This window comes from Erigeron canadensis, chromosome 1, assembly GCF_010389155.1.
Source record: "Erigeron canadensis isolate Cc75 chromosome 1, C_canadensis_v1, whole genome shotgun sequence".
NCBI lineage: Eukaryota > Viridiplantae > Streptophyta > Magnoliopsida > Asterales > Asteraceae > Erigeron > Erigeron canadensis.
This window is the reverse complement of record NC_057761.1, coordinates 53,544,067-53,688,245: the sequence shown is the minus strand read 5'-3', so window position 1 is coordinate 53,688,245 and position 144,179 is coordinate 53,544,067. Positions and strand designations below refer to the sequence as shown.

Sequence of the window (144,179 nt, the reverse complement as noted above, 5' to 3'; positions counted from 1 at the left end):
AATTTAAAACTTCAACATACTGCGTATTAAAGCTTTTATGTTTAAACGAAGTAGCATTACATTACATCGAATGAACTATACGAACACATTATGGAAATTTCAAGAACGAACTATATACATGTTCATGTTTGCTTGGATCTTGTTTCATTATCCAATCAACTTCTCATTCTCATGGAACAAGTCACAACCGTTTTGCCCATTGTTTGATTCGTTTAAGTCCATATTTGGAAATTTAAGAGGGGCAATAGTTGAGGTTTCCGTATAAATATTATCGGGATAGGGCGAGTTTCTCAACTCAGATGTACGCAACCTAACCCAGGTTTCTAAACTTTTCATTGGCCACCTACAAGTTTTCATGTATACAATATACTAAGACTTCTAGTAAAGAAGTCCTTGATGATAATTCTAGGCCATCTTGGAGGTGGTTTGGTTCTCGGCTCTCCACTCTCATACAACTCTTCTCTTTCGAATTAGGGTCCATACTGCTGTTTTGGTAACCAGGTTTTAGCCTCATACAATATTTAAGCCTATGCTTCATTAGCCCATCAATACCATATTCAAATATTTATTGGTTGGCTGATCCAATATTGTTGATAGGTTAATGTTAGGTTTGACAATATATCGAATTGGGCTTAACAGCCAAGATCTTATTAAAAAGTCAAAATGAAAATATAATTTATGGGCTTAACCAATCTATTATTTGTCATCTTTTATTTTTTAACAGCAAAAATATAATATTATTACTATAGACCAATCTAGTAAGGTACTAGAGGTCGGAAATACAACGATTACAAAACAATACGATCTAGACTTTCCACATGACCATAAGGCTAGATCCTACTTGAAAACTTTAACTGCTAAGAATACAAAAGGCTGAAAAAATAACTTGTGCACGGTTACCCGGGACAAAAGAAAAAACTCCACTAAAGTCGAGCCACCGGTTTTCACTTCGTAGTGTTTTTGGTGCATTCCCGTACAAGTTTCAGGGTAAAGAGACAACAACGAATAACCCCTATTATTTGTCATCTACCAACCGATCTAAAGGCCAAATTAAGAAAAAAAACTAAATCACCTAACACTATATTTAAAGACACAAAGATGGAATTTTAACGTCTAACTTCCACCTTAATACAATATGTCTCTCACAATTAGATTACCATAATAATGAAAACAATAACTATTTAAATTAACAAAAGTACCTTATAATCTTACATTCATCTAGCAAATATAAGCTATTGAAAATCTCAAATGATTTCTCAGCAATATCATATTGTTGTCTTGAAACAAATATTTGTATTTAATTATATAATATAACAATAATATATGATCAGGGGGAAAAACACTAAGATTGATAGAATTGTGGCGGTATTGACCCTGCCACCACTCCTTGCCGCCCTATGCCACATCATTTCATTGCCCAGACGGGTGTTCTATGTCCACAAACCACCACGGGCACAGATTGGACGCCCTCCCTTAATTTTCTTTCTACTACAACTTGTACCTTTTTATTTTTTGTTTTGATTGGATCAAATTGTTTGACCACATTGTAGTTTTTCTATGAAACAATATTTTTTTTTATTTTATCGATAAATTTTGGACGCCCTAAACAATTAGCCTTACTTTCATATTTTAAAAGGGTTTTCTCTCATGTAACGTGATGTCACATAGCGAAAGATACCTCCAAGGCTCCATGGAAGGAGCCTCACTCCGATAACTCTAATATACATACTTTAGAACTTTTTGTGTTTCAATAGAGCTAGCTTACATGCCATGTGTTTTGTTAGACTTGTCTAACAATTATTTTTGGGTTAATGCCCTAAGAGTAAAGTCATTGTACTGTTATAAATTATCCAAATTACTCATCTAATTGGGCATTACTACTCGGTGTTACCATGTCACATGATAGTAAAATGTACAACCAAAGCAGAATGAAGGTACAAGTGCGTGGCTGGAAATTTATTGACTTGTCATTTGATGTCCATGGCCGACATAAAAATGGTTCTCCCCTTATTTCTTTAATCTCTGTCACCTTGGATACGGCCCAGAATAGAAAAAAAAAAGGAAAAAAAAAGAAGAAGAAGAAGTTAAATAACCTTTTTCATTTACAGTTTTGTTTTAATCATTGTATTTAACGAAACATATACGTTAAATATATATATATATGTTGTATCATAAGTGGAAAAACTTGATAATATGCAATATATGTCATATACATGCCCCAAATATTTATTACCGACTGCCAATGGATCAAAGAATTCCAGCTTTGAGTATATAGTTTCACTAGTGGTGTAAGTTAATTAAGGGGACCGTTTGGTTCGAGAAATATTTATTACCGTTTTTTTTTTTTTTCTTTTGAGTGATCGACACAAATCGTCCTTGTGGTTTGTCCAAACAATCAGGTTTCATCCTTTAACTTTCAAAACCTCAAGAACAATCCTTTATAGAAGGAAAATGATCACTTTTCATCCTTTATGATAACAGACGTTATCCCAAGTCCGTTAGGCCCCTCACGTGGTTTACACGTGAGGGTATTTTTGTATTTCGCCAGCCTTAAAAGGACCAAACGTGATATTATTTTTTTTATTAATATGAATATAAAATATTTGTCACTATCCATTCTTGTCTCTCTCAATAGTTAATACAACCACCACCAGAAAAACATACGAGTATTTTGCAAGATTCTAAAACAAAAGCAACTATCAATGGACAAAAATATATATTGTAAATAAAAGAATGGAGGCAATCATCACCACAACAATTACTATCGTCTTCGACAACCCATCACCACCGCCTGTCACTCTTCCTCCGCCGCTAATCAACCTTCTCAACCTACTAAATTCACTAGGTAATGGTAACTATCTAGATCTAGATCATTAGTGTCAAACTTCGCAGAAACCAAACCACTACAGCTCTCGGACTTCAGTCTTCACAGCCACCGGCTACCTTTTCTACTTCATCGTTTTTACTTTTTTTTTTTCTTCTCTTTCTTAGATTCGCCACCACCAAAATCCGAGTTTATATATATTACAAAGAAAGCAAAGCAAGAATTTATTTTGTTACTTGTTTTCGACGGCCTCTAATAGAGCGAGTGAATTTTGGGTTTTTTTCAAGTGAATTTTACGATGAGGTATTTTAGGTTATTGTTTTCCGACGAGTTTTTCGACGGGGTATAAAAATTATTGTATCCAAAATTTAAAACATCGCGCGGAAGACGATTATGGAGTCCCATTTAATCTTCTTTATATTTCTTCAAATCGATTTAAAACATCGATCTAGATGGGTGGATGCACATGCATCTAAATTTATACATCAATGAATGCACCAAAAATCTTGGTTCATGATAAAATCTAACATGATTGATGCACCAAAATCATCCGCAGAAGAATACCATTTCAAGAAGCAAAAAATATTGTTGATTGTAGGCTTCTTAAGCTTTTTTTTTTTTTTTTTCTTGAATACCTTTTCAATTTTTATTTGAATCTAAAAAGGCTTCATATAATGGTACTGTTGGATGAAAAAAGCATGGCTGCAATTTGTTCTTATCTATACTACTATTTAAACAGTGCTTTAAGTGTATTTAAAGTTTTGTTGATGCCGTAATATTTGTGATAGGGGAAGAAACGGAGGAGTTTGGTGGTGGTCGGAAAACTCGTGGTGATGAATACAATACATATGTATGTATTATTAATTATTAAAGAAAGAAATTGAGAAGACGGAGTCAACTGGCTGCCAAAATACAAAAATACCCACACGTGGTTTACACGTGAGGAGTTTAACGAACCCGAAATAACGTCTGTTATCAAATAGGATGAAACGTGAATATTATCTGTCTATAAAGGATTGTCTCTGAGGTTTTGAAAGTTAAAGGATAAAACCGGACTATTTGAACAAACCACAAGGACTATTTGTGTCGATCACTCTTTTCTTTTTGTTTTGTTATCTGAAACCAAGCGTACTAGTTTGTTACTTAATGAGATTGGTTACTTGCGGTTCGATTCATGAATGGCATCTATTAATTAAGTAGTATACTAATATAAAGTTCAAATTGCCTATTATATATAGTAATAAATTTAATGTTAGCTATTGTACGTTTAGCTCACTTTGGTTAACAACAGGTACCAAAAACTAAAAACTTTTAACCAAACCATAATATAACATTTTGATGGTTATTGATATTTTCCGCTCTCAGATTTTTGTAAGTATATATTAGAAAATTAAAAGTTGTGTTGTCACACACTTAAATTGGGTGAAATCCTTCACACATTAAATTTTTTAATCCATAAATGTAAAATGAATAAATAATTGGGCCACATGTTTTTTATGTATTAACAAAATTAGCGTGTGAGAGGGATTTCACCTAACTTAGGTGTCTACAGCACCACCTTCACTTCCCCTATATATATATATATATATATATATATATAATACCTTATAAAGGAAACTGGGTTCCTCCCCTTACTAATTAAGAACCTGATAAGACAAAAAACCCTTAAAAATCTTCTTGCTAGACACCTTCTCATGTGATATACCAACTATGCCCTTCAACTATTTTCATCTCTAAAAAGGTACTCGCACCGCCACCACCGGACCGTCTTCCCCACCACCACCGTCGCATTGCGCGAGTATCATGCTCGTATATATATCTATATCTATATTAAAAGAGTAAGAATCCTAGCATTTTAAAACCCTCTTCAAAATTAAAACTATTTTAAAACATTGCCACCTAGGATACATCATATGTCATGTTCCATAATTTTACAATATTTATCTTATTTATATATGTTAAAAAAAGAATTTAAATATTAAAATAAAGACTAACTAGCTAATTAACTCGGGTTCAACCCGGACATATTAATATTAGTTTTTTAAAAGCGTATGATCATCCTGCTGAAATTGCGACAAAATGGATTGAGTCTATTTTGAAATATCTATGTGATTATTTACTACAACATTTTTTAGTTTTGATAAACAAATGTATATAGCTACCTTTAAGCTTTTGTGTTTCAGATATATTAATATATTAATAATAGGAAACTTTCTACAAAAATCTTCTAAAAACAATTCTCTTTCATTTATATAAGAGATATACAAAATTAAAAATATAATAGTTTAACTTTGGATATACATAAGATTCCCTACAAGTACACTAAACTAAATAAAAACTTTATATACACATAATTATAAGAAAAAATAACAAAATCAAATCCCATATCAAAATTAAAGCACGTACATTAAAAAAAATAACAGATTCAAATTCATACCAAAACTAAAAAGGTATAACTTAACATATTTTTAAATTTGAAAGTATTTATTATCAAAAATATAAATTTTCATGAAAACCTATAATTTGTGGTTTATCCTTTTTCTTATTCCAAAAATTTCTTATCGATGGGTGAGAAATCATTTTCTTTTATGTTTTATACGGGTTTTAATATATAAAAATATTTACAATATTTATTTTTTTTTTCCAACTTTTTTACCACGCGCAGATCGTGCATGTAAAAGACCTAGTATATATATTTACTTTGATTTTTCGTTTTTGATTTACACCCTAGTTTCCACGGAATGTAATTAAATCAATATGTATTTTGTTGACTATGAAAATGCATAGGCAAAGTTGATTCCATTGATATATTCATTTTTCTAATGGCAGTTTTTTTTTCTTTAACGACAAATATATATATATATATATATATATATATATAATGAAAAGTTATATTGAGAACCTTTAAAATGTCAATAACCTTTTTAAATTAATCACAACCTTTAATTTTTAATTTTTTGATCAATGGATACAATTAAAACTCATATTTGTAATTAAATTAAAATTTTAGAAATCAGTTTGATAATTAAAAAGGGACAATTCAGTCATTTTGATTTTAAAAACCACTGTCATTAATTAATGGAAATGTTTAAAGATTATTTGACCAGTTTAAATCATCACTTTAAAATCTTGAACGCCTATACTTAGGCATTCATTTCATTTGATTATTCAACCAATCAATCAACAATATTTTAGACGATTATTATTAATTCACAAATGTTATTTTCTTAGGTCTTACTATTATTTTCTTTCCTCATGATTTGTTTGTGGGACGACGGGGGAGTTGAAAAAAATAATAATTGTGTTCACTTCATTCAAACGATATAATTCGATATGGATCAGCAACTCTTGATTAATTGTTGGTTGCATGAAATCAGTTTTATTGTTATTTCCTTAACTTCCCCAAATTGCCGCAAACTAACTCCAACCGCAATTCCATTTTGTTTGCTAGCATTTTTCGTTTTGCTAGCATGTCTTTCTTCTCCTTATATGTATATAAGTATGAGCATATGTGAATAACGTTATGAACACATGTATGCAGATATTTTGTGAACATGTTTCATTAGATTAGTTGATGATTACATGTGCATGAATAGTTATATAAGCATATCAAAAAGATTAATTAGTTGGCGATCACATGTGCATGACCAATCATATGAGCATATGTATGAATTTTTTTTGTAAATATATATAACTTGGGATTAGTTCATGATCACATGTGCATGAACTATCAAAATGAGTATATCAAAGGGATTAGTTGGTGATCACATGTGCGGGAACGACCATATGAGCATATTATAGGGATTAGTTGATCACATGTGATAAGAATATATGTATGAAAGTTTTTTTTTTTTAAATAAATATATCATAAGATTAGTTGATGATCACATGTGCATGAATAGTCATATGAGTATATCAAAGAGATTATTTATAATCACATATGCATAGATAACCATACGAGTATATCAAAGGGATAAGTTGGTGACCCGCATGAACAATCATATAAGCATGTTTATAAAAGTTTTTTGTAAATGAATGTTTAATGTGATTAATTGCTACATATATATGCAAAATGAATAATGTAAATGAAAGTTTCATAGTTAAATTTTCCAGGTTGTATGAACATATGTTCATGATCAATTAAGTAATGGTAACGGAGTTGAGTTGTTCGGTGCATATAAGTTAGAATGAGAGAATCATCGTAATATCCAATCCATGATCATAATTGTTTTTGTAACTTACGTGAGATATTTAAGGGTTTAAATTCTTTTTGTTTCTATTTTCTAAAATAATTAATTAGTGTATTACAATAATACCCTTATATATATTGATGGAAAAAGGTTCCTAAAGATTCTTGCCTTTTAATGAGTTCTTAAAATAACATTTCCATATATATATATATACTAGCTAAGTATCCCGGGTTTAACCCGGGAATAGTAATAAAAGTTTTGTAAAAACATATATTTGATACTTAAGTTGTAACAGTCCAGCGGTACTCATAACCTCATAATACTATATCTTATGTTTCAAATAAATTTAATTAGTTTATTAACCTGTATGATATGCCAAAAGTTTAAATTATGTTATCATAAAATTACTTATGATGAAAAATAAAAGTTCCATGTATAAAATATTAGAGTGTTCAAAAGAAAATAATAAAAAAAAGACATCAAAAATAACAAAATAAAAATGAAATAAAATTTAATTAGGAAGGTGTTTTGACATCATAAATAAATTAAATAAAAAAGAACTAATTTTAAGAAAAATTTTGGAGGTGACAAATTAGTTATTATTGTAAAATGTGATGTTATAACAATTTTATTTTATTTAATATAAAGATATATATATATATATATATTAAAGGAGCTACTAGCAAGGAGCTAGTGGCAAAGGAAAGTAAAATTACAATCTAAGAAATCGACAAATACCTATTTTAGGTTCATCTCGAGACTTTAATAACAAAATCTACAAAAACAAAAGGAAAAACTCGTGTCAATCGCTCCATTCATACTCCAAAAATATGTCAGCTTACCTCCCAATACAGTTAGTTCCATATAATTGCTCCACACAAACACACCATATAACAGAACACCGAACTATCATCTGCGAGCGGAATCTCGAGCCGAACAATACAAAAATGGATTTAGAAGCCATTCATCCCAACTAACAGTATTCTTTTTGTTCCTAATGGCAGTTTAGTGGTAGTAAAAACGGAAGGTCATCCAATCTCTTATTCTTTGGATCATTATTGTTACATTGATATGATATATTGTACATATTGACGTATTACTTAAATTTTACCCAACACCCTATTGTTTTTGCGGTTATCTATTGTTTGAAACTTGCAAAATGGGTAAAAGGAGAAACACAATATCGTGCGTAATCAAATCTTCGTTGCTTTGAAGGCTAGACAAAACAATATTGGCTATTGCTTTTCTTGAGGTGGACTTTAAAGACTTTACGTTGTGCCCATGTACACAAATTCCCCACTCTTGCATCAATTGAGTCAAGGAGACACATTTAATTGATCCCATCTACCCCTTTCATTTCATTAATCTAAATATTTTCCTTTTGAAAGCATCATACCTTAAACCAAATAATTTCCCCTTAAAGATAGACGTGTATACCAATATTGGACAGGGAGAAGGGTGAAGAATGTTAGTACTAGTCAATCTTCATTTTATTAGGATTCCATAATAAATTCTTACTTGTTCGGTTTCAATTTTCAAGATTCTTTTTAGGCTCTTTTTTACTTGCAAATCCAGATACATGCTTGTCTTATTGTAATTCCAACTTTTTATAAAGGAGAAATGTTAGGTAAAACATGCGGCACTTATCTTAGGTAAAGCAGAGGAAATATGTAAAATTCAGGCGGAGGTTATGTAAAATTCATGGGGGCTATGTATGTTTATTATATTCAAAGGTTTAACTTCTAACTTTTTTTTAAGTGATAGTACCTAAGCTTAGGTAAAGTCTGCATTACGGATCATTTTCATTTTTATAAAATTATTAATGTTTCATGTCAAAAAGATTATATATATTTAGACCGAATTAATTAATAGGTATTAGATGAATTTAGTCGTATTTTTAAGGCCTTATGTAATTGGTCTAGGATGGTAAGGTTTTGTCTTTGCGGTTGAACCAAGGAAACCGAGGTAAAAGTAGTGACTCCCGCACCTCATGCTTTTCGACCATTATATACCAGTATACCACACAATTTTTAACCGCCATTTTTTAGTAACCCCTTTAACCGGCGTGTGAACCAGTGACCTAACCCGTTTTAACTTGAGATGCCCCAACGAAAAAGTTGGCCCTATACATAAAGTATCGAAATCCATTACTTTTTAACAAGCATAAGTAAACCATTTGGAAAATCTTTTATCATTGAAAACACATATCAAAGGTTGGGTATGTTTTCTTTTTGAAGGGAAAAGGAAATACAGGAATAGTATGTAGTCGTTTTAGATCAAAGGTGTGAATCATTTGCTCACAACAGGGAATCCAACTTACGTTGTTTTAAACGGGTTCGCGCCAGAGAGCCCTCACACTCAATACCTTGTAGAAGGAAAATCCCCCAATTAAATTGCCTCAAGACACAACATTTAGTTCAGATAAAACTTTGTCCTCTCAACAAGACTTGAACCTGAGTCTTGAATCACGGAGAGACTTGTGTGAAATACCTACCATTGAGCTATCTGCTCGTTGATATCACATATGTTTATTTAAATTGAACTTTGTAAATTTTCCAATTATAAAGTGATATATGAGTTTATTTTATTGAATTATATATAGGACTACATTTTGTATTTTAATTTCAACTACAAGTAAATAATGATTCCTTTCATAATGGTAACCCGGCCGACAAAACGGGTTTTTAGCTTAAATGTATATGCTCCAATATCCAATGGAAGTATTTTTGTAACTGATTTTGAATTCAATCCCTTTTCCGATTATGTACCCCAATATATATACTTACCGGAAAAAAGTTTAAAACTAAAACTTATTGTGAAAAAAATAAGACATCCGACCACTAAGCCATTCTCAAAGTGGTCGTGTGCGGCTTATACCTTTACGCCCGACACATGCCCAACCCGTATACGAATCATATTATATCTTGAAAATTTTAGAAATAATCGAACCAAACGATTGATCGAAGGGTGAGGATTCCCTCAAATTAAGTGAGAAATAACTTGAGGAGTAAAGTTAGAGGGTTATTGATCATTGGATTAAAATCAATGGTCAAGATTAATTTATTATTTTTAAATCTTAACCATTGATTTAGATTATAAAAACTTACCTCTCAAATTACCCTAACTTGATCGAAATCTAAACCCTTGATCGAAATACATTAATCATTACTTGTCAAAGAGACATTCAAGACGCGTTTAATAAGTATCAAACCGTACCATTATCGATCCTTCACACTCTCGCCATGCACCCCTTGACCCCACCACCTCACCTCACCTCACCTCACCTCTCTCCATTTATACATATAATAACACCCCCTTCATGTCACTCTTTCTCATTACTACCTCTCCATTTCTCTCTATTAACTGTCTTTCTCTAGCTATAGCTACTTTAATATATTATATATATATGGCTTTTCATTTAGTGCTATTATTTTCACTTGTTTTTTATATACTCATCACTGGACCATTAGTCACCAATGCTGGCTATTGGCCACCTTCACCTGGCTTCTATCCAAGCTCCAAATTTAGGTCCATGACCTTTAACCAAGGTTTTAAAAACCTTTGGGGTCCTAGCCACCAAAGTATCAACAATAATGCTCTTTCCATCTGGCTCGACCGTACATCAGGTCTCCATCGCTCTCTCTTGACCCTTTTTCCTACAGTTTATTTCTTTACTCGTAACTCAAATATATTACCCTACAATTTTGGCTAAGTCTATCTGTATGTATAAGCTACAAGCCTTGGTCATATGTGACAAACACAAATTAAATAGTATATACATTATTGTGCAATGTACAACTATGAAAAAACATATTATTGTTGTGTAAGACCAACTATTGAGTGTATGAAAATTGTTAAATTTAGCCCTCAAGACTTTCCTTAATGTGTATAAAAAAATTATATTATTTTTTTATATCAAAAGCTCAACTCTGAATTTTATGTTAAATGTATGATTATTTAACGTACTTTACCACAAGTCCTTAAGTTTTCATTTAACAAACCCAATAAAAATGAAGTTTAATTAATGCGATAATTAATGTTGAAATGCTTATTGATTATATACAGGAAGCGGATTCAAGTCGGTAAAACCATTTCGATCGGGGTACTTTGGAGCATCCATCAAACTCCAACCGGGTTACACTGCGGGAGTTATAACAGCATTCTATGTGAGCACGACTATCAATTAACATTTCAGTAAATGACAAATTAAGTTGAAACTATTATATTAATTATATCACGTATATGTATAGTACAACATTTTATATACATGTCACGGCGATACCTAATTAATATCTCTAGCTTCTACCAATAATTATCTAGCTACTCGTCCACAATATATATATGTCACATCCTTAACTTCTTCCTTTTTGTATATTCTCTAGAAAGAAAATATTCTTTTACATATATATATTTATCATTCTTAGTCCATGTTTAAAAAACGATAGATTAAATTATATTGACTTTAGATTTAAAAAAAGTAGCATTTTATGTGCCGATGATAAGAGTAAATGTGTATAAATGGTCAGAAAAAGTAAAAACATGTTCTGATATGCAGAATCTATACGTACAAATGTGACTGTAAGTAATTTATTTTTTTGATTAACGTGTTTAGATATATAATTGATGTTCCTTGGATATCGTAGGGAATATATCTAAAATTACAAACATTAGTTTCTTCCGTAAACATGCTAAATGTCCTTTACATAATAATTATGTTGGTATTTCAAGGTAATTGAGTTAATTGTTTATTTAAGTCATAATAATACATCGTATAAGTATGGTAGTGCGAAGTGCATGCTTATATGAATTTATTAGTGCATGCTTATATCAATTTATTATGATCTTAGGGGCGAAGGGACGGGGTCCGGGGTCAGCCCCCCCGGAAGCGGGGTCCAAGGGGCAGAGCTCCTGGCTGGGGTTGAGGTCAACTTGGAAAATTTTTATTTCCATTAAAATTGCTATGGCAAAAACGTCTCAGAAATTTAATTTTCGGTAATTGAGGGACTTATTTTGTCATTCTTGTAAAGTCGAATTTAACTGCCATAAAGGCAGTTAAGGGCCTCACATTCTCTTATTATGCATATACGAATTCTCTTAGAATTCTCTCTCGTTTCACACACACTCTCAAACATAAAACATACAGAAAATTCTCTAATCTCTGATTGTATCTGATTGAGTAATTTGGGGTGAATCATCGAATTGATTCAATCTGATAGTGATCACACGCCTTCGAAGATTGAATAATATATCCGGTTTTGTTCATTATTGACTGTATATCCCCAACAAATTATAGTATATATCATTCTTAGAAAGACTTCAACATAGTTATCGTTTTGAGAAGTTTTAATGAACAATTAGACGAATGACATGTAGTTGTAGAATTAATTATTGGAGAATTCAGATGTTCCAAATTAATGTCACATTGCGGATAATATTTATATTTGTTTGAACATTTTGTTTATACGTGTGAAAATTATTTGGATTTTTTATACTTTTTTACACATTTCCATGTTCGTAAAGGTTAAGATTTTTTTTTTATATAAATATTTTCAAATACAAACAAATCGACAAATTTCTCAAAATTTTCTATAAAAGGCATGATAAATAAGGCTATCTCCAATGGGGTGCCCTTAGATGCCCTTGGATATCCTTTGCCGTTGAAGCTTGTCCAAAACTAAGGATTTTTTGAAGGATGCCCTTACCTAAGGGCATGCCCTTACTTGTCCTTACCTAATATATTTTTGTTTTTAGTGGAGGTAAAATGATATGTAAGGATGTTTGTATGGTTGGAGATAAAATTATAAAATTTAAAGGATTTGTAAGGATGTATAAGGATTTGTAAGGATTTATAAGGATTTGTAAGGATTTGATGTGGCAGCTCAAAGACGCCTAAGGGCATCCTTAGCATTGGAGATAGCCTAAGTTTAAACAAATTTATGTTGTTTTTTTTTTAGCTTACATTTAGAGAAAGAGAGCGACTCTTGTGCTAAATTAATTATGATTTTTTTACTTTTTAGCTTATATTGGGATGTAAAAAGAATTTAATTACACGTCTTTTAAAAACTGAAATCGAAATGTCATGTTTACTAGCTACTTCTCCTAACAATTATTAGAATATTTTGATACGCACATTAATTAGTTTTGATGCATATGTTTTCTACTTTGTTTTACAAAAAAAAATTGTAGCTTTCAAACAATGAAGCACATCCAGGGTTCCATGATGAGGTTGACATAGAGTTTCTTGGAACAACATTTGGGAAGCCATACACATTACAAACCAATGTGTACATTAGAGGAAGTGGTGATGGCAAGATTATTGGGAGAGAAATGAAGTTTCACTTATGGTTTGACCCCACTAAAAACTTTCATCACTATGCTATTTTGTGGAGTCCACATGATTTAATGTAAGTTTTATTTTATCTATATATTTTATATTTTTTGTAAATATTTATCTCTAAACAAACATATATTGTGAATCACCTATCATATATATTCATATGTATGGTAAGATATGATAAGGAATCATACAATTTTAGAAACATGAGTTTGATCAGAATGGCATATTTTTTTAACAGTATTTATCATTGGATCTCATTTCTATTATTGAATAAAGACAACTTACATTAAAACAAATAATGTGCTAAATAGTTACCAATGTCACATGATGTTACACCCATATGATTAATTATTACAATCACAATGATAACGGGTATGTTTTGTTTCTAGATTTTTTGTGGATGATGTGCCAATAAGAAGGTACCCAAGGAAAAGTGATGCAACATTTCCGTTACGGCCAATGTGGTTATATGGGTCAATATGGGACGCCTCATCTTGGGCCACTGAAAATGGTAAATACAAAGCCGATTACAAATATCAGCCCTTTGTTGGAAGCTTCACTAATTTTAAAGCAACGGGTTGTTCTGCCTATTCACCGGCATGGTGCCACCCAGTCACGGCCTCTCCAGGCCGAGCTGGTGGCCTCAGCAAGAGACAACGCATGGCCATGCGATGTGTTCAAACTCACTACATGGTTTATAACTATTGTTGGGATAACAAAAGGGACCATTCCTTGACACCAGAATGCTGGAAATTGTAAGATTGGATTATTTACCCAATACAACTTAAGGTCACGTTGGTCCATTGTGCCTTTTAAGTTAAAGGCTTTTATTTTTTTTTTTACCCATTTCTATATAGGGAATGTTGTGATGGGCCCACAAAAGGTTGGTTCAGCATCCGAAGCCCTATAAAAATTTACGAGAAAGAGATTTTTGTTGTGTATTTTGTATTTGTTCAAATAATGATAAATGTGATTAATTTAAGATGAAACTCACCTTGTCAATATTTGATATTTGTATACAATGTTATATAGTGTTTTATTTTTCTTTTCTGTTTGAGTGAGTTGTCAAAATGGAATTAGCTAGAGAAACTAAATGCATGCTTTATGCTTATATAATAAGAACTTACTTTTCAATAAACTAGTAGTTTTAAAGGAAACAAGTTACGGGTACTCTATATCTTATATAGCCTTTGATAATGCAAACAGCCAGCCTGGTTAATATAACATGCTTAAGAAATTGTAAAACATTGTTAAACAATTAAGGTACTTGATAATTAGAGACGACGATTCAATTTCTTAATCATGTACGAGTAACACTCTATGGATGGCCTTAATTAAAGCAACAAAAGTCTTTATGTTAACTATTTACGAGTCTAGTAATTTTTTTTTTAAAGAACGGCAGTAATTTTTAACCTAAAATGACGTATATCGTTGTAAGGATCCAAGTATCAATTGACCGAATAACTTTTGTTATTTACAAATCATGAATTGTTTACAGCTTTCTACTTAAATTTAAATCGAGCATGGTACCCGCGCAATGCGGCGGCGTTAGTGGGCACGGCGGTCTAGTATTGTCGGTGTGTCAAGTCTCAAATGGTGTAGGTTGATAATGCGGCGACGTTAGTGGGCACGGCGGTCTAGTTTTGTCAGTGACGGTATTATTTCTGGCGGTGGCAGTGTCAAGTCTTAAATGGTGTAGGTTGATATAAAGGCGATAGTGAAATATTTAAAAAGATAAGGGCTTAAAGTGTTAATTATTAAAATAAATGTAAGGGCAATTCTGGTGATTAAAAGACAAAAATTACTAAAAATAAAAAAAAGTTTTTTTGTTTTATAAGGGAGTAAAAATATACAATAAATTGATATTTATCCACCTTTTAGGTATTTATCTCTAGGTTAATTTGTTCTTATTGGTTAAAAAACACGATTCATTTCGAAAAAGTCACGAATATGGTTCACGAATCATTATCCCACGGGCCAAATAATTTATTCAGAGACAGAACTTTTCCTTGACCACCTACTTAATTATCTTAACATAATTGTTTGTGTATTTTCATGCCACGACATCATTATAAAAGTTTTTTTAATCAAATCATTTGTGATAGTTTTATTATCGATCAATTTCCCCCGCCCCCCCCCCCCCCCCCCCCCCCCCCCCCCCTTAACTAATTGGTTGTATTAGTTGGAACGTTTTCAAGTGATCAACATGCACACACCGATCAAATTAGTTAATTAATTATATCGTACAATTGGTAGACAATATATGGCTGGTCAAATGATCGGATTTAAGTCATGATCAGGTTCATTGACAATTCTAGTAACATCCGTACGTAACTAGCTAGTAGCCTAGTACCCATTTTATGTAAATTAAATTTTGTTATTCTATACTTCACTCAACTTAGAATAACTCTTTTTCATACCCTATATATATATATATATATATAAACGGTCCATACAATTAATAAATAAGAATGCAATATGTATGAATGTAGATAGATATGCTTTTGGATCTTTAAAGCAATTATAAACAAAAGGTAAATCTACCACCATTCTCAAATGATGAAACAAGATGGGGTCATTCGTGTGGAGGTTTGCAAGCTTCATAAATGTGCTATGGAAGGACTTGGAATGTTTCCAAACAAATAGATATGGTGAAGCTCAAGTCCTAATCTCCCCTACCTTTTTCTCTAGCTAATTTGGCATGCATTTACATATTGAAATGTTGATATTGAGACACATAACCAAGACTACACTCTAAGATAAAATTGGATAGTGTGGGGTACTATTACAACATACACCATTACTTCAGTTAACTAAAGCTCCCTTGCAACATACAAAAACGTTAAAATAGATAAGGACGTATTTGGCCCAAAAAGTTTGATGGGACTATTCATATCTTTTATTTAATTTCATAACACTCATTAGGTGTCTTGTAGTAGACGAGGGTATGATCGATTACTATACATCACTTTTTATTATGAGAACTTATATAACAAACATATCTATATTTAATCAAAATATGCACTTATACATTCAATATATCCAACTGATTAATTATGTTATCTCATATTAGAAAGTTGAATAATACGTACCATTCTTTTGACATCATATGTACTTAATTATATGCCGTATCGGTCCTGATAAATCAAGTATTCAAGTTGAACCAAGAGGAAAATGCCTTAACTCCTTGTGAATTCATATTCATATATATAATATAAACGATCAATGATGTTAGGGCAATGGGGAAAACCCTAGCCCGATACCACAATTGGATACCCATCGACCCACTCCGTATGAGCCATATGATGTTTGTAAAATACCTCCATCCTAATCCCCACATGATCTGGGCACCCCAGAGGATCGAACCCGCATAATTAAACTTCACATATGGGTCTAGACTTCATTGGTAACGGGTACCTTAAGGGAATTATTTTTTGTGCCCATCGGGAATCGAACCTAAGACCTTAAGGTCATCAAGTGTTTGTCTTACCACTAACAATAGTTAAAAGTTATATACACATAACAAAATCATAATATAAGACATATGTACTATATCAGTTACGAGTATTAGTTAACCCGATGATTCATTAAGCTATCCTAATAGCTCATCCCGCTTGTAATAGAATTAGGTGGAATTTGGTACTATTGTTATTGTCCGATTGTAAAATTAAAGGAAAACGTATATATGGGCTTCCAATTATGTTTTACTATCAGATTTTCTTCATTGAGTGGTTTTGTACATTGAAAACTTTTAGTGGTTGCATTTAGATTTAGAAGAAATAATACAAATATATGTATTGGCCAATGATGGTCGATTGGTTTTATTTAAAGTTTTGAGTTTGATCTTTAAGAATGACAAACTTTGAAGTTTTTTCCTTCGAATACTTGTAACGGCTTATGATCAACATCTCATTGTCTTAGATACGGTTTTACCCAAAGTTTTGAATTCGATCCTTAGGGATGACAAACCTTGAGGTTTTTTTTCCTCCGAGTACTTGTAACAACCTATGATCACCATTTCATTGTCTTTGATACGTGCAATTAATGTTTCACCATTATACGATAAGATTTTTCTGATGTCATATCCGACTTGAAAAAAAACAATTATATATAGATAATAATGTCACTAATTAATCAAATAATCTAGTTATATGTTGTTGCATATATGCTTGCTATTATTGTAACCAATGAGTGAATATATCAAATATATCGAGCTAATAATGTTACCGAATTTTTTATTATGGTGGTTAAGATATCATATTTACTCAATGTATCGATGTGTTTTTGTTGTCCTGGACCTGATCTCTCTCCATTCATATATAGTGGATGATAGTGGATGATGTAAATGGAATTTATGGCTGTGGACCATGTACATGTAGAGTCATGTCCAAGCTAAGGCTGGTGTACATATATCATAATTATATATATATATTATATATATATATATATATATATATATATATAATATATATATATATATATATGGTTTTGACACCATGTCAATTACCAAGTGGAGCCTTCATTAATTCTTTTAACTTATGGGCAGGGAAAATACCTTGTGCGAATGGTCCTCTAGAAATTTGGTATATATGGTCATAATATAAAAAAGTACCAAATGTGTATTGATATACATGTCATGTACAAGATATATAAAGTTTGTATAGGCTATGGTGACTTTTAGCATCATCTAAGTACTATTAAGGCTAAAGTTTAAATATAAATTCATGTTTTCGATCATCTAACTTTGCCAAACAGACACATATAATTCTCCAATAAAGTGATCAAGTAAGAATTAAAATAATGGTGAAAACCTTGAAAACCACTTAAAAAATTATTTTTAAGGGTTTAGCCCTTAGAGTCAAAGGCTACGCCCAGTGTTGTAAATCTCGGCCTTCTCGGCCGAGATATTGGATCAAATATCGGAATCGGCCAGTCCAGGAGACGGGATGGCTAGGATCGGTCAAATATCGGGTCAACGTTGGTCAACATTGGAAAACTTGTTGGATCGGGTCAAATATCGGAATATCGGTCAAATATCGGGTCAAAGTCAAAAAAAAAAATTTTTTTTTATCAGAATATATCATATATTTATATTTATATCTATTTATATTTGTCATTTTTTTTGAAAAAGTTATACAAAAGTTCAAGATTTATGAGTTCTTGATATATATTTAAACTTTTATTACATATATTTTCATAATTTATTATTATTATTCACTATTCACCCAATCCGATATTTCCCCGATTTTTCAAAATCTCCCGTCTCCCCACCTCGCCGATCCGATCCTGATCCCTGAGTTCTACAACCCCATACCGTATCTAACTGTCAACATCTTTTGAATCGCCGCCCATCAAATCCATATCATTCTTATATGCGTCCAATGACAATAATTTAGAATGGATAACGGGAACGCCCATACCGTATCCATATGTTTTCAACACGTAACCCATATGATTTTTTATAAATAAAAAAAAAATATTTTTTAATTTTTCTCTTTTGGAATGAGTTTTTATTGAAAGAAAATTAAAAAATAAAAGAAATTTAAAAATTAAAAAACCACACCCAAAAGAAAAACTAACGATTATCACGGTTCTCTCTCATATTTTGGTTCTTACATTAACTTTATTCTAATCCACTGTCTATATATATGGAAACTAGGAATGACAATGATGTGGATTTGGATGTTGCCAAATTCATATTCTCATAAATTTATCTTATATGATGTGGATTGGCATAAACTTCCTAATGGCCACGAAGGTTCACCATTAGGAATATTTCGGACTCGCAAAACAAGCCACCCTGGGATTAATCTGTTAATGAAACGAGTAAAAACTCGTAAAAGAGAAAAGAAAAAAAATAACATGTTAATTCCCAGGCTCCTGCTAGCTTTGTCACTACAAACAAAGTACCCCCTGATTGTCGGTTGTCGATACATGAGAATATGCTAGGTGGTTTATAATGTAAATCACGCGAACACTTTTCACAAATGGTAAATTTCAGAGGCCAATAAGTTATTCAATCCAGTGGGCCATGGTTGTTTAAAAACTTTTTGATAACAAACTTAAAGAATTTATATTCATAATTTCCTGACATACTCCATCTCCATGTTTGAGGAGTTGAGATAGTCAATTGGCAACGGTACGGACATGTGCCATGAGTTTTAATTTCTAATTTAAACATAGTCGGTACATATCGGCAAATCCCCTTTTTTGACAAAAATGGGAAATTGGCAAGTTATGTTTGTTGAAAGAATCTTTTTATTTTCTAGAATTGCTTTTATAGTTAGCTTTTAAAATCCATCAAACCTACAATTAGCTTACCCTTTATCAAACAAAAACACTATATCTTTGTCTAGCGCAAAAACAAAAGGTAGAGGAGGATGATTGAATCCTCGTTATCTTATCTCGTAAGAGTTTTGATGCTGGTAAAATACTTTTACTTAATATATACATGATTTGGGCATTTCCAGTGATTAAACCCGTGTCTTTCAACTTCAAATATTAGGTCGAAACTGCATTAGTGACCGTTACCACTCCATCTAATTTGTCTTGCTTAGTCATGTATCTGTTTGAAATGTGTTAACGATCTCTTCACATTTTAATCACCGCTTTTATTTTAAAAAATAGCGTATTAGATTTTATATATACATACAAAACACACTTTCATCTTCAATTGCCAAGGGCTGGTAAACTCTATTGGTTGATATGGGAATTTACTAGTGTACTTTAGTATGTATTTATTATGGGGAAATTACTTAAATGGTCTAATTTGAAGGTATATATCATATATCCTATTTTAGACACCTATATAATTTATTTTTTACTTGTTTGGTCAATAAATTCTTATCCACTAACTTTTTAGTAAGAAACATAATCCCTTAATCAAATTATGCCAAGTGTTAATGGTGAAATCCAAAATTAAACACCCTAGCAACATCCACATTCAGATCCTCATCATCATGATTTGCTCTCTTCTTACCAAACATTGATGCTTTTTCACCCACGATTACACTGGAAATAGATATGCACATACTTTAGAAACATCCATAACAACTTTATAAAACTTGTGTATGAACATAACGATTATGAACCTGGATTTTGCCAATGAGTCGTTTCTTTATTGTACTTTTTGTACTTGTAGCTAGTGGAACATACTCTAGAGAGGGAATTAGCACCCTTCCTTTTCTCATTCTCATAAAAAAAATCAGTTAAATGCCATGAGTTATGAGTCTTCACATATGTTTACCAAGCCTGCAACTTTAATGCATACTTTGTTTTATTTAGCAAACCTTGAAACTCATGTTTTCATTATATATGTTTGAGAACAAGATATGACAGGGGAGTTTTGAGGTGTCTCAAAATAAGTTAGCATACATGATAAACCCATTTTGGTTTCATTATTACTAGTATCTTTTTACCTCTAGATGATCAGTTTTGTTAGAGAGTATTTGTTCTTCTTTGCCATTCATTTGGAATTTAAGAAACATACGAAAGAGAAACAAAAGGCAAGTTTTTATCAAGTTGGACAAGTTTTGGAGTCCACCATCTAACACTTGACATGATCTAATTGGGTGGTTTAATTCCTTACCAAAAAAGGTACGTAGTAAGGATTTGTTGACCAAATATATAAAAATTTATATAGGTGTCTAAAACAAGATATATACCTTAAAATTAGACCATTTAGGTAATTTTCCCTTTATTCTGTATGTATGTAGTTGTAACCCGGGTCTGATAGGAAAAGGAAAACCAATGTAAGCCTAGGTACGAATGTATGTAAATTTTCCTATTATGGATCAGGCTAATATACAATGGGCCAATATCATATGCATACACAATATACAACATGCTATGGATGAGGCCTAATATACAATGGTATATTCCCCAATCCCTCTATATTTGGCAAGGAACATTCAAGAGTTCCAAGCTTCAAGCGTTAAGAAAGAGTTTCAAGGTTCTAAGTTTTTAAGAAAAAACGCGTACCTAATAAAAAGTTTCGTTGGGTTAAAGGAGCTTTAAGCTTTTAAAGTTAAAAGCTCCAAATGCTAACGCTAACATTAGTCATATAGGACTACAGAAGTATATTGTCATAGTCATATAAATACACAGTCAATTGTGAACCGTGAATAATCGGTTATCAACCTTTGGCAATATTCATTTACATATTCGAAATTCTCCCCCCAACATGCTAAATTTTCCCCAAAATTGGATAAAATCAAAAGACCAAATTGTCACAACCCCACTCTTTTTTCAAAAGAGTTTCTATTAAGTTCATCTTTAACATAATAATAGCTTATGCTGGAGATGTGAGAGATAAAAGAAAAGAATGGGTCATTTTATTATGTGACATTTATATTTCTTTTTTATCTCATACGTGCATCTTCAGTATGACACTAAAAATAAAACTTGAGAGAATCTTAATCATATAGTATAAAATTAGTAGCTTAACCCGAGTTGAAGACCAAGGGCGGCATGTACTAGAAACAATGCCATAATCCCACTTCCTAAGATCCCATGAACATTTCGCAGCCCGGGATTTCCCTGCATAAACAATTTGTTTGTAATAAGATAAATATACAGATAAGATGACATTAAACAATCAGTGTTTAATTCGTTACAAAGGATGAAGGGTAAGGTTTTACCTCGAATAATGTTGGCAGTGATGCCTGTGTGGCCAAAAGGGTTAGACCGATCAACCCTGTCACAGCATGAGGACTACAAGAAAATGTGGGTAAAGTAATTATATTTATACCAAGTAAGCCATATCTGTCGAATATTTACATTGATGATAGTTTATGTGTTTGTGTACACTTTTTTTTTCCTCAAAAATCACTCGAATAATGTAGATAAAGAGTACTACTCTATCACATATAAAATGCACTTTTGTATTTGTTGCTGAAAAAGATTTAGTTAGCCTATGATCACTAATTTAAGAAACTTTCCAAGTATTGGTATCTGGATTGGGCAAAAGTTCACTGTAGTAACATACTACTCTACTTGATAAATTTTCGTCTATTGCTTGGTGTTACAACATTTTTTGCACAAGTTGTTATTATCGTTAACCGATCTTGATCACTAATTTATGAAAATTTTAAGTATTGGTAACTGGGTAGGCCAAAAGTTCACTGGTTACATACTGCTGTACTTGTTAAATTTCCATTTAATGCGTGGTGTTACAACAATTTATGCACAAGGCGTTATGATTGTTACCTTTCAAGGATCGGCCTATCTGAAGTAAGTAGAGAGATTATTCCGCCTGTAGCTCCAAGAGAAAAGAAGAAGAACATCCCAGCTAGGAGCTTAGGATGCAAGTCTTTGGCCATTGCTTTCTCCTCCTAAAATTCATTCAATGCCTCTATTAGTAATCTTTTTAAAATACATAACCTTATGCACACACTTGCAATCGATCTCATTTCTTCTGAAATCACGTAACTGTCAATCACAACTTAATCTTTATCTTTTTTACTCCACAAAGTGGAGATGATATATGAAAAAGCAAGAATATATCCAGTGAGATTCTTACCACATCACCAGCATATTTAATGCGGAAACCTAAGTAAGACCCATAACCACCCATGGCAAAGAGTACAACTGCCTGCAAGATGCATAAGATCAAATTAAGGTAAAATGTTCCGGGTTTATCTAAGATTAATTCGAAAGAAACAAAAAAATCAGCATTTTTCAAGATCAGAAGTATACCATGTTACCAGGGTGGCCCCAATGAACGAGCCAACCAGGAAGATCCAAAGATTTAACTATATCAACAATAGGACCAAAGAGCGATCTAATGGTTCCACCTGACATACGTAACAACATACAAATTATACCAATACTCATATAATAACTTAACAATTAACCCTGTGCCACACTTTTTCTCCCTCCCCCTATAGAAGAAAAATACGATAATGCAGTCCGTTTTACTCTTCATCTTTTTTTCTTTTTTCTTTTTATCTATGTAAAGTGAATATAGTCCTGGTTGTAGGCAATTGCATTATCAGAAAAACCGTTTTGTAACTTCAATAGTAAACTAATTATTTATTGGCTATCTAGTTTCAATGAGTTTCATGTTTTGAAGACAAACAACATAAAAATGCGTTTTTTAGTAACCATAACCAAAGAGACCGAAGGGCCTCTATATATTAGTTTCTTTCCAATTTTGGCAATGTAACTTTTAGCATTAAAGAGAGAGATGATATATTGTAAGTAGTAGTGCTGATATTGATAAGATAATATAGAAGGTTGTACCTCCAGGAAGGGCAGCCAATAAGAGTAGAGGGAGAGGTGAAAATGAATACAGCATACTTTCACCGCCGCCCATATTCTCCAATATTTCTTCTTCTTCTTGGTGGTGGTGTTGCCGAATAAGAATGTCTGCTTGATCAATGGGCTTCTTGAGAGCAAAAGGTACTGTCAAAGAAACCTTGTTTCTGGTACTTGTGAACTTTGTCAAAGAGGAAGGTACTTGTATTGGAACGCAATATAAAGATGATGATGATGATGATATGAGTCTGTGAAATGTAGAAGAAGCACCACTCAACATTGCCATTGACATTTTCTCAAAAGAGAAAGAAAGAAAATAGCAATAGTGCAATGCAGTGAGAGTGTGTGTGTTTAGGTTGGTGAAACAAGTATATGGAAGGAAGTGAGGGGAAAGGTAAAGAAAGAGACACGTTTTGGCTTATATCTTGATAATAAAAAAAAACTTTCTTTTTAGGTAGGTGGAACGTGGTCGCAACAAGCTCCTCCTTTCTTTCCACCAGATAATTATATTATCGTTTCCCCCTTTTTTTTTCTTTTCAATTTTTTTTTTCACTTACTCAATTAGGATGATCAAACACATCATCAAATGGGGGCTTAGTTAAACATCTTTTTAAGTCTTATATTAAGTAACCCGCTGCAATACTATTATCTCTCCTTTTTATCTAAATAAAACAAAATTGTTTCTAGAACTTTTTTTTCCTATATGACATGCTAACATTTTCTTTTAAGCTATTTTCTACAAATTTATAATGTCATAATTACTTAGTCTTTCTTTTCAAAAAACTATTATTCATATGAGGCCCTATGTTATGCTTTTTGTTACATATAATTTGTAACCTTATTAATATGAAAAAATGAGCGATTGTATTCAAGCTTTTAATTTTTAATTCTATATCTACCATTGATTTGTGGTAGTTAGTTTTACTTTCTTTTTTTTTATCACATAATCGATTTTATATATTAATGTCTATCTTTACAAATATATTGTTATCTCAATATCAAAAATTACAATGTATCGACAACAAATTACATACAGCAACAACAATAACAACAACAGTACCCAATCCGGCAAAAGTCGTGTACCTAATCCGGCAAAAGCCATGTTTGGGGAAGTTAGGAATGTAGACAGCCTTACACCTACACGAAAGTAGAGAGACTGCTTCCAGAAAGATATTCGGCCAAAAAGAGGCAAAAAATTGAGAGGGTAAAAAGTTTAGTAACCATACATGTCGGTTGTGTCGTCTGACTATATTACAATTAAAAATAGCAGACACTGCATAACACAGTTTAGCGTAAAATGAACAATAACATAGTAAAAGGGCATTTAAACATATTAAACATCAACCTACAAATGTAATAAACATGTCCATACAACCAAGTAGGGATCCAACAATTACGAACGATATGTGTAAGAACTTCCTTAAATCCCCTCACAGCAAGCCAAAGAATCAAATAGGGTTAAACCAGACATACATAGAACTCTCCTAGATTACATACATAAATCTATATATTTTTTTATTTTAACCTTTTAATTATACGGCCCGGGTTGATTAGCTAGTTATTTATATATAGCAAAATTTGTATTTTGGCACCCGTAGGTCATTTGGAATCATAATGAATAATTGAATATATTATGACCAATATTTATAATCATCCATAATTCATTACTCATTAGCTAAGTCATCAGTGCATAATCACCCATATCATATCAATGATATATACCATTGAAACCAATATTTATTCACTAGTTAGGATCATCATCATGCGCCTTTACTGGCTCATGGTGGTTTTATTAGGTCATAAGCCAAAAGGTCCCAACAAATTTGCCAAACCATACTGGAAGGTTGGTGCGAAATGAACACTTGCTTCTAAGTCCATGTTCTCTGTTCATTTACAATAAGATTTTAGACAGAACTGACACTCTGATAACACCACTACATGTGAATTCCTAACTGCATGTAGAACTAGATGACATTATGATTCTAAACTACTGCATGATCATCTAACACCTCATCTCTGGATTATGTTCTTTAACTTAAGGGCCAGATCGTCTGTTTATTGTCACCTATCTAATCATCAACATCTGAAAAGACAAATTCCAGCTATCTCAATATGTCTCAAGACCGAGCCCTAAAAATGGACAATATAAAACTTGTGATACCTCAATGGTATATACAAACATCAACACTTGAGAGCTGCATCATCTATCCACTCGAAGAACGTTATTGTGTATGCTTCCCCTGTAAACCACTTCTTTCATGGGATCGATCACCCATTTGCCATCAACTACAAATTTGATCTGCACTTGTTGAAGAGATTGTCCAAAATTTCAGAAGATGTAGAAACTTAATCTACATATTCAAGGATATAACAAACTAGCAATCCATAAGTTGGTTGAAAACAAACAGTATTCCGTACCTCATAGATCCCAGGATATAGCCACAGCATGGCCTTCCAAAGTTTAGAATTCCTGATATAAGCATAATGAAAAAATCATCAGAAAATCACAATGAGAATATCATACCCCTTGAATGGAACATGATGTGGACATATTCATTCAACAATTTTCAAGCTCTAAGTATCTGAAAATGCTAAAGATCCCTACAACTATAAAGTAACTAAAGCAATCTTATAAGTGAGGAACTGATGATAAGCAAGATAGTCTCTTCACTTCACTAGTACTTTGACTACCAAAGCAAAGTATGGTGCTTAATGCTAATTAGCCAGAGACAAGCCCTCTATAAAAAAAATAAGAATTTGAAACCTCAGTTCAACAGGGTCTGTGATATTTGAAGAAGGCTGTAGATCCATTTTTACAGCATGATGCCAACCATTGAAGCTACCTGCCACTTCTACAGTCTCCCCATCTCCCCGGTACTCCACTTCAACCTAGGAAAGTGTAAGCTTCCATTAGCAACAAATGTCACCAATGACGGCTTAAACTTTCAGTCAAGAAACTAATCTTCTATTTATAAATGACATTAATCATACACAATCCAATGAATCCATAATCTATATGAATTGTTCATTTTTAGGACTAATGAAAGTCAGTATATCACAGCTGCAAGTGTCAGCAGCAGGCTCTTTAACAAAATTTAACATAGCATAAACACTCAAAGAAGATACGGGCACTTCATATCTGGACTACGTATAATATTTGTCAATTTTACTGATAATTAGAAACCGTTTACCTGCTTTAATCCAGATAAGCTTTCTTCTGCTGCAGATAACTCTGCATCTTTCTCCAACAGAAGCTTCTGTGCTTTACTTATCTCGGTCTCAGATTTAGCTTGTAATTCAGACAAGGCTTGCTGAGAAGAAAGGAATGTCGATAACCAATAATCAGTAATATTGTTGAGCAGAAGGATTTAAAGAAAAACATACAACTTGCAAAACACATATTACACCATTAGAGTAAAATGCCAATGATAAGAATACATGACACTGATTTATTGCCAAGCACTTAAATGGCAGTCGCCAAGAACAAAAATTTAAAGACCATTGTTTAGATGATCTTCTTAATATTTAGTTGCACCCAAACTATGTGAAACTATAAAAACTCGTATCATACTCAAAAAGATACAAAATGTCAGGAAACTACCTTGTTCTTCTCAATCTGTTGCTTCAACTGAGACAATTCCAACTCCTTCTGATGCTAAACACATAGGAATATTACATAATATCAGAATATGCAACAAAAATCTAATAAGCACCTGCTGGAAAATGATATTCGAGATGATTAGATCAATATCATACCAGCATAACTTTGATGCGATTGATTTCAGCTTTATCCTCCTTTGTTATAACCTATATTACAATATTACATATATTTTATGTATAATGTGTGTGAGGGAGGGTAGACATAAATGTAACATAGCCACATAGATGTGAGTTGATGATAAAACCTCAACTTCCACGTCCTTGTCATCAAAGGCGGATTCATCATTTTCTACTTCGTCATTGGAACTAAAATTCCTACAACAGATGCAATCATTCAATACTATTATTTTGCCGAAAGTATCTAAAATATACAAACAATGTAGGTTATGAGGCAGAAGTAACAGAGCAAACCTCAACTGAGAAGATGAATGTACAATATAGGGTGCCAAAATACTTCCATTTGCAATATCTTCCGAGTCAGATACTGAAAGGACCTGACTGCTTGGCTCTTCACTATCTGAAATTAACTCGTACTCTGTTGACCTCGCCGATTCACTGAGTTTCTTTCCAGTCACAACGTCCAAGCCACTATCTGAAAACCAAGAAAATCCAAATGCTGAATATATCTGTGAGGAATCAATGAAACAAATCCAAAGAATTCATGGTATTAATGGACTCCACGGGACAAACATATATCCCATGTAATCCTCAAACATATTAGCACCACTTGCCTTCAACTGTTTCTAGTTCTCCAGTCTGAATGAATTTTGCTACCTTCTCATGCAATGATGATTTGGTTGACTCATCAACTAAAAAGCAGCTCTCTATATCCGAATTTGTGTAATCCTCAAAAGTATTGGTACTAGAAGCCTCTTCCATGATGGGATCTTTGCTTGACAATAACACATCGCCAGCCAACTCTTTTCCGCTCTCATGTAGACCTTTGAGTATAACCACTTTAATAAGTAGAGAGAATTATTATGTACACTTCAAAATTAAAAAGGAAATTATAAAAGCAACCTATTAATTCATCTTCTTCATTACTAACTCTGTCCTCAGTGGAGCTCCCCTCTACATCAGAATCAGTGACGTTGATCTCTTGTGATGCGGCAAGAAGTTCTGTGATAAGTTTATACCCTCTCCGTCTCACAATGTTTGCAAGATCTTGCCTAAAATATAACGAAATTTAAGGAAATAACTCAAACAAGGTTGTTAGAAGGTAGAAAGCAATCCCATTAAAAATGATTTTTCTGCATAAAAAAATTTAACAGTAGGGATGAGGTGGGGGTACACATTGGTATGGTGTCATGAAGAGTTCATCACGACAGTCATTCGTCATGCAGGATGAATGCTACATGCATCGAGTGCCGGTAATATCTGGTTCACGATGCTTAAGTGTCAAAACATTAAAAGAGAGCATATGAAAAGGTCATTTCGGTCAAAATATGACCCTTTTTCTTTTGAGACAGAAATGCAGTCCCTAAAGCATAGAAAGTCAGAACTGACTACATGCATGTAATGCTTTGGAAGACACCATCATTAGAGGGGAAAAAAATCATGGAAGATTGTTTGATCTGTTTCAATATGCTTTAATGTACATATAGATGGACTGAATTGTATCACAAAAGCCATCAGATGATGTAGAAGACCTCATAAAATGATTTAATAATAGGAACCACTTCATGTTAATTCACAGAGTTAATTAGTTGCTTTTTTCGGCTTCAATGAGTTTTCCTTTTAGTTTACAACTCAAACTAATTTCTGATAACAGACTAGTTGCTGTTAATTTTGATGCAAGCTAATATACACCGATAACTAATTTCACCTTGTACATAGGTGAGCTCAAATTGTGGCCGTCCTTAATGCATAAGCCTTATATTAGCTTATTCCAAACAAGTAAGACCTTCGTATTCCAAAGGCAATGTATGTATTCAATAAAATCAAAATAAAAGCACATATACTGATATAGATATACAAATATATATATGGGAAAAGTGAGTATGGGGTTTTCACGCGCCTAACTTAGGTGAAAAACCTCTCACATAATATACTTTAATATTTTTTGCATGATTAATATATGATGGGGGCCCCATGAATTTTATGGAATAAAAAAACAAGATGTGAGGGGCTTTTCACCCAACTTGGATGTGAGACAACCCACCTTCACTTTCCCATATAATATATAATATATATATATATATATATATATAGGGGGACAATCAAATAAGAACAACTTTAAAATAAGAACACGGTGAGAACACTTAAAAATTACAATTTGATGCATTAAAAGTCCATAAAACTAACATAGTGTATAACTAATTATCATTATTTAAGTGTTTCACAACACATTGATTTGTCAAAATCGAGAAAATCATGTTTTTTGTTTTGTGCATCCATCTTGGATGCATATTCATCAAAATGATGCATCCAATAAAGAACGTGATTTCTTCGATTTTGACGGATCAATGTGTTGTTAAACACTTAAATAATGATAATTAGTTATGCACTATGTTAGTTTTATGGACTTTTAATGCATCAAAATGATGTTTTTAAGTGTTATCACCGTTCTTATTTTAAGAGTGTTATTTACCAGAGTGTTACCCTATATCTATACTCCTTTATAAAAATTATCACACCCTCCATCTTTAGGAATAGTTACACAATAGTTACATACGGAATTACTAAATTATTCTTAATAAACACCCACTATGGAAAGAGTTTTTCTAAAATACCAAATTTGGTCTTAATGAATTAATTTACACCATAAACCTTTATTTTAAAAATTAACACTTTAAGCCCTTATTTTCTAAAAATTTTCACGATCACAATTATATCAACTTACACCACTTGACACCGTCACCACCACCAATAGAACCATCACCAACGCCACTAGACCGTCTTCCCGCCACCGCCGCCACATTGCGCGGGTACCATGCTCGTGTATATATATATATATATACTAGAGAAAGTAGAATAAAGTAAACAAAACCTGCCGTGGTGAGTGAGCTCCTTGAGAGAAGGAACATGTCCATCAGGAATTCCGACTTGCGCCATAAACTCGCGTAAATCATTACACAGATCTTCATTACTCCTCACTGGTTTCCTACTACTGCCAACCCTATTACAACAATGACACACACACATAGAGAGAGAAAATCAGTTACAAATTAGACATATACACCTCATTCTATAATATTTATTTAGAAATATCCATTATAACTAACAGAAATCACAAAAATAGATAATAACAATAACTGTATAGAGAGAGAGAGACACGAAATGGAGAAGTAAAATGAATAATAAAACAAACCTAGTGTTGTTATTCGTCGAGGACGTGGAAACTCCAGATAGTGAAGTGCGGTGGTGAAGATGACGGAAATGAGGTGGTGGAGCGGCGGCGAAGAAGAAGTTGTTACAAGGAAGGAAGAAATTAGGAGAGTGAGTGAGGTGCAAATTATTAGTCGCCATGGATTATTATTATAATTATGTATCTATCTTCTGAAGAGAATAATGGAGCATTGAGATGATGATGATGTGTGACAAGACAACCACCGGTCAAAACCACCGCGAATGCCAGGCCTCAGCTCAGCTCAGCTCAGCTGACTGATATTTTTTCTCTCTCTCTCCAGGTTCACTGGAGATTAAATTGAAGGCATACTTAGGGGGTTGGGAGTTACAGGCGTCGAAAATAACCAAACCCAAATAACCCGATCCAACCCGAATGGGTTTAGATGAAATGGGTTGGATTATTTAGTTTACGGGTCGTTATTTGGGTTAATCCAGATAATCTAAAGCTTAATCAGTTTGGGTTACGGGTAAAAATTCAATAATTTGGGTCAACCCAAATAATCCGAATAAGATGTTTGTTTCTTTTATATATACTAAGTAGATATTTTACCCCGCGCGATGCGCGGTTAGTTAAAAAGGTTATTTTATGCATTAATAAATAGCTATTTTATAGGCTTATTACGTTGAAATTGATTATGTTATAGTTAATGGTTAATTTTTGGATTACTCTAGTCATCTTTTGTCTTTTCTGACATGTCGATATCACAGTCACTAAACCTACTATAGTGATTACACACCAACATTTAACCTAAGATATTTTGATATCATCAACAAATCAAACATAAATCGATAATGTAGCATGATATCTATATATTCATCAAACGAAATAATATATACAAAGTAAAAAAAAAAAATGACAAAAATTTAGTCATATAAAATACACATAAATACATACGAATAAGTAAAAAACTAATAAGATAAATAAGAGAAAATCATTATAGTTTTGCTTTCAGTTATGCTGAAAAGATGGAGAAAAACCTTATGTAGTGACGGGGGAAAAAATAATCCTAAACAAAATAGAAAATAAAGTATTTTATCTCCAACAATCAAGAAATTCATTCGTAAAACTCAAAATAACTACTATTATCATTATAAAATAGACATTTTTTTGTGGCTAGAATAACCAATTTTGGTTAAGGTTTCGGCCAAGAGAACGAAGGAGAAACAACAAAATTGTTTGGTCCTGTATAACCTAATAATATTTTTAAATAAATTTTAAAATTTGATAAGTATTCAAATTTGTAATATTTTAATAATAATATTATTTTGTCAAATATCATTGCCAAATTAATAGATGTATTGGACGTCTTCTTATATCTTAATGGGTTTGAGTTTTTTTTAATTTTGTGTATATAGTTTTGATTTAATTTTATGTTATATTTAATAAAATAATTACATTGGTCTGAGAATAAATAGAGGTTATAAGTTAAATATTGTAAAAAAGTATGGAGATGCCACGTAGGATACAATCCTATGTGGCATGTTTAAAGCTAGCTTTAGGTTGAAAAAAGGGTTTAAAAGGCTAGGATTTTACGGTTTAATATATATATATATATATATATATATATATATATATATATATATATATATTGCATACGGTAAAAGAATAACTTATAAATTAAAAACCTATTGAAAAAGACTTCATGGTTATGATAAATTAACAACGAAGAAAACTGTGAAACATAATATATGTATAGATAGATTATATAAAAAAAGTCCAGAAATGAGGGAACTCAAATGAAAATACCTGCGAATGGTACTGCTACTTTTAAGCCTAGGGCAAAGAATAACTTTATAAATTAAAAACCAATTGAAAAATACTTCATGATTATGATAAATTAACAACGAAGAAAAGTGTGAAACATAATATATGTATAGATAGATTATTATAAAGGGCTATGTAATTTGAGATGTACGTGTTGAACGTAATATATATAGTTTGATTATGAAGTGTATATAGTAAATAGAAAATGAAAAAGAAAGGAAAGAAAAGGTAATAAAATATCATGGATTATGAGTCATGAATTATGAAGTGTTTATAATTAAAATAAAAAAGTTAAAAAATGGCATGCAAGGTTAGTCGTGATTTTTATATATGTTTATTATAAATTATAAATTATATATATATGTTTTTCTATATGCCATATTTAAAATATATGTATAATTATATTATATTATTTAATGAAAATCTATTAGTGTGAAAAAAATATGGAGGTGCCACGTAGGATAAATCCTGTGTCGCATGTTTAGAGATAATTTTAATTTGAGGTGGATGACTTTAAAAAGTCAGAATAACTATTGTTGTATTATGTATATAGATATAGATATATAACACATCAAATTTGTTTAAATATATATTCTTGAATATTAACGATAAAACAACTATCTTTTCATTTAAGAATTCAAAAAACGCAAAATTATATGTGTTTCAACCGTTTGGGTATAAAAGTTTGTTAATCTAATAAATATCATATATTTAAGTTTTTGAAATTGAATTTAAATTGTTGCAATGTTGCATAACTAACAAATCTCTTTAAGTTGCACGTAAATTCTATCAATCACGTTTATATGGGTCACCCAAAACCCGAACCCGAACAACCCAAACCCATATAACCCAAAGTTTATTTGGTTTGGGTTACGGGTTGATTTATAATTTTTCAAAACCCGAATAACCCGACCCAAATAACCCGAAACTCAAATAACCTGACCCATCAACACCCCTAGTGGGAGTGGTTTCCGCAACCCAAAATTCCTCAAATTTTCACATTACCATCTTCCAATAAAAACCTTCCACCTCAAACTTTTCCAATTCACCCCAAATCACCCCAAAATGGTGGCGCCACTCACCCCAATTTCCAAATCATCATTTTTATTTCCATTAATTTTTACTCAATAAATTTAAAACATAAAAAAAAATTCATTAATAATTAAAAAAGTACATAATAATACTTGAAAAAAATTAACGAAACTAAAAACAAGTCCAACATTTATTCGAATGAAACAACAACGAAACTAAAAAGGGCATTGTCATCCATGTCTTGCGACAATTTCGCGTTTCTCGCTAAGAACGGTTTCTAACATCACGGGATCGGTTAAATGAGCATGCGAGCCGGTGAAAAACAAGATGTCCCGCTGTCTTGCACGCCTCTCATCCGTCTCGTGTTTTTCACCCAAGTATCTCGTCTTCCTTTTGGCGTACTCGCTAATCTCATCCACCACAGTTGAGGAGGCGGGTCCGGATGCGGATGCCTTCTTTTTTCCCTTTTTTGCTGTCGCTGCTGCCGCTTCCAATGGAGGGTTTGGGTCTTCATTCATGTCGGGAATGAAGTGCCCGGTGCTGGCTGTCTCATATTCTCCATATTTCCTTTTTGAAGAGTCGCTACGTGAAGGTCCCATGTCTTGGTATATTTGGAAACATTCTTGCTCGGCCCATTTGTCGTGTATCTTCACAACATCCCATGCGGCGTGGTGAGGAAAGTCCTTCTTGGTGCGGGTCTTGAAATCCGCTATAGCGACTCTCATAATATCCAAGTCGTTGCACCCGCTTCCCTTGGCTTGTGTCTACAAAAAAAAATACATATATATACCATATTAAAAAATATATAACTATTAACAACTATGAACAAAACTATATAATTATTAACAACTAAACAAAAACTATATAATTATTAACAACTACGAACAAAACTATATAATTATTAAAAACTAAGCAAAAACTATATAATTATTAACAACTACGAACAAAACTATATAATTATTAAAAACTAAGCAAAAAGTATATAATTATTAAAAACTAAGCAAAAACTATATAATTATTAAAAACTAAGCAAAAACTATATAATTATTAAAAACTAAGCAAAAACTATATAATTAAGAGTACCGCTTGATTGTATAGCCCGTTGAAGAGACCCATGGTGGCGTTCGTTTGTTTCCACTTTGGCGTTAACCCATGAATGGTCTGTGTCGTCGGGCCGACAAGTGTAGTGTAATGCTCAAGTACACGACGCCAAAAACCCTCCGCTTTTTGTTCATTTTCATATTTTTTGCATTCGGAAATCTGAACCCAAGCTTGTGCCAAAGCAACCTCTTGTGCCGGCGACCAATTTTCACGCTTTGACTTCGTCTTTTTCCCGCAATCTTGGACTTCTTACACGTCATCATCTTGTTGAACATCGTCTTGTTGGGTTTCCGCTACAATTTCAACTTCTTGGTCGTCTTGTTGAACATTTTTCTCGAAAGGAATAAAATCATTCATTTTAGCCATGTTGTAAAATTGGGTGTTGGTTTGCGTAGATGGGCTAGCACCGTACCCAAACACTTGTGGAGACGCCGGTTGTGGAATATAAGCGGATGGAGTTGAAGGTTGAGAAAGTTGTTGTGGAGATGAATTAGAATAGTATTTATTTAGAAGGGGTTGAGAATAAGATTGATTTGGAAGGGGTTGAAAATAAGATTGATTTGGAAGGGGTTGAGGATATTGATTTGGAGGAGGTTGAGATGATTGAGAATAAAATTGATTTGGAGGAGGATTATTTGGTGGAGGCATGTATTGATTTGGATGAAAATTGGCTTGCATTTGCGGATCATTTTGGCGATATTTTGCTTTGTTGAATGGATATTTTTTGGTTTTCTTTGAAGCCATTGGTAATAGATGTTTATTTTTTATAAAGATGGAGTGTTTATTTTTTTTATAAAAGTGATGGGTTTTTGATTTGAAGTGTTGTGTTGTTTAAAAAAAGTGTGTGTTATATATAGTGAAATAAAGAGATGGTTGAGGGGTAAAAAAAAAAACAAAAAAAGCAAACGGTCCGATTTCTAGCCATTGGGCTTGGTCAACATGCCACGTGGCGTCCTCCAATTGGCTCCTTTTCCTGCGCACGGTCCCCACCTGGTTTCTCTCTCCTCGGTGAAGCTACCCCAATTTCGTTCCCTTTTTCCCCACCCCAAACACCAGGCGGCGGTGTGCCCAATTCACCCTACTCGGGCCCGCTGTCTTCCCCGCCTCCACTCCCACCACTCTTGTTTATCCCCTCGACCATGCTTATATTACTCGTAATTCTTATTCATTATCATTTTTATCAGGATTTGAATCTGGTCTTTTTTTCAAGAGGACCTAAGTCGTGACTCGTGGATGGCCGCTTATACTTATATATTTATTTAAAGGAAAATGATTAATCCTAACCCTAAAAATCAACCTAAAACGTTCAGAATTTTTCACTAATTCTCTTTCCTAATCTTGCTCCCTGATTTTTTCACATTTCATCATCTTACCATTAGACATATTCTCACTATTAGACATGAGGTACGAAAATGTTTCTATTAAAAGAAAAGATTCTCATACTTCTGTACTAACACAATATTCTATAAAAAAAAAAAAAAGTAACCCAAACTAAATAACATAATATAATGAAAAATGTCGGTGTCCGACTGTCCGGCTATGGGTTTATACAACTATCTTAAGGTGAAACCACTCATAGAAAGTGGGATTAGAGATACTATTTTAGTCTCTTAGGCCTTTGTCAACACTCTTTTTCTCACTTGTTTTCTCGTCGTTTTTAGGAAGAAGTGGGTGACCTATCAATATTCTCAAATGATTTCTCAACAAAACCATACTCTTTTTCCTTGTGAGAAAATTTCAGGAAGAGAAAAAGGTAAGGCCAAAACATTTTTCAACCAAAGTTTTTTTTTTTGTTAAAGGATATAATATCAAATTAGAAAAAGATAATGTGACACTAACGAGGTAGTCAGATGGAGATAAGAAAAATGGTAGGGTTAGACAATTACTTGGAGCAGATCTTAGGATAAAAATTTAAAATTACTTGTCATTAGCATATGGGTTTACGATTATTCAAATTTTGATTGAACTATTTGCATGTACAAAACTATGATATACATTCGACAAATGTACAATGTAAGTTAAATGAAGTGACTGATACAGGGTAACCTACGGCGTGCAACATGGCAAAGCATTCCCTGGTCGCTTTCATCGCCTGATGTCTCACACCAGCCTTTCGACCAGTGATGCAGGGCAAATGGCCTTATGCCATCACACATGCCCCTCTTAGACCAACCTTTATTGAGAAACTTGAATACCTTGAAAGGTCTGAAAATAAAATATATGCGAACCGTGCCAATGTAAGCACGCACTCCAGCTCTACCAAAAAGATATTAGTATACAATAGAAATTCATATAAACTTGACACGATACGTATATATTCTGGATTGATATATATACATGACTCAAACGTTTGCACTATCACTCAGAAAAGGTTTCAGTTAACTGATCAAGCTTAAGTTTGACTCAGGCTATTCAAACTCTTTTGCAGTCCAGCAAATTGGATCCCAAACTCATATTTGAGGTTTTTTTGATGTCTAGTTACACAACAATAACCTCTATTCGTCCCTCATTATCCAACTCAGTGTATAAAGCCTAACATAGACCACAGGCTTTCAATATTCAGTCGACAAACAAAGAATTTAAAATAAATTATCATAAATCAAATACAAAGGCATTATGGATCTGCCACTAGCAAAGCAGGATATGCTTACATAATATACAGATGTTGCAGAGGTTGTATCGACTAATGCTCCGACTTAACACGTCCCTTTAATATGCCTGGAAGTGGAGGCGAGGGAGGTGGTCTGGTGGACCTTGGTGGGGGAAACGAGGCAGGCTGAATCATGGCTGACATGCTGGATCCTACACCTCCCTCTCTGGGAATATCGTTTGATCCATCACTTAACTTCATGGCCTTGAGAACATAATTGTCATCGTGTAGCTCAAAAGGTGTACTGCAATTAGGTCAGATATACAAAAATTGGTATATAATGTGGTGAGATAATAAACAAAAATATATAACAAACGTTGTGACATGAATTAACCTGTTGAAGTCAAAATGAACAAGCTGCATATCTTCTGAAATTTCCACTTCGACAGTGGCATGAGGACGGGTCTAGAATTACCAAGCAACAAAATATATTAAGAATCTACATCAAACATATAACAACTTTTGTACCTAAAACAAGGGTGTTCAGATATGTGTTTTGAAAAACTATGCACTATTAAAAAATCAAAAATTCAAAATAAAGATTTATTTAATGTGATCAAATGGACTGCAAAAGATGTGCAAGATAATCTTACAGTTGTAGCAATCATGAATTTTGTAAAGGCTATCAGATGAGGTATGATAAGATACACAGGTTATTACTCTTTACATAATCAGTTGTGACGAGCTTGTGGCTGGTATGAAACTGATAATCCTATACGGACCTTTTTGGTCCTTAAATGATGACCAAAAACTGACTCTTTTATTATTTCTAAAATCTGTTGGCTGAAATACTATAATCTTATGATTATGAATTCAAGCCGTACTATTCGGAATATCCCTTTAAAAGTGCAAATTCGAACACCCAATACTACAAGGAAACTATAAAAATATTTCTCGGATATCTAAAAGACTATTAGAGATTACAGAGAATGGTTATCATAATTGTTGAACTAGAATGTGATGCATCTTTTTAATATCCACTTAGCAAGAAAATAATAACCATTCTGGACAAACGTACCTGGACCAATATGAAAGGTAAAGCCACTCCACCATTTGGTGCATTGCCCGAGCTATATAACTCTTCGTTCCGTTTTATTAGATTTTGAAGACCTACATGCTTTATGATATAAAAAGAAAACGAACACGAAAACATAACCAACACATAAACTAAAAAAATAATCCCAATATAGATCATATAAAATAGTTCTCACTTGATCTTCCAGTTCTCGCAAATAAGCAGCTTTTTTGTCGACTCTGTTCTTGAGAGCAAGACGCTCACTCTGTGACATTTAAGTAAGAACATAACCTAAATAAATTAACTCCCTGTTGAATTTATTGATATCTTGACTTTGAGTAGATAAAAGAGGGCAAGACCTTTAACTCCTCAATATCGTTCAAACTAGTTCTAGGGAGACCTCGCCATTGTATTTCCTTTTTATCTTTAGAAATAATATCCATAGCCATGAGAACATTTAATGCATCATATACCCGTCGACGAATATTCTTCTCATCATATTGTTGCTGTGATAAGCATTTGAATGAAACAAACAGGTCATTTAAGCATCAGATACAAAACTCATAGACATGCATTACTGACTTCTACTCCCTTCATGATTCAAAAACTTGCCTACTTTTACAGTTGATAACTTGATAACTTTTAAAATTTAAGCTGATGAGATATAAAACAGTCATCCTATCTAGCTTAATTATGAAGTCTTCTAATAAGTACCAGAACAATTCCGTCTATTGAAGTTTTATAGTTAAAACTACCTATATTCCTATCATCAACACTGTAAATAAATAGATGTCAGATAGAGGTCTTAGGCCACAAGAGTCTTCTATTTTGTCACAGAAGTAATGTGTTCTGTCAAACTTTGTAATTTTAAAGGGGAAGACTTAAGAGTGTTTACAATAAGTCAATACATCCATATATAAAGTTGGAAGGCGACACAAACCTGGTCGGGAGGTTGATCACCATTTCGAGGATCTGAAAATTCAGCCACAAGTTCATCTGCAACCTGGGAGCCAAACTTTCTATGTCAGTTTTATACTTTTCTTTCTAAAGAGATGAGATATAACGATTCAGATGTAGAAAGTGGATAAATAATGCATGCTTATTCATGCCTATGTGGCAAAAGCTAATGCATAGTTTAGCATAAAAGTTACATGAATAGTAAAATCAAAGTAACGCGTCTCTCGTAAATAAAGTACGATAAGCAACAGACATCAAGTTGAATCATACTATATGGATATTTTCTTTTGTTAATACAGAATCACTTGAAATATACAATGCATTGCACAAACCCACATATTCATACATTTTTTAAGTATTGGCACATAATAGCTGACAATTAGAACAGTATTTTAAACTAACAAACAGAATATTAAATGTTAAGAGTAGTACCCTACAACTATGAAATAGGTTACATGCTTATTTCTTCAAGCACAAGAATGCAATCGAAACCAAACATTTGCTGGGTTCACTTCGCAATGTGAAGATGGAGAGCTAATCTAGAGATTTAGAGGTACAAGGGTGTTTAAAGATCAGATAGCAAGTTTTGATAAAAATGAAACATAGCTCACGTTCGTATGTTTTCTTCAGTTTGATATAGTGGTAAATCATGTAATCAGATGTTTGAGTGTTTTCGAAAAATCTGTGTTTTACAGAACTGAAAGAAAACACTTATCAGAAAAGACATTAGTGTGATAGAAAAGAAGTGTGGTTAAATGAGAGCAAAATTCTGCCAAACTAGGTTAGAAAAGAAAGTATATATGTAACTTCAATCTACCCTTAAATGATCAGTGCTGTTGCAGCTTCTTTGCAGATAGTATGTAACAACTTTCTATGACTAACTACTTGACCCCTAGCAGCTAACTAGATGCAGAAACTGTTTATCTAATCACCGAAAACCAATTGTTGCAACTTCATGTAATCAACTCTAAAATAATAATACACCCCCCAAAAAAATGTAGATAACACAAATACAGCGAGTTTACGAGCTCAAGAAAATCATTAAACTGAATCCTCTAACCTCGTTATAAGTGGTTCTTCCCTTGCTTTCAACTTTCTCGCACACTATACATGACAAAAATCGACAGAAAGCGTTAGCCCACAATATAGATGATAAAAAGAACAGCTTGTGCAGACCTGATAAATCTGATTTGGGTCAAGAAAGGTTGCGCAGACGTGCAAACCCCTCAAAACATTTTTGCCTTTTCAAATTTCAAATTTTAGAGGTAATTAATGTGCTTAATATAATTAAAAAAGAACTATAGTGTAGTAGGTTCTGCGCACGGTTAAAACACTTGAGACTTTCAACCTGTTTGACGCGTTCAGCCCATTTTCCAGCTAGCAAACTTTTTCAATTTTACTCATTTGACCCCTTTGAAAAAAGTATAAGCCAAACAAAAATGGGTCATCACTAGCCCACATAGAAAATGTTGAATGTGACACATGACGGAATAAAGAACAAACCTTTCATACTAAACTGGCGAAGTCCTCTACCACCTTTGTCCCCTCCAGTTGCACGTTGAGCTCGTTTTTTTGTCTTGCTACTGTTTAGAACTACTCGTCAGTATCATCACATAAAATAACTATTCAACTGAATCTGGTAAAATTAAAAGTCAATATGGTCGTTACCATCCACCTTAATCTCATCAAAACAACATCTTTAGAAAACATAACTCAATCCTAAAAAAAGGCCAAACTTCTCGACGGGACGAACATCTGGCATAATTTCCCAATATACTCCCAACGCTAAATCAAGCCTAAAAAACCTGAAACTATTCAAAATTTCCGCAAAGAAAAGGAACTGCCCACTGCCGTCTTCTACGGGTTTGGGGCCCCAATACCTCGACGGTGTATGGGGGAGGTTAAGATGTAGACAGACCTTACCTCTATCTAGGTAGAGAGGCTGCTTCCAGGTTCTACTTATATGGTAGAAAAGGAACTCCGTCCTTTGCATGGGATGAGAATCGAACCTCTGACCACTGTCTCCAGAGGCTGGGGTGTTTACCACTGTTCCACAAGACTCTATCAAAAGTTCCCCCATGCTCAAAAGTTCTCCCATGCTCCCTACTTTCTAGTAACCAAAATTTTTACTAAAAAAACCAACTTCTTAGGAATCAAAACTTAAACTACGATAATAAGAAACATCCAACATTGCATAGCGAAATCTCACTTCTTCAAAATTAGTACTTTCCAAAAGTAATCACATACATTTTCTTATACTCTTTGCAAAATTCACACTACACAACTTAAGCAGTTATTCTGAAGTAGTGAACTTCAAGTCAAACTAAAAGTCAACATAACATTAGATATTGGAGTGATAATTAAAAGAAAGTTGACTAAAAGCAAAAACAAAAAAGTCAAACTGACCCAGCGGTAGCAGCAGAAGCCACTTGAGATCCAGCATCTTCAGCATGAATATCAAGATGATTCAACCTCAAAAAAGTATTCTCACTAGCAGGTGTAGCCGCCATTGCCACGTCACTCCGGGTCGACGGTGACCCAGCACTGCCACTTGTGGAAACGGATTGACCCGACCGGGTTCCACCCCCTCCTCCTCTTGAACTCCCTGAAAACTGGTTTTTTGTTGAATTTCCAGCCACATTTTCCGGATTATCATTGGATCCCATCTTTCTTTATAATAATAACAAACACCCACTATAATTCATCAATAAATTTAACAGAAATTAAACATACCCAGATGAAATTAACTCAAATTAATCCTAAATTCAACAGAAATGAAGTGACAAAGATTGATTTTTTGGGGGTTTTATTTTATTTTATTGAACTGGGTTTGTTATTTGGGAAATCAAGAAAAAGGGAAAGTAAGTTAAATTTGCAGACTTTAATGGTGGGAATGTGGAACGTGTTATTGATCAGAAGATGTATATGTGTAAGTGTAAATGTATGTATATGTGTGTGTGTTTTTTTTAGGTGAAGTTTTTGTGTGTGTGTGTGTGTGTTTGTTGGGTGAGAGGCGTTGGGTCAGGAAAGAGGAAATTTGGGGATGGAGGGAAATCCAATGAGGGTTTGTATAAATTTCTTTTTTTATTTATTTTTAGACCCTATAAAATTATATAATCCATTTTAGAATCGATTATATTTGTTTTTATTAATATTTTTTTTAAATTTAACTAACTAATCTTCATTTCGGACATTTTAATTAGAACTTTAAAGCAAAAGAATAAATTAAAAAAATATATATATACATGATGTTTGTCATTGAGACAATAACATAATAATTTAAAAGTAAGACTAACTTTTCATTATTATATAAAAAAAAGTTATTTCATTCCAATAAATGATTAAGAAATTCATTAAGCATTAAAAAGGTTATTTACTTTTAAAAAATTTAGAAATCGTATGACATTTACCAAAATTCTTAGTGAAAAATCATTATTCTTTATTTATTACAGAGATTACTATATAAGTTATTTTTTATTTTATTTTTTTTGTCTAAACTCCTCTCAATAATAATTCGCAAATTATTTTATTTGCCACCCCGAAATGACAAGATAAAGTTTAGTTTTCCTCATTTAAAAAATACAATAAGATTGAGTCGTTTTATATAAAACTAAACGTATGCACGCGCGGATGGCAGCGCCGGTGTGGCGGCAATGATAATGATAAGGTGATGGTGCTATGGTTATTAATAAGTACTTGATGTAAAAGAAAAATAGTGTATTTATATTAAAAAATGAGATTATAAATTATTCATTAAACGTATTATAGAGATACATTAGGTAGAATATTTAATTGAGTGAATAAAGTTACGGGGTAAAATAATCACTTTCAAAGACTTTTTAAGATGATAGGGGAGGTGCCTTTTAATAAATGTTATATATAGATAACGCAACTAAAATAAGAAAAACACATTTTAAAATAATCCAAATTCATTTAGTACTTTACTTTTCATTTGAAAGTATACATATCTTAGTCACTAAATTAATAATTTTAAATTATATTATGTCTTTCAGCCAAATGTTGGTCACGAGTTCGAAATCTTTGAAAGACATATTGGGAAGTTTTTGCCAATGAGGTGGGACATGGAGGTTTTTCTTTAGCATTTAGTTAGTTTTCTTCAGAACGGGAGTAGGACTTCCACTGTCAGTCATGCCCTCAGATTGACTGTGTTGGTGACATGATCGATCTCTACCAAACGATAAAAAGACAATGTCGTTGAGTCTAATATCACTGCTGTTCATAAAAAACGTCAATTTGTTCAAAATTAATGATTAAAAGAAGACGAACACATAAAAAAAAGCCAAAAAGGAAACATTTTGTGCAAAATAGTTACTTCCAAAACTTATAAACATTCATTGTATAATAGGGAAATGCTAAACCCTTAGGGCTATATTTAACGTGCATAAAAAAACTTGTACCTTCTATATTAAAAGTCCGTCCTCTGATTTTCATGGTAAATGCATAAACAATTTATGCATCTTAAACATAACCCTAAGGACTGTATTTAGCAAACCCCTGTATAATAATATCATAACAGTTATCTTACTATGACCTTTTATTACAAGGCTTAGGACTCACAAATGTGTATTATATTTTGATACTATTTTTAAAAAGTTTAAGTTATATTTATGTGATAGTAGTTTACTTCTTTTCGTTTTTTTTTAAAAAAGTTTTCTATAGCTAAATATTAAGTTTAATTCTATTTTTTATTTATATTAATAAAGCTTTTACTAAAAAAAGTTATGTATCGTTATAATAAACATAAAAATTTAGAAATATATAAATAAAAATAATTGACAACCGCTAACTTCTAAAAATTTTGGAACCCACACGATTATTTTGTTAAATTTGGCTACATCATCCAGTAATCTCTATCTCTATATATAATAAAAGAAAATTGTTATGACACAAGCATTTTACAAAACTAGCTTATGTGTTACCTTCACAACTTTTCTTAAAGCTTATTTCTTTTTTGTTTAATTTACTTATGATGTCATATATATTTTTCTTCTTAAAATTTATTTTATTTTTATTTTTATTATTTATGATGTAAATTTTGTATAAAAAATGTTTTTTTTAAAAAACTATAATAACTTATAAATGCTATTTTAAACTTTCATTATCTAAATAATTTTTTTTAATAGATTTTTGAGTTATATGTGTATCATGCGGGTCAATAAGTTAATTATATTTATCTGAAACATAAGGTAATATTCTGAGGTTATAAATAATATATTTATGTTTGTTGTCTACGCATAGGTATATATTTAATACAAAAAAACTTGGTAATTATATGTATTTTGATTATCAAAACTAAAAAATGTTTTAATAAATTATCACATACACATTTAAGAATAACTCAATCAAATTCATCACAACTTTAATGGGGAAGATATAATTTTCTAAAACGTTTATTAGTATGTCCGGGTTAAACCCGCGTTAATTAGCTAGTAATATTGTAAAATTCAATTCAATCATAAGCTTTGTTAGATTAGGGGTGAGTTATTTTGAGAACTCCTTTAAAAAAAGAACTCAAGAACCATTCTGGACCACACATTTTTTTTCTCTTTCTCTCTCTTCAATTAAATAATAAAATTCATCCAAATCATTCAAAATGTTCTAACTCACAAACCGTAAATCGTTAGACGAAACAAAAAACATGGGTAGTCTTAAAATTTCGTCCTTTATTCATTAGAGATCCAATTCAATATACTTTTGACAACTTTTTAATTTTCGTTTTCTTTTTGGTAGTTACACATAACTTACACATGTGTAGGTTGAACTTACACATGTGTAGGTTGAACAAAAATTATGATTCGGAACGGGATTCGTCCTTAGGATATTCATAAACCAAAACTAGTGGGTGTGATAGGTCATAGAGGGTGATAGGTCATAGGGTGATAGGTCATAGAGGGTGACAGGTCATAGAGGGTGACAGGTCATAGGGGTGACCAGTGAGGGGTGATCTACTTAACGGGCTCCGCCCTTAGGCGTTATTCCTCCGCCATGGACTGACGGGATCCGTCCTTGGCTACCATGGCTCTGCCATGGATTGACGGGCTCAGCCCTTGACCTTCATTGTTGTGTACATATGTTCATTTACTAATTTACATGTAAAAACAATGATCTTACGCATGTGTAGGATGAACCTACACATGTGTAGGATGAACGCGATGGGAAAAAAAACGAAAATTAAAAAGTCGTCAAAATTATATCGAATTGTATCTCTAATGAAAGAGGACGAAATTTTAAGACTACCCATGTTTTTTGTTTCGTCTAACGATTTATGGTTTGTGAGATAAAGCATTTTAAATGATTTGGGTGAATTTTCTTATTTAATGAAAGAGAGAAAAAATATAAGAAAATGAGTGGTCCAGAATTATTCTCGCGTTCTTTTTTATTTATAAGTTCTCAAATAACCCTTCCTCTGTTAGACTATTCATAATGTTTGTGGGAAATCATGAGTTAGAGGATATATATGTGGAGCCGTAGAGAAGGTATTAATGTGGTCAATGAGACGGGGTTTATACACTTATATTAGCTTGGTAATGAGATGGGGTTTCATAATATTTTTTTATTATTATTATTGTTTAAAAAAATATATATTAGTTTGGTACACGTAGAATGTGGTGATAATGTGGGCAACACTAATTATCAATAGAAAAAACCATATAAATTTGATTAGTAATAATAAGCTGTATTAATTATATAAATAAACTGGTAATACATGTATTAATTATATATAGAAATTTCTGATTGAATGTATAAAAAAAACTATTAATTAGATCAAATTATTATCAATTTGTGAGTGACTTAGATGATCTTATAGGTAAAACAAAAACTGCAAAAAAATTTACTAATGCAAATCATACTGTGGATGAATGTATGAATGTTTATTTTCTTATATTTTATGTTGTCCCCATTTATACTATGGACATATTGGTATATTTGCTTTAACTTTTGTTACTTTGTGTGTATGTGTGTGTGTTGTAGTTGTGGATGAATGTATATCCTATATGATAAAGGTCTAATATATCCTAGATAACTTTCTTTTGTGACGTTTAAGATTGCTAGAGAAAATATACTCACATTTTGTAGCAAATTACCAACAACCCATATTTATGGCCAATATGACTTTAACTTCATCCATTTATATCTCTTTATATATAACAAAATTAAAAAGGGTAAAGGAAACCAAAGGAGAATGCATCATATGCACATAAATAAACTCATTTTCATATATATTTCTATATATTCCGTCAGTATGCGACATCAGGGAAACCTCACCGTATAATGTTGAAGCCTTGCACGTACCCTATACAACGATATGTTGACCATAGGCCGTTACAAGTATTCGGAAGAAAAAACCCCAAGACTTGTCATCCCTAAGGATCGAACTCAAATGATAACTAGTCCAACTGGTTATAGGCATCTCAGGTTTTACCTAAAGTCTTGAGTTCGAACCTAGTCATTAATCTCTATGACATAGAACCTATAGCAGACAGAATTCTCATGATAGCCAAGGAAAACACAGTCTATACCTCTTTGACCAGTATTATTGATCTTAGGGCCAGTCAATATCACCACAGCCCTACAACCCTAAACTCTGAGATAACTCAGTTTTGGAATCTTTTTATGCCAAAGCTCATAAGGAGTCATCTTATTCTTTTTATTAGGAACTCTATTCAAAAGATAACAGGCTGTCAACATAGCCCCACCCCAAAATCCTTCGCTTAGGCCAGAATAGTACAACATGGAATTAACCATCTCTTTTAGTGTTATATTCTTTCTCTCGGTACACCATTTTGCTGAGGTGTATATGAAGCAGTGGTTTGATGTACTATTCCAGTGGATTGGAAGTACATTGGATCATAATATTCACCTCCCCTATCAGTGCGAAGTGTTTTAATCTTCACACCATGATAAAGTTCTACCTCTTCTTTATAAATCTTAAATTTATCAAGAGCTTCATCTTTTGTATGACACAAGTAAACATAGCAATATCTAGTAGCATCATCAATAAAAGTAACCACTTACTTTTTATTGCCAAGTGATGGAGTTGAATGCAAGTTACACAAGTCACTGTGCACAAGTTCTAATACCTTTGTATCTCTAGTGACGTTTTTAGTGAAAGGTTGTCTAGTGATCTTAGTCAACATGCAAGTTTTACAATTTTTATTACCAACATCAAAAGAAGGTATTAGACTCATTTTCAACATGTCAATTAATCCCTTATAATATACATGTCCTAGTCTAGCATGCCATAATTCTGATTTGCTAAAATTATTGCTAGAACTAGTAGAAGCCATGCAAACAGAATTATTAACAAATGAAACATCCAAATTCAATTTAAACATGTCATTCAAATATCCAAATCCAATAAAGGTTCCATGTCTTGACAAGATATACTTGTCACTTTCAATGACTTGCTTGTATCCACAATTATTTAATACAATACCAGACACCAAGTTCTTACAAATTCCAGGTACATACAAGACATTATTTAACAGTAAGGAGTTTCTAGAAGTAAATATTAAACGAACAGATCATATTCCTTTAATAGGTTCAGTAGCAACATTGCCCATCTTCAATAAAGATCCATCTTCAACTGGTTTAAAGTCCTTGAACCATCGAAGATCCTTGCAAACATGACATGTTGCTCCCGAATCTGTCCACCATGAAGTATCATCATCCTGCACATAAAATGCTTCAGAGATTATTGATACATAATAAGTCTTAATAGAATGATCACATGGTATGAAAACCAAACCTGCTTGGTTGTTTGGATCCTTGGATCCACTTATACCAGCCTCGTTTTTCCCTTTTCCTTTACCCTTACCAGACCTGCATTCACGCTTCAAGTGTCCAGGTTTCCTACACTTCCAATAGGCCAATTTTGGCTTCTTATCAGACCCTTTATTGTTATTGCCTTGAGATTTTCATTTCCCTTTACCAGCCTTGGAAGATTCACTCTCCTCCATCATGTTCACAGACCCTTTATAGTTAGCCGAATGATTCTAAAGCATTTTTAACTTAAAACTAGCTTATAACATTGTCACATAGGACTTAAATCCTAAGTGTCATTTTCATATTTATTTACAATATTTATTTTAAATTAAATATTAAATATATTAAATTTTAACTGTGTACTTACAAAATTAAAAAATAAATCCCATATTATAAAAATGTATATATATTATGGATACGATAACCATTAAATCCGATCACTATACTTAATGATTCAAAATAATATCAAAAGATTGTATAATATTTAAATATATTTGTTTACTAATATATTATTACAAACCTTTTAAGCAAAAAATTTTCAATCAAATTTAGAATCGTCTATATTTCCATTGGAATATCCATACATTAAAAATTTAGGTTCACTATGATTTTTTTTCACCAAGAATTTGACTATATATTACAAAAAGAATTATGATCATTAAGGTATTTATTTTTTGTTATTGTGCTTTCCACATATTTTTATGTAGTCTTAGTTGAAGCTTTATATCGAATATTAATTTTCTTTTTCAATATTTAGGCTTTTTTTATTTGATCGCGTATCATTATATTATCGGTAAAGTTTTTTCTATGTTATTTATCGTATTTTGTTTCTTCAATAATTGTCATATAAATGTCACTGATTGGATGTTTCATGTTTTTTTTTCCACTTAGCTTAATATCAAAAGGGGTTTTCATGATTAGTGTAATCTTTAGTAGTTACATCTTATAAGATTTGATTTTATTTCTTAGATTATTTTCCGGTGATGTCTAAAGACTTGGTGCATTACTTAACGAACAAATTACCCCACATCTTAGGGGTGTTCACGTTTTGGTTTTTACCCGGTTAACCCATAGACCAAATCTTTTAAAAAACCGTAAAAGACCAGACAGTTTTTAAATTTGGTTTTTAACTGAAACGAATTATATATTTGGTTTTTGGTTTAAAACGTTAATTATGGGTCATTGATGATAAATTTGGTGAAACCCAAAAAACCAAATAAGCTCTATTATTATACACTTTTTAAAATGTTTAATACTTATTTTTTTTTATATGGATCATTATTAATGTATTTTTTCCATTTTAAATTTTTTTATATGGATCGTTATTAATGTATTTCTTCCTTTTTTTATATTATTATTATTATATTATATTCACCTTTTGCAAAGATTAGAAAAGATTAGATGGACAAACAATTAAAAACTTGAAGATCGAAGATTGAAAAATTATTTATTTGAATTAATTAATTAACTGAAATAGAATTAAAATCCTTTAAGTTTATACTACCAAAATTTCATTTAGTAGATATTAATACATCTTTTTATATAAGTTTCATATGTTTATAAAAAAAAATAATTTAAACGTAGGCTTTGTGATAAATATATAAGTTTCTAGCATAATGTGAAATACTTCAATGTTTCTTACATATTTCTAGCTTTCTTCTTACATATTTCTAGCCTTAGTTGCTCCTGATTTTCCCTATTCTATTATTATATATATATGATGATATATGGATTCTGTATACCATTGAATTTCCATATCATTATTTTAAGAATATAGTTTATTTTGTATATACTTAGAAGTTAACTTTTATGAATGATATTAATGTTCATTGCTTATAGTATCTTTATTTTACTTTTGAAATATTGTTTTTTTTCTATTTATATATATCTACAAAATATTACGATGTTAATCAAAATTTTGTTGAACAATCGTATTAAACAACCGTACATCGTGCGGGTAAAAGACCTAGTAGTAATATAAATATATGCTAAAAACGGAAAATATAGCCACATTACTTAATTGTCTCCTTTACCACTCAATCCATATTTGAAATGCCCATTTCTTACACGTTTGATGCTGCAGTCAATTTAAACAAGCAACGACAACCTCATTTCCTTTTTGGGTTCACAAAGTTTAATAGCGAATCGTTGTGGATACGAGTTTAGCTAAATATAAATCACCTTCGATATGATGCACAAATATTATATGTTTATTATGTACCCATTTAAACTACATTATCAGATGTTTGGAATTATATGTTTATAAGCATTAATTTGTTGAAAAAAATAAACAGATACTCTTATAAAATAAATAGATAATCAATTTTTGTTATTATCTTGTTTAAAACAAGTAATAATCACATAAACAAGTAAATGATCAGCACATGACACGCGTGTGTTTCTTGACGCGGCCCAAACTTGTAAATTTAACTTCCCTCACCTACCTGAAGGTAAATATACACATCTTTGAAATCATTGTTGCATGTCACTTTCAATAAATTCCAACACATTTTGTTTTTTAATCCCTTTATCAGGTAGATATTATTTGGTTGATAAAAGATATTCAGACAGAAAGGGATATCTTGTTCCATATTCCAAGACAAGATACCATCAATCTCAATTTCAAAGAGAGCCCCCGAATAATATGCAATAAGCTTTTAACCGTTCACATTCATCTTTACGAAGTTATATTGAGAGGTCATTCAAAATATTAAAGAAGCAATTTAAGATACTAGGTGAAATGCCCAAGTATAGTGTGCAAACACAAATTGATATTATTATGGCTACATTTGCGTTGCATAACTATACTCGTAATTCTCAAGAAGACATCTTGTTTGCTACAATGGAATAATATCCAAATTACATACCACGAGATGAACTACATGATGTTAGTAACCGTGATACAAGCATTGACGGTGTATCTGGGGGAAGAAACAATGAGATGAAACAAGTTCGTAACAACATTGCTACTCTGATATGGAATGCACGTCTTTAGTGATTAGTATCATATTATGTTTTCGAGTGTTTGTAAACGATTATGTTTTACTTTGTTAAAATGACCATGCGATATTTAATTATGAAAGAAATTATGTGTATGTCTATTTTTGTCATTTTACATATATTGTTAACAGCTATAACTACTCTGCCAAACACCTAAATTTATCTACTAGCTACAGCCTCCAGCTTTCACTTACAGCTACCAGCTAGTTTTGCCAAATACACCCTATATGTTCTTTTAAATGATGGGAGTTGATATTCGTACCACACTAATCAATAAATTTACCACAACTGTGCATCACATACTTGTATAGTACGCTATAAAGTTTATATATTGTGGTATATCCATCAATTGTTGTGGTACATTTATCAGTTCCCTATGATAGCTTTTAGTTAAATCTAAGTTTTGCATTGAGTCCACATTTAGTATAGTGTAATATTATTTATTATCTTTGTTTCTTAGCCAAAAAAAACTAAATTCTTAGTTTAAATGAAGCATATAAAAAGCTAACGCCATTGCATGAAGTGACCTTTTTTTTCAAGGACCATATAACAACTTGTGATTCAAGTCAAGAATATATATTTATCTTTTTTAATCCGCAAATGCTTTTAACAAAATAAAGAAATTAGATTTCTGCCACTCTAACTAAAGGCTATACCGAATAGATAACTCAATAAGGTGATGAAAACTATCAATTAAAGAATACCTATTTGATAATAAAGTACAAAGAGGGGCAAAAACAAAAGCTAACGATATAAGAGTATTCACAATAAAAAAAAATCTTTGAAAGCTTTTTATTTTGTCACATATTTAAGCCATTAACTTTAATCTATTAAAAAGCTCTCACTTAAATAGAAAAGGTTTTTTTTAAGTTTTTTATAAGACTAAATAATGAAAAAACCTTTTGCTCAAAAGGTTAGAAGATAATCAACCTATCCTCAAATAAGTCATTTACTTCAATGGTATCAACTTTTTACAAAATAAACTTTTCATCAAGTTGCCATTGGAGATGCCCTAACTTGTTTTGAAGTCTTATTTTAGATTATGAAGGTGTTTTGGACGAGTATCTTGGGATTATAAATTTGACTTTTGCTTGTATCAATCTTCTTTTGAACAGTTAGTCAGTATTAGACATCCAGAAATATCTCATTGTATAATGGTGTAGTCCTAACTAATTATTTTAATGATCTTAATTTACCATCTTAACTAATCATCTTTTAGATATCTATTGTTTTTACCCACAGACAACCATTTCTATATCTGTTAATTGTTAATGAGATAAAACTTACGAATGTTTATAAACTTGACTAATTAAATTTTAATTCTCTTTCACGTTTCCGTTTATATTTTCTTGTTAATAGATAAGTTTGTAAACATGTGTTTGTAACTCAAATATTTCTCATTATTAATATTAATATTTCAATCTTAAAATTTATTTCTAACAAACCTATAAACAAAACGAGTCACAAAGCGAAACAAATCAGGATAACTGTCATTCCATGTCAACCATGAAATGTTTGGTTCCGCAACATTACTCGGATAATTGCTAGTATCAAGGTAAGTATGTTGAGTTGTTGACTCCTTTTAAAAACTAAGTATGCAAGTCGTTCAAAAGCATGATTGATTGATAATAATGTGAATGTTTTGGGTTGGTTTACAACTCTAAATATTTATATCTTCTGTATCTATATATAGTATATACATATTAATAAAATTTGTTAATATACGTTTTTCATCAAAATTTTGTTTGTTGATATAATAAAAGTCCTCATATATCAAAAAAGAGCTAGATACGTCTTTGATGGAATAACCTCGAAACCACAAATTACACTAAAATACACTACTAAACCAAGGCTATCTCCAATAGGGTGTCCTTGGATATCCTTTGTCATTGAAACGGGCATGTCCTTACTTGTCCTTACTTAATATATTTTTGTTTTTAGTGGAGGTAAAATGATATGTAAGGATGTTTGTACAGTTAAAGATACAATTATAAGATTTGAAGGATGTATAAGGATTTGTAAGGATATGATAAGGATATAATGTGGCAACTTAAAGACGCCTTGGAAATAGCCTAATAGTAAACTTACACTTTTCGGGCAAAATATGGGTCAAAAAATGAGCATAGTAATTTGACTTTTTAAAGTGCTTCAAGGATATAACACTCCAAAAAAAATTGTGCAAAAGTGAATCACAATAATAGTCACTGATAGCGATACAAACACGCGGGTGGATTTGGGGCTATTTTATTTTCAAAGTCACTTGTACTTGAGCTAAAGTAAGAAAACATGTCAAATGGGTTGAACGGGTCAAATATTTTGAAAGTCGTGTGAACTATATTCAAATGCAAAAAGATCATATATGTAATTGAGTAATTGACTATTCGTATTTGTATAATAATTATGAATAAGATGAAAAAGATGGATAGAGTGTTTGTTAAGTTGTTTTGGCCCGACCCGTTTTGACAAATGTCAGAGAACACATGTCTTGATACGTTATCCACATTGGGAAAATCATGTTTACCTTTAAAATTCATTCAATCACTTGTTAGAGATTAATGACACTTCCTTTCTTAATTGACACAGGGGTTAAAGATGGTAGTTTTGTTGTTTCATGTAGATATGCTATATATGATTATCAGATTTACAATGATATTTTGTATAAATTGTTCCATAAAACAGAAATTCTTATTGTTGTCGTACATTACATGGTCCATTAGTAAGGTTTTAGACCTTGGGAAAACCCACCAGGGTTCGAATTCCACTTCATACCATTGTAGAAGTGGATTATTGGGGGATTTTTGAGAATTTTGGGTTTCATCTCAGGTATGCGTGGTTCGACCCTTACATACTGCCCAATTGGATATCAATGTGGTGTCTTGAATGCTAACTACTAACTTGCTGTTTAAAAAGAAAAATATCATTTACGTCTGTATAGAATTTATTTGGCACTATGATTTGTGTGCTTGTGGGAATGATTTGGCTCCATAAAGTTACTGGCAATATACGAAATAGGAACACTTATTAGACCATGTGTAATGTTACTCACAAAATGAAAATACTAGTTATAAGACAAAATAAAATAAACAAAATGAGCTCAACCATGTATTCCTATATTTGGAAGGAGGTGAAAAAAAAAAAAATCAAGATAACAGACATCTGAATGAAGCCAACAGCAATGAGCTTTACATGGATAATAATAATGTTGGCTGAAGTTTAGAAACTAAGCAAAAAAGTTGATTGATGTAAGATCTCAAATGTAGATGCAGATAAGTGGATTCAAAACAGAACTAAATAACCTTCAAATAGATAGCATGTATGTTAATATAATTTGGTTTTTCAATCTTATAAGTAAGAACCTACTTATGTCTAATTGTGTAATTGTCTATATAAAATGGTTATCTTCCAATAATAAGGCTGTTTTGATTAGAAGTTAACACGTACTTAGTAATGATCTGTTAAATAAACATCAGTATCAAAGAGCATATGGGATGAGCAATCTACATGCAGGCTTCCTTATCACGAACATACGTGTCAAAGATGTTGATGAGCTGATTAGTCGGTGACAGTTGGCAAACAAGATGAAGAATTAAACCATGATGGCGTTATCAAACTTGAATGCACACTAATCATGTGTTACACTTGAATGTCTGCTAAATTTAGATATATGTTCTACCCACCCTTACATGAGCGTTGAAATAAAAGGATGAATTTCTCACTTACGACAAGAATCCAGCTAGTTGTCTTAAAACTTTCTATTTATAATCTCAGACTCACCAATTTACCGATACCATTTCTAAATTGTCTACTACTTCAGTAATATAAGCATGCAGTTCTACTAATTAACTTGTACACAGAGACATAAATGCGCAAAGAACACAATGATCAATTGGTGAACATATGGAATGGGAAAACTAATAAATAATGAGACTTATAGGTTCATAACATTGAACAAGCATTAGCATTTGTAGTAAATATTTAAGTAAATATTATTACATAAATAAGTGACTTGGATGTCGTCAATATAATTGTCGGTGGGCTAGCCATAGGTCCAGCTAGAGTTAGCGTGTTAATCGTTCATAGCACATTTGCTTGCACATAGCCCATGGCCATTTTAAACGGTTCACTCAATGCACCACGATTTTCCACCTAAGCCCAGAGTCGTGTCACCGCCTGCAACCATAACGCAAGTCATTTCTATATAAGGCATAGCTTTAATCTCGTTGAGTACCCTTGATGCACGTATCCCCTCTCTATCTGGCTTGAAACTGTTCGTCTACACTGTTACCATGAGAAACTTGTTTCGTGCAGAGCCTGGAGTGGGCGCAACCCCTGATTTTAAAGGAAGTTTCACTGATGTATGGCAGAATATGAGGGTCACAATGGTGATACCACCACTGACTATTGCAATTTGTATATGTGCGACAATGTCTATTATGATGTTCATTGAACGGGTTTATATGACTGTCGTGGTTCTTTTGGTGAAGTTCACTGGTAAGAAAAAGTACACACAATATAAACTTGAAGCACTGAAAGAAGATCTGGAGCAGAACAGAAGTTATCCCATGGTGTTAGTTCAGATACCTATGTACAACGAAAAAGAGGTAATACTGTTTCTCAGAACAGAAGTTTATGTATATGTTTTTCGGTGCATGAATGTCATAATCTTATTGATATTAGTCTATAAGAGATGAGAACACCAATTTGTTCACTTCCAGTCATTTCAATATTGAAAAACATTTGTTGCCAATTTTGGTGGCAGTTAACATAATACGGAGTAAGAAAGATGGCTATCAAATGCATATCTCAACTGTACATATGAAATTTCCATACAAAATAAACGTTACTTGAAAAAGATTATCTCCGTATACAAAGCACTACTAATGATTAATGATACTATTATCTAGACCGACCCGCTTTGACCCACACCCATTTGACACACTCATCTGAAATTACCCGTTTTGGCCCTCACCAGTTTTGACCCATTACCCAAACCTGCCTGACCCGCCCATTTTGCCAGGCCTGGTAACATCATTTAAACAAAAACTTTCCAAGAAAACTTTCACATTTTAATCTATAATAATTGAAAATCAATGTTTGTCGTGTGTCAAACAATCTAAATATTGGTCATATACGATATAAAATTCTCTTCCAGATAAGTTATAATCGAAACCTATATTAGAAGCCATCATAATTAAGAATTCAGACAAGCCAGTAACTTATTTTTCTTTATAAAGTTTAGAATTATAATCTAATTAACATGTTTGTTAGGTGTACAAGCTCTCCATTGGATCTGTGTGTTCACTTAAATGGCCATCGGATCGTCTCATAGTTCAAGTTCTTGATGATTCCACCAATGAAGTCCTAAGGGTATCCCCGTTCCTTCCAATTACACTTTAAAAATTGATATACTCCATATATAATCTTTTTTTTTTTTGTAACTATTCTAACTATATACAGGCATTGGTGGAATTGGAGTGCAAAAAGTGGATGCAGAGAGGAGTGAATGTGAAATACGAGACAAGAAACAACAGAAATGGATACAAAGCCGGCGCACTGCGTGAAGGTTTAAATAAAGATTATGTACTTGATTGCGAATTTGTGGTCATATTTGATGCCGATTTCCAGCCAGAAGAAGATTTTCTTTGGAGGTCTGTACCTTATCTTCTTGAAAATCCAGAACTCGCTTTGGTACAGGCTCGATGGAAATTTGGTAAGTCTTACTACTTAAGCCCTTTTAATACACACTCAAACTATATATACACTCTTCCATTATATTATAGCTTACTTATTTATCTGTAGTAAACGCTGATGAATGTCTCATGACTCGGCTGCAAGAGATGTCACTATCCTATCATTTTGCTGTTGAGCAAGAAGTCGGGTCATCAACTTGTCAGTTTTTTGGGTTCAATGGTAAGCCAAAAATTTACAAAAAAACATCCAAACCAGATAAAATAGATTTGAGAGAGTATTTATGCGAACTTTATGAAATTAGGGACTGCGGGTGTTTGGCGTTTAAGAGCCATTGAAGATGCTGGTGGCTGGAAAGATCGAACCACTGTGGAGGACATGGATCTTGCAGTTCGGGCCAGCCTAAAGGGGTGGAAATTTGTGTTTGTTGGGGATTTAGAGGTGAGTCATGCATACAGCATTAACCTTATTTCATAAAGTTTATCGATTTCAAAAATGATCATATAACTCAGGTCAAAAATGAACTCCCGAGTACCTTCAAAGCTTATCGATTTCAACAACATCGATGGTCGTGTGGTCCAGCTAATCTGTTCAGAAAAATGACCAAAGAAATTATTGCTTGTGAGGTACAATGGCTCAAACTAGGCTTATCATGATTACATCACACTCAGAACATATTTAACGCATCTTTTGTATTATATGCAGAGAGTATCCTTCTACAAGAAGTTTCACGTCATCTACGCATTCTTCTTTGTAAGGAAGATCATAGCACATTGGGTTACCTTTTTCTTCTATTGTGTAGTTATCCCAATATGCATAATGGTACCTGAAGTTCATCTTCCAAAACCGATAGCCATATATATACCAGCAACAATCACCATTTTGAACTCATCATGCACCCTAAGGTTATGAAACTACAACTTTCAACATTTCAAGAAAAAGAGATATTAATAGCTAAATCTCATTCTTATCTTTCTTAACACAGGTCATTGCATCTTCTTGTCTTTTGGATCCTGTTTGAGAATGTCATGTCTTTCCATCGATCCAAGGCAACGATTATAGGACTCCTAGGAGCCAACAGAGTCAACGAGTGGGTCGTGACTGAAAAACTTGGGAATGCAACAAAGCAAAAAACCAACGTTGTTAGGCCACAAAAGAAACCACGTTCACGCTTTGGAGAGAAGTAATTTGTACAAAAATAACATGTCTTCACTATCTAACTGCAATTTAAATTTAGCACATACATTATACTAATACGTTCACAATGACAAACAGGCTTCTCTTCTCGGAGTTGTTAATGGGATTGTTCCTGCTATATGTAGCCTGCTATGACATGATCTTTGGGAAGGATCACATGTTTGTTTATCTGTTACTACAAGCAGGCGCGTTCTTCACTGTTGGAGTTGGGTATGTCGGTATAACAACCAGTTAAATGTTATTAGTGTCAATGTTCATCAAATTGTTACAGGGAATTGTGCAAAGTGGTTCAAGTGAGGAGGGCTATGCTTAAATGAATACAAGAGGGAGAGGTGGAAGAGCATTCCGATAAATGGTGGTGTATTTTTGTTGAATCATTAGCAATGTATTCAAATAAAGCTTTTACTATAATGCAATATGTTATAAGTATCACACATCAAGACTATAATGTACTGTGAATAAATTATATCATGTACTATATGCTACACAATGATTGTTTTAAGTGTCAATGTGCCATAGAATGGCAACACACTTTACAAAACTGTGAATTAGTAAATACAGGTATTTTCCCCATATCTCGTGATTAAGGCTAAGAAATGGGCTTAGATCATTAAGATGGGAATATACTAAAGAAGAATGATTAAGACAAAAAAAAGTAAGTCTAATCATCATAATATGCTGCTAAAAAAAAATTATAATGTGAGGGATTTAGATCCTCTCGATCTGAATTCCATCGTGTTGGTCGAGTTGAATTTAAAAAAAAAAAAAAATACAAACATGATAAAGATCCACAATCAAGTAAACTTGGAGCCCATTATTCTTCTTCTGTCACAATAAATCAACTTGAGGGGGACAAATCTCGAGAAGATCCTAATCCTAATCCTATTGCCAGAGCACATAAAGTCACCTATTCACGTTAGTTCATCCAAGTTCCTTACCCTTATGGACGAATTATTGAATAAGCCATTTTCCTATCAAGGTTAAGGAGTCAACTGGGCATCTCAGCAGTGGGATTGAGTACATCTTTTAACTTGTACAGCTTAGGTCTTCAATCTTCATCCAAAATCTTCAATACTCCCTGATTAAACCTACAAACACTTGACCAAGGATTAAGCAAAAGACACAAAATAACTTGATAAACTTAACATTTCTGAAGTTAATTGTGGAAGGGGTCATACAAAGTTACAAACCAAGTTTGGTGCAGATGGTTTTATGCTGAAGAATAGTATGCACCTTAGCAAATATCTCTGCAAAGTTGTCCTTGTACTATACTTTATCATAATTTTTTATAACTTTTCCCAAACTAAGGCTTCTATATCAGACACAATTTCACAATCAAACTCAAATAAGTAATCAACACAAGGGCCTCAGGAAGATATCAACAACCACAAAGGGTTCAATAGTACCAATCAACAGAAAATAATCAAAAATCTTTCCCAACCACCGCCAAGAAGACAACATAATCAAAATTGACGTAACAAGATAAACTGACAATAACAATTGTGATAAGCAACTAGTAGCAATTGGTGCAGATATAGACCTATGTACACATAATAACTGACCTGAAAAGTGATCATCCAAGCACAATGAGCATCAAACAAACCCCATGACAAGTTGACAACTACCTATTCTACCTATAGATATAAGAAATGAATCCATGTGCCTAGAGACAACACATATACACGCAATAACTAAGCTAAGCATATCAGACTATATTTGATATAACCATCCAAGAAAAAGGAATCTCAGATAGAAACAAATGAGAAAGGAAAGGAAGATTGTAACAATCAACTGACATGGCAACAAACCAAGGTCTAGGGATATATATAAGCAGGACAAGTCAAGAGGTTCTTATGACTCTGAAGGCCCAATAAACCAATAACTCGCAGCAATAACCATGTTGTATAAGTATACAAGAACCATGACTAACGGACAGCAAAATGTCCAGTCAACTGTTATTATGTCTAAAGCCTCTAAACAATGAGCCACACATAATAGGATCCACACACTAGGTTTGAAACAAGTAACAGCGGGAATGGCACAAAGTCGTAAACATTCTCAGGCAAGCCAACCCTTTAATAGGATTGTTACCCGAATGGCAGCAAGTACCGTGCTCTACAGCCTATCACCAAAACAAAGGAAATCCTTCCTCATACCCACTTTCCAAAAAACTTTGTGCTCGACCCAAACTTGACCTGAAAAAATATGTGTCATAGATCAAGTTGACACAACCTATAAATATCTGTGTTCATAGATCACTGAGTAAAAGAAGGCAAAGAAACATAAACTATTTCGATATGATGAAAAATGCCTGTGGGAAAATATGCAAATCCGCCAAATGTTGAAACACCAGAGCACTCAAAATCCAAAATAAAAAATTTGATGTAAAACCAAATTTCTTTTGAATACTCTGACAGCAATAGATACCAGTACAGTTGGTTATAAAACCAGTAATTATGATAAGTAACATGGCAATACGCATTCCACCATTTTAAGCCAAGCTTGTGATTTAGAATATATACCAACACAAAAAAGGAATCGACAACCTCTATTGTGGCTCTATACTACTACTAAAAATATATCTTAGCAGTTGACCTGAACTTGCAAAGAGGCACCAAGTTCTACTAGCAAAACATGATCTAATCTTGCACTCCGAAGATCAACAAACCAGAGGAAAGAGGTCAAGAAAGAAAACAAGTACAGCAAGGGAAGTCATAGATGAAAAAAAAAACCTGACCCATGTGCAATATGATCCATGTTTGTAACAACCAGGAGAAGAACATATAAGCACCATGTATCTGAGTGAATGCATCTCAGCAAAGCATGAAAACAAATATATATAAAGGTGATAGATGCAGCATCAATGAGGACTCCCAAAACCAGAATATGCAAAACGAGGATAAAAAATAAAAGGTAGCAAAATCCAATGTACCAAACAAGAAATGACATGCCTGATCTGAAAAACACATAAAGGAGAACACAGATGTGATGAAAGATAATGGACATTCTATCCATCATACACAGTTTAGCTTTTTAACAGCAACCAGAAAAGAGGGATAAAACTGACCTGCGATTTCAATATAACCCTTATACGGAGAAACTAGAAAACAAGCATAGAATAAACAGCCGTGACAAAGAGATAGATTCTCAAAAAAAAAAAACACTTTGTTCAGAATAGACGGTGTAAGCCATTAGAACCTATCAATAAAGCAACTAAGCCAGTCACAAATGCAACAGCAAAAGCACACATACAAAACCATAAAGAAAAACTACATAATCATAAGAGAAAACGTGAGATACAAAATGGCATCTGAACTTACAAAAGCACACAAGAAATCAAGGTAAATAGAACTGCAAAGTAGGGATGTGCACGGGTCGAAACCCGGCCCGAAATGGGTTGACCCGTGGCCCGTGAGAGCATGAAAAACGGAACCGTGACCCGGCCCGTGAAGGTTCGGGCAGGTGAATGGTTTCCTTGACATTTTCTCGGTTTTTGGCATCACCCGGACCGAACCGGCTAACCCGTGACCCAGCCCGTTAGGGCTTCGGGCGGGTCGGTTCCAGGTTTACGGGTCTTTTGCTCATCCCTACTGCAAAGTGCAGGATCAAATACCATTCATCTCCTAACACACACACATGCCCCATTGCCAATCAAAACAATAGGAATGTACTAACCACCAAAAAACACAAGCCAAACTAGCTGCAAAAGACAGCATATATACTAAGCCAAAAAGGCAAATACAACAGTTCAACAATAACGTTGGAAAATGGGAAGAGACTAAGCACAAGGGCTACTAGTAAAGGCTCCGCCTCTATAGGTGAAGATACCTAAAGGCCTCAAGTTCGAATTCTAGCCTTCATAATCATCAAACAAAAGATCCAAGAAAATACTATAAACACAGAAGCAATCAAAACCATATATATAGAGTAGAAATATCCAAGTAATAGTGTTGTACCTCACCGTTGCTCTATTTGGACTTGGATCCGGCTGAGACTATACATTTCAGGCAGAGCTGAAAGCCTGAAGCTTATAGATACCATCCAAATAGGACACCAAAAAACACTATTGATCGACAGAAAGAGAAACCTACTTGCTGCTGCTACAAAGCTGACACCTTACATCTAAGGAATTACGGCACTACACAAAGTCTAACCAAAACAATGTGTGCACCATTACTGTTAGCCCCACTATAAGCACCAGAACAAAAAAAAAACCATACCCACTTTTTTGTAAAGCAAATAGTCACATGGCAGACCACTCTATAATTGGCTAAATTCCTCTTTAGTCTTTAGTTAACACAAAATGATCTGTCTATTTAAGATACGTTTATATAATAACACCTTCTGTTTGCAACAGTCAATAACAAACTACAACTCCACTAGCTAGTGTGGCTCAGCTTTAATCTCTGGCTGAAATGGTGAGAGCATGCTTTGGCGGCAATACCGCATTGAATGTGGTCTGCATTGAACGTCAAATAGAGCAAAGGTCTCAATCAAGATATGTGAAAAGTCAACAACATTTGCATATTCTATTAGCATAATACGAAGCAAAGGAATTATTAATAAACTTCCAAAACAACCTCATACACCTTTCTCAAGAAGTCTAATTGTGACACAATCCCAATTGTCCCCCCTCTGAAAGATACTAAATACCAAACCATCATGCATCTAACCCAAACTCCCAAAGAAGGATACAATCCAATTGTGCCATCTAAACTATGTGTCATATCCGAAATGGCCCACCCCCTAAACTACTAATCCTGATTAAGAAGAACCCGCAGGTACTTAATAGCAAATACACGTGAATTAAAAACAACTATTGTTATTCTAAAGATCATAAACCCAATTAAGTAGACAACGAAAAAACTAGCACCAGTTGCAGGTGTAATGAGAAAGAACAGGTCGAAGCCACACAAAGGGTTCGACTAAGACGCATTCTGCTGAACAAATTAGCTACAGTATCTGCAAAACGAACATGACAAGCATAAAAATTATTGAACTGTTAACTGGCTTTAATAAAGCGAAAATCTTTGAACTAAATCAAATCCCACCTATCAAATGTTATATTAGGAACAAATCCCATCGATCCTGACTGATCGCATCACAAACGAACAATAGAAACCGGCACCCTATCATGACAAAAATCAGATGGTAATGCATAACAGTAAAAAACCCTAATTTTAATGCAAAATTTTTAGAAGATATATAGAAGCTCAAATTATTATTAATATAAAAATTATACATTTTCTATTGGTTGGTATATATGATTATAAGAACCCTAGCTATTTAATTTCACCAAACCTTAACCCTATAACAATTTATAAAATATTAAATCGACAAATAGAAACTCAAATTATTATCATTATATATATATATATATATATATATATTAAAGTTAATAATTCGAATGTTAAAAAAAAACAACCCTAATATTGATACAAATTTTGAAAAAAGTAATAATTTTGATACAAGAAGAAGAAGAAGAAGCTGGAAGATGCGAAATAAAACCCTAATAATGTTGATTGATATGAAGCGGATCTTTCTTAGTTCAATTGGCGATCGAAACAGATATATAAATATAGATATATGTACCTTGAAGAGTGGAGGGAATGGGTTTGAAGTTATGTGCATAAATAGGGAATGGCTCATATGTCGGTTTTGGACATTGCATTCCTGTAACGCCCGCCAAAAAACTTAGCGTCTCTAACTAAACGGAGTGGACCATTTTTACGCCGACCGTCGCCCTTTGTCACTGACCGTCGCCCTTTGTCACTGACCGTCGCCCCCCACACCACCCCCGTCGACCGACGCTTGACTCGCCCGACCCACACGCCTCGCCCTCTTTCCCTTTGACCAGCACGTTGACCGAGGTAATTTAATTCCCACCGGCTAGTTTTTGACCAAGTTAAAAATAAAAAAAAAATTCTCCTTTTTTTTAAAATCATATCCTTTTCCATTCCATTTTCCTTTTACATTTCACACACACATATACCTTTCTTCTTTCTTTTTTTACTTTCATCTTCTTCATTTTTAACTAAAAACGTTTCCAAACAACAACTTCAACAATAACCCTTTTACCCCGGGTAATTGTAGTCAACGTCCAAATAACTTAAATCAACAACCTGATATGATGAACGACCTTAATTTACTCAATAACCCACAACTTTTTCAATTGATTCAACATATGTCCACTAATCAACAAATGGGTATGGGTTCGGTTATGGGTATGGGTCTGGGTATGAGTCCGAGTATGGATATGGGTATGGGTGGTTCGAGCCAACATGAAACTTTTGGTGGGTCCTCTAGCCAACAAAACACTCCCGGTTCATTTTTTGATCGTCAAAGGCTAGTTGAGACTCCACCACAAGATTCTTAAGATGATGATGTTGTTCAAGAGACACAACCACCCCCTCAACCATCAAAACCAAGGCGACATAGGAAAAAAGTGGCCGGCGAAGACGAACCACGACCAAGAAATGTCCAACAAACGTGGTTACCGTCGGAAGAAATGAATTTAGCTATGGCTTGGCTATCGGTGACCGAAGACTCCGGAATGTGGTATTTTTCTTTTTACGCATACTAGTTTTTTATATATATAAATATGTCCATTTTTAAAATAAAAAAAAACTGTTTCGGTTTTTTTTTTTTTAAATCTGTTTCGTTTTTTTTTTTAATTTGTGTTAAAAAAATATTTTTTTTTATAATCTGTTTTGTTTTTTTTTTATAAAGCAAAAACTGTTTTAGTTTTTTTTTTAAATATATTTCGGATTTTTTTAAAAAGAGAAACAGTTTTTTAGTTTTTTTTTAAAAAAACAGCCGACTTTTTAAAAAAAAACAGTTTTTTATATTAAAAAAGAACAATTTTTAAAAAAAAAAAAAACAAACAGCCGAGTTTTTTTATTAAAAAAAACAGTTTTTTTTATTTGAAATATTATTTGTGTTTGGTTTTTTGTTGTAGCAAATTATCAAAAAAAGGGGGTATATTGGTCACGAATAACCGAGGCTTTGGTGACATTAGAAGAAAAGCCGAAAGATTACCGTGACCCCGAAGTTGTGAGTGCGAAATGGAGGAAGATACGTCCAATTATTCAAAACTTCAACCAAATCTATACTCGAATCGGTCATGCAAGTGGGGAAAACGATTTAGATCGTGTTAGAAAGGCCAACGAAGAGTATGAAGGAACTTATCACAAGCCATTTCCGTATTCATCAATTTGGGGCAAAATTAGGTATATATATTACTTTTTATTAAGTTTAATTATGTTTAATATATATATATATATGTATGTACATTTAATTTTATTATGTTTAATTATGTCTAATAAATATATATATATATATACATTACTTTTTATTATGTGTAATTATGTTTTATATATATATAGGTACAGTTCAAAGTTTTATCTCGTGGACAAAAGCGCTGTGAGGACCAATCTCGGTGAACCCACGGCCAAAAGGTCGAAGACTTCATCATCCACCGACCCAGTGGCTAGTCAAGGGTCGGATGCTAAGGTCAACTTTGACCTTAACTCGTTTGAAGAGTTGGGTGATAATGATGATGAGCCGGTGTATCAAGAACGGCCCATTGGTAGGGACGCATCAGAGAAAGCGTCGAGAGGGGAAGCCGGGTCGAGCTCGGGAGACAAGGGGAAAGGAAAGGGTAAGTATATGGAGACGTTTGAAAGAATTGCGAAAAAGTTGGATAAGTTGTTTGATATGAGCTCGAAGAAAATTGAATTGAAGGAAAAGAAAGTTAAGATCATGGAAGAAAACCGCGATTGGAAGTTGTTGGGTACCGACTATTCCCACCTTGAAAAGCCCGAGCGAAGCATCATGGAACGCAAAAAACAAGCGCTTCGTGAAAAATATTTGTCTTGATTAGTTTTTATGTTTAATTAGTTTGTTATTTTTATGAACTTTTTTATTTTTAGAACTTTGTTATTTTATGAACTTTGTTATTTTTATGATTAACTAGTAGTAATTTTAATTATGTTTAATAAATTTGTTTGTGTTTGAAATATATATGTATTACTTTTTTATTATAACAAAGTTTAAAAAAAATAAAAAATAAAATTAAATCAATCATTACCATTGTCACATATTGTGAGTCGCCCACCCCTTAAAAACCCACCCATTTCCACCTTTTTTTAGGGACAACTCTTTTTACCCCACATGTCACATGGCATAAGTCGCCCCCTCCTCCCCTTATTTCCACTCCTCTTAGTCTGATGTTATGTTCTTAAGTTCAAATTAATAAGAAAATAAATGAAATGATATGATAAGAGAGATGAGATAAGATCCTTCCAAATTATCTCAATAATGAAAGGAAGTTTTTTTTAAACAAAAACAACTAAAGTTTCCTTTTAATTCATATCAAATCATTTCTTTTCCAACTTTAAAATAAACTCAAGAACCCAACTTATTTTAAAATCAATTGGATTCTTTTCTCTTCCTTCCTTACAAAAACTCAAGAACACAGACACACAGTGTAAGACTAAAAGGAGTGGGAGTGTTGGGAGGTGGGGGCGACTCGCGCCATGTTGCATAAAGGATCAAAAGAGTTGTCCCTCCAAAAAGATGGAAATTGGTGGGTTTTTAAGGGTGGGGCGACTTGCGCCACGTGTCACTTTCAATGATTGTTTTTTTATATATATTTTTATATTTAAAACAGAAACATATATTATGATAGCTATATATTTGTATTCATTTTAATAAACCCATATTCTATCAAAAACTCAACAAATATTTTTTTTAAAAAAACTATTGTATAAGTTTGTTAAAAGAAAAAGGTTTAAGGGTAAAAATCACAAAGACTAGAGGGGTGTAAAATGGAAAACTTATAAAATAATAAAATAAAAGACACAAAAGTCCAAATTTTCAAAAAATTTCTTCTCCTTCAATCCAACCATCGCCGATTTTCTTTTACCTGCAACAAACACCACACACACACCAAACACACACACACACACACATATATATATATACATATAAATAATATAAATAATCCATAAAAACAGATTAAAGAAAAAAGAAAGAAAACCCACTTTTGGCATGAGAGGATGTGAGGGATTTATTGGAGTCTGGGTCGGTCAAAGGAAAATAGGGCGAGCTGTGGAGGTCGGGAGAGAGGAAAGTCGGCCAAGGGGGTGGTATGAGGGGCAATTTTTGCTGACTTGGGGCGAGAGTCGGGCGGAGTATGCACCACTCCGTTTAGTCTAATAAGCGGTCTTTTAACATTGTCCACATCTTAATAAATTCCATATTTTAATTTTAATAAACTAATAATATTTCTTTTATATAAAAAAAGGTTAGATCAGAATTTTTAAAAACAACGTTTTTGTACTACTAGTCATTTCATTGTAATTGAACCGTGTTAAATCGTGTGAACTAATCAAATCGGACTAGAACCGGACTGGGTTAAAACCGAATTTGAGCCGGTCAAAGTTAGCTAATTAGGTGTTTTTGTTTTCTATTCTTGTAATTATGTTGGGTTTTTTTATATAAGTAAAAAATTATGTTGGTTTTATAAGTTTTATCATGTCGTCTCTACTTGTTTGTAGTAAATGTTGTTTTAGTTATTGTTTAGCTTATGGATTATGCATTAAGCTTTCTATTTAAAGAAAAAATTATATAATAATAGAGTTATTATAATATATATATATTAAAAACAAAATATCGAAAAACGTGTAAAGAATAGTATATTTTTAATTTTTTTTTTTCACCACATAAGTTTTAATCTTTACATTTTTAGCACTAAACTATAACACTTTTTGTTCTATTTATTTTCACCACATAAGTTTCAATCTTTACACTTTTAGCACTAAACTATAATACTTTTAAGTAATAGTATACTTTTTAATTTTTACTTTCACCACAGAAGTTTCAATCTTTACACTTTTAGCACTAAACTATAATACTTTTTAGTAAACTTTTTAGCGCGTAAAGAATAGTATATTTTTTATTTTATTTTTATTTTCACCACATAAGTTTCAATCTTTACATTTTTAGCACTAAATTATAGTACTTTTTAGTAAACTTTTTGTTTTATTTATTTTCACCACAAAACTTTCAATCTTTACACTTTTAGCACTAAACTATAATTTTTTCTAGTAATAGTATAATTTTATTCTTTTTACTTTCACCACAGAAGTTTCAATCTTTACGCTTTTAACACTAAAATATAATAGTACTTTTTAGTAAACTTTTTATTCTTTTTATTTTCAACACAAAACTTTCAATCTTTACACCTTTAGCACTAAATTACAATATTTTTTAGTAAACTTTGTATTCTTTTTATTTTCACCACAATAATTTAACTCTTTATACTTTTAGCACTAAACTTTCATAGTATTTAATTTTCTTTTATTTTAAGGTACGGGGAAAGCGTGTATAGAATAGTATACTTTTTTTTATTTTTTATTTTCACCACAATAGTTTCACTCTTTACACTTTTAGAACAAAACTTTTATAATTCTTAGTAAACTTTTTAATCTTTTTATTTTCACCACAATATCTTAACTACTTACACTTTTAACACTAAATTTTTTTACTTTTTGATAATCTTTTATTTTAACTACAACATTTTAACCTCTTATACTTTAGCAACAAACTTTAAAACACATATATTAGAAAGAAATGTACGAGAAGACTTGTAAAGAATAATAAACTTTCTATTCATTTTATTTTCACACAACATTTAACCCCTTATACTTTTAGCACTAAATTTTTATACTTTTTGATTTTCTTTAATTTTCACCACAACATTTAAGTCTCTTACACTTTTAGCACTAAACTTTTATGCGAACGACTTTCACTTTCACACAAAACTTTTACAGTTCATTTTTTAACTGACAAATGTCAGTTTTTAATAATTTGAATAATACATATTTTCTTCAAAAAGTTTATGGAACCTTATCTCTTGAATATATATTTTTTATTAAACCGTTAACAAATGTAATGTCTCCCGGGGCAACGCCCGGGTGATATATCTCGTTAAATAGAAAAAAACAAACCTCTAAGCTAAAATGAAAATATGAAAACAATATAACAAAAAATCTCTTTGTTCTTAATATTCATAGGTTGAAAGATGTAATTATTACGAAACCTCAAAATAATCCACCATACAATAATATAACTGGTAAAAACAATTCTTTGTGCAAGGACTTAATGCATTAACTTTCTAGAGTGTCTACAAGACTACAACCATGGACAGGTTGCCACAAATGAGAGGATCAATCTCGAACCACGAGGACGTTCGACCACAAAAACACACAAATAACATATGTTGCCAACTCGATCCAATTGAAGCAATTGAGACTTGCACGTACGGCAAACCCAAACCTCGACAAGATGAGTTAAGTCTGAAAGGAAGAATATCAAATAACAATCACAAAAATAAAAATATTTGCATTTTTCACAAAACAAAAACATTAGTTGCATTGCACTATATGTTTTTAAGTCTATTTACTATAGGAGTAATGATTGTTAGGGTTTTCCCGTTCTCATTGATCACAATATATAGAGATACAATTTAAATTTAGATACCTTGAACTTTGCTAATAAAACAATATAACAAATATAAATAATATATCGCTAATACACCCTCACAGTCTAAGGCATAGGGTCTCGAAGACTTAGGCTGGATTGGAAGTCCAGAAATAATGCCTGAGGTAACCCTTTAGTGAATATATTCGAGAAGTTATGACAGGAAGGAACATGAAGAACTCGACTTGCCCCCGGTGAACTTTCTCGCAAACCAAATGAATGTCAATCTCAATGTATTTTGTCCGTTGATGTTGAACTGGGTTCCCGGCAAGATAAACAACAGATATATTGTCTGTATAAACCAGAGAATTACGCCGAGGATGATGACCCTGTTTTAACTTCTAAAAGTAAATTGCAAAACCAACATATATATCTCAACAACAACATTAGCAACTCCCCTATATTCAGCTTCTGCATTGGAACGAGATACAACTGATTGACGTTTGGACTTTGGAGGACCAGGAGATCAAGTTATCCCCAATAAATACACAATACCCAAAAGTAGACCGACGAGTGTCCGGACAACCTGCCCAATTGGCATCGGTAGGGGTGTAATCGAACCGAGTCGAGACGACACAGTATAAAGCTCGAGCTCGACTCGATTGTAGAAGTCGAAGCTCGAAACTTGACTCGAGCTCGACCGAGCCTTTTTTTTCAAACTCGAGCCCGAGCTCGAGCTCGCCTTATATGTCGACACTTTTGAGCTCGACTCGCCTCAACTCGATTAAGTATAAATTAAAAGTTTCTAATCAAATTTGTCCTATAATCTCGACAATTCTAAGTTCGACTCGATTAAGCTGGGCTTGGTAGGAAAGTAATTATGTAAAGATATATAATATTCAAGGGTAAAATTGTAAATAAGCACAAGCTCGATTAAGCTCACAAGCTTTTCGAGTAGGATATATTGAGGCTCGAGCTCCACTCGTAAGTCTACTTGAGTAGATCGACCTCTAGCTCGGCTCGACTAAGACCGAGTCGATTTCAAGTAGCTCGCGAACTGTATCGTCTCGTTTACATCCCTGGGCATCGGTATAAACAACCCACGTGGAAGGGATAGAAGGACGCATGAAAAGCCCCATATTTAAAGTACCTTAAACGTAGCGAATGACCTGTTTCAAAATGATAAAAAAAATAATATAAAACATATATAAAATTACATATCTATACTACCTATATAAACAAACTACTCCCTCCTCATTCAATTTTCTACCTTTGAATTACTTAATATACACTCTACATTTAAACTACCACCACACACCTTATCCCTGAAATTCCAAGATTACCCTTAATAAAAAAACCATACAATTACCTAAAACCCCTATTGTTATAAAATCCCCATTAACTCTAAAATTATTGCTCAACGTATTGCTACGGATAAGAAAAATTTTTATAACTCACGAAATTACGAACCAATTATGTCCTTTGTATATTCGTATTAAATTTTAATCTTTGACTATTTATATTTTTTAATTGTCTTGGTCTCCTCCATTACAATTGTAAGTGGTTATTTTTTCATGGTTAGTATTTGCACTTCATTATTTTTTGCACCTAATCCGCGACTTATTTTTAGAATGATATATACAGTTAAATCTAGCATTGACGCATCTCATGAAAATAAACTAAACACTATAAACTGTTATGGTGTCTAAAGCGTTATAGACCATCACCGCTGCAATGCGCGGGCACTAATCTAGTAACTTTGATGTGTTCATAGATGAATAGTATATGTAAATATATCAATTTCATATGTAACTTTACATGTTTTCATCAACACTTAAGTTGTTTATATATGAAATTCTCAATATATAAATGAATCTTGTGATCTGATACATAAAAATTTTAACAACGGAAATAATCATTAAAAACATGAATCATCATTTTCTATGACATTCTGAGGGTAGGGTCAATGCATTGTACAGCTATCCAGCTAATTAATGTAAATGTAGGTATAGTTATTAGTCATTGTATTATATACGTAGTTACGTTACACTTACGGATTGAGGTTTCGGACAGTGCCAACTTCCTATAAATACCCACATTTGCCTCCAATACCACAATGTTTAATAATTCCAATTAACTTGGTGGCTAGCTATCTAGGCAACTTCCCTCACAAATTATAATTATCAAATCTTAATTATATATCATATCTCTAGTTCATTCCAATGGGCGAGGTAATTAGTTTCCAAAGATCGATGATGTAGTTAATTCCCTTATTTCATTTCTCTCTTTTTTTTTTTTTCTTCCTAAATTATTTATGAGTACTTGGTTACAGAAAGAAGCCACACAAAAAGAAGCAACCGGCAAAAAGGTTATTATTGATGATGCCAATGACAAGCAGAAGAAGGTTGTTGATGAAGGACCCATAAGTGTTGTTCTTAAACTCGACTTGCATTGTGATGGTTGTGCCAAAAAGGTCAAAAAATCCGTGCGTTATATGCAAGGTACGTACGTGCCAAAAATTTCAACAATATTGATCGATGGTGTGAAATTAAGTAACCTTATGTGACGGAATTTATATATAGGTGTGGAATCCGTGAAAGCCGATTCTAAAAGCAACAAGCTAACGATAATTGGGAAAGTGAATCCAATACATATTAAAGAGCGAGTTGAGTACAAGACCAAGAAGAAAGTGGAAATTATCTCACCCAAACCAAAAAAAGAAGACACCGATCAAGGTGACAAGAAAGCTGTCGATAAGCCAGCTACCGAACCAAAATCGAATGACCAAAAGCCAAAAGAGGTACTCGATCGTACTATATATCCGTAATCAGTTAGCGTTTTTGAATTCATTATTCGTGATCAATATATGCGAGTATAATTGATTCATTTTTTGTTTAAATATATGGTGGTTGTATAATTTAGCCTCAATCAACAAGTGTGGTGTTGAAGATTCCTTTACATTGCGATGGTTGCATACAAAAAATCAAACGTATCATCTTAAAGATTGATGGTGAGTAAGTGAGTTAAGTAGTTACAAAAGTTATTATTATTAATTTATTATCCAAATATATTTAAAATGAATTTTAGCATGATTTTTTAATTAGAAATATTTTTTTTTAGTGGAATGCTAATTAGCTAATACACAATTGCTGTATTAATTAATCAAATATTGCTTTGTGTGGTGCATGCATCCAATCTATTACTAACCACTCAACTTCTTCATATATATATATATATATATATATATATATATATATATATATTTTGTTTGTTTTCTTAAGCTCCAAAAGGCTTTTCTTTCAATAACCTTAACTTTATTATTTTTTAATGATCATATTAAAATATTATATCTAAGCTATTAGAATTTCCATGACTTATTAGGTAGTACGTATTCCAAAAGTTTTTTCTTTTTTTATTTGATTTGTTTGAGTACGTTATTTATTAAAAGACCTTTTCCGACAAAAATAATATAAATTTAATTAGGAGTACTATACTATATATAATAATGATAATAATCTAAAAGGATTTTTATTTGTCTGTTGTGTACAGGGGTGGAATCTGTAAAACCAGATGGTAACAAGAATTTGGTCACGGTCAAAGGAACAATGAATACGAAAGAGCTTGTACCCTATTTAAAAAATAAATTGAAAAGAGATGTTGATATTGTAGTCCTTCCAGCAAAAAAAGAAGAAAACAAGGATAATAATGTCGAGAAGAAAGACAAAACAAAGGTAGAAGCAGGGGAAAACAAAAAAGATGAAAAAAAGAAAGAAGGCGATAACGAGGGTGAGACTAAGAAGAAAAACGATGTGGCAAAAGAGGCAGCCAATAGCGTCGAGAAGAAGAAAAACGACGAGGAGAAAGATGCAAGTGGTGATCAGAGTGAAAAGGATAAATCGTCGGGTGGTGGTGAGGCAACATCAACATCGATAGGAAGTAGTGGCGATGATGGAGATGGAAGCAAAAATAATAATGTCAATATTGTTATGAATAATAATAAGTTGGAATATTATAGACATGACCCGTATACGACATACACAATGCCGCAAGTAATGTATAATAATCAAAGTTATCATAATCAAGATTATTATGGTGTTCCGGTTTTTCCAAGTCGTCATTATGGCGGCGGCTACGGAAATGACGAAGGCTATGTTGGCATGGGATATTATAATGGACCTCCTCCTCCTCCATCACCTATGTCTATTCATAATCCCCGGCCTGCTGCTTCAGAAAATGATGTGTTCAGCGCGGATAATCCTAATGCGTGCTCAATCATGTGATCTATATATAATAGATTAGATGATAATTAATAAGCATATGATGCAAGCAATGTGAAGTAGATGATCGAGTTTTGATATCAATCAATTAATTGTAAATATTCATCTTAATTAATTTTATGTACGTATGCAACTGTTACAACTAGATCTATGCCTGGTCATTGACCGGGATAGAAACAATAAAATATATTGATAAGCATACAAAACATGATCAACTTTATCTCATAAATTTAAACAAAATAATCTTACATTAAAATAGTCATTGGTATAAGATGGCATTGTGAAATCTACAAAGAGATTTAAATTTAATTGTCCTAACCAGATCCTCCTTCGAGAGTTACCCGAATTTTTTGAGATATATTAAAATTTTCAATGCTTGATCTTACCCCAGTTTTGACTTGCAACCGACTTGAAAGATTGGGTTAGTGTGGTGAAATCTTGACCTGGTAACCCGTCAACTTGATTTTTTTGGTTTGGGATCAGGTTGACTTTTGGGGTTGATAAGTCAACTTGCCAAGAAACTCATTTTATCCCACAATCAATTTGACTTATAATCAACCTCTCAAGTGTCAACCCACCAACACACATGACACGGGATTAAACCGCCAACTCATTTAACTTGCCTACCTACCTTTACTAACCCATGTGACCTGAAATCAATTTACCAACCCACCTGAAATCAACATATTAATTAGATCGCTTCGGTAGAACTGACTCGGGTTCGAGTTGAAGTTACTGTCTTAAAAAATTTATAAAGTTAAGTTGGGGTAATAAAGTTTCAATCCGTCAACCGTATGCAGATCCGAAATAGGCTTACTGCAAAGTATATGATTGGTCTTAGTTTTAAATAATAAGTACCAATATATCATATTAAGTCTCTACCTTATAGCTTTAATATTTATATTATTTATATATAATTATTCAGCCTAACCTTTTTTTTTAAACATTCCACCATTAAATTACAATCAAAATTTAAAATAGATGATTGACAAAGCTGGTCACCATTACCCCAGTTACCACATATAATACCGAACTAATATGTTTGTTTTGATATAAACATATGACATAAAGTGGGAAAAATATAAATTTATCTTGTATAGAAAGCTTTAAAATGTAAACGCAGATAACTATTATTTCTTATGACTTTGAACTTAGATTCAACAAACTAACATTTTTATAACATTTTTACTTGACATATGAACTCTTAATTAAACGTTTATATTATAGTTTATCACAGTAGGATTCAAACAATCTTATAGATTTACTTGACATGCGATCTCATAATTAAATGGTAATTTATTTTATTTTTTAATTATTTAGAAAATCTGTAAGCCAAACTTTTTATATATTTGTTTAACTCATATTTTAAATATTGTTTAGTCTATAGATGTGTTACTTGGTAATTATAACACAACATTATTATTATTATTATTATTATTATTATTATTATTATATAAATACATATATATAATTAAAAGCTAACAAAATAAGGAATAACAATACAATTAAAGAAACAAAACTAAAGATTTAATATGATTAAAAAAAAGGGACCGATCAGTATACATATTGTTAAAAGGAAAAAAAAAATTGATCTCCAACAAAAAATAGTATAATGATATTAAATTGCTATATGATAAAGAATTTAGAAATCTAAAATATATATATATATATATATATATAAATTAAATGATGATATACAGGTATACTAATTTTCAAACAGTTGAAGAATAATAAATTATGAGATTGCAAAAGTTTTCAAAAGTTAAAGCTAATAATTAAAATGATTATGTATGTCTGGTTTTGAGTAAGCTTTTCCACAGCAACCATAAATAGTTTCCACCTCACACCCCATCGGTCCTTTTATATAATCACTATCCCCTTTCATTTTTAATCTTTTCTTTTAGGGATTAGTTTCCTCGAATGTAAGAAACTTTGAACGAATGTCTATAGTATTGTATGTATTGTATGTAAACAACTTTGAAATAATGTTTATTGTATGTAAGAATTTCGTTTCAACCAATTAAAATCTGACAAGTGGCACCTGTATATGGTTGCCACGCATGTTTTTATACATACAATAAACATTTTTTCAAGTTGCTTACATACAATACACATAACTTTAGTTTTTTCCTACTATAGACATTCGATCAAAGATATTTACATTCCAGGAAACTAATCCCTTTCTTTTATTATATTACATTGCATCATATTAATAAATTAATAATAGTGTTGATTTTTATCAGTTGTTAAAACATAAAAACCATTATACGGTAAAGTTTTTCTCATGTCGTGTCACTGAGTTGTCGCAAAAAAAAAAAACATGCAAGGAGGTTTTGGAGGCTTTTAGGAGTTTAAAAGCCCCAAGCTTTCACCGTTAAAATGATAGTGTTGTTTGGATATTCATTTGAGATCAAAAGTCTCAATCGGAAAAAAGCTCCTAAAGAACCCGAAAAAAGGTTTTTAAAATAAAAGTTTTGTGTAAAAAGGTTGAAATAAAAGTTTCAGCTCCTAACTACATCTCGAAGCTTCTAGACACAACCCTAACTTGAAAGTTTTATACCAAACATACCCTAAAACTTAGTTAAAGTTTTAAAGTTTATGTTTTCTATCTACACTAAAAAACATCATAAATACTAATGAAATCCTGTACAATATCTATCTTAATTATAATGTTTTGTATTTGTTAAAGCATCTAGATGCTACAATGTTTTTGTCATAAGCTTTTGCTACCTCTACCTATGTATCATTAACTAAGTTAACGTAAAGAAGAATTATTAACAAAAGTTGGTATATATTACTGTATATATGTAAATGTCCATAAGCAACTTACACGAAATGCACAGCTTCATCACTTACAATATTTGTTAAACTCTAAAAAGCAAGTTTATTAATGTGATGTATAAAAATAGTTACATTAAATATCATAAAATATTTACCATAGTTAGATAACATAATTGACTTTCAATTTAAATGGTGAAGATTAATTTGTGAGTTTATTTTCAATAGTTTAGATCAAAAGATAATCTTATTTTTTTCTCTTTTGCAGTGGTAGCCATATATATATATATATAATATTATAACTACCACTAAACTTTATAAATATTATAACTTTCACAAAACACACTTCTATTAATTCACATAAAATCCACAAACTTGGATTCGTGGAATCCGCTCATCATAATATGATTGTAGACCGAACATCTTGATCTTAATATATTTTCAATGATAACGATGATGATAGAGAATCTTGCATACCTTTAATTTATGAAATTTTCTCAAAGCTTTTGAATATTTTTCACGGTTTGATCTAGGACTACTATTCTAGGTATAGTAGATACCATTCGATATTTCAACAAATGTACTTACTCAATTCATAGGACTCTTTGACTTCGATCATATAAACTTTCATCTACTCTACCTATAATCACACATATTATTTTCCTTCTCTCATGCCAAAATACTTGTCCACTTAAAAATATATAATTATTGCATTGTCTAGTAACAAGCTAGATGATAATCGGGGATTATCTTTGGTTTTTTGCGATAGATTAATAGGAAAAAAAAAATGTAGCAAGGACAAATATAGAGTTTATGTATCACTTTAGCAAGTAGACTCATGTATCCATTTTATGATTATGATTGTAAATTACCTCAGGTTTAACAAATATTTTTGTTTGATTGTAGATTTAAGAAAAACAAATTTTGGATCTAACTCTTTTGGTAATACCCCATTAGTATCAATTTATATTTTTTGTACTTTTAACACGTGACCTAATGGTGATAAACTACTTATTAACCTTTACAATATGTCTCAAATTTGAATCACACTAGCTAAGGTTAGTTCATTTTTGGTGATGGCTAGCTAGGGAAAAGTTCGGAAATAATAATGAGATCCCACTGCACCTTCGGTTAGCTAGGCTATTTACATCTTAAGTAAAAAAACCCACCTTAATTTTGTGATATAAACTGATAAACAAAAATACCCAGTTATTCCGTTTAATACAATTCGAATTTTCGTATAATCATACTCTTTTTTGTTATCTATGCATGGAGATCAAGCTAATAATTAAATATTATATATTTATATTTATATTTATTAAACCAAACCTAGGCGTATATATATAGGGAAAAATAAAAAGTTACCTCCTACAAAAGTGATTCTAAACTTATAGTAATAGCGATGACCACCTCTAAAATTTACAACGATATACAAACTTATTAAAAACAATATGAATGCCTCATATGTAGCTACTAATTTATGGTAAATATACGAGATTTTAGACTCGTGTCCAATACTGGACACGAGATTTAATTACGATATTATCAATATTAGGTTTTCATGCATTTAAGTTATAAAAGCTTATAATTTTGAAAATATGCGTCTTCAAGTGTTATATTTTGGCATTTTGCAAGTTGTAGTACCATAACACAAGTTTGTCATTGTCATTATTAGATGAGACATATTGATAGAATTATTTGCAATAGTCATTACATAAGACACATGTTATAATAATTTATCTATCATAAACTTTTTTGAAACCAGTTTTACTCATAATGTAATATTATTATGAAAGATAATTAAAAATAAAAATATAAACATACTTGTGATCATGTAGTTGACATTCAAGTATATGTTTTTGATCATGACGCGAGTCCATAACACGAATAGCTATACTTTCAATCACCTTTTCTATGATAATTAGATAACTATTATGATTGTTTTCATATTCTTTGATAACAACTAGTAATTTTGATTTGAGTAACAATTGTAAATTTAAACATTAATAATACACAAAGCTAATATATAAAAAAGGACAAAATTATGTACTTTTTTTATTGAGAAATTGTGTTTAAAATTTTTTAATTAATTAAATGATTGTAAATTTTAAAAGAATTTCTCAAGTTGATAACTAAAATAAATATAAATTAAGTATTCAGGGCTAAAAATATAAAGTATTGATGGAAAACAAAAAAGTTTAAATTAATGAGATTTTTTCTACAAATTAATATAAATACTAATATAATAATAGATTTGGATAATGATTATTAAGATTTTTAATTTATAATTTATCTACATGATGACATAAGCGAGAGTCAATTTGATGAAATCGAACGATTTGATTGATTAATAAGTCATTAGTTCAAGGAAAATGATTGATCCTTCTAAAACTTTAACCTAATAATCCTCCTAATATCTTAACACTTTAACATGTGTAATCCACTAATTATTTTTCTTCACCACACCCTTGATTTTTCCATGTGGCTTGATCCTATGATTAGGAGGATTATTAAGTTGATTAATTAGGAGGATCCATCACTACTCTTAGTTCAACTGTTAATTAAGATAAGATTAAGATTAAGATTGGAATGTACATCACGTACATTCTGATGATCAAAACTAGAAAGTTTTCAATTCCTTGAACGGTTGTTCATCCGTCTTAATATGAATCATATTGGAATAACTTCATGCCAAAGGGATAACGTTTCATAATTATTTCACTAGCTATATTATCTTCTCTCTTCAATTATTAGATATATTTCTCACCAATCACGGATTTGGATTATACTTCTACATCTACAAAAATATAATAAATAATAGTAGTACGATATGATATTCCTCTACAAGTGAAGTGTCCTTCCGAATTTAGAAACCTATCTTAACGTAACCTTAGTTGTTATATTATCAAACAAATTGTCTGATATCAATTTTATTTATTAATTATTTTGTGTTTGTATATCTAATATAAATAATATAAGAAAAAAATAATTTAAAAAATGTAAACATAATTACATAAACTAATAATAAGGAATATATACGTTAACATTAGCGGGTTATGAATATTTTACTGTCATTAAAATTCACACGATTACAAAAGCATTAGGATATGGTACTAATCATCACAATATAATACGTTTGCATTGCGAGATAATAATCATGCGATGCAAAATGACAAAAAATAAATAAAGAAAATACTAGTTGTATAAGCACTCAGAGAGTCAGAGGACTCCAATCTCTATCTACATTTACGAAACGATAGCCTGCATATTATTTCTTATCATGTTTAATTTTTTTAAAGCAAATTTAATATACTTCTAAATTACATTAATTAATATCAAGCTGTGCCGTCACCATCAAAAAACTGCCGCTATGCCGCTATCACCATCACCGTCGTATTTTGCCGGTATTTGTCCAAGTAACAATATACACCGATAACGGGAAATAGTTGTAAATTAAACAATAATCAACATTAGAACCAGTCTTCTCAATCAAAACTAGTGATGTGTGTCAATGAAACACTGTAACATGTTTTCCAGAAATAAATTATCTTATTATATTAGCTCGTCTTATTATTATCTGAACTAGATTATTATCCGCGTAATACGCGAGAAACATATATAATAAACGACATGTTAAATTTTTGACAAATATTTAACCAGGTAAGAATTTAACTACTAAAAAACATGAAGTTAAAAAAATTAAAAATTAATTTAAAAGATAAAAAATGATGTAAAATATAAAAATATTAGTTAACATAATTATATCATTAAAAACATTAATTATTAATGTCTACAAACTTAAATTATAAAATAATAATAATTTAAATTTATCAAAATAAAATTAAATCTGAAAAAGTTTAATAAGGTATATGACAACATCATTTGATTTAATAATTCTAATTAGAAGCTGAACTTTATCTAAATTTTTATATTTTTTAAGGTTTCTCGTTTATATATATTTAAATTTAAGTGTTTAAATATCTTTTGACTAGTCAGCTTTAATAAAAATTAAATTATTTAATTTCTAAATATTATCCTTCTAAACCCAATTCCTCACATCAGCAATCTTGTTTTGTATGCTCACTAAATTTACGGCCCAACTTAGTTTATCTATATTCTATACTACTTAATAAAACATATATCTTTGTTTTCCTTTTTATATAATTTTTAAGTATATAAAAAACTTAGAATACCCTTATTTTTTTACAAACTTTACTTTCATATAACTAACTTATATACCTAAAATACCCTGAATTTAATAATTTACCAAATCTATCTCTCGACTTTTGAAGAAACTACGCTACCGTTTTTATATCAATTACCTTTATAACAATAACAACACTGTCACCAGTACCACTGGTCACGGCCAATACCACATTGGTTGGATCCATATTCAAGTTTAATATTTATCGATTCATAATCTGGTATAATTATGAAAAAACGCCCGGTTTAATTAATTATGAAAAAACGTATTTAATTTGATGGTTTCTATATTTTTTTAAATTCAAGTTTAAATAATTATAAATATTAAAAATAACTTTCAAACTTTACAAACCATCGTCTTTGAATCATATTCAATGGTAGTTTTTTTATAATTTGTTTTATAAGTGTTACAATCTAAATATACAAAGTACTTGTTTTTTAACTTTGACTTTATATATATTTTTTAGTGTTATATAATATTTGAAGAAATTATATTCAATAAAAATATATTAAAACTCAATCAATTCATATAACTTTTATCAAGTATTACATGTTGTTCTAAAAAAAAGGTATACTACATAACATAAACAAAAACATTTAAAGTGAAAATTAAAAAATAAAGACTTTGAAAGTTTAAAACATGACAATTTTAATGAAATATTATTAAAAAATTTATAACAAGATGTGGGATATTGTGGTATGAAAATGCCAACAAAACTATGAAATGTTGTATGAAAAAATAAATAGAAGTGAGGTCATATAAAAAGATTGAGTGGAAGTGAGGTGTGAGAATAGAATGGAAGGTGGGTTGCAATGGCCTGAGGTAGTACAAGTTCGACCAGCCTACGGAAAGTTTTTGTTAATAAAAACATATCTTGTTTCGCAACTTTTTAATTTGAATTTTAGAAATGATTGTTACGAGCTTAGATCCATCCCTGACTATACAATGGCAACGTCAAGAGAGCGCACGCATGATGTTTTAATTGGGAGAAGAGATGGTACCAAATAAGGCAAAAGGGCTAATGTCCCTCTCAAAATTGAAATTTTATTTTGGATTTTCTAATTTTTTTTATAAATTAAATTTAAACTTTGTCACATTTTTAATTTGTTTTTTATAAGTTTTTTAATTTTATTTCTTTTTAATTTAATTTTGTTGGTACCATCTCAAGTATGGAGCAACAATTTTAGCTTTACATCATTCGATCAATGAGGATGTCGTTTTAATGAATATTTAAGTTTTTTCTGTTTTCAGATGGTTCTGTTTATCATTTATTACGGGACATGATAATAATAGCAACGAAATTAGTGGGTATAATAATTTAGGGCGGCTGGTATCCCGACCACTTTTTTGGTAATTAAACTAGACTATTTGCAGCGATTATCGCTGCAAATTGTGGTATTTTTGTCCATATCCAACTATTTGCAGCGATTACTGACAGGGGGTCTGTCATTTTTTGTCAGATTTACCATTACAGACAGGGGGGCCCGCACTATTTACAACGACTATCGTTGCAAATAGTATGTGTGGTCTAGATATCAAAAAAGCTTGATTGGGATATGAATCCCTTAATTCAGAGAGAAACAAAAGATGTCATGAATATATTTAGACTAGTACAAGACTACAAGGTACTACTAATTTCAAAGATAATAATATATATAGCTTTTAGGGATCAGATTTGATAGCAATTTTGACTTTTAGGTACAATTCTGTCGATTTTATTTCTTCACATCTTTTAGAACGTTAAAAACGTACACACCAATAATACGTACTACGAGTAATCAACAAACGCTATCTTGTTATTAGTGTATATATATACTAGATTATTGTCTCGCGTAATACGCGAGTGATTATATTTAATTAATGACATATTATCGTTTCATAATATCGTAAATTGACAAACATAGATAAAAGATTTTGAAATGGACTAATTAATAATATGATACAAAAGTTGTAAATTAATATCTTGCTCAAATGAGTTAATTTATAAATAAACAAAGTTTCATTAAACAATATTACATCTACAATCAAAGTTGAGATATGTCTCTATATTACTATATATAGAAAAGAAAAAACATGAAATTTTATGACTTTATCTATACTACATTATAAAACATCTGTTCTCTACAAAATTTTTAACTTTTCACCAATGTATGTCTACTAATGCATAATGTACAATACATCTATATACATCTCAATCACTTATTTTTCACTTTTCTCAATTCTCAACCACTCATTTATCTCTCTCTTCCACTAAGTAGTTAATTACTAAAATAGCGGTGTAGCGGTCAAGGTCCGATATATGATAGGTTATAGCGGTGAGATGTAGCGGTAATTAAAATATTATGCAATATATATATACATATAATACTTAATATTCAATAAAAATATCAATTAATACTTTATACTTAATAGAAATATCAAAAGTCAAGCTTAAAAATGTCAATATTTGAAACATTAGTGTTAATACTTGCAAAATTTAGTCTTTCTTTCAAGTTTGGGAAAAAAAACGCTATAGCACCGCTATTTTACCACTATTTGGACCGATATAGCACCGATATTGGTAAAATGCACCAATAATAGCTGGATTGCTATTTTGACTGCTATTTTGCTTAAGGACCGCTGACCATTATAGCACCGATATAGCACTGCTATAGCAATGCTATTGATGACATAGCTCCTCCATAAATCATTTTATTCCTCTAAATCATTCAAAATATTTTATCTCAAAAATTGTACAGCGATAAATTATAAAAATTATATGGGTCTTCTTAGAGATGTCATTTGTTATATTTTCGGCGAATTTTTAAATCTGAGGGCGGAGCCAGTATGGCTAAAGTATTTGACTATCACACTCTATGATATATCACCTCCTATGAACTATCACACATTGTGACCTATCACCTGTGCCATCTTATTTTTTTCACCTCTATTTAAGAATTCAATTTTAAAAGTTCTTTCTTAAACTTTTAGCGTCAAAAAGTCTACGATATGTGCTCATAGTTAAATTTAAAAAAAAAAATTGAAAAAAAAGCTATAGCACCGCTATTTTACCATTATTTGGACCGACATAGCACCGATATTGGTAAAATAGCGCCAATAATAGCGGGACCGCTACTTGACCACTATTTTGCTTGAGGATCGTTAACCGCTATAGCACCACTATTGATAACATAGCTCCTTCATAAATCATTTTATTTCTCTAACTAATTCAAAATATTTTATCTTAAAAATCGTGCATCGATAAATTATAAAAATTATATGGGTTTTCTTATAGATGTCATTCGTTATAATTTCGGCGAATTTTTAAATAAGAGAGCGGAGCCCGTATGGCTAAAACATTTGACTATCACACTCTATGACCTATCACCCCTGTCATCTTATCTTTTCACCTCTATTTAAGAATTCAATTTTGAAAGTTCTTTCTTAAGTTTTTAGGCTCAAAAAGTCTACTATATGTGTTCATAGTTAAATTTTTTAAAAAAATTTGAAAGTAATTTTACATCAAATATATTGAAATTTGTAGATTCTGTATTTATTGTTAAATTTATAGAATTTTAGAATTTTGAATGGTACTATATTAAATGTCATTAATCTCCTATGTACGAGTATTTGATAAAACATGTATTAATAAAAACCTTAAAAACTTTAAATAAATTTTTGTTTAATAAATTTTCAAAGCTCCAAGTGTGAAAAATTAGCAAAACATTTTTTTCTTTTCGTATTGGGTTAAAGGGAAAAAGAAAGTCCAAAAACTTTGGTTTTATTTTGGTGAAGTCGACTTAAAAAAAAAATAAATAAAATATTAAGTTGAATATACAACTTCTTTTTTTGGTATTGGGGTAAGGAAAAAAAATCCAAAATATTTGGTTTTTCTTTGATAAAGTCGGCGGCAAAAAAAAAGTAAAAATAAAATATTAAGTTAAGTATACTAAGATTTAAATATACAAATTATAAGGGATAATGTTGTGTTTTTTCAATGATAAATTTGGTAAGGATACAATTATTTTGATATAAGGGTTGTAACTAAAAGTTTAAACTCATCTAACGGTTCTTATTTATCTATAAAAGAATTTAGGACCTTGTTATATATATATTGGTAGATTTCTTCTCATTCATCTTATAATTAAAAACACCCTTATCATATTTCTTTTTTTTTTCTTCTGAAAAAAACTAATGAATAAGTTAAGTGAAAAAAATATCAGTTCTTACTTCAAAGAAAATTCGAGCTAGCTAATTAATGAAGAAAATTACTTATAATCCATTGATGAGAAATTGGACAAAACGTATTTGTCCACAAATGATAGGTGATAATTTTAATAATTAGTACAATATTTTCATTGACATGATGTTGATGTTTCTAGTTTAACGTTGTACAAAGAAAACCTACAATCCATTGCTATGTTCGAAAATTGAATTTTTTTTTTATAGTTATTTTGATTTTTGACATCATCCTTTAAAATCATCCTTATTTAAAATTTAAACTATTTTTTAATTTATTTACGGAGTATAATTTATTTAATTTCTAGCCAAAGTATTATGTAAATTAAAATATAATTATTTAATTTGTTTATACGTCAATTTATATGATAATATTACCATCTCTTTCTGTCTTAATATTATTAATCAGCTTGAATGTCATCCGGGTTAATAAGCTAGTAATTTACTTAAATTATCATCGTTTTGTATTATATAATTGTAGATTATGGTAAGGTTACAAACAGTTGCGACCCTAGAAATTTTAACACCCCGACCGAACAAAGATAATTATGCCCCTAACTTTAACCAAATTCAAATATATAAATAACTTTTTTAATAAACGATTATTAGCATTATAATAGAAAATTATATATGCATAATAAGATCATAATTTTAGAATTACATACCATAATAGTTACTTATTTACCCGATGATCTGTGAAACTCTCCTAGCATTCTTCATATCAGATGGGTTAATTAGCTCTTCACAATTTATGTTCTCCATGTTTTTGTTATCAATAACTATCATGGTCAATCCATTAAGTCTTTCTTGAGACATTGTTGATCGAAAATAAGATTTCAATAACTTTTAATACACCTTTTAACATATTATACATATAAATTTCAAAAATTTATGCCCCTTTAAAATTTGGCCGAAAATCAGGTTTATACATCCTCTAGACTTCCCCGGTTATAAAACAAAAATGGTATGAATATGACTAATTGACTACCATGTAAGAAACTTGAACGGCAATATTAATGCTCACATGCACGTACACACTACAAAAGACATATATATATATATATATATATATATATATATATATATATATATATATATATATATATATATATATATATATATTCATACTTAAAAAAGCCGCCTATGAGGCTATAACTACACGTCTACACGAATTGTTTCTGATGAACAAAAATATATAATGCCCCCCATTCACCACTTTTATCAAATATAAACCATTTTCATCAGATATAAATATAAATATACCAATATAATGAGTATCTCACCAATAAATTTGAGTCGAGAGTCGAGACTCAGCGAGGTGATTTTTTTTTCCCTTTAAAATGAATTTTGATTCAGACGTATTGTAGACAATTTTAATCAGATACTTTTGAACTTTCAACCCCTTACTCACAAAAAATATCTTTAAGATGAGAACTTGAAGACCCGAACTCGAGACCTTGGGTGACTCACTAACAGAACCCACATAATGAATTTAGAAGATACCCCTAACCACTGGATTTAAACGAATGGTTTGAGGTTATTCCTATTTCGTCAATGGTCCCTCGAATTTACAAGAATGAGCTGAGAATTTTACATTTGACAACCCCGAACGTGCAACATCCATGAGTTTATATTCCACATTTCCACCTTTCACACATGTATGTAAGTTAGATAAATGATAAGTCTTAAAGTTAACAAGTCACCTCAATAAAACTATGTTAATTGCTTGGTCAAAACACAAACAAGTATTAATTAATTACTGAGACCTATTTTGATAGTATATATACGTCAAGAATCAATATCAAGCAATTCCATTACAAATTAAAGCTGCCAACTCATATTGCTAAACTAATAGAATGTCGCAACCACAGCAATGTCATATGCATTTTTTGTTATTTTGTTATTATTATTATTATTATTATTATTATTATTATTATTATTATTATTATTATTATTATTATTATTATTATTTTTACCAACAACGTGTATCGAGTCGATCAATAGTAACAGGCTCATTTTTCTAAGAGTAATAATGGTTACACGTAGCACCATCCAGACATTACCTAATTAATAACTACATTACATTCGTAATTATAATTAAAAAATATTTATCGATATATTTATTTATTTTTTGTATAATCAACTTAAAAATGTTCCTTAATGTTAATTACTCCGTAATATTGTTTGTTACAATTCCAACCACGTCTGACACCGTTACATTGCGTTTAACAACTAAATCCAACACAACTCGGAACAAAGTATTAGGTAAGAACTCGTTGTCTAACTTTTAGTACAAAACGAAAATAATTAGCCAAGTCTTAGACCCACAAAACAAAAACGAACAAATAAAGCTTGTATCATATTTATATAATTTAATACGATAAATTATATAAGCCATAAAATGGCTTGTAGTTTGCCCACTAATATATAATTTAATTTAGTGGATGTTAATTAGGTCAAGAAAATCCAGATTGATCAATGTGGTATAACGACATATACTTATCAACAAAATTATGGAGGGAAAAATATAATAAATAGCAAACCTAACTTTAATTTAATTGAAGATGTAAGCAATTTTTGGTAATATATTAACCCGTCTAATTAAGAACTATGGTTACCATTTAAGGGCAGAACCGCATAACCGAATGCTAATGCTCACGCAGTAATATATATTCATTAAAGAAATGTTAGTTTTGGATAGAGATAAATGATATTATACTCATAATAAGTTAGACATAAGAGATTAAATGCTTGTTGATCTTAAAAAGGACCACCGGGATTTCATAGTTTTTGGCTTTTTGCATATAATCGTGTATTCGTCCGGTCAAAATTGCGGAACTCGGGAATTGGGATTGGATCGGCGGGGCCGGGGGAGGGGGGTCAGGATTTTTTAAAAATCGGATCGGAATCAGATCGATAAATAGTGGGTTTTATATGTATAAAATAATAATTTTTGAAATTATATGTAGGAAAAAATTAAAAACATATATAAAACTTCAAACTTATATATAACATATTGTTTCAACTTAAACATACTTGTCTAGAATCACAAACATAATTGATAAAAGCTTTACAAAAAAAGAAAAAAAAAAGTTTGACTTTGATTGACCCGATCCGATACAACCGAGTCTTGACCAAATTGACCCGAGTCTGGAACCCTGATCGATTTTCAGACCGCGTATGACAAACTCGTATCGTCAGTCAGCCGATACATTATCCAACTCGGCTGTATCAGCTGTATCAACCGAGTTTCATAACACTGCGTCAAGCATTGTCATTCATTCTGAATAATTGTTATTTTCTAACAAATATATATATTGTTTATAATTTATTAAAGTGAATGCACTAGCTAATGATTGGATTGACAAGATATTGTAAACATATATATAAATCAATATCAATAAAAATATATATAGATTTAAAGTTAATATATATATCTATATATAGAAAAAGAAAATAGAACATACAAATATTGGTAGAAGGTGGTACATGTCAACCTCATTAACATAGGACACTTAACCAAATTTGTTGACGAGTGATGGACCTTGCAAATGGTCTGACTCAGCTCTGACTATGACCATTTGACTTTATGCATCGTCGTTAGAATTTTCAAATGGGGTTTTTATGTATGTTTTTCAATGTTTTCATTACGCAAAGCCATTGGCCCATGATATCTAGTCATCTACCATTTTAGTCAATTACGGTAGCATCCATTATTTAAGTTTGAGCTAATTACATATTTGGTCCTCGTTTGTGGTTTGATTTTACTCGTGCATATTTTTACAAGAATGATCTAAATTTTGTGGAATTTGGTTCATAGTCAATGATTTCTCATCCGAAGTTCTTGTAGAAGCAAAACACAAATTATCTTTGTCTGATTGGATTATAGGGATAAAGGGTACTAGACTATAATAAGTTTATATTATCTTACCCAAGCGTTGTATGTTTACATATATTCTTTATACAATCCCTTGTAATCTAATTATTATTCAATAATAACAACAATACAATAATTCAAGAATTTATACAAATTCTATCTTTTAACAAATATCTATGATCCATGATAAAGCAATAGAAAGATAGATTGGACTAATATGAAGCAAATCATCATAGCAACATGATAGATGATAAAGATAAAAGCCTAAACCACTGATCTGGAATATTTAAGCATGGACAAGTCTATTATTCTAAAAAGACTTTCCGTTTTGAGCAGAAGCCATTTTACCATTCAGATTCCGCCGCAACTTATTGTCCACGCAAGACATATAAACTTGACTTTACATGCAACATCGGGCTTTTAGTAACCAACAAATGATATTGCTTTGTAGAAACGATACACCAAAATAGTTGCTTGGTGTAAGGTAGAAACTTCCTGGATTCAGATTCAAGACATTACATCTCTTCAATGTTCAATCACCAAACTTCTATCCCCCATGGTAGTCTTTACCAGATGGAACACAACTTTAGCAATGTCCATATGCAATTTCTTTTTACCAACAATGCATAGAGTCAACAGTAACAAGCTGAACTTTTATAAGAGATGGCATAATTGGCCAATGAATATAAATTTATTCCAGAAGTAATTCTAATTTTAATGTTGAATGTTTTTAATCTGATTCACCTATAATCAACTTAAAAATGTGCCTTAATGTCAATATTGTCCATTACAATTAGCCCTCAATGACCAGATTCTATGCCAAATAATAGCCTTTATCGTTTAACCCTATGGGCTATGGCCAAAGACTTTAGACCAAAGTAGAACTATGAAGTACCCTAATGATACATAAACTGATTACGGGTAAGTGCTGAAGGGTATCTCAAGGACAAGGGAAGGTATCAAAGAGTGATGTGAACAAGATGGTGAAAAGGTTCCCTAATGGTAACATAGCCGGGGATGGTTTGCGCCAACCAAGCAGGAGGGTGTAACGAGTGGGAGCATGTAATCTGTCTTGTCAAATGTCACACTAATCATTGGTATTACAGGGATGTGTGGAACGTCAAAGAACATTCAACACCCTGGTGTATCAGGGGACGAATAGGCCAATAATGGGGCCTCAATCATGAACATTCTCTCCTTAGGGGTAGGAATAAACCACTGTGTGGAATGTCATACAACATACAACACACGTGCGGGTAAATGGGCCAATAGATGACCTCATTCATGAACTTCTCTCACCTTGTGGAGTAGGGATGGACCACACGTCTATAACTCTATATGACACGTGTTAGTCTTTTGGGTTTTAGCCCAGTCCCCACACTTGTGTCCTTAACTCCTTATGATATCATAGTAGCCATCCAGGCTAATCCAGATGGTACACGATATGCCCCAAGTCGGGAAATCTTGACATATTAAAGATGAGATAGCTAAAAGAGCATTCATGCTTATCACCCGTGGTAAGGTCAGCACTTGTTTTTTGGACTGTAAACTCACACACAAGACACGCTACCTACAGAATTGTCCCAAATGAACTCTCAACCACTATGGTGGAAAACACCTAACCTACTCCATTAACACCGCTAAGCCAAAGGCCAATTGGTACAGCCAAAGCTGTTTACTAAGAATCAAAATCTAGATAAAGAGTTATCATGAGTAGAAATTGCATAAAGGGTTCAAGACAGCCGAGAATGAAACAGCAGGATACTATGTGTGGCAGAAAATGTGAACAGGATCATTATCTGATATTATAACATACATCAGATCAGATATACACACCCAAAAGGTGATTCATAATGCTGCCAATAATATATACTAACATATATCAGACATATACATTAACAGAACAACAAAAGTAACAATACAAACATCCTTGTTAATTGCAGCTACATTCTTTCAGCACGTAAAATATCATCATAACACTCTATCATCATGTATGTACATCAGGCTGTTATACCTAAATTCAGATGCCTCAAACTACATAATTCTATTACATAATCCATCAATCCGAAAGTATGTTTGTCGGATATTATGACATAAGTAAAATAACTTGAGTTTTCAAGATGCAATGTAAAGCGGGCAGTTTCATAAGAGCTTAAACTAAGCAGACAGGCTTAAAGCATTTATCAAGCAGTTGAGCGACGTTCAAACCCTGTACCTGGATCCTCGGTAGAAGGATTCACATTAAGCCCAGTAACCATCGCAGACGGTGGTCCTCTACGACACCGCTCCTGCATCTCCCCAACCTTATCAGCAGCCCCTGAAAACAAAGCCTCCACGGAACCATCCCTGCGGTTCCTAACCCAGCCTTTCAAACCCAACTCATTTGCGTTCTGCACGGTCCAGTCACGGTAAAACACCCCCTGGACCCTACCCTTGATCATCACCTTGACCTGTAACCACCATATGTTACCCCCACCATCATCATCATCAAAACTTACATTTATTTGTAGAATTGTATGTCAATAACAATTACACCAAAGGTAATAACTAACACTTGTTAAATTTAACTTAATGACTTCGATTAATTACAATCGTGCGAAAATATAATAATAAAATAGGAAAGATATGAGAAATGTAATCTAATCGATTATATCGAATACGATAGGTATAGTGCACAATATATTTGGGACAACCAAAGATGCTATTTATGGGTGTGTAATAAAAAAGAGAGAGAAAAAGAATTACAGTTTTAATGGGTGGTGATGATGAAGGATTATCGGGTGGAGGAACAGTAGAAGAAGAAGTAGACATATTATTATTTTTATTAAGTATTAGAAGATGAAATGAAGAATGTGGGAATCGAAGAAATGTGTGATGATTGTTGGGTTTGGCTTGATGGTGATTTAAAAGAGAAATGGGGTGTGATTTCAGTGTGGTGATGGTGATCACCCTTCCTACCGTTGCTGCCATTTTCAATACCATCATTTGATTCGGTTTATGTGCAAGGAAAGGGGACACTATTCCTTACCCTCTTTTTCTTTTTCTTTTCTTCATTTTCTTTCATTTGTCCAAAAATACTCTAATTCATAACCACAATTTCCTTAGTGGTATTGTGGTCGACTGTTTTGGTTCACACATTCCATAAAATCTGATGGGTAATGTGTTTAGTTGTGTAAACAAAAAATAATATGATTCCATTGGAATGTAAACGTTTCAACATTTGATAGAATTTTGGAATCTTAATAAAAATTTAAAACATTCTGTCAAATTTCATTCTTTCGATTCCATTAAAAGATCAAACATGCCCTCGGTGGTGAATTCAAAGCTTTTAGGATGGGGACAAAGAAAATTTTACAAGCTAAAGAACCTATGTGTCATCTATCAATTTTTCTTTTTTCACAAAATATGCCACTTGTATAGCTGTATGTTGTGAATTGTCAATAAACTTTTATCATAAGTAAACAACGGCTGTTTTAGGAACTTACTCATTTTCGGTTAGGGAGAATTTTTTTTATTAGGAGACCTAATAAATAGATGTACTAATCAACCTAATAATAAAAAGTTGTGATCACCGGTTATAATATCAACTAGATTGGTACCCGCACGTTGCAGCGGTACTTCAAAAAAAGTGATGGTTAAGTGGCGGCACCAATTGCGTGAAAGTATAAAGTAACTCATGGATATTAAAACAAATTCTAAGTAACAAATAAGTTGGCTCAAGCTTAAATTCGAGTACATAGAGTTTGAGATACACTCGTTGGAAAATCAGAAGTTCTGAACCATAAGTTCTCAATACTTTGCTCCTTATGACAAAAAAAAGTTCAAAAAAGAGAAAACAACTGAAATAGATAAGTAGATAACAACTTACCCATCTGTTAAATGAAATGACTACCGTTATATCATCAAGTTTGCCATCATGATAACGGAAACAACAACCGTCATATCATCAAGTTTGCCACCATGATAATGGAAACCGGCTTCCTACAACAGTAGCAAAGGTGGCTGGTCTTTCCAGACCTTTGTGTGTATGTAAATGGAAACGAAAAGTAAACCAATATACCTCTCCATTAAATGTATAAAATAATTCTGAGTTTTTAACCAATATACCTATTCAAATACATTTAAAATGGTTATAAGTGCTAGATGATGAAGCTTCAGAAATCACATAAAAACCACCTTTTAATCGTGCCTTCCGTCTCAGCTGAATGAACTCATTTTATTGCACTTACATCCACACATATTCAATTCCTATACAAAAAAGCCTATAAACAAAAGTTGCCATAAACACATAACTTGTGATCAAACCTGAGCTTTATACTCCTGAGTGTATTGCTTAAAACCGACAATGTGCCAATTGCCTAAAATGAGAAAATTCAATAGGAGATAAGAGCATTAAGAAAAGCAAGAAATCTTTTCTATTTTCAAAGATAAAGACTTAAATGCAGAAACACATACACAGAGCACATAAGAACGAGAGCGTGCTATGAGGTGTTGTAAAGTCCATAGTTTGACAATGTACCCATCGCGCGTTTATGTTTGTGCAAACAAAAACAAAATATTCGATCTTTTGTCAAGTACAAAGCGAAGATATGGAATTATAGCATCACCCCCGGCCACTTCAATGTTACAAGGGTTTGACACCAGGATTAGACTTGATCAAAATCTTCAACTTAGATACAACTCATGCAAGGATATTTATGTTGTTCCATAAAGGCATGTTAGACACCAATAATTAAGCTGTTTGACTAGACCTCCTTTGAACCAACCATCAACAAAGCACCAAACGTTAACATAAGCTACAAGCCAGACACCAACCATCAGTCATGCATTCGAAACATGTATTCGAGACTTGAAACGGGGTACCATTTGGGTCCCATTAGGCACACGACCATTGTGATCATGCTACAAGGATATTGGTCAGTTTGTGAGATCGCTTGCCAAGATGTATAGTAGGCGTCCTGTTGCAGGCAGGCTCACTGATCGACCCAGAATATTTAAGATTGAATAACGCTTAGTCACCAGGCCAAATAACTTGCAGGATCCAGTGTGAAGCCCCACCATCTTATATCTTAATGATGAAAAGTGGTATAAATACTTTCGTTGCTCCCAATAATGGCCCCCACCGCCATTCGATCTCACTCTCGTCCTTGCTATCAAGCCACACCAACATGTTCCAATTCTGCCAGTTTCCTTCTTCTACCACTAAAATCCTTTGATCCAACCATTTGATTCATTATGGTCCAGTTTTCATGATCGGCAGCACTGCTGACTAGCGACTACAGTCACGTTTGCAGTGCACCACTGGAAATGGTTTTCCGAATCGCAACAGCAGTGAGACCAGCGTGCACATTTTATTAAGAATCCCACATCACATGCATCATCATTCACCTTTTCGGGTAATTTCATTATTTATCGTCTCTCTTAATTCTTCGGACCTAGCTTATTTAATCTAGTAACACCTTGTATCCAAAGATCCAGCACTTGAATAGTTTCTACTACTTTGATACTGTAAAAATAGTGGTTACAATAACTAGATCCATGTGAGTGCAGTAAACAGATTCAACACATACAGAATATATAGCATGGGGTGAGCTAGGCGTACTTTGGTCAGACAGATTTGACCATCGTGTAAAATTCATTGCAAAATAATTTGCTATGAACTTTACAGTTGACATATTGAAATTATGGGAAGATCAGCACTTATTTAGTCATTTAAGTTCATTGTTTTAAGACAAATACCTAGCACCTAATGGAGGCTAAAAATTTCTTGAGCTTTTTTTAATCATAAATTCATACTTACAGGAATGGCCTGTCCATTGAGTTCTGCTTTCACATTACAAGTTCTCCAAAATGGTATTACAAAGCTCAAGATAGATGCAAAGCTCTAGCTTACCAGATACAGATCTATAATCACTATTACAAGTGCATCAAGATCATGAAATAGTGCCAAAAACCAACTAGAAAAATATTTTTGTCAAGATTTACTGAGAACACTCTGCCACCCTATTCAATCTGTATGTAGACTTACTATCTAACAAGTCAAACTTCATACTAAAATCATTGGTTGAATGAATGAAAACGGTGAATCTGAATATGCTTAATTAATAATATAATAGTTAGTGTAATGCACAGTTAAACTGAATAATCACATTTGAGAATTATTAGTACCTTTTTTGACGAGATTGTCATTCACACTTGACACTACATTGCAGGCTCGACTTTCTGAAAAAAGAAACCTGCCTAGACTTTCTGAGAATTAGATGCCTGTGAACGATGCATGGTTGGCATAATTGACATGTGGTTGTCTCGTCCGGAAAGTGGATGGGTCACGATTAGGGCATTTCAAGATGTTTAGTTCTTTCATGAAAGACTGGATTCCCAGCAATCTGAATAGCAGATTTATTATCACAGAAAATTTGAGCAGGTAAAACATTTTCAACTTTAAGATCATTAAGCAGATTTATAATCCAAAGAAGTTCCCATGTAATTGAAGCCAAGGCCTTATATTCCGCCTCAGCAGAAGACCTAGCCATAGTAGGTTGCTTTTTACTTTTTCAGGAAATCATGTTTCCACCAAAGAAAATATTAAAACCTGTAACAAATCTCCTGGAATTCAAACATCTTCCCCAGTCATAATATACATACCCATATAAATCAAGTCTATCATTGATTTTAAACTGAATTCCTTTTCCTGGTGAAGTTTTCAAGTATCTCAAGACTCTAAAAGCCAATTGCAAATGATCATTGGTGGGAACATGCATAAACTGACTAGGAGCATGTACAAAATAACTTATATCAGGTCTGGTCAGCGTGAGATAGATTAGTTTACCAATCAATCTTTGATAAACAAAAATGTCATTAAGAACTTTATCATTAGTAAAGGTTCTTGGTATAGAATAATTAACCTCCATATGGGTTTTCATTGGTTTACTTCCAAGTAATCCAAAGTCATGTAATAATTCCATACAATACTTTCTTTGATTTAAATAAACACCTTTGTCATTATAAAGAACTTCAATACCAAGAAAGTATTTAAGTTTTCGCAAATCCTTTATCAAAAATTTGGAATTTAAAAAACCTTTTACTTGCTCACTCTAACTTTCATCATTTCCAGTCAAAACAATATCATCCACATAGACTAACAAAGCAAGAAAAATACTTCCTTTATTCAAAGTAAACAAAGAATAATCACTCTTACTTTGACTGAAACCATATTCACATAAAGCAGTGGTTAGTTTTTCATTCCATTGTCTAGGTGCTTGTTTAAGTCCATACAAGGACTTAACAAGTACACACTTTATTACTTTTAGAATCATAATAACCTTCAGGAAGACACATATACACATCCTCATGTAAATCACCATATAAAAATGCATTATTAACATCCAGTTGATACAAAGGCTAATTATTAACAACAAGAGAAATCAAGCACCTAACAGTAACCATTTTCATAACAGGAGAGAAAGTCTCATCAAAATCCAAACCAACTCTTTGACTATACCCTTTAGCTACAAGTCTTGCCTTATACCTTTCTATAGAAACATCAGATTTATATTTTATCTTAAAAATCCATTTATAACCAATTGGTACTCTTCAATTAGGAAGATCAACAAGTTCCCAAGTATTATTCCTATGTAAATCTTCCATCTCATTATTCATTGCTTCAACCCACTTTAGGTCTTTAGAAGCTTCATGAAAATTCTTAGGTTCTATACTTTTATTAAGACTTGTGAAAAAAACAGTAATTTTCAGAATTCAACAAAGGTGATTCACAACCTTCAATCCCATACTTTACTTTCCCTTTTATAACAAATTGATCAAAATGTTTAGGAAAAACATGCACACTATCAACAACATTAAAATTTCCCTCAGGATAATTATCATCATCTTCTTGTGTTATGTGACATCCGTCAACAAAACTGGTAATTTATTATAGTCTCTAACTTACATTCCAAATTTCTTGACTAGTCAATGTGCCTATATAGTATAACAAGCATAGAAATGTGGCGATCATTTCCAATATGGGATCTCTATTACTTGATATTCAATAGTTTAGGATTGAGATATTTGATCTTCCTAAACGTAGATGACTATAACTATCCCCGTAATTTCTAGACTTGTAGTTGTTAGTCATATTTATTTATAGACATTGATAAATTAGTATACGCTATTTAGTGGTGAACGAAATCAAAAAAATTATAAAAGTAATATATAATTAGTATAAGTCGTAAGATGGTAATAGTAATAGTAAAATATCATATGTTTAGTAAAAAATTTTAGTCATATATATATTACCACAATTTAATGGTGAGCAAGGAATTTAATTCCATTAGAATTCTTATGATACATTAAGTCTAATCATAAACTAACTAAAACACTTATCTCCATATATATATATATATATAATAAGTATACCCTAAATAATAATAATAAAAAAAAAACTCTAAAACCAATTTACTCTTTGATTTCGTGCTTCCCTGCCGTCGAACAAAACTCCAACACAAAACACAAATTTTTAATAACTCAATAGTCGAAGCAACATCATAAAGAATTCTTGGATTTTAATTGGTATCTAAGGAGTGATCATCAATTTTGGGGTAAAATTACTTATCTCTTCTTTTCATATATATATATATAAATATATCTTTATATTATTGATCTTATATTATAAGTAACCTATGTTGATGAATATATATATTATGGCAAAATTTATGATGATGAATGAAAGGTTTTTTTAGGGTTAAATCAAAAGCTTGAAGTATAAATCATATTAATGTTAAAACTTTACGTATTTATTGTAGCATAATAATTAATGTAATTAAAGAAATCCAATTATGAAGGCATGAAAATCATAATAACAGATTTAATTAGGTGTTGGAAAGATTTGAAATTTTATATATAAATATTAGTTGTAGTAGTCTTTAAAACAGTTTGTTTGGGTTATTTCAGAATCTGGACAGATTCATTTTGTTAACTTTGAAAGGTCGTATCTTGGTCATGAGAGATGGTTAAGTCACGTTTTTGGTGTCTAAAATTAAGTTCAGGAAGTCTACTTTCTGGTGGAAGCGGTTTCGTGTCAAAATATGAAGTTTAAGGTTGTCAAACGAATTTTATAACAAAACTGCGCAAAGCTGAGTTTTCCGAACAGATTTTGGTCGACTTCAAATAGTCATATCTTGGTCGATTTTATGAACTAGACAATTATTTTTCTCCAGAAACTTTTTTGAGATGTTAAGATTGTACAGTAAAAAAATTAGATTTTTTGAATCTTCGAAGGCCCTTAACTTTTATAAAACTTTTCTGTGTGCGAACAGTGATTTTTCTGACTAGTCTGTAATCATTGAATTTTTAAAAATAGTTAACGTGCCAAATAAATTATGTAAAAATTCATGTAAGTATATAACACTCTAAGGTAACAGTAGTTAAGATTTGGAATCTTGAATCATTCGTTTCATCCTAATAAAAAAATAGATAAAGTTACAAAAAATTTCAGTTAATATGAACTTGTAGAATTTAATCTTAAATCAGTAAAACAAATATTATATATTAAGTTATGTGACTTGTAACTTAATAATATATGACAAATCAATTGTGAATATTTTTGAATGTAGCCATATGTGTATTTCATCAAATACGGGTTACAATGGACGGTTCTTGACCATGTCCATAATTGTAACTTGTTCATATTTATATGTTGTGTAGATTCTAGCGACCTTGTTGGATTTGCACAACTACTTGCTTGTTGAGGTGAGTTTCGTGGCCCCCTTTTTATATTATTTCTTTGGGGGAAAATGATGCTCAAAACACTTTTCATTTCTTTACTAGTTGTGCCAAAACTTGTTTGTTTTCATGGACAAATACGTGTAATTATGAAATGTGTATGCTAGCTTGCTTGTATTGATTTCTTTGATGCAATAGATGTCCTTTGGTATCTATTGAAGACTATTGGATAACTATCGACCAACTTTATACTCCAGCTGGTAGTTGTTGGTATTTAAAGCATGATTGAGTTGTTAACAGGAGTGATGGGGATTGTGTTGTTGGATAACTATGATGGCATTGATCAGTATTTAGTATGCTACTACATGTTTATATTTACACTATTGTCCAAAACTTGATATATCATGCACAACAAACTCATTTGTATTCCTTTAAACCTACGAACTCACCAACATTATGTTGACATTTTCGAGCATTCATTTTCAGGTAATAACAATGCTTAAGAAGATTGAGCTTATGGACTTTAGGAAGACCAATAAAGAGATCCTTCATGGACTCCTAGATTGCATGTGAAACGTTGAACGCTATTTGCAATTATTATTTCTTTGCTATTTGAGGCGTGCTGCCTAGACTTTCCGTTTATGGAATTTACATTTATTTGAATTTCATTTAGTATGACTCTATTATAAAGTCCATGTGCCATTGCTATATCTTGTAGTCATATCCTACGATTCCGCCTAAGGTGGGGTGTGACATGTTACATTTGATTCTTGAGGTGTAGTAGATCCAGAATTGCTAGACAAACTTGATGATTGATCATCAAGATTTGTAGTAGTTCCACAGACAACCCTCTATCACTGCCATCACAATCAGACTTATCTCTTTCTTCATCATTGGGAGAGTTAGAGGGACCAAAGTCAGTTGGATTATCACAAAAGATTGAGTCAAAAAAATTTAAATGATTTATGTTGTCAAACACAATTTCATTAGAAATATCTTTTGAAGTTTTTTTCATCTTAAAAGGAAAGACAGTTTCATAAAATTTAACATCCCTAGAATAAAAAATTGTTTTATTATCCAAACTATAAAGTTTATACCTTTTTTTTTCCATTTGAATATCCTATAAAGACACATTTTTCAGCCCTACTACTAAACTTATCATGATTGTTAAGAATAGTAGCAAAGCAAAGACATCCAAGAGACTTTAAATGAGAGAGATGGTCCAAAACCAAATAATATACAATAAAGAGATACATAGCACAGAAGAAGGAATCCTGTTAATCAAGTAAGTTGCAGTAAGAATATATTCAGACCACATAACAAGAGGTAATTGCCCCTGAAACATAAGGGATCTAGCAATATTAAGCAAGTGTCTGTACTTTCTTTCAACTATCCCATTTTGTTGAGGAGTGTAAACATTTGAGGTTTGATGCATAATGCCTTTATTTACGCAAAACCGTTTCATATTTTGATCAATAAACTCAGTTCCATTATCTGTTTTAAAAGTTTTGATTCTCTTTTCAAAATGATTTTCAATTAGCAAAACAAACTCCTTGACATTTGAGAAAACATCTCCTTTATTAGATTTAATCAAATACGTCCAAACAGCACTTGAAAAATCATCAACAATTGTTAGGAAATATTTGAACCCTCATTACTAGTTACTTTATAAGGACCCCATAAGTCCAAATGAACAAGTTCACCCACTTCTTTTGAAACATGACTGCTTAAAGAAAAGGGTTCTCCTGTTCGTTTGGCCGTGTGACAAATATCACAAGGAGAATGACTGTTATTATCATCAAGATTTAAAGATCGTTTCAAAACAGTTAAAACTTGATCACCATGGTGACCAAGTCTAATGTGCCATAGAGAATAAGAAGCATAACAAATAAAAACACAATTATTAGACACACCTTGACATGTAGCATGTTTATCAACAATATATAAACCACCATTTCCACTACCAGTCCATAGAGTTTTCCTTGATTTAAGTCCTGAATGTAACAATTAGATTCATCAAAACCTACAAACCTCTTATTGTCTCTAAGTTTATGAACTGAAAGTAAACTAACACAATATTCAGGAACAATCAGCACATCAAACAAAGTAACCATGTTATTTAATTTCAAATTTCCAATCATTTTAATTTTAGCCAAAGTACCATTATGATGACCTACAATCATGTTTAAACCAGAAACATGATATCCATTAATAAGATTATCACAAGAAAAAGTTATATACTAATTTGCTCCAGAATCGGTAATCCATCCAGTATGTTTAGTCTTAGATGTATTATCACTAGAAGAACAAAAATACTTATCAAAATCATTATTAAACAAACTGTTAGAATTAAAGAAAGTACCAGACATGTTTGCATGATTTCTAGTAACAACATAATTATCACTCTACAAGGTTAAAAGTTATGTCATTTACTCATTAGTTAAAGACAAAGAAGAAGGAGCTGCAGAAGAAGAAGTAGTTTTATCATCAGAAGACACCTTGCAGTTTTCAGAATTCACATTTTTATTGTAAATGTTCTTTTTAGAAGATTGAGACCCTTGATAATTAAAAATTCTTTTATGTCCTGGAGGATAACCAACTAACTCATAACATCTATCAATAGTATGACCTATGCCTTTACAATTAGATTAGTTCAGGTTTGGATTAGGTCCTTTATTACCAAAATTATTACTCCTGTTACTAAAATTATTGTTACCATTATATTTTTTCTTCTAATCATTCACTTTAGAAGCAAAAGCACTTGTAGAACCTTTATTTGGCACAGAATGAACAGAAGATTTCCTATGAGATTCATCTCTAGACAATAAAGCATAAGCACTCTTAACAGAAGGTAAAGGATCATTAGTGAGAATATAACTTCTAACAGAATTTTAAGCATCATCTAAGCCCATAAGAAACTGCATTAACTTGATTAACTGAATATGATTATGATAATCTCTAGCAGCATGACAAACACAAGTAGGCAATTTCACAAGAGCATAAAATTGTTTCCAAAGTGCATTGAGTTTATGATAATATTCGAACAAAGAACCATTTTGACATAGAGAATTGATTTTATTATGTAGATTAAAAGTTACAACACCATCTACTTTATCATAGGTTTCCTTTAACTCATTCCACACAACAAAAGCATTTTTAGCAAAAATTCTGTCCTAAGCTCTTTAGATATGTAATTCAAAATCCAGGAAAGCGCAACAGCATTGCACCTATCCCATTGCTGGGCTAACACATCATTTTCAGTAGGTCTAACACAAATTCCATCAATGAATCCCTTTTATTTTTTGTTTCCAAAGCAAGCAACATAGCACAACTCCACACATTATAATTTTTTGTTCCTTTTAATTTCAAACTAATCAGAGGAGTATTAGTGATATCACTAGCATGCAAATACAAGGGATTACATGTGATCGACTTGTATACATGTGATCAAGAATCCAAATCTCTACATAATTGTATAACGGATGATAATCCATGTCTCTAAACAATTATAAATTTCAAAATTATACATAAGTTATTCAGAAAATTTTTTTTTTTTCATGTAAAGAATAATCATTGGTTGGGCTTGATTTGAAAAGTTCTCAAAGGTTCTCGCAAAAAAAAGGGTTCTCAAAATAACTTTACCCTATATATATATATATATATATATAAATGTTTGGCCCCCCAAGCTTTTAATGGATTAAAATAACAACATGTGAGGGGTTCTACACCCAGGTTAGATGTCTAACAGCCACATAAACCTTAACCTCTCCCCCCCCCTCTCTCTCTCTCTCTCTATATATATATATATATATATATATAAGAAAGCACTTAATAGAATTGAAAAAGAATCCCTATCCTCACGAATGTGTCAGTTACAGGATTTAAAGCCTCTCAAGAGACCGGTCAAGGATAACACACTCGTTTTTATGAAAAATAGAATAGTTTATTATAATTATTAAATCAATTATTACTTCAACAAAAAATAGATAAAGGTTAGAGATAAAAAAAAATAGTGCTTTTTTTTGCAGAAGGATGAGAACCTTAGATCTTCTTTCTTGATCCACTTAGTTAAGTGAAGATTTAGGATCGGAATACGCAGCGGAATAACACGGATTGAATCAACAAAAAAACCCTAAAAATTAGGGTTTCTAAGATTTAGGGTTTCGAGATAAAATACGCCGTAAATTAGAAACCAAAACACCAGAAGATACTCCGATCAGAGGAAACCTGGCTCTGATACCACAAACGAAAAACGAAGTAACGAATCAATCGGCTGTTATTATTATTATTGATTATTATTCAGAGTACAAATTTAAGAGTATAGAAGGAGTATCTAAACAATATGTTTAGATAACAATTACAGAATAATAACTCAAACAATCAAATGATCAGAATGATCATAAGATCAACAAGAACCCTAAATCAACCGAGAGAAAATAATAGAGATAAACATATGTGTGTGTAACAACTGTAGCCACCAAATCCTAAAACGGGTTTATATATGCCTTTAATCTTCAAGTTTCACTTTACACCCTTCATCTTCCTAACTTTCTTCAATTGCCTCCTAAAGTGCATAACAACCTTTTAACTTCCTTTTTGACACCTTTAGTCCTTGTAAATACCCTGCACAAGTTCTAAGAAGTGTGCAAGTAAAAAGCATATAATTTTGAAGTAAAGGTTGTATAAATTTAACAGATCAACAAAGAGTAGGCAGGTAAAAGTCATACACCATTTCAGCACATGAACAATCTTGCATTATACATGCTTACGTGATAAGTTTTGAGAATGCTTATAGTAAATAGAGGGTGTTTCTTATATTGTAGATACAAGGTAAATAGTGAGAAATGCTGGGTCAACAAAGAGTAGACAGATAAAAGTCATACACCATTTCAACACATGAACAATCTTGTATTATTCATGCCTACGTGGTGAGTTTTAAAAATGATTACAGTAAATAAAGGGTCTTTCTTATTATAAAGAGTTAATTTCAAAAATCATTCTTGTGGTTTTACCAAAAAATAGGTTTCATCCTTTAAACTTCAAAATGACACTAGTAGTCTTTTATACGCGGATAATGGTCACGTTTCGTCCTCTAATCTAACGGATGATGATCACGTTTCGTCCTTAGATCTAACGGATGCTGATCACGTTTCGTCCTTTATATGGTCGACTAAAGGACGAAACATGATCATTATCCGCGTATAAAGGACTACCAGTATCATTTTGAAGTTTAAAGGATGAAACATGATATTTTGGTAAAACCACAAGGACGATTTTTGAAATTAACTCTATTATAAATGGATTTGTAAATATTTAATTCTTATATCAGCGTGCACATGTAAGGAAGTAAGGACCATATTAAAAATCCCACATCACATACATCATGGACGCCCCATCTACATTGCCCATCATTCACCTACTCTTCGGGTAAATTCATTATTTATTGTCTCTCTTAGTTCTTCGGACCCTGTATCCAAAGATCTAGCACTTGAATAGTATTAAGTTTCTACTTTCTACTATGATAATAATCCATGTGGGTCAGTCAGTGCAGCAAACAGATCCAAACGATACAGAATAGCATAGGATGAAGCGTACTCTGGTCAAACAGATTTGACCATTGTGTACAATTGATTGCAAGAAATTTTGCTATGAACTTTCCAGATGACATCTTAAATAGACTCCCTCCTAAAAGTTATGGGAAGTCAATTTTGTCATTTGAGTTCATTATTTTAAGACAAAAACCTAGTACCTAACTCAGCAGAACTTGTGAGCTCCCTAACGGAGGCTAAAAATTCCTTCAGCTTTTTTTAATCATAGATTCATACCTGGAGTTCTTACAGGAATGGCCTGTCCATTAAGTTCTGCTTTCACATTTGAAGTTGTCCAAAAAAGTATTAAGATAGATTCATATCTGTATCTAGCTTACCAGATACAGATAATCACTATTACAAGTGCATCAAGATCATCAAATAATGCCAACTTCAACCAACTGGAAAAATGTTTTCCTCATAATTTACTGAAAACACTCTGCCACCCTATTGAATCTGTATGTAGACTTACTAACAACTCAGACTTTATACTAAAATCATTAGTTGTATGAATGGAAGACAGTGAATCTGAATATGCTTAATTAATAATATAATACTTAGTGTGATGCATAATTAAACTGAAAATTCACATTTGAAAGTTATTAGTACCTTATTTGACAAGATTGTCATTCCCACTACATTGCAGGCTCGACTTTCTGAAAAAAGAAATGGTACTGGATGAGTGAGCAATTCACGAATCACCCAATTTCGAATAAATCACCCAATTTCGAGATTGATTTGGTCCCTAATTAAACCATTGAAGATGACGAACACAGATAGAATAAAAAAAAGCACCAGCTTGAGAAAAAAAGAGGATAAGAAAGATAACCTTGAATGTGGTGTTGTAAAGTCCATATTGTTTGACAATGTACAGATTGCTTAATGTTTGTGCAAAGCAAAACACAATATACTTCTTTTGGGTACAAAGGGAAGGAATGGAACTATATTCATTTTTCCATCATCCAGGATCGCATATAGACCAAACGTGGTACACACCATGTTTAATTCCCCAAGTTCAATTCTAGGAAATTTTGACCAGTATCAGACTTGATCTATTGATCAAAATCTTTAACTTGGATACAACCCATGCACGGATGGTATGTCGTTCCATAAAGGCATGTTAGACACCAATAAGCTATTTGACTAGACTTGGTCCTTTGAACCAGCGATCTACATAGCAACAAATGTATACATAAGCTACCAGCCAGACACCAAGCCTTTAAACCAACCATCAGTCATGCATTAGCCCTTCAAATTAAAACATGTATCCGGGACTGTGATCATACAAGGATATTGGTCAAGTTGTGAGATCACTTGCGAAAATGTAGGCATACTGTTGCAGGCTCACTGATCGACCCAAAAAAATTAAGACTGAATAACACTTAGTCACCACGCCTTGTAGGCAGATAACTTGTAGGACCCAGTGTAAAGACCCAAGATCTTATATCTTAGATATGAACCAAGTATGGTCCCCTCTATTTGGTTGGTTAAGGCACTTTCGATCAGTTTGTGTAACTACAATTAGATAAGTCGGTTGTTTTTAAACAAGCAATCGCCAAGCATTTTTCAAGACACCTTAGAGGGTTAACAAAATCAATCAATACGATCGTACTGAATGTGTAAATCATCATACAATACTAGAGGTGGCAATGACACTCTAACACTTCATGGGCCAAAATTCGGTACACCCAATGAGCCTTACACTTTGCCTCAAGTTGACACTAAGATAAGAATGAATAAACATTCAGGTCCATATCACTTTGATAAGGGTGTGTGGGTCATTAGACATAATTACTAAATCAGGTGACCAACTTAGATACTCCATCAAGCACCTGGAGCGTTTTATGTAATTGCCTCCAAGTTAACCTAGTGGTAAGGGTCGTGAAGATCTCAATTTCATAAGATAGTTTATGTTAGTGTGCACTCACAAACAAGAATCCAGTTCCACCAGCTAAGCCATATTTCAACTCTTTGGATCGCAGAGAAGGGCTTGGAAAGCATCGATGACAAAGCTCATAATGTAAGACTATAAGAGCCACAAAAGTTATATGTACAAGTCCTGGACATTAAATAGATTCAAGAAAAAAAAAATTTAATCAACTTAAAACCAAAATAAATTAGCTGGCTAGCAGCTAAATTAATGGGTGAAAAGTGGTAAAATACCTTCAATACTCCCAATAATGTCCCCCGCCGCCATCAGATCTCACTCTCGTTGTTGCTATCATTATTATAAACTACACCTAGATGCCCCACTTCTGCCAGAGTACGTCTTCCAACCACTAAAATCAACTCCTTTGAAACATTATGGTCCAGCTTTCATGATTATTCTATCGGCAGCACTGCTGACTAGTCACGTATGCAGTACACCGCTCGCAATGGTTTCCCGAATTGCAACAGATTTCTCACCAAAGTCTATTTAGTTATGCATCACGTTCTCTATTGATGCAACACGACTTCCCAGTTTGTCCTCATGGCCACCTAGCTTGTTATTACAGAAGCACCAAGTCAAGCGAGTAACTAGAGCTTGAGCCCGGGCCCGAGAATTTTTAGATCAAGCCCGGAAAATTTAACATGCTGAGGCGAAGCCTATGATGGCTCGGCATGAGAAGTTATCTTGCTTATGTATACTATGAGGCTTTTTGAGCTTTTAAAGCTCATGATGTCTAGTAGAATACATTTTGCTAAAGTATTTGCGATATTTGAACTTTAGTTACTAATGTCTACTACTCTACTCTAAAAGAAATAACCCTATTACTGTCTAAGATACAGCCACTATACACAATTAAAACCTACAAAAACTGACACATACACACACACAAAAAAAAATTAAAAACAACAAAACCAGCTATCTGATGTAAATTAAACCACCCAATAGTGTCCATCCAAGTATCCAACAGCTAAGTATCTTGCCCAACTTTACAAAGTAAAAGAAAAAATGATAAGGAGGTCATGGTTTAGATACTAACCTGTACTGATGTACAGGGGAGCCTGCAATGAGAGAACATGGACATCCTAGTCATCATTAACTTTGAAAGAAGCCAAAATAACAATGAAAAAACAGAAATACAAAATGTCACACCTATAATCTCTAGGTTGATGATAGATATATAACAAACAGAAACTACAAGCAAGCATGAACTGATCTAACTAATGTAGATTGTTACCAAAGAAAATGAATGGAACACGGAAAGAACAAAAGAGAAAACAGCTATAAACTACAACATGGGTACCAGCAACACTTGCAACCTGAAGAATCCGTAGTCTGAATGTAACTTACTACCTGAGCAATTATCATGAATATAACAAACAGAACCTACAAGCAAGCATGAAATGATCTAACTACTGTAGATTGTTACCAAAGAAAATGAATGGAACACAGAAAGAACAAAAGAGAAAACAGCTATATACTACAACAGGGGTACCAGCGACACTTGCAACCTGAAGAATCCGTAGTCAGAATGTAACTTACTACCTGAGCAATTATGATAAATAACTGATGTATGCAAGAGGCATTGTTCAGCTTGTCACGCCCACAAGCCATTTAAAATCTATCAATAACTGAACCATTACCACTGCAACAGAAAAGGAACAAAAACCATAACCCCATATAAGAGAACCACATAATTGTATATTTGGAACTCCCAAAAGAAATTTAGAAAGCACACTGTAATAATGTGACAGAGCAGAGAATCATCCTAAAAACCTCTTAATATGAAAAGCACTCTATAATAGTGTGACACACAGCAAGCTGTACAGAAAATGGAATGGCACTTATGCTTTAACCTATCAGGTACAGAAAATGGACTGACACTATTGCTTTAACCTACCAGGTTACCATAAGCAAGTTCTTCTGGTCAAAAAGGATTCACAAATAAAGCCATAAAATCAGGAAGATTTCTAGCCCTAAACAATTTCATGATAAGAAGACATCAAGCCAATGCAGCCAAAAACAGAAAACGATAGAACATTTTTTACCTCTTGTATAGTTTCTACCTGTTGATATTGTACCCATGAATCATCCATTGGTCTCATTAAAATCAACAGAGCCTAAAAGCACAAGAAAAATAATGTAAGCACTATGTATGATAATCCAAGAAAATGAACGAAATGTGTAAAAAATAATAAGAGGGTAACACCAAAGAAAGTAGGAGTCAAAAGCTAGAGCAATATCTCCACCACAAGAACCTTCAAACAAATGATCAATGGTCAAGTACAAGCCTCAAAGTACAATAAGTTGATACGACTGTCCGGGTATTCTAGTAGTGGGAAATGCAAAAGCAATTGAGCATTCTAAAAACAGGTGCAACCCAATTATTAAAAAAAAAAAAAAAACCATATTAAGATGGGGAAGTCAAAAGCTAATGTAATTACTGGTATACATATGCTCAACCCTCAAGCACAAGCCTGAAAGTACAAAAGAAGTTGAAACAAGTGTTGTGTTAATCTAGTAATGGATAGAAATTACAAAAGCAATTGACAACTTTATATACATAAGTAACCACAAGACCCATTAGAAAACATCAAAACCACAATACCACATAAAGTAAGGGGAATTCAAAATCAGATGTAAAACCCGCTACAACAATCTAGATACACAAGAACAACCCTCAAGTACAGGCCTCAAAGTACAAGAGAAGTCAAAACGAGTGTTTAAGTGTTGTAGTAGTTAGGGGATACAAAAGCGTTCGGAACTTTTATAAAATATATGGACCTTACTATCCAATACATCAAAGCCACTAAAAGCGGAGGAACACAAAAGCTAAAGCAAGCCTTGCTACAAGAACCTAGAATAACACAAACCCAGCCAACAAAAGTTGGCTGTTCAGTTAGATTTACTGGATTTGAGTTCTAGTGACTCCTAATTAGTTCAAAGAACCAACTTATAACTCATCCTAAAAAATGGCATGCAGGCCTTATTTAAAGACAGCTTAACCTAAACCAAACTTGGTTGCCAGGTAACTAATAACCACCTTTACTTTCCTTCTTGTATATTCCTTTTCTTTTAGTTGTGGGTTCAAATCAGCATTTTAGACTTTTGAAGCTCATGAGTCTTTGGTAAAGCATTTGCGATATTTGAACTTTAGTTGCTAATGTCTGCTAATCTACTATTTATGATTATTGTTTTTCTTAGACTTGAAAATTTAAAATGATGTTATTTTTGAAACTTGAGTATATCGGTGAACTTTTCAAGCTGTATTCGAAACATAATCGAACCGAGCTCAGGCCTACTTACGTAAAGTTCACACAAAGTAAGCTTCGGCTGTAATGCATGGAAAAACAGACAAAAAGCCTATCAGACAATCGATATCTATAATATAGAACAATAAAGGAAAGTAGATTACCCACAACTTCGTAACGGAAAAGGAAAGCACGAAATATGGCTTCCAAATTCTTTTTACCTTGGACACGCCCTGCACATTGAAAAAACATATCCAGAATTACTTTACTACAATAATCACATTCATCAATCATCATATTCAGTTTATTAGGAACGGTCACAAAGATAAATTTAATTGATAATGCTTGGATAGAAACTACTGTACAAACTTAAAACAAAAAAATTATTAATTTTATAAGCAAAGACGGCAAAATGACCGGAGTCCTTTTTGTATCATTGGCCAACCTTCAAAACATTTTGGGTAAGGCAGGTTGACATGGAAATATACTTTAACTGAAAAACCCGGGCCTAAAAGATTTTTGGGCAATTTTCAACCTATCTGAAATGTTAATCTATACCTAACTAATTTGATTTGATCCATCAGAGGTAAACCAGACTAGAGAACACAAATCCGGCCCATCCAGAAGTAAATGGGTCAATATGGCCACATCTAATTATAAAATATGTAGATGCAAAAAGAGCTAAAAGCATACACAACTGCCAAGTGACTTGAGGAGATTTATATCGGAAGATATAGAACTACTTCTGTTCTTCAATTAAACTCCAATAGCATACTCAGGCAAATCCATCATCTGCACTCCTACCTGTACATGTAATTGAATGTCCAGACATCAAGTAAAAAGTAACTGACAGGAAGTCATGGTTTAGATACTAACCATACTGATGTACAGGGAAACCAGCAATGAGGGAACAAGGACATCCTAGTGATCACGACATAACAGAACCTAGCAGAAAAGGGGGAAAATCATCCCACTGCAACATTAAAAGCACAAAAAACATAACCATAAGTAAAAGAATGACAGCATATGATATGATCCCACATCGGCCAAGTATGGGATTGGTTGGTGGTTTATAAGCCTAGGTGTCCCCTCCTCCTTTGAGCTAGCTTTTGGGAGTGAGTTTTACACCTAGCTTGTGGCATGATACGAGCCTATTATGGGATGGGTTCGTATCAATTGGTATCAGAGCCAACCCTACCTTTCGAGGTTCCAACACTCGGAGTGGTGGCCTATGGAGTGGTGGCTTGGACCCAAGGTGAAGGGTGCCAACCGTGACCAACATAGCCGTGACCAACGAGGACGTTGGCTTTTCAAAGGGTGGGGTATTGATATGGTCCCACATCGGCCAAGTATGGGATTGGTTGGTGGTTTATAAGCCTAGGTGTCCCCTCCTCCTGTGAGCTAGCTTTTGGGAGTGAGTTCTACACCTAGCTTGTGGCATGATACGAGCCTATTATGGGATGGGTTCGTATCAGCATACTACAATAGTGTCAGAGTTACTAACTGGCAACCAAACTAAAAATTCTGAACATTCAAGATGAAGGTAAATATAATTGACGCAATGGAGAATGGAACCATTGAAACGGTGAATCAACTACCAACATGTTGCCTTATTTAGATCTACCAGTACCTGCCCCTTCAGATATATGAAGGTAATCAGTAAAACGTGAGAACTAGAAAAAGAACAAAAAATCATAAAACCACAAAAGATAAAAAAAAAAAAGAAAATTAAAAAATGGATGGCCTACTCAAGGTGACCCTCAACCCGAAAAACAGTATGTTCAAGTTCATGCTTGTAAGACACTTGAAATCAATCAGCAAAAAACAAACCCAACCACACCACTGCAACAGCAAAAAATAAACAGACAGAACTATAACAGTTAAACCGACATACAACTTACACGACCTGAAAAATCGAAAGCGTGCAAGAGATGAAGATATAAATGAAATGACACACCAAAGAGTCAAAAGCCATAAAAGTTTGGAGAGTGGAACAATGTATCAACCTGTCACTTAGTTTATCTCGTTCTGCAAACAAGCATTACCCACATATCCTGATTTGAAGAGTTGTTCAATGAAAACGTGAACATGAAAACTAAAACAAAAAATGATGACCAATATTAAAAAGAAAAATAGTGAAAAGCAAACCAGCATTAAGTTGTGAAAGTCACCAAAATAACTATAAAAGCAAAAGATACAAAATATTGAACCTGACATCATACATTGCTTGGTTGATGATAACAAGATATCAAATATAAACATCCTTTTCCTATTGTAGCCATGACCCGTCCATTGGTCTAATAAATATCAGCAGAAACTAAAAGCACATATGAAATAATATAATCACTATGTATGATAATCCAAGAAAATAACGGAATGTGGAAACAAACAATAAGAGAAGACGGTAATATAAAACAAAAACCTGAGAAACAACAGCACTTACAGCCTGAAGAATCCAAAGTCACAAACTGTAACCTAATATTTGAATGACTGGAACAAAACTCATGCCTGCAAAACAAGCAATTCCTCATTACATATTTATACAGCAAACAAGCACTTACATAAAATAGTCCATTTTTTGTATATCTATTAAAATCAATTTCATGTTCAAATTTATATAACAAACAAGCAACTCCTTTATTAACTATTTTGACTTGGTCTAGCTTTAAAGCGGAATCCATATGATATCTATCAGTTCATTTCTAGTCTATATTATTAAAGCCGATCTCATGATCAAGTGTATGCCATAACGAAAAAAACTTGCTTCATTACATATTTAAATCAGTTTTGTTATAAAGATATTTCTATAAAAATACTTCTACAAGGATACTTTTAGAAGGGGATTTCAAAAGCAATTCAAACTTTAGTGAAATCTGCAACCCTGAAGACGAAAAAAGTTCAATATCACACAAGATAGAAGACGTCAAATGCAAATGAAATCACGCTACAAAAACAGCCTACATACAAATGATCAACCCTCGAGTACAAGCCTCTAAGTACAAGAAAAGTTGAAACATATGTTTAGGTGCTTAGTAGGCGAATACAAAAGCAATTGCACAACTCAAAAACATATGAAAACTATTACCAAAAAAGCCAAAACCACATAAAGTGGAAGGAGTCAAAAGCTAAAGCAATCTCCACTACAAGAACCAATCAACGGTCGAGTACAAGCCTCAAAGTACAAGGTAGGTTGAATCGACTGTTCGGGTATTCAAGTAGTGGGAGATATACAAAAGCAATTGAAAATTTTAAAAACAGGTGCAGCCCTATTGTTAAAAAACGTAAAAACCATACAAAAAAGGGGAAGTCATAAGCTAAAGCAATTACCGATACAAGAACCTGCAGACACACGATCAACCCTCAAGCACAAGCCTCAAAGTACAAAAGAAGTTGAAACAAGTGTTGTGGTGATCTAGTATTGAATGGAAATTACAAAAGCAATTGAAAACGCTATAGACATATACAAACACAATCCCCAATAGCAAAACATCAATTCAAAAGCAGTTGTAAACCGCACTACCACAACAATCTAGATACACACGAACAACCCTCAAGTACAAGCCTCAAAGTAGAAGAGAAGTTGAAACGAGTGTCTAAGTGTCGTAGTAGTTACGGAATACAAAAGCCTTTGGAATTTCCATAAAAAGAATATGCACCTTGTTATTTAATCCATCAAAATCACTAAAAGTGGGGAAACTCAAAAGCTAGAGCAATCCTTACTACAACAACAACCTAGATACACACGATCAACTCTCAAGTACAAGTCTCGAAGTACAAGAGAAGTTGAAACGCATGTTTAAGTGTTCTAGTAGTTGAGAACTGCAAAAGCAATTAAAAACTTGAAAAATAAATGTAACCCCAGATGTCAAAATAGACGAAAACATAGCCATTGAAAAAGCAAATATAAAAAAGAATGACCCTTCTGAAAAAAACATTCCGTGCTACAAAAACAGCCTAGATTATGGATTATTGAATGTACGGTAAAACAGTTTCTAAAAAAACAAGACTTGCCAAAGATTATAAATTGCTTAAAATCAAAGAATAGTTTTTTGAAATTAATAAGACAATTTGATAATAACATATATATTTTGTCGGGAAAAAATCATCAGTATTGTTTCTTTGTGATATATTTCCATTACGATTGTTTTTTAAATTAACTTACGAAATAATTCACTAAAAGAAAGAAAAAAGAAAAAGAAGGAGAGAATAGATACAACCCTGATTACTTCTTGAAATCGCCGTCAATCGGAAACCCTAATTCCGGTGATCACATTCCAAAACCCTAACCGGACAGAGGAGTATAGATGCTGCGGAATAGCATTGAAATTAAAAACGAATTACTATTATTAATCTTTGAATACACAAAGATACTGGAAACATATATATACAATAAAGAGTTCGATACATACATCTGCTGCGTTACGAGCGAATTTAGGGTTATTGGTTGTTGTTGTCTGTGTCGGTTCCTGGATTTGGCGTTGCTCCAACGCGGGAATCCGTTACAATTTTCAATTAATTAAGTGTGTCAAATTTATTCTCTATCTTTTTTATTTTTATCGAAAATAATTATCTACATATAAATTTCATTAACCAAAAACTATTTAATTTAAATGATAATAATATCACATGCTATAGTAATTGCATTTTTCTTAAATCATAAAACTTTTATTTCCAAAAATAATAATTATTATACTTACTTTTCAGAAAAAAAAAGATTTTCCAAAAAATAATTTTGTAACAAGAGAATAGTTAATGTCTAACTATTGTTTACAACTTCGTTTTTTAATATGTAAGCCTTACAATCGACAAATTAAATTATAACTAAGTTTTGATAACCATATATTGAAACAAGTTCATTATTTGTGTTATTGTGTAGTGTGATAATGAGTTAATTATGTAATTAATAGATTAAAATCCTTTGAAGTTAGGTGGATTTTATAGGTAAAATTTTAAATTTTATATTTAAATCTTAATATTTGATTTAAATCAATTTTATCTTTAAAGTTAAGAAAATCAATCTTTAATTAATAGGCTTTGATTTATGGCATACTATCACTTTTACATCATGATGATGATGCGTCAAAATTAGCATAAAGTATATATTAAGTTATAAAAATATATCAAGTGCTATTTAAGAAGAAATGAGATATAATAAGAAAGATAAATTTATATCACATTTTTTGAATATAGAATATTTAATTTGTTTTGATGGAAACATTCTTATTCATTGTTTTTTTAAAAATTGAAAAATCATAAAAATAATGACCATGAAAAGTACCAACCGCATAAAAAAAAATGAAAAACAAACCAATAAATAATGAAATATTGTAAAGGATATTCTATACATTATAATACATATGAATGTAATATAGTGAATTAATTGAAATTGTGGAACTCCCATGACACTTTTTAAAATTAAAATTTTAAAAAATTGTCTAATAAAACCTTTAGGGAAAAATTAACTTGTAAGTTACCTTTTTGTTAATGTAATTGTGAATTTTATATAGGACCTTCAACACTTATTTCAGATATCGTGATCTTGGATCCAAGTCTAGGAATATAAAATTAAAATCATATTTTTAAACGGTCAACTAATATGATGTTGGGGACTCTGTACGTGACGTCTTAATGGTTAAAGATATGCACCAACGGGCCGGATGGAGCCCCTAGCCCATTTTAAAGTAATGGCAATTAAAATCAGTTATGCAACTATGTTAATAGTAACTCTTGTAAGTATCAACCAGCCCACCATGTTTTCAAGGACTTGTTCGAGAAAGACTACATCCTCAATTAGAAGCACATACAGTAGATCAAGCCTCGAGAAAAGATGCATTGGCTCTTTAAAGTTCAAACTTGATATTCTATTCATAAAATCATAAGTTAACCAATTGAAATGTTGGAGTAACTTCTTGTTCATCAATCTTGCTACCAATGCCGGCTAAATAGTTCGCGAGAATCATCATACATTGACTCTTATATACTTAACCAACTTACAAGTTACAACTGATTTCCTCAAAAGTGAAATAAACAATGTTAGATACTAAATTTAGCTGTACCATAATAATAGCAAAAATGTATGTAAAACAAGATGAGAAGAACTATTATACTAAATAGTAGATTCATTCATATTATAGATATTTGTCATAGAACTCCAAACAATACAATTTTTACAGCAAACGGGGTTCATTTTATGACTTGTGACTCTGAAAATTCTACATTCAACACAATCACCCCTGCCGTTTATTTTACCTCTGCACAATTGTTGACTCCCACAGGTTCTCTTAAGCAACTAGATATTGCCATAACTGCAGCTTCAACAGATGCGTCCTCTCCCTGTTTCAAAATAATCTTACTTGCTGTATTTGGAAAAGAGACGGAAAAACATAGGACAAGACTTAAAGATGAAATAGATATAGTTTACCTTTTCTTTCCAGTAAAACATATTTCCATATTTACCCGCCAAGCGACTCCAAAAGCTACGTGGTATGTCTAAGTCCACAGTCTCACCAACATTAAAGTTCAAGATATTCCCTGATTTGAATGGAAATAATGTGTTAAACATATAGAAGAAGCAATAAGGGTAGGTACTGGGTAAGTACATGAAACCCTTACCAAATGTTGGGTCAGCAACAAAAACGATAGTTCTATCATCCACCTGCCAGAAATCTTTAATTGCCAAGCCTGCAAACAATGATGTTTAAAATACTCGTGCATTTCAAAGGCAATCTGGGTGGGATGGGTAACGGGTCAAAAATGGTAAGCATTTGATTTGGGCCAACACGTGTCAAGGTGAGTGACCTGGAACTTTTCTGACTGAAATATTTATTTATATTTTCTTTTCTCTCAAATAATAAGTGTGTAAAAATATGATCATAATTTAGTATTTACCACAGATATAATTTCAACGGTGATTTAAAAAGTTCCGAATAAAATGATAGACAAGATTGTATGCATGGAAACTACACTTTGGATGACTCCCACCAATTTGACCCAATTCCTTATTAGCTAATATTTTTACCTTACCTTTTTGATGCTTTAGACATATAACATAAGCTCTTTGACCCAATTACTGTATTAGTAAATGGGTCGAATTACCACCTCTAGTCAATTAGCATACCTGGTGTATCAGGATAGTTCTGAGCTAGAACTCGGAGCTTAAATCCAGTATCTTTTTCAATAGAATCAATCTCCTTTGCAAGTCGTTTCTCCTGAGAATCAAAACGTTTCTCCGCTTTAACATAAAAGAGACGATATTTTTAAAAAAATTCGTGCATTAGATGCTCAAATTAGTGGTTTTCTACGGTTATATAGATATACAGAACTCGGTTAAAAAAATACACAAAACAATACCTGACCTTCTGAGAGGAAGCCAGCAACATCAATGACTGTGGTGAATTCTTTGGGAAGTAATTCTGGTTTATTAACCCCAACTTTTGCCTCGGCAAATCCAACTCCTACATAGTTCATGATTTTTTGTTCTTTTTTATGCTATGCAATCTGATTCAAGAAACACAGAAACAAACCACGACTCCTAACGAACTCATAAAACTCTAGAAAAAAATATTACTTCATTCAAAAGAAAAACTAACCCACATTCTAAATGCTTTTTTTTAACTGATCATTGATACTACTTATATGCATTAACAACACTTTTCTATACACTAATTCCCGTTGACACTTGATAATATGTTAGAAATATGGGGTTTGATAAGTATCAGAATGACTTGGAAAATGTGTTTTGTTTTGGAAGCTGAATTCTGTATGTACAGATGTGTCTTTTAGCGAAAAAATGGTTGGTAAATAAACGCTTTGTTTGATAAATTAGGCTGGAATTTCTATTGACCGGGCCAAGGATACCCCAACAAGAGACAACGACCCCCTTGCCCCTGCTATGTGTCAGGCCTGGAATCATGTTAGCTTTTTACACCGCCTATACTCAGCTTAATATGAAATCCCTTTGGTTTCTTATACATCACAATTACATAACAAAAATTATATCATATGATCAAAAATTGTAGCTACATTTTGATGACGTACCCGCCTAGGCATAGGCACGCAGGGTACACTCAGAGGGTACGCTTCACTTCCGGTAAACAAGGAAAAGATTTGTGTTTATCAAGAATCCTATATCTTAGGAAAGAAGATCATATCAAATCCCCTATTCCCGGAAGTGATATGGACGGCCTCCAAAACCCTACTTGGAGGAAAAGTCACGAACCCTCTATAAATAGGGGGAAGGATGGCTAGAATAATCGTAATCACATACACACATACTTGGCGTACAAAAGGCTCTGCCTTACCGGAAGGGAACCGCCAAATAACAACCATATTGACCCCATTCACCCGTTTTAGGTAACCGGATTGGTTGTACAAACACATTTGTATGTAAAATTTAGCCAATTTGTCAAAATTCCTGGTATATGTATCGTATATTGTTATGCATTTATCAAGTAACTGACATTTTTATGCAGCCATATAAGTTGACATGTCATTTGCCTAATCAACAAACCCAATGACACGCCACCGGTCCACAAGTGATAACAGGTCAAATACATATGACAGTAATAACTGAAAATTCGATACATATTGTAGCAAGTTTGAAAGTTGGATAAACAAAGTGACAAGTTTGATATATTTTCATGTGCTAATACCTGAAAAGGTTAATGCAAGGGCCACGGTTCCAGTAAGTGCCAAATTCAGAGAGTTGGATTTAAGTTTAGAGATCAGTGGGGCAAAATCTGATGATTTTGGAATTGAAAATAACTGAGGTGAAGATACTGGTGATCTTGAAATAGCTACCACGTGGGTCAGATTCTTTGAAGTATGTTGACAGATAGAGGGAGACAGAAGTTGAAGAACCACCATTGTTACTTAGTATGAATATGAATTAGCTTCTTGATCCTGAGAGTTGTATGTTTTTATGTGGATAGGATTCTAGAGAAGAAAAAGATGATCATTTTATGTCTGGAATGATTCAAAGAAAATAAGCAGCAATAGTCCCTCAAGTTTGACAAACTTTCAGTTTCAACAGCTACATTTCCAACTTTTTGTGTAATCAAACTATAGCCATATCAGTTTGATCATTAACATGACTCTATACTCACATCTGATAAAACATGATATAAAATTTGACATATTACTCCATCTTCTATTTAATTTAAGTCAAAAAATATTTGTCTTATCCTGATGACCTGAGTAGAAAAAAAATCTACACCCATAAATTCGTTTGTGTCATACTTACTCCTCTCTCTAACACCACCTGCCCTTATACCCCAAGGATTGCTCGTCAAGGTCTAAGAAAGTAGGAAACTCTTGGAACCACCAAAAAACTCTAAAGTCAGCTGAAAGAAAATCAAGAAAGTTGTTGGAAAACCACTGGAGGGTTGGCCTTTGTTTCTATTTTAGTGATCATGGTTTTTGAGTAAGAACCACTGGAGGGTTGGCCTTTTTTTCTAATTCATTTCCTTTGTGGATTTGATTATCTCTGTTCTTTCCCTCTTTGTTCATTGCTTAAATCTTTGCTAGAAAATAATTTTGCATCTGACCTTTTTTAATAATCTCTGGTAGTGCATAACTAACCAACTTATCTGTATTCATGACTCTTTAGAATAAGGAATGGATTTGATATTCAATCACATTCAGTTGATTAATGGTTCCTCATTTACTTTTGGTTCTTATATAAACACCATATAGAAATTAGACCACCATACAAGAGTATATATTTTAAGCAACAAAGCAGCAGGTTCACTCACACTCACGGGAAAAGGAAAATGCAACTGTCTTCAACTATTAAGATCACATCTCCTACTGTATCAACTCCAGCCCAAAAATATGATTTACAACCGTATTATCAAAACAAAACCCAACTTACAAAACCAAGTACCCAAACCTGTGTAATCTGCAAGCAGATCAAACTAAGCGAGCAGACCCGCACTAAGCTAAACACACCAACTATAGATGAAATCATGTGCTTTATAGCCTAGACCAAAAGCATTCTGAAGCAACCTGATCAAACCAACACCAAAAAACTACCAGTCACCTGACCCACCCATTTTGAGCCTACAAACAAAAGTGTAATTGTTTCTATACCTAAATTGTTGAGTGACATTGTATAACAGGGATCAAGTTGAACATGAAAAAAAAACAAGATTCTTAAGAATTGAAATGCCAACTGAACGAACAATTGACAATAGTTGGTTTTGATCGGATCAGTTTGAAATCTCAATAGTTCAGTCCACACCCAATGAACCAAAAAGTTAATAATTTTTTAATAAGCTTTCCTATTTTATTTTCAGATGTAATGAATGTTAAGTAAAACCAACATAATAAGTACTGATTGCATAATACACGTAGCATATAGAAACAGAGATTGCTGAAAAATTCGTGCCAGAACAGTTTCACATGGCTACGGAAAGTGATTGCATACTGCAAACTTAAAGCTCGGAAGGAAAGATTCGTGCCAGAACAGTTTCACACGGCTACGGAAAGTGAAAGCCTTAAATACATATCCAAACATGATACAAAATGTTTTGAAGTTGTTATGCTATTGAAAGCGAAAAGCAAAGCTTAAGGAAAGTAAACAGGCCAGTTGTAGTAGTATGAATCGCGTGCCGCTCTGCTCCAGTTCTCATTCCACTATAACCAAACAAACATAATCAAAACCCAATTAATTAATTCTAATTTGAAAGTAGATTTTATAATTTCAAACATTTCCAAACATACCGAGAATTTGTAGGGTTGTTTCTTTTTGAGTGCTTTCTTCCAATGGTATTGCTCAAACAGCATCGCATGATCATGCCAACTAAAAACAAGGTTAAAAACTAAAATTAACTACGCTAAGATAATTTTTAACCGTGATGGACAACACTTTAGCATGCTACATAAATTAAACTAAAAGTGTAATAAAAAAGAAAATATTGAATAAATAAAAAGAAAGAAACATCATTATGAAGAGAGAAAATAATTGAAGAAATTATACTTGTAACGATTGGAGAGGTGCCAGATATAAGGATGGGACCAAGTGATGGCTGAGAAGGCGATTGACCCGGCCCAAATACTGAGGAATTTCTCAGGACCCGAATGGGGAACACCCGGGTCTCCCCTGTATGCGTTCCCAAAATACTTCTCCATTTCTTGTGTTTTTAGTGAGTTTGAAGCTAGGGTTTGGTTTGGTGTGTCTTTCTGTCTCGACTTATCCGCACCACTTTATCCTCAGAAATATATATTTACAATTTTTGCCTACACCTTGTTTGTTTTCTTACAATCTTACCCTCTTCTCAAAATGGAAATGTATAAACAAAGCTTATATCGTTATTATATTGTTTTTTATATTTCTATCATAATATCCATTTATCTTATTGCGATTTAAAGAGTCTCTATGCGATTTTTGTGTTTTTTTGTGTTTTTGTTGGGTATTATTGTGAAAATTCAAAACAAGTTGGGTAAATTGATATAGTACTAAGAAAATTTGGGTATTGATGTTATTTTCTCTTATATTTATCATTACTGTTTATTATAGTTTAGTTTCGATCATCGATTTACTATAACCATAGTTTATTTCATACTCACAAATCATGAATGAAGCATATTTGAAATTTTTTATGATACAATTTATAAAGTTACCGTACATCATACGGGTATTAGGATATATTTGTCAATAAACTAAAACATGATTGTAGCCTCTATTTAACGATACGTGACATCGTCTTCAAACGACAAGTGTCTTTTTAGTCAAATTAGTTTTAAAAAAAGCTACATATATAATCCGACATTGTTACTATTTGATAACATATCTAATTATTATTATTATTATTATTATTATTATTATTATTATTATTATTATTATTATTGTTATTATGTAAATCTCCCTTATTATTATTAGTTCCATGTTTTCTTATAACATACTGTATTATATACCTTACAAAAAATCTCCAAAAACTTATCTCATTCTTCAATTTAATTGGATTCTTCCAAACTTTATTTCTTACTCTTTCTTTTCCTTATTTTGAACAAACCCTTATATATATTTTCATGATGTATAAGTTCTCCCTATGTTAGTAAAGAATCGTATAATATTTTCTTGCTTATTAATATTAGTATATTATTAGTATAATATAATATATTAGGGAATTCTTGAACATTCATGCTACATCATAAGCATTAAAGTTATAAATTTTAAATCAAAATGCATTATCTTTTTATACATGTCGAAAAATTTATTTAGTTGATTGTCGTATTATGAGTCGACCGTGCATCGCACACGGGTATTAGGACTAGTATATATATATACACGAATATACACACATTAAGGAATTTTTGTAAACATCTTGTTACGACGAGACTTTTTAAAAATCTATTTTAAAGAATGTTTACATACTTAAAATTAGACTCCATCCATTCGTAAGCAGAATACTTCGAGTTTCAACACGTTAATATCTGTAGATCTCACATATCTCTTCTATTCAACAAATGAAACACTTCGCATTTGACTCTTCCCAATTTTGACACCAAAACGGCCAAACAAGCCAGATAACGAAACTTCGAGTACTAAGCTAAGCTCTACGATATTATCGCCAAACGACATCAAAATTCGTAGGAACCTCAAGGTCATTTCTGCCCAAATACATACCTTGACCAAAACGACCAGTATAATTAATCAAAAAGGGACATTCCATTACTATTAGAGCACAGGTATTATTTAAAAAGGAAATGCAACCCACTGCGAAGATTATCCACACTCTCTCTAAACAGCATTCTTCTTTTTGGACCTTTTGCTCACTTTTACCACTGAGCTCCTGGCTCTTACGACATTGACAACCAAAAATAATAAGCATGAAGCTTAATGACTATAAAAAATTTAACATGCAATTTATTGTCACAATGTATATCAAACTATCATATATATATAATGGAAAATGATTAATTCTCCTAACTACCTCTTAATCATGAAATGATGACATGTTGAAAAATCAGAAAACAAAATTTGGAAAGAAAATTACTAGATAACACGTCATATATTTAAGTTATTTTTTATAAAGATTTATCATTTTTAAACTGTCATGATGTACACAACTGTCATGATTTAGATCAAGGTGTCATAATGTACACCATAATAACCGACATACTTTTTATGGATCCATACTGTCATGACATAATTTGACCTACTAATACCTTAACTATTACAACAAAATCACAATACAATCAACAAGGAATAACTGGCCATAAGTAGTCATGTACAAAAAAACTGAAACCGAACCCGAAAGTCAAACCAAAACTGGTCAAACCCGGTTATTGACCATAACCGGTTCGGGTTCTCCAAAACCCGGCGGTTAGAACCCGGGTATGCTATTTAGCCGTTATAATCGGGTTGGACCCGATTTCTACCAAACCGGTTTCTCTAACCGGGCTCCAAACCGATCCAGTAACCGGTTATTGGGCTTTAAGGGAGCTGGGCTTTTCCTTGGTTCACAGTAGGTACAAAGAATTTGGTGTTTCTTTTCCTAGCCGTTTCTTACCCTTTTTTTTTACTCTTTTGCCATTGTAACATTTTATATATACACACATTCATTTTAGTTAATTTACAACAATTAAAAGTCTTACAAACACTCCAAAATCATGACAAAACACTAAAATCACTCATTCAAAAGTCACTTTAACATGGCAAAACCAAGTTGTTCTAATGACCAACCACAACCACAACAACAACAACGTAAAAATGTTGTTCGAGTGTTAACTACGACTCGAGCACAAGATGTTTGGGGTACTTGTTTCGATTTGGTGGAATATGAAGATGGAACACAAGGAGCGATATGTAAAAAATGTAAAATGCATTTGGGCGCCGGTTCTAACACAACGTTAAGGTCGCATAGAGATGATTATTGTAAAGTATTAAAAAACGTTGCAAAGGAAGGTCAATCAACAATGGCACGAGATGGGAGTATTTTTGCATACTCGACGGAGGCGTGTCGTCAACAATTTGCACAATTCGTGATTCAAGAAGCATTGCCGTTCAAACACTTTGACAACCCGCGATTCACCAAGGTCGTTCAAACCGCACTTCAACCTCGATATGCTCAAGTAAGTCGTGCTACTCTTAGATGTGATTGTATGAAATTATGGAAAAATGCTAAAGAAGAATTAAAAAGAAGTTTTGAAAATTTAAAAACAAGTGTAAACTTAACTACCAATGTTTGGTCCGCTCCTCATGGTTTGCCCGGTTCTTACTTATGTGTTACCGCCCATTGGATTCATCCCGAAACGTGGCAAATCATGAAGCGTACCATTGCTTTTGAAAACTTTGAATATCCTCACACGGCTCAAAACTTATTTGTTATGTTGAATGATGTAATAAAAATCTTTAAACTACAAGAAAAAGTTTTTTTTCGTTTCTTTTGATAATGCTAGTAACAATACTAGTGCCGTAAAAAAACTCATTCTAAATTACAATCCGCCTTTGAAGGGTGCTTTTTACCATGGTCGATGTGTAGCTCATATTATAAACTTGGTTGTCCAAGATGGGTTGGCGGTGTGGGATGTAAATTTTGCAAAAAACGAGTTTAAAAGAATGTTACAAGACATATTCATGGGGGGTGGAGCTAGATATAAAGCATATATGAGATTGTGTAAGGAAACGGATAACACGTTTTTGACCCCTAATTGGGACGTGCCCACAAGATGGAATTCGACCTATAAAATGTTTATGTGTGGTTTACGTCAAAAAAATACTTTACAAGTTTTTCATGATATGCTTGTTGATAAGAAAAAGGCTAAATGATATTCGACGGAAAATTGGTCTATAATTGAACGAATAACCGAATTTCTCAAATTCTTTTTTGATGCAACCACTTTGTTATCCGGTGTCTACTATCCCACGTCTCATTTGGTTCTAAAACAAATTTTTTTGTTGAGTGAAAAATGGGTGAATTTCAATGGAAGGGTGGGTTATATGAAAAAATGGTAGCTCCCATGAAAAAGAAACTTGGTAAGTATTTTAAGGAAATACCACCTACTTTTGCTTGTGCCGCCGCATTAGACCCATGTATGAACGTTAACGGGGTGAGACGACTTATTGAAAAAATAAGTATTGGTTTGGATTTGCATCTTGAGGACCCATTTCATGCATCAAAAGCAATTGAAGAGTTTAAAAAGCAATTTAAAGATTTGTTTAAATGTTATTTTGCTAAACATGGTGGTAATGTTGGTTCAAGTTCGTCTTCATCATCTTATTTTAAACCTTCTCGAAGCTCAAACTGAAACGACCGGACTTGATAATTAAAAGAAACGATAATTTTTAATTTTTTTTTACAGTAAATACCCACTGCGCCTCAGTGGGGGCAAAACACCCCGCAGACCAAAAAATCCGGGTTGCCCTCTCCCACTGCGCCGCAGTGGTAAATGGCTGACCCATAACTTGCCAAACTTCAATTGACACACTCCAATACTTGGAACCCATACAACACAAATTCAAACCTTTTAAAACCATAACTAAGACTTCAAATCATATAAAAACACCCTTACAATGTAATTTACCTTCCATAAACAATTTGCACTTACAAGAACCTTCAAATGGGTCAATTGCCCAAACTACCCAAGTTGTCAAAACACACATTTGACTCAATGCCAACTACAAACTTACAAGTTCTAAGACTCAAAAGTTAGGGCATTACAATACATTCATTCAAAACGACACATTATGTACCAAGAGCCATATGAGGAGGGATGAACTAGGTTTCTAACAACTCCATTCTTCCAAGAATGGCCAAAATACCTTCCACAAGCCTAGCAACTTTAATATCAACACTTCAAATCAACCAAGCCTAGTTTCTTCTTCCGGAACTACCTATAAAAAGGGTAAACAACTAAAAAGTAAACGAATGCTCAGTGAATAAACTTGCATACAAATGTATATACAAAGGAGGGCAAAAACACAAAAGACTATCACATGTAGCTAATGATACCGTCATATCATCACTTGCATACTCACTTTTGCATTCACTTTTACGCTAACAATAATCAAAGAGGTTCTTAGGCCTCATCTCAATACAACTATGGGGTTCTTAGGCCCCGACCTCAAATTAGGCCCTGACACCGAATCGATTACCACACACGGAATCCACCATCATATGGTAATCGACCCAACGGACATATAAGAGTATGCAAATTTACTCACCTCCTCCGCGACTAATAACAATCAAGAATGCCACAACAAGTGCAAAGCTTTCAACCTAACAAATCAATACAATATGCATAAGACTTTATTTACAAACTTGGCTAGCTCACATAGCCACCATCAATTCACTAGCATTCCTATTCTTCCAAACTCAATTTCTTTAAGTTGGCTTAAATTCAAGTTTCACTTAACAAAGTTCAATCTTTTAAACTCATCAATCTCAAATATCTATCATTTTGCTAAAAATCTCATTTTACCACCATCATGTGGTCATTTCATCTTATTGCTCAAAATTATCAAATTCTCATTTTGACCATAATGGTCAGTTGGTCACTAACAACTCAAATCAATAAGTTCATGCAACCAATAATCATAAATCAAGTTACAAACAATAAAATGTGAAAACATTGGCAAAATCATGATTCAACCCAAAAACCCCCAAATTGGATGGTTGCATGAACCCTAATTCTTGAGCTAAAAATCAAAACTAGGTTAGAATTATTACCTTAAAGAACAAATCTACTACAATGAAATCAAACAATTAGAATCAAGCTCCTTCCTCTTTTCTTTCTTGGTGTGGTTCGATACACACACACACACACCTAATTCTCCAATTCACTAGTTAGCTAATTGTAGTGATTATTATTATTATCTTGGAAGGATTTTATTAATTAAAATTAACACACTTGAAGAGAATCAAAAACACACTTGAAGTCGACCACCACCACCGCCAAACACAAACCTTACTTTTAAATTCTTGATTGTATAAGGTTATTGTTATTATGATTTTAGAGTAGATTAATTGAATTGCATGAATCAAGAAGAAGAGAAGATTTGAGAAGCATAGAAAGGAGATAATGGAAATATGACTAAGGGGGGAAAAGATGGCTGGCACTCCCTTATTATTCCACGCCCCTTTCTCAAAACTAATAGGTATTTTACCCGCTAAAGTTCCAACTAAATTAACCCCCGATTCAAGAATAAAATACTAGGAAATTATTTTAATGTCAAAACTACAAAAGGGGTTATTTTATTTATCTTAAAATTATTGGGGTGTTACACAAACCCAATGACTAACTTTTTAAATGAGTTGAGAAGTGATAACACTAAAAGGGCTAGGGGTGAAGACAATGAGATTAGTGGGGAATATGGGAGATATACCCAAACCGATTTTTTGGTCACCTTGGGAGGCGATGAGATTAATTCTTTTGATATATTGGCTTGGTGGAAAGTAAGGGAATCTCAATTTCCCATTCTAGCCATCATGGCCCGAGACGTACTAAGTACCCAAGCTTCCACGGTAGCTTCGGAATCCGCTTTTTCACTTAGTGGTAGGGTACTTACTATACGAAGAACAAGACTCACGTCGACATCATTGGAGATGTGCATTTGCTTAAAAGATCACTTAGATGCGGCCGAACGTATACAAGACATTTCATCTCTTGAAGGTGAACTATACATAGAGCAAGAACTACACATGGTTGAGGTTGAAGAAGGTGTTGCAATATCACTTTCAGATGAAGAAATTGCTCTTGATGAAGCTTCACGTGAAGCTAGTTCCGAAGATGATGATTAACTCGTTGAAGTTTTGGGACTTGGTGATGATTGAAGACTTGAAGATGTTTAATGAAGACTTGAAGATGCATTAAAGATTAAAGATTTGAAGACTTTTCTTAGCAAAGAGTCAAAGACGTTTATTTTTATTATTGAAGACTTGAAGTTGTTTATTAGTATCTGAAGACTTTTATTTATTAAATGTTTGTTAATGAAGACTTTTATTATCAAGTATTATTAAGTATGTGAAGACTTTGAAGACTTGAAGAATGAAGACAAGTTGAAGACTTGGAAGACTTGAAGACACAAAGTTAAAGAATTTATATTAGTGAAGACTTTTATTAATGAAGACGTTTAATTTTAATGTTTAATGTCGAGCTCGTTTGAAGTTTGAACATCTTCTTATTGTGGATTAGAAGACTTTTTATTAAGTGTTTGAATGTGTACGAAAACTTTGATCTATAACAAAAAGTATGCATTTTTAAGCGAAAAAGAGGCTATAATTCAAGTACGGCAAAACCGAACCGGTGAGAACCTGGCCCTAATCGGTTCCAAGTGGGTTGGGTTTCCTTCCTCACAAAACCGGGTTGAGGTCAAACCCGGTTACACTTTGTTGACCAGAAACTGAATCGAGTTTCAACCCGAACCGGTTATACCCCAACCCGATTTTTGTACACGACTAGCCATAAGTGATGACAACTTCACAATCAATTGAAATCTCATACACCATATGCAATTTGCTCTCTTATTAGTGGTTCAATACACTCACCGGACTTGTCTATCTGGAAATTCACACACTGGCACTTCTAACCACATTGCACCGTAACAAACATCTTAACATGCTAAAAAACAATTTTTCATCCCATAATCAAATTGACCAGTTTGACTTCATAATTAGTCACTAACTAATCTCATAATCCTAATTAGTAAATTTCTATCTAATTCAAACTTAATCCAACTATACTGCATTCAAATGAGCTTGTTTAACCCAACATAATCATGAGTTCACATCTTTCAATACATTTAATCATTTAAGGGCTAATTGATTGAAAAATACCTCAACTTGTCACTTTTTATTTTATTGGGGTCAAAACAAAAATTTGTCCTATTGTGAGGAAAAAAACGGCTAAACCAACTATGTTGGGCTTTTATCGGCTAAGTGATGCTTTCTATCCGGTTTATACATAATTTAATATCCACGTGTATAATTTTTTAATAAGTCATTTATATATATGATAGATAATAGATAAACACACTCTCTCTCTTCTTTCTTCTTCACCTCACCCACCAATCCACCTGCTTCCCCTTCCCCCCTTTCTTTCAGAAGATTGTTGCCCATTTAACCTAGATCTACATATATATGAGTATATGACATTAATTTACATAAAAATCAATTATTTTCCTCTATCTCCTTCCTTTTCAATTCCAGCCACCCAACCGCCGCCGTCAACCTCGCCGGAAAAAGAGGTACACCTCAAAATGCTACAAAAATAACCTCATCATCATCATAGCAACAAAGAAAAACCATCTAACCCCCAATACCACCTCTGCGGACACCCCCACATCGCGACTTCGCCGCCGCGAAGGTCACCAAAACCCACTTGGTAATTTTTGATTCCTAGCAAAACCCACCAAAACCCGTTTTCAGTAGCCACCCAATAAGATTGTGATCAGTTGCTCGTCACCGGCATGTGCAGATCCCGATTAGAATCCGTTTGTAGCATATTCACATCAGATTCGTTTTTAATGATGGTTGTTTTTTTTATTAATTTTTGTTAATTTTAGAAAGAAGGCAGTGATATAGCAAATTTATTCTTAGATTGGAAATCAATTTTAAGCAGTATTCATTAGTTTAAGAAGTGCAAGTTGTTGTGCCCATTTGTACTATACGATGAATGATTCCTCGTTTGGTGATTTTGTTGAAATTATTAATTTGTACTTAAAGCTAATGTTTTGGAGCATGAGCATGTATGTGGGGAAAAAGATAGTTGAAAAATGTTAATATGTTAATTGGATTATCATCATAAGATGATATGGCATACATCTCATGATTTATTTTTTTTATTAAATGTAATATTAAATTAAAAATAGAAAAATGACCGGCAACTTGTTGCTAAGCCCAACATAGTTGGTTTAGCCGGGTTTTTTCCTCACAATAGGACAGATTTTTGTTTTGACCCCAATAAAGTAAAAAGTGACAAGTTGAGATACTTTTCAATCAATTAGCCCATCATTTAAATAACTAAAATCGCTAACCTATTTCAATCTGTTACAGAATTCCTTTCAAAAATCGAAAGTAATGTTTCCTAAATGTTCAATAACATCACAACGTCAAAAGAATAAAACCCATGTTTTAATCAACCAAATCCCAACTGCATGCTTGGTTTTAAAAAGTGATGGGCACACAAAAGCGATAGGGTCCATTTCAAAAGTGCAAAGCACTAAGCGCAAAAGTGGCGTGCTTTTCGTACGCAAGGCGCACACTTATGAAAAGAAACTATAATTATAATTATTTATATAGTAGTTACATAAAAGACCAAAACACCATCAATAAGATACTCGTTTAAGCCCGGCTTTGATCAAATTTGGTGTTCGAAAAGAAACTTTAAAAAAGTGCTGGCTCGATGAGGAAAAAGAAAGAGATCAATCTTGTTGAGAAATAAGAGGTAAGAAAAAATAAATTTACTTATTTATGAAAAAAATCCTCTTGTGTACAAAAGGCTCACGCCTTGTAGCGCTTTTTAGCGCCTTGGTTCACAAAAAAAAAAACCCAAAAAGCAAGCGCTTTTTGTACACCCTGCGCCTTGGGTACCAAAAAACTCTGGCTTGCCCCAAGGTATTAATACTACATGTCTACATAGCAAATCAAGCCACATCAACTGGTAGTTGCACCTGGGTTTTACCTATAGATCATGGGTTTGAACCTTAAGGTTGACATGCATGTGAGATTTTTTCCTCATGTGAGATTTTTTCCTTTGGCACTCACCCTTGTATAATGAGCTAGGGTGGTTCAAAACATGCCGTTCAAAACGAAACTAGTCTGAGTTAATTATGAGCTAACTTTGTCATTTTCTGAAAACACTACATTCCTGCAATTTAACCATTTTTTCTAACCAAACACTAGGTATTTTTGTCTCAAGTTGTACACAAGTGTATGACTGAAAATCTGATTTATCCACCTTGAGTAAATGGGTTGACTTAGAATAGTATTCCAGACCTATCTAATCTTTTTAAGCAGAGATATACTCCGTATCTCTCAAGTTGAAAGATCTTGAATACTTTGCTTCTGGTTCAAACATGAAGCTGATATCTCATCCACGATTAGGTGCATATTTAACCAAATGTCTAAGTGAATAGATACATATTTATTTATTGGTTCTTTCAATGGGCTAGTGGGGCGTACTTACAATGAGCAGTGATACCAGCATGCACATGTAACGAACTAAGGGCCATATAAAAAATCCCATCTACAATGCCCATCATTCACCTTCTCTTCGGGTAATTTCATTATTTATTGTCTCTCTTAGTTCTTCGGACCCCTTGCTATGTAATCTAGTAACACCCGCACTTGAATAGTAAAGTTTCTACTACTTTGATAATATAATTATAGAAATATATTGGTTACAACATCTAGACCCATGTGAGTCAGTGAGTGCAGCAAACAGATCCAAACCATACAGAATAGCATGGGGTGAAGCGTACTCTGGTCAAACAGATTTGACCATTGTGTACAATTAATTGCAAAAAAATTTGCAATGAACTTCATAGATGACATCTTGAATAGACTCCCTCATAAAAGTTATGGGAAGATCAAGATCAATTTTCATTTGAGTTCAATGTTTTAAGACACATGCCTAGTACCAAACTCGGCAGAACTTATGAGCTCCCTAAATCCCTAATGGAGGCTAAAAAATTTTTTGAGCTTTTTCTAATCATAGATTCATACCTGGAGTTGTTACAATAATGGCCTGCCCATTAAGTTCTGCTTTCATATTCGAAGTTCTCCAAAATGGTATTAAGATAGATTCATATCTGTATCTAGCTTACCAGATACAGATAATCGCTATCACCAGTGCATCAAGATCATGAAATAATGCATAGTTAAACTGAAAAAGCACATTTGGAAATTATTAGTACCTTATTTGACAAGATTGTCATTCCCACTGCATTGCAGGCTCGACTTTCTGCAAAAAGAAACCTGCCCAGCTTTTCAGTCAAGTGATCTTGATATGTACTGGATGTAAAGCTAGTGAGAATTTCACGAATCACCCAATTTCGAATGAATCACCCAATTTCGAGAATGATTTGGTCCCTATTGAAGATGACGAACACAGATAGAATAAGAAAATGCACCAGCTTGACAAATAAAAGGATAAGGAATAGAACCTTTAATCTGGTGTTGTAAAGTCCATATTGTTTGACAATGTACCCAATGCGTTAATGTCTGTGCAAAGCAAAACACCATATTCTTCTTTTGGGTACCAAGGAAAGGAATGGAACTATAGTCATTTTTCCATCATCCAGGATCGCATATAGACAAAACGTGGCACACACCGTGTTTAATTCCCCAAGTTCAATGCTAGAAAGTTTTGACACCAGTATCAGACTTGATCTATTGATCAAAGTCTTCAACTAGGATACAACTCATGCATGGATGGTATGTTGTTCCATAAAGGCATGTTAGACACCAATAAGTTATTTGACTAGACTTGGTCCTTAGAAGGTATCTACAAAGCACCTAACGTGTACATAAGCTACAAGCCAGACACCAATAAGCTATCCGACTAGGCTTGGTCCTATGAACCAGCTATCTACAAAGAACCAAACGTTTGCATAAGCTACCAGCTAGACACCAAGCCTCTAAACCAGCTATAAGTCATGCATTAGCCCTTCAAATTAAAACATGTATTAGGGACTGGAGACAAGGTATCATTAGGGTCCCATTAAGCATACGAGCATTGTGATCATGCTACAAGGATATTGGTCAAGTTGTGAGATCACTTACGAAGATGTAGGCATACTATTGCAGGCTCACTGATGGACCCAAAGAAATTAAGACTGAATAACACTTAGTCACCAGGCCTTCTAGGCAGATAACTTGTAGGATCCAGTGTGAAGAACCAATTAATCATGAACCATGTATAGTACCCTTTTATTTGGTTGATTAAGGCACTTTCGATCAGTTTTTGTAGCTACAATTAGATAAGTCAATTGTTTTTAAACAAGCAAAAACCAAGCATTTTCAAGAAACCTTAAAGGGATAAGTGGTTAACAAAATCAATATGATCGTACTGAATGTGTAAATCATCACACAATACTAGAGGTGGCAATGCCACTCTAACACTTCATGGGCCAAAATTCGGTACACTCAATAGGCCTTACTAGGCATTCTGTTTCTCACACACTTTACCTCAAGTCGCCACTAAGATAAAAATGAATGAACATTGAGGTCCATATCACTTTGATATGGGTGTGTGGGTCATTAGACACAATTACTAAATCAAGTGACCAACTTAGCTACTCAATCAAGCACCTGTAGCATTTTATGTAATTGTCTCCAAGTGAATCTAGTGGTAAGGGTCGTAAAGATCTCAATTTCATAAGATAGTTTATGTTAGTGTGCACTCACAAACAAGAATCCAGTTCCACCAGCTAAGCCATATTTCAACTCTTTGGATTGCAGAGAAGGGCTTGGAAAGCAACCATGACAAAGCTCAAGATTCAAGCTCATAATGTAAGAATGTAAGAGCCACAAAGGTTATATGTACAAGTCCTGGACATTTGTTAGATTCAAGAAGAAAAAGAAATAATCAACTTAAATACAAAAAAAAAAAAAAAATTAGAAGGCTAGCAAATAAATAAATGGGTAAAAAGTGGTAAAATACCTTCAATGCTCCAATAATGGCCCCCGACGCCATCAGATCTCACTCTCGTCCTTGCTATCAGTATTACTAATTACACCTAGATGCTCCGCTTCTGCCAGTTTCCCTCTTCCAACCACTAAAATCAACTCCTTTGATTCATTATGGTCCAGCTTTCATGATGATTCTATTGGCAGCAGTGATGACGACAGTCATGTTTACAGTACACCGCTCACAATGGTTTCTCACCAACTGACCAAAGTCTATTAAGTTATGCACCATGTTCTCTATTGATGCAACACGACTTCCCAGCTTGTCCTCATGGCCACCTAGCTTGTCATTACAGCTGCACCAAGTCAAGCTTTTATCGAGTAACTAGAGCTCGAGCCCAATCCCGAGCTTTTTTAGATCAAGTCCGGAATATTTAACAAGCTGAGAGCAAGTCTTTGATGGCTCGGCCTGAGAAGTTACAGCGCTTATGTATACTATGAGGCTTTTTGAGCTTTTAAAGCTCATGATGTCTAGTAGAATACATTTTGCTAAAGTATTTGCAATATTTGAACTTTAGTTACTAATGTCTACTACACTACTCTTAAAAACTACTATTATTAAAAGAAAAACTAAAAGAAATAACCCTATTACTGTCTTAGATACAACTGCTATACACAATGAAGGCCTACAAAATCTGACACAAAAAACAAAAATTTTAAAAAACTAACAAAACCAGCTATATCTGATGTAAATTAAACCACCAAATATCCATCCAAGTATCCAGCAAATAAGTATCTTTACTGCCTAACTTTACAAAGTAAATGAAGAACTGATAGGAGGTCATGGTTTAGATACTTAACTGTATTGATGTACAAGGGAGCCTGCAATGAGGGAAGATGGACATCCTAGTCATCATGAACTTTGAAAGAAGCCAAAATGACCATGAAAAAACAGAAATACAAAATTTCACACCTATAATCTCTAGGTTGATGATAGATATACCCATCCAAGTTGCTATGCAATTACAACCCAATGTCCAGCAATCTCATAACAAACAGAACCTACAAGCAAGCATGAAATGATCTAACTACTGTAGATTGTTGCCAAAGAAAATGAATGGAACACGGAAAGAACAAAGAAAATAGCTATATACTACAACAGGGGTGCCAGCGGCACTTTCAACCTGAAGAATCCGTAGTCAGAATGTCACTTACTACCTGAGCAATTATCATGGATATACTTAGTTAAATAGAGATCTATGACTGCAATATAGTTAAATAGAGATCTATGACTGCAATAAAACTGATGTATGCAAGAGGGGTTGTTAAACTCATTAACCTTTTAATATTTAACAAAGAACTAACTGAACCACGCTACTGCAACAGAAAAAGAACAAAAACCATAACCCTAAATAAAAGAACCACATAATTGTATATTTGGAACATCCAAAAGCAATTTAGAAAGCACACTGTAATAATGTGACAGCAGAGAATCATCCTAAAAACCTCTTACATAAGCAAAGTCCTACTGGTCAAAAAGGATTCACAAAAGAAGCCATGAAATAAGGAAGATTTGTAGCCCTAAACAATTTCATAAATAGAAGACATCAAGCCAAAGCAGCCAAAAACAGAAAACGATCAAACATTAAATAAAACATTCCTTAGTTGATAACAAGATATCAAATATAACAATCCTGTTGATAGTGTAGTCATGACCCATTCATTGGTCTCATTAAAATCAACAGAGCCTAAAGCACAAGAAAAATAATGTAACGACTATGTATGATAATCCAAAAAAATGAACGAAATGCGTAAAAAATAATAAGAGGGTAATATAGAATAAAGTAGGAGTCAAAAGCTAGAGCAATCTCCACTACAAGAACCTTCAAACACATGATCAATGGTCTAGTAGTGGGAAATGCAAAAGCAACTGAACATTCAAAGAACAGGTTACACCTGTTCTTAGAAAACATAAAAACCATATTAAGATGGGGAAGTCAAAAACTAATACAATTACTGGTACAAGAACATGCATACACACGCTCAACCCTCAAGCACAAGCCTGAAAGTACAAAAGAAGTTGAAACAAGTGCTGTGGTAATCTAGTAATGGATGGAAATTACAAAAGCAATTGACAACTTTATATACATAAATAAGCACAGTCCCCATTAGAAAACCATCAAAACCACAATACCACATAAAGTAAGAGGAATTCAAAAACAGATGTAAACCCCGCTACAACAATCTAGATACGCAAGAACAACCCTCAAGTACAAGCCTCAAAGTACAAGAGAATTTGAAACGAGTGTTTAAGTGTTGTAGTAGTTAGGGAATACAAAAGCATTTGGAAGTTTTATAAAATATATGGACCTTACTATCTAATACATCAAAGACACTAAAAGTGGAGGAACACAAAAGCTAAAGCAAGCCTTGCTAGTTAATACACGTGTATTAAGAATGAATAACACAAACCCAGCCAACAAAAGTCGGCTGTTCAGTTAGATTTACTGGATTTCGAGTTCCAGGGGGCCTAAACTGGATTTAAGTTCCAGTGACTCCTAATTTGTTCAAAGAACCAACTTATAAATCATATCCTAAAACATGGCATGCAGGCCTTATTTAAAGACAGCTTAACCTAAACGAAACTTGGTTGCCAGGTAACTAATAACCACCTTTACTTTCTTTCTTGTATATTCCTTTTCTTTCTGTAATGGGTTCATATCAGTATTTTAAGCTTTTAAAGCTCATGAGTCTAGTATAACCCGTTTTGGTAAAGCATTTGCGATATTAAATTTTAGTTGCTAATGTCTACTAACCTACCATTTATGATTATTGTTTTTCTTTGACTTGAAAATTTAAAATGATGTTATTTTTGAAACTATACCGCTGTCTTTTTACTTATGGAATGATTATATTTAACTTAAGTATATCAGTGAGTGAGCTTTTCCAGCTGTATTCGAAACATAATCGAACCGAGCTCGGGCCTACTTACGTAAAATTCACAAAGTAAGCTCCGGCTGTAATGCATGGATAAACAAACAAAAGCCTATCAGACAATAAATGTTTATAATATAAAACAAAAAGGAAAGTAGATTACCCACAACTTTGTAATTGAAAAGGAAAGCACGCAATATGGCTTCCAAATTCTTTTTACCTTGGACACGCCCTGCACATTGAAGAAACATATCCAGAATTACTTTACTACAATAAGCAAATTCATCAATAATCATATTCGGTTTATTAGAAACGGTCACAAAGATAAAATCTAATTGATAATGCTTGGATAGAAACTATCGTACATACTTACAAAAACATGACACTAATTAATTTTATAAGCAAAGACAGCAAAATGACCGGAGTCCTTTTTGTATCATTGGCCAACCTTCAAAACATGTTGGGCAAGGCATGTCAACATGAATACACTGTATTATCCTTTGTTGAACATACAAATAATTGAAAATATACTTTAACAGAAAAACGTGGGTCTTAAAGGTTTTTGGGCAACTTTCAACCCATCTAAAATGTTCCCGTATACCTAACTAATTTGATTTGATCCATCAGAGATGAACCAGACTAGAGAACACAAATCCGGCCCAGACTGGAGTCCTTTTTTATCATTGGCTGACCTTCAAAACAATGTTGGGTAAGGCAGGTCGACATGAATACACTGTATTATCCTTTGTTGAACTTATAAATTATTGGAAATATACTTTTAACCGAAAAACGTGGGCCTTAAAGGACTTTGGGCGATTTTCAACCCATCTGAAATGTTCCCCAATACCTAATTTGATTTGATCCATCAAAGATAAACCAGACTAGAGAACACAAATCCGGCGCATTCAGAAGTAAATGAGTCAATATGGCCACATCTAATTATAAGATATGTAGATGCAAAAAGAACTAAAAGCTTACACAAAATCACAAATGCCAAGTGACTTGAAGAGATTCATATCGAAAGATATAGAACTACTTATGTTCTTCAATTGAACTCCAATAGTATGCTCAGGCAAATCCATCATCTGCACTCCTACCTGTACATGTAATTGAATGTCCAGACATTAAGTAAAAAAGAACTGACAGGAAGTCATGGTTTAGATACTAACCATACTGATGTACAGGAGAGCCAGCAATGAGGGAACAAGGACATCCTATTGATCATGCATATAACAGAACCTAGCAGACAAAGAAAAAACATCATCCTGCTGCAACATCAAAAGCACAAAAAACATAACCATAAGTAACAGAATGACAGAATACTACAATAGTGTCAGAGTACTAACCGGCAACCAACTAAAAGATCTGAACATTCGAGATCAAGGTAAATATAGTTGACACAATGGAGAAATAGGAACCATCAAAATGGGCGAATCAACTAGCAACCTGTACCTTGATTTACATCTACCAGTACCCGCCCCTTCAGATATATGAAGGTAATCAGTAAAACCACAAAAGATTAAAAAGAAATGGAGGGCCTACTCAAGGTGACCCTCAAACCGAAAAATAGTATGTTCAAGTTCAGGCTTGTAAGACACTTGAAATCAATTAGCAAATAACAAACCCAACCACACCACTGCAACAACATAAAGTGAACAGACAGAATTATAACAGTTAAACAGACATACATTTTACATGACCTGAAACATCGAAAGCGCGCAAGAGATGAAGGTAAAATTGAAACGACACACCAAAGAATCAAAAACCATAAAACTTTGGAGAGTGGAGCAATGTATTAACCTGTCACCTACTTTATCTCGTTCTGCAAACAAGCATTACCCACATATCCTGATTTGAAGGGTTATCAATGAAAACGTGAACACGAAAACTAAAACAAAAAATGATGACAGATATTTTTTTAAAAAATAGTGAAAAGCAAACCAGCATTAAGGTGTGAAAGTCACCAAAATAACTATAAAAGCAATAAAATGAAAAAATACAAATATCGAACCTGACATCATACACTAAGATATCAAATATAAACATCCTTTTCCTGTTGGGCCATGACCCGTCCATTGGTCTCATAAATTCAACAGAACCTAAAATCACAAATGAAATAATATAATCACTATGTATGATAATTGAAGAAAATGAACAGAATGTGGAAACAAACAATAACAGAAGACGGTAATATAAAAAAAAAAAAATACTGAGAAACAACAGCACTTACAGCCTGAAGAATCCAAAGTCACAATCTGTCACCTAATATTTGGATGACTGGAACAAAACTCATGCCTGCATAACAAGCACTTCCTTATTACATATTTATACAGCAAACAAGCACTTACATAAAATAGTCCATTTTTTGTATATCTATTAAAATCAATTTCATGTTCATATTTACATAGCAAAACAAGCAATCCCTTTATTAAATATTTTGACTTTGTCTAGTTTTAAAGCTGAATCCATATGATATCTAACAGTCCATTTCTGGTCTATATTATAAAGCTGATCATCTGATCAGGTGGATACCACAAAGAAAAAGAACTTGCCTCATTACATATTTAAATTTTAAATTAGTCTTGTTTTAAAGATATTTCTGTAAGAATACTGCTACACGGATACTTTTAGAAGGGGATTTCAAAAGCAATTGAAAACTTTAGTAAAATATGCAACCCAAAAAATATATAAAAAAAATTCAAAATCACACAAGATAGGAGATGTCAAATGCAAATGAAATCACGCTACAAAAACAGCCTAGATACAAATGATCAACCCTTGAGTACAAGCCTCAAAGTACAGGAAAAGTTGAAACATATGTTTAGGTGCTTAGTACGCGAATACAAAAGCAATTGCACAACTCAAAAACACATGAAAACCATTACCAAAAAAGCCAAAGCCACAGAAAGTGGGAGGAGTCAAAAGCTAAAGCAATCTCCACTACAAGAACCTTCAAACACAAGATCAACGGTCAAGTACAAGCCTCAAAGTACAGGGTAAGTTGAAAAGACTGTTCGGGTATTCAAGTAGTGGGATATACAAAAGCAATCAAACATTTTAAAAAAAGGTGCAACACCATTGTTAAAAAACGTAAAAAGCTATACAAAGGAGAAGTCATAAGCTAAAGCAATTCCCGGTACAAGAACCTGATACACAGGATCAACCCTCAAGCACAAGCCTCAAAGTACAAGAGAAATTGAAACAAGTGTTGTAGTAATCTAGTATTGAATGGAAATTACAAAAGCAATTGAAAACTTTATAAAAAATTAAAAATATATAAACACAATCCCCAAACAGAAAAACATGAATTTGAAACCACATAAAATAAGAATTCAAAAGCAGTTGTAAACCCCACTACCACAACAATCTAGATACACACGAACAACCCTCAAGTACAAGCCTCAAAGTACAAAAGAAGTTGAAACGAGTTTCTAACTGTCGTAGTAGTTACGGAATACAAAAGCCTTGAGAAAACGTACCTTATGTAACCCCAGATGTCAAAATAGACGGAAAAAATAGCAAATGAAAAAGCAATTAACAAAGATTATGGATTCTTGAATAAAAAAGAATGACCTCTTCTGAAAAAAACAATCCGTGCTACAAAGATTGTGGATTCTTTTGTCAGAGATTTCGTGGTAAAACATTTTCTAAAGAAATAAGACTTGCCAAAGATTCTAAATGAAATTAATAAAATTATTGATAATAACATATATCTTTTGTCGGACAAAAATCATCAGTATTGTTTCTTTATGATATATTTCCTTTATGATTATTGTTTAAAGTAACTAACGAAATAATTCGGTAAATTAAAAACAGAGATTGAAAAGAATATAAAAAAAAAAAAAAAGAAAGAGAGGATAGATACAACCCAGATTACTTCTTGAAATCGCCATTCTCGCCGTCAATTGGAATGTTGGCCGATATTACGAACCCTAATTCCGGTGATCGCCTTCCAAAACCCTAACCGGCCAAAGATGCTGCAAATAACATTGATATTAAAAACGAATTATTATTATTAATCTTTGAATACACAAAGATACTGAGATCGTTTAATCATTATTATTAATAATATATCATATCATACATTATTATTATTATTACCACATATACATATATGTATATATAATAATGAATTTCATACATATACATATTACACTGCGTGGGGTTTACGAACCAATAGGGTTTCCAAATGGAATGCGTGTGAGCTTTTCAGATTTATATATGTTGTAGGGTGAGAAATCATGTACTATAATAATTGATTTTTTTACAATTTTTTTTTGGAAAATTGAGTTATGTTAATTGCACTATTTAGTTAGAAACTAGATTTTAGACCCGTGTCCAACACTGGACACGGGGTTTACGATACGATATTATCAATATTTTTATACATTTAAGTCATAAAAGCTAACAAATTTGAAGATATATGGTTTTAAGTGTTAAAATTTTGCAAGTTGTAGTACAACAATCACAGGTTCGTCACTGTGATTATTAACTGAGACACATGATGTATTAATTTCTCTATTATAGAACTTTTTGAAACCAATTTTACTCATAATATGATATTATTATGAATTATAATTAAGAATAAAAATATAAACATACTTGTGATCGTGTACTTGACATTCAAGTATAGGTATTTGATCATGAAACATACGCATAACATGAATAGGTTTATTTTCAATCACCTGTCCTATGATAATTTGATAACAATTAGGATTGTTTTTCATATTTTTTTGACAGCAATTAGGACTCTTTATTTGATTGACAATTGTAACTTTAAACATTAATACGCAAAACTAATACATAAAAAAAGAGAAAATCATGTACCTTTTTTTATTGAGAGATAGAATGAATATTGAATTAAGTTCATATCGATTTAGATTTAGTATTTAAGTAACCCTCTGTTGTAAATCGTGTTTTGTTCTGTGATTACCCCATGTTGAAATTGACTCCTATTTTGAAATTGAGCGAAGCGATTTTATTAGTTAATAATTCATTGGGTTCTGAAATAATTTTTTATAGACAATAATTCATATGTTAAAATTATTTTAATTAATTAAATAATGGTAAATTTTAAAATATTCTTCTCAAGTTGATGGCTTAAAATAAATATGATTTTAGTATTCATGGCTTAAAAGTGTACATTATTGATGGAAAACAAAAAAGTGTAAATTAAAGAGACTTTTTCTACAAATTATTATAAATATTAATATAATAATATATTTGGATAATGATTATTATTATTTTTAATTTATAGTTAATCTAAATGATGACATAAGCGAAAGTCAATTTGATGAAATTGAGCGATTTGATTGGTTAATAAGTCATTAGTTCAACTGTCTTATAGTATATATTAAGATATATTAATAAAAAAAATAACGCTATAAAAGAAATATATTAATAAAAAAATATATTAATTGAGTTATGTTAATTGCACTATTTAGTTAGAAATAACGCTATAAAAGAAAAAAAATTCAAATTATCTAAATTTTGAAAGAAAAAAAAGTGAGACGAAAATTATGTATACTGCTCTCTTTTATCCGTTTTTTTTATTTTTCTTTTTCTATATTGTAAAAAACTTAGAAACACATCTTATATTTTGTTTTTTACTTTTATTTTGAAAAAAACTTAAGAATGTATAGTTATATCTAAGCATTGAATAAAATTATGTCTAATAAATAAGAATGTGGCGATGGACAAATCATATGGAGTAACTAAATTTTGATACGTAAAAAGATGAATGTTTATTTCAATCTACTAGCATGGTACCTGCGTATTATAGCGGATACCATGGTATAGGTCGTTAGTGTGTCTTGGTGTGTCATGGTTTCCGTATGTGTAGCCACTTCATTAACAAAACTATTGAGATAATGTATAACTACACACCAAGCCATGAACACAAAATGTATAAATGTAAACAAATCATATGGAGTAACTAAATTTTGATAAGTAAAAAGATGAATGTTTATTTCAATCTACTAGCATGGTACATGCGCATTGCAGCGGATACCATGGTATAGGTCATTAGTGTGTCTTGGTGTGTCATGGTTTCCGTATGTGTAGCCACTTCATTAACAAAACTATTGAGATAATGTATAACTACACACCAAGCCATGAACACAAAATGTATAAATGTAATATCAATATTACTACAAATATCCAAACAATATACAAATCCAACTTAAAACAACTATAGCAATTAAAACATATATGGATGGATGGTCTATTCATTCGTACACAACAGTCGTGTATCTTGAGCCACTACCTTTATTTCATAAATGTGTAGATGTCATTTCCCAATTTTAATCTTTAAAATTCAAAGTTGATAACAAAAGATACAGTCTAAATGGATAACAAATCCATTACTTAACAATTGTCAGTATTGATATATTCTGCTTAATCAGTGCAAGTAATCCAAAGACGGGAGTGTAATCTGGGCATTTGTTAATATGGTTGCACCATGAGAATTCGTCATTTGGCATAATGTACTGTTAGACAGCCACGGGAAACTTCTACAAATCCTGATTCAGTCACATCCATGAACATTGTTAGTCAAATGGGTCGACTGGACAAACAGTCAAACACTTAGTTTGTTATTTGCCTAGGCAAGAAAGATGGAAATTACCTATCACCGACAGCAAATGGTTAATCTTTACTCTATTTATGGTGTAAGAAAACATATGACTGGGAAAAATATAGCACTAATAATGTTATGAAAGCTTTTGAATCAAATGAAATCAGATCTTCATTGTTTAATGTTTATAGCAAAAATGACCTGTATCAACGAAAAGTGCTTTTAACCTATTACCAGGAATGGCAAAGTTGGGTTAATCTCCACTCCATTTCTATAATGTCATATGACATATTACACACCTAACTAATTTAATGTTATCACATCTCGTGTGAGAGTCGTTGCAACGTGCGGGTATTAGGCTAGTTATTCTATATATCAACATTGTTATATCAAAATTAATACAAAGTTGAATGCCTTTGTTTTCAGCAATACCAGTCATATTATCTGCCGCCTTGTGTTTCCATATCATGCCATATCTATGTCAAAAAAATTTGCATCAGATCTTACATATTAATCACAGATAACTAATGAGCAAAACATATGTAAGCAATTCTCATTTCACATGTGATATGGATATACTTGAAAATTAATTCATATACTTAGCCATCTTAATTTTTGATATTTTACTATTTTACATACAATTTAATATGTAAAGAAAGAAGGTATATTCTAAATATGAAGAAACGAAATAGAGCCCAACGAAATATGAAGAATATTGAATGTTATCAATAATCATTGGGGCAATTGGATAGCCCATTGGTGTAACAACTTCTTTCAAGAAATCTTCCTTTGCAGTTTCCATGTTGCACAAAGTGTTTGATATATTGCTTTAAGAAAGAAAAATTCAAACTATCAAAAGATTTCTTTCAAGAATAAATTATATGAAAAACTTGAAAATTTTATACTTTTAATTGCCTGTTTTTTCTCGGCCATAAATTGATTCAATATAAAAAAGGGGAGATTACAAAGCACCGATGGATATAAATCGATTGAATAGAAAAAAAGAGGCGATTACAAACCACCAATGAAGATATAATGGAATTGCCAATGGATAAAGATATGATTAAATACAAATGGATGGTGGTTGTAATTAGAGTGTGGAGTTGATTAAATACAAATAGACGAAAATGGTGATGCCCGACGATAATAGGCTCTGAATCCATGACGAAGAGAAACATGAAGATAATTGGAAGCCGATGGCTTCAGATGGCGGCGTTTGGAGGCATGGAGGAAAAGGGAACAGTAAGAGAGAGAAAATAATAGGCAACACGAGAGGCAGGGTGGGGTGGGTTAGGTTTAAGTTTGACGTGTTTTGATTGGGGGTATTTTAGACATTTTTCATTGAGTAATTTTCAACAAGGGTCTATATTTTTTAATAAAGAGTATAGATATCTTTTATCAAATGATAAGACTAGTATTTATGGCATGTGACGAGCTTTAAGTTTATAATTTATAGGGTTTGATACATCACATACTATTTTTGTATCCTACACATGATCGTATTGTGTCAAAATTTACATGTAAACAAGTTAAATAGTTAATGAAGAAACAAAACATTGGTGAGAAATTAAAATTCTATTTACACACAACATATTTTTTCATGTGTAATATTTAATTCATTTAATGAAACACACTTATGGATGTTTTAAAATGAACTAGACTCATATGGATGTTTTAAAATGAAAAGAAAAAAGCACACTTAGACAAGTATCACTTGAAATTTGTTGTTAACATACTTAAAAAAATTAAGGTAAAATACTTGCTTAACATTTTTTCATGTGCAATATTTAATTCATTTAATGAAACACACTTATGGATGTTTTAAAATGAACTAGACTCATATGAATGTTTTAAAATGAAAAGAAAAAAACACACTTTAACAAGTATCACTTGAAATTTGTTGTTAACATACTTAAAAAAATTAAGGTAAAATACTTGCTTAACAACTTTATTGATTTTGTAACTT

At 32.5% G+C, this 144,179-nt stretch overlaps 10 protein-coding genes and 5 long non-coding RNA genes across 19 annotated transcripts; 4 read left to right on the top strand and 11 right to left on the bottom strand.

Moving 5' to 3' along the window:
• Window positions 1-10,364: 10,364 nt before the first annotated feature.
• LOC122584745 (probable xyloglucan endotransglucosylase/hydrolase protein 32) lies at window positions 10,365-14,340 on the top strand. The gene is made up of 4 exons (XM_043756799.1): window positions 10,365-10,640; window positions 11,080-11,180; window positions 13,201-13,418; window positions 13,741-14,340. Exons 1-4 carry the CDS (start codon window positions 10,421-10,423, stop codon window positions 14,108-14,110), a joined length of 909 nt encoding a protein of 302 aa, XP_043612734.1. The 5' UTR covers window positions 10,365-10,420; the 3' UTR covers window positions 14,111-14,340.
• Window positions 14,341-20,187: 5,847 nt separating this feature from the next.
• On the bottom strand, window positions 20,188-21,129 carry LOC122587893. Of its 2 annotated transcripts, none has more exons than XR_006322156.1 (3): window positions 21,016-21,129; window positions 20,443-20,608; window positions 20,188-20,362 (listed from the first exon to the last, which is right to left on the bottom strand). It is a non-coding gene; the product is annotated as an uncharacterized LOC122587893 (long non-coding RNA). The 2 variants fall into 2 exon arrangements; XR_006322157.1 differs by having other exon boundaries at window positions 20,443-20,542; window positions 21,016-21,047.
• Window positions 21,130-21,405: 276 nt separating this feature from the next.
• LOC122581326 lies at window positions 21,406-24,001 on the bottom strand. Its single transcript, XM_043753542.1, has 6 exons — window positions 23,594-24,001; window positions 23,048-23,145; window positions 22,872-22,943; window positions 22,559-22,683; window positions 21,991-22,063; window positions 21,406-21,889 (listed from the first exon to the last, which is right to left on the bottom strand). The coding sequence occupies exons 1-6, from the start codon at window positions 23,898-23,900 to the stop codon at window positions 21,785-21,787; spliced, it is 780 nt and encodes a 259-aa protein (XP_043609477.1). The 5' UTR covers window positions 23,901-24,001; the 3' UTR covers window positions 21,406-21,784.
• Window positions 24,002-24,564: 563 nt separating this feature from the next.
• LOC122584796 (protein PTST homolog 3, chloroplastic) lies at window positions 24,565-30,884 on the bottom strand. 4 transcript variants are annotated; one of them, XM_043756859.1, is made up of 13 exons: window positions 30,579-30,879; window positions 30,258-30,386; window positions 28,289-28,437; window positions 28,000-28,209; window positions 27,680-27,860; window positions 27,514-27,583; window positions 27,365-27,415; window positions 27,210-27,263; window positions 26,800-26,919; window positions 26,373-26,497; window positions 26,027-26,078; window positions 25,770-25,907; window positions 24,565-24,764 (listed from the first exon to the last, which is right to left on the bottom strand). In XM_043756859.1, the coding sequence occupies exons 1-12, from the start codon at window positions 30,734-30,736 to the stop codon at window positions 25,809-25,811; spliced, it is 1,398 nt and encodes a 465-aa protein (XP_043612794.1). In that variant the 5' UTR covers window positions 30,737-30,879; the 3' UTR covers window positions 24,565-24,764; window positions 25,770-25,808. The 4 variants fall into 4 exon arrangements, with proteins under 4 accessions (XP_043612794.1, XP_043612793.1, XP_043612792.1 ...); XM_043756858.1 differs by lacking the exon at window positions 24,565-24,764 and adding an exon at window positions 25,345-25,691 and having other exon boundaries at window positions 30,579-30,878; XM_043756857.1 differs by lacking the exon at window positions 24,565-24,764 and having other exon boundaries at window positions 25,345-25,907; window positions 30,579-30,878.
• Window positions 30,885-36,844: 5,960 nt separating this feature from the next.
• LOC122584780 (transcription factor-like protein DPB) lies at window positions 36,845-42,171 on the bottom strand. The gene is made up of 9 exons (XM_043756839.1): window positions 41,543-42,171; window positions 40,640-40,719; window positions 40,197-40,240; window positions 39,120-39,182; window positions 38,539-38,685; window positions 38,376-38,444; window positions 38,183-38,281; window positions 37,499-37,569; window positions 36,845-37,408 (listed from the first exon to the last, which is right to left on the bottom strand). Exons 1-9 carry the CDS (start codon window positions 41,800-41,802, stop codon window positions 37,198-37,200), a joined length of 1,044 nt encoding a protein of 347 aa, XP_043612774.1. The 5' UTR covers window positions 41,803-42,171; the 3' UTR covers window positions 36,845-37,197.
• Window positions 42,172-55,209: 13,038 nt separating this feature from the next.
• On the top strand, window positions 55,210-58,248 carry LOC122579145 (glucomannan 4-beta-mannosyltransferase 1-like). Its single transcript, XM_043751260.1, has 9 exons — window positions 55,210-55,524; window positions 56,192-56,290; window positions 56,381-56,633; window positions 56,723-56,833; window positions 56,916-57,052; window positions 57,124-57,237; window positions 57,317-57,516; window positions 57,597-57,794; window positions 57,887-58,248. The coding sequence occupies exons 1-9, from the start codon at window positions 55,210-55,212 to the stop codon at window positions 58,041-58,043; spliced, it is 1,584 nt and encodes a 527-aa protein (XP_043607195.1). The 3' UTR covers window positions 58,044-58,248.
• Window positions 58,249-62,558: 4,310 nt separating this feature from the next.
• On the bottom strand, window positions 62,559-63,477 carry LOC122598564. The gene is made up of 3 exons (XR_006323651.1): window positions 63,401-63,477; window positions 62,860-62,937; window positions 62,559-62,770 (listed from the first exon to the last, which is right to left on the bottom strand). It is a non-coding gene; the product is annotated as an uncharacterized LOC122598564 (long non-coding RNA).
• Window positions 63,478-64,010: 533 nt separating this feature from the next.
• On the top strand, window positions 64,011-65,686 carry LOC122595055. Its single transcript, XM_043767345.1, has 3 exons — window positions 64,011-64,131; window positions 64,767-65,037; window positions 65,194-65,686. The coding sequence occupies exons 1-3, from the start codon at window positions 64,011-64,013 to the stop codon at window positions 65,684-65,686; spliced, it is 885 nt and encodes a 294-aa protein (XP_043623280.1).
• Window positions 65,687-71,429: 5,743 nt separating this feature from the next.
• Window positions 71,430-73,707, top strand: LOC122585574 (heavy metal-associated isoprenylated plant protein 3-like). Its single transcript, XM_043757701.1, has 5 exons — window positions 71,430-71,523; window positions 71,625-71,793; window positions 71,875-72,092; window positions 72,215-72,302; window positions 72,842-73,707. The coding sequence occupies exons 1-5, from the start codon at window positions 71,515-71,517 to the stop codon at window positions 73,570-73,572; spliced, it is 1,215 nt and encodes a 404-aa protein (XP_043613636.1). The 5' UTR covers window positions 71,430-71,514; the 3' UTR covers window positions 73,573-73,707.
• Window positions 73,708-90,500: 16,793 nt separating this feature from the next.
• Window positions 90,501-91,712, bottom strand: LOC122584679 (acylphosphatase). The gene is made up of 2 exons (XM_043756725.1): window positions 91,392-91,712; window positions 90,501-91,096 (listed from the first exon to the last, which is right to left on the bottom strand). The coding sequence occupies exons 1-2, from the start codon at window positions 91,629-91,631 to the stop codon at window positions 90,830-90,832; spliced, it is 507 nt and encodes a 168-aa protein (XP_043612660.1). The 5' UTR covers window positions 91,632-91,712; the 3' UTR covers window positions 90,501-90,829.
• Window positions 91,713-102,624: 10,912 nt separating this feature from the next.
• LOC122585439 lies at window positions 102,625-106,378 on the bottom strand. The gene is made up of 4 exons (XR_006321706.1): window positions 106,118-106,378; window positions 104,784-106,013; window positions 104,564-104,610; window positions 102,625-103,000 (listed from the first exon to the last, which is right to left on the bottom strand). It is a non-coding gene; the product is annotated as an uncharacterized LOC122585439 (long non-coding RNA).
• A 948-nt stretch (window positions 106,379-107,326) lies between these two features.
• Window positions 107,327-110,072, bottom strand: LOC122584809. The gene is made up of 5 exons (XR_006321604.1): window positions 110,009-110,072; window positions 109,826-109,936; window positions 109,297-109,365; window positions 107,930-108,001; window positions 107,327-107,526 (listed from the first exon to the last, which is right to left on the bottom strand). It is a non-coding gene; the product is annotated as an uncharacterized LOC122584809 (long non-coding RNA).
• Window positions 110,073-115,233: 5,161 nt separating this feature from the next.
• On the bottom strand, window positions 115,234-118,059 carry LOC122610239 (thylakoid lumenal 15.0 kDa protein 2, chloroplastic). Its single transcript, XM_043783236.1, has 6 exons — window positions 117,784-118,059; window positions 116,483-116,586; window positions 116,250-116,340; window positions 115,745-115,813; window positions 115,554-115,663; window positions 115,234-115,465 (listed from the first exon to the last, which is right to left on the bottom strand). The coding sequence occupies exons 1-6, from the start codon at window positions 117,995-117,997 to the stop codon at window positions 115,373-115,375; spliced, it is 681 nt and encodes a 226-aa protein (XP_043639171.1). The 5' UTR covers window positions 117,998-118,059; the 3' UTR covers window positions 115,234-115,372.
• Window positions 118,060-119,487: 1,428 nt separating this feature from the next.
• On the bottom strand, window positions 119,488-120,338 carry LOC122585071. The gene is made up of 3 exons (XM_043757169.1): window positions 120,111-120,338; window positions 119,855-119,933; window positions 119,488-119,767 (listed from the first exon to the last, which is right to left on the bottom strand). The coding sequence occupies exons 1-3, from the start codon at window positions 120,260-120,262 to the stop codon at window positions 119,699-119,701; spliced, it is 300 nt and encodes a 99-aa protein (XP_043613104.1). The 5' UTR covers window positions 120,263-120,338; the 3' UTR covers window positions 119,488-119,698.
• Window positions 120,339-124,601: 4,263 nt separating this feature from the next.
• On the bottom strand, window positions 124,602-139,223 carry LOC122585556. Its single transcript, XR_006321729.1, has 12 exons — window positions 138,525-139,223; window positions 137,870-137,934; window positions 137,651-137,738; window positions 137,440-137,487; window positions 136,986-137,119; window positions 136,809-136,878; window positions 136,618-136,736; window positions 135,803-135,871; window positions 132,740-133,767; window positions 132,484-132,627; window positions 130,992-131,166; window positions 124,602-124,970 (listed from the first exon to the last, which is right to left on the bottom strand). It is a non-coding gene; the product is annotated as an uncharacterized LOC122585556 (long non-coding RNA).
• Window positions 139,224-144,179: the final 4,956 nt, after the last annotated feature.

Coding starts and splice junctions, on each gene's coding strand:
- LOC122584745 (XM_043756799.1), top strand. CDS start 10,421: ATGGCTTTTCATTTAGTGCTATTATTTTCACTTGTTTTTTATATACTC. Junction 10,641..11,079: donor CTGGCTCGACCGTACATCAG/GTCTCCATCGCT, acceptor GATTATATACAG/GAAGCGGATTCAAGTCGGTA. Junction 11,181..13,200: donor GAGTTATAACAGCATTCTAT/GTGAGCACGACT, acceptor AAAAAATTGTAG/CTTTCAAACAATGAAGCACA.
- LOC122584796 (XM_043756859.1), bottom strand. CDS start 30,736: ATGGCGACTAATAATTTGCACCTCACTCACTCTCCTAATTTCTTCCTT. Junction 27,861..27,999: donor AGAACTAGAAACAGTTGAAG/GCAAGTGGTGCT, acceptor CTTGGTTTTCAG/ATAGTGGCTTGGACGTTGTG. Junction 27,416..27,513: donor ACAAGGACGTGGAAGTTGAG/GTTTTATCATCA, acceptor ATTGTAATATAG/GTTATAACAAAGGAGGATAA.
- LOC122581326 (XM_043753542.1), bottom strand. CDS start 23,900: ATGTCAATGGCAATGTTGAGTGGTGCTTCTTCTACATTTCACAGACTC. Junction 23,146..23,593: donor ATTGGCTGCCCTTCCTGGAG/GTACAACCTTCT, acceptor TACGTATGTCAG/GTGGAACCATTAGATCGCTC. Junction 22,944..23,047: donor GGGGCCACCCTGGTAACATG/GTATACTTCTGA, acceptor TGCATCTTGCAG/GCAGTTGTACTCTTTGCCAT.
- LOC122584679 (XM_043756725.1), bottom strand. CDS start 91,631: ATGATGGTATTGAAAATGGCAGCAACGGTAGGAAGGGTGATCACCATC. Junction 91,097..91,391: donor CATCACCACCCATTAAAACT/GTAATTCTTTTT, acceptor TGGTGGTTACAG/GTCAAGGTGATGATCAAGGG.
- LOC122595055 (XM_043767345.1), top strand. CDS start 64,011: ATGGGTATGGGTTCGGTTATGGGTATGGGTCTGGGTATGAGTCCGAGT. Junction 64,132..64,766: donor TAGCCAACAAAACACTCCCG/GTTCATTTTTTG, acceptor TTTTTGTTGTAG/CAAATTATCAAAAAAAGGGG. Junction 65,038..65,193: donor TCAATTTGGGGCAAAATTAG/GTATATATATTA, acceptor ATATATATATAG/GTACAGTTCAAAGTTTTATC.
- LOC122584780 (XM_043756839.1), bottom strand. CDS start 41,802: ATGGGATCCAATGATAATCCGGAAAATGTGGCTGGAAATTCAACAAAA. Junction 38,686..39,119: donor GTGATCAACCTCCCGACCAG/GTTTGTGTCGCC, acceptor TGCTTATCACAG/CAACAATATGATGAGAAGAA. Junction 37,409..37,498: donor GTTCATTTTGACTTCAACAG/GTTAATTCATGT, acceptor ACCTAATTGCAG/TACACCTTTTGAGCTACACG.
- LOC122585574 (XM_043757701.1), top strand. Junction 71,794..71,874: donor ATCCGTGCGTTATATGCAAG/GTACGTACGTGC, acceptor ATTTATATATAG/GTGTGGAATCCGTGAAAGCC. Junction 72,093..72,214: donor ATGACCAAAAGCCAAAAGAG/GTACTCGATCGT, acceptor TGTATAATTTAG/CCTCAATCAACAAGTGTGGT.
- LOC122585071 (XM_043757169.1), bottom strand. CDS start 120,262: ATGGAGAAGTATTTTGGGAACGCATACAGGGGAGACCCGGGTGTTCCC. Junction 119,934..120,110: donor CACCTCTCCAATCGTTACAA/GTATAATTTCTT, acceptor CCTTGTTTTTAG/TTGGCATGATCATGCGATGC. Junction 119,768..119,854: donor AACAACCCTACAAATTCTCG/GTATGTTTGGAA, acceptor GTTTGGTTATAG/TGGAATGAGAACTGGAGCAG.
- LOC122579145 (XM_043751260.1), top strand. CDS start 55,210: ATGAGAAACTTGTTTCGTGCAGAGCCTGGAGTGGGCGCAACCCCTGAT. Junction 55,525..56,191: donor CTATGTACAACGAAAAAGAG/GTAATACTGTTT, acceptor CATGTTTGTTAG/GTGTACAAGCTCTCCATTGG. Junction 56,834..56,915: donor TCAGTTTTTTGGGTTCAATG/GTAAGCCAAAAA, acceptor TTATGAAATTAG/GGACTGCGGGTGTTTGGCGT.
- LOC122610239 (XM_043783236.1), bottom strand. CDS start 117,997: ATGGTGGTTCTTCAACTTCTGTCTCCCTCTATCTGTCAACATACTTCA. Junction 115,814..116,249: donor GAACTATCCTGATACACCAG/GTATGCTAATTG, acceptor CATTGTTTGCAG/GCTTGGCAATTAAAGATTTC. Junction 115,664..115,744: donor TGTTGCTGACCCAACATTTG/GTAAGGGTTTCA, acceptor CATTCAAATCAG/GGAATATCTTGAACTTTAAT.